This window comes from Trifolium pratense, linkage group LG1 (genome assembly GCF_020283565.1).
Source record: "Trifolium pratense cultivar HEN17-A07 linkage group LG1, ARS_RC_1.1, whole genome shotgun sequence".
Classification (NCBI taxonomy): domain Eukaryota; kingdom Viridiplantae; phylum Streptophyta; class Magnoliopsida; order Fabales; family Fabaceae; genus Trifolium; species Trifolium pratense.
This window is the reverse complement of record NC_060059.1, coordinates 41644197-41769155: the sequence shown is the minus strand read 5'-3', so window position 1 is coordinate 41769155 and position 124959 is coordinate 41644197. Positions and strand designations below refer to the sequence as shown.

Here is a 124959-nt window from a genome sequence, read left to right as displayed (position 1 = left end):
AATATCACTAACGTATTTAGTCAAAAAATATCTTATAAAATTGGATAAAGGGAATAGATATTTAAGTAATAAAGCTTTTATATCACTAACGCAATTCAAACTCCAAATTTTGATGGGATCTAAACCAAAAATCTTAGTAACTAAATTAACGTACATTGACATAGACTCTCCCCTCTTCTTTTTTAAAGAGAAAAGTTTAGATAAGTATAATTGAATATCAATAACTCACCAAAATTAGTGCAAGTACTTGCATATTATCCATTAATGAAGTTTTAACTCTAACAATGGAAATTGAATCCACTCATTTGCAAAGAAGAGTCAACTATTTATCAACTATACCAACATATGTTAATTAGTTCATAAGCACCCTTGTCTAACTATAATATAAGGAAAATAAAAACTACTGTTTGTCATTAAATACAAAATCTTTTGAAGTTTTTCCTAAGAGAAATATATCTCACAAAAGGGAGAATCACAATGGCATCACAAATAACAACTACTCAGTCAAAATTAATGCACCATTTGGCGGAAGACACAACGGATTGGCAACATACACAAAAGTCAGTTGTTTTCCTGAACAACAAATTCATTTGTCATTCATTTGCTATAAGATTATTTTTAAAATTTTAATTACATTAATTATTATTTTTACCAACACACCATTAATTTCCTTACTTCTTTGCATTGTCTGCATTTGCAACATATAATAAATACTCCTACTATTGTTATGAAATCAAAATCTATTTTTCTCTTAAAATATAAACTTGTAAAATGACTTTATAATAACTCACTTTCATTAAGATATTTAATGTATTTGATATATATTATAGACTAGATATATTAATTATATATATCTAAAAAAATAATTGTTTCTTATAAAAATAACTAGAGATAATACCAATAATCAACAAATTTAATATTCTTATAAATTTTAAAATTCTCTGATTTAGTCATTTATATATACTAAGAAATGGAGGTGATCCGGTGGATAAATAAATGCTCAAGAAATCATTTAGCGTATTTTAGTTGCATTTTAGGAGATAAAACATTATTATGCATGACTCTTTAAAATCTTTTCAAAAGATCAATACTATCTGGTGTTAGGAAGCCAGAAGTATCAAACATGAATGATGTAAAAACATGTTGATTATATGAACACTCTTTCTCATATTTGATCACTTTGCTTGAGGTAACTTTGAGGGTCACTTGTCCCATAATGAAATCTTCCGTACTCAATCTTACAAATGGGAAAACTTCAGTCAGGTTCACACAAACATATTTCCACCCTATTCAACTATACACCAGAACATCAACAAACTTCCTTTTTGCGGTTCACTCAAAAAGTTCACATGCGCTTCTTTAATACATTTCATACATAAATTTATTACCTAGAACTCAATTTAAAGTAAATTTTTCTTATAGGAGAATCAAACATTCACTTTAATGTATCTTTCACTTTTCATTTATTTGTCCATCCAAATCGTCTAGTACCATTCCAATGTACAATGTTGTTTCCTTTCTACCATAGCATGAAAAGGGGGTAAAATTATAAAATAAAAGTAGCTAAGGTACAAGAGAGAGTAGAGTAGTATTGTAGTACAGTGACAAGAGAGAGAGAGGGGGGTGTGAGAGAGAGGACAAAAACTTTCTCTTTGACTGCTGAGTATGAAAATGGTGATAGTAGTAAGAAAGTGGAAAAGTGATGGTAGATAGAGTTAACTAACCATGGTTAAGAAAGGGGTGTGTGTGGACCAAAAGTGGGGTATGTTTTACTAGAGGTAAGGTAAGGCAGGTTTGGTGTGTTGTACAACTCAAAATTGCAGTGTTGCAGTCTGACCAATTATGTTGTTTTGTGTTGCTTCCCGGGTTCTGCGTCCTCTCTCTCTCTGCTTTAAATGTTGGTTTCATCACGAATCACACAAGTGGATACTTACCCTTTTCGATTTTTTTACTATATTAGTAATTAATTAGGTTACATTTGATTTTTCTTGTATTAAACTGATTTTGATTAAAGTTTAGTTAAATGTAATATAATTTATGTTAATTAAGATATTAGACTCAAGTAGTTAATGAGGTTCATTAAAGAATGAATCATACCAAAAAATTTAGAGATGTCAATTTAATTTATAAATGAGAATATTCGGAAAGAATGTTCGATTTGAAGAACATAAGACGAAGTTTTTTCCCTATGGAATGATAAACAGTCCCTTCGAACATGAGATTTTATTCTTCATCCCGCAGAGACTCCGTTCCCAAATACTTTATGAAAATAATTTTTACATGTGTATATATTATTTTTGACACAAACATGTGTATATATAAGTATACTTTATATATTATACTTATTTATATTTTCACACAATTTATGCATACGTGCATAAAAATCCTGATTGTCCTTGCTCATTCTATGAATCCTTGCTTGTGTTGAGTCCGCTAAAGAAAGATGAGGATGATAGTGGTAGAAATAATCTGAAAAATTAAAGAGTGATAAGTACTGAATACTAGTATAGAATCACGATGAATTTTATAAAAAAGATTACAATAGTATGTGTTAAGAAATCTCGTATCGGATGTGAGTTTGTCTAGATAGGGGTTTATAAGTAAGAGACATTTCTCACCTTGAAAGCCGATTTTATAGGTTGAGTTAGGGTAAATATTCAATTCTAATATAGTATCAAAGCTTCTTCAAGATCCGTTGGACCACTCGCTATCGGACCACTCACCATTTATATCCATGCACCAAGTCCAATAGTGTTGAGCGTGAGGGATGTGTTAAGAAGTCTCGCATCAGATGTGAGTTGGTCTGAAAAAAAGAATTTATAACTAAGAGACAATTCTCACCACCTTAGACCATCTTCAATGGTGTAGTACCAATTAGGTACTCATGGTACTTATTAGGTACTACCATTGGAGCACAACACATTTTAGTACCTAATAGGTACCACTTCTAATATAAGAACTTTCTCTCTCTTCTTTTTATAGGACCCATTTTATTTAATATATTCAAAAAAAAATAATTTGGCAATATTATTTTAAATTAAATTTCAAATTTTAATGATGTGGAGTTATTGATGGAACCCATTTTAAAACTTTTTAAGAAATGCTCCATTGGAGGGGTTGAGTACCTATTAGGTACTATTATTAAAAAAATAATAAATTGATGATGTGTCTATGTGGGACCATTTAAGTACTCAAAAATGAAGTGCTCCATTGTGGATGCTCAGACATACTATGTTGTGAGTTATAAAACAGATTTACTTGACTAAAAAGTAAATCACTAATTAGTCATCCTCGTTAATTAATTGATTAATGGAACAAGACACTGAATGTGCGGTCTTATGTATTGAGTTTTGGCATTTGTCTTATACTCCTCCTAGTGTTCTGCTGGTTTTGCTCTGATTTGTTTAGGAGACCATCAATGACGTATTTTGTATTTTTAAAATCAAAATTTTGTAAAGTGCGTGTCTTCCATTTGCCAAAAGATGATGAACTTTCACGGTGATTAAATTAAATTAATTAATTTCATAGTCAATTTAAAGAACTTAAATTGGTGAAGATACTGTAGAGTGTAGACCACTGAAAAGTCTTAATTAGGATAAATTCATTTTATACCAAAGTGTCATGATCAGAAGAATATCACACTCGAGTTGATTTTTCTCCATTATATTATATTTTATTAACAACAAAAATATTTACTATTAAGCTTAAACTTTTTAAGATATGATTATTAGGTTTCTGAGAATGTCTAACACAAGATTTGAGTACAGTAAGTATTGAATCCAATTAATCTTCACTTGTGTTTGTCTCTCTCATAAATGGACAATAAACTGAGTAAACACAAACTCATATTTAAAATTGGATTGGTATATACTATAGGATCGATCGATTTAAAATTTACATTTTTTTACGGATTAAAATTTACATTATTAAGGAATGAATTTCAAATTCTTAATAATACGTGGTATTTAAAATTTTGCAAACAATCAATAATGAATTAATTTAAATGGTAAGGGTCTTCTCCCGAAAAAAAAAGGTAAGAGTCTTGGTCTACTTAAACATGTGGTCAGAGGTTCGATTTTCGACTCATGTATATGAAGAAAATTTGGTTGAAAGGGGAAAACTCACCTTATATGTCCCACAAATCCCTCGACGAATATTAATCATCACTAATGATGGTGAAAACTACATACCAATATCATGATTAAAAAAAACAAAATTTACAAATTAAGTTACTCGACTAAAAAAACATATCTCCATTAGTAAGGAATGAATTTCAAACTCTTAAATAATATGCGGTATTTGAAATTTTGTGACCAAGTTAATTGACTAAAAAAACATTTATCCAATTCAAACAAACTCTAAGAGTATACTTCCAATTTGACAATACCATATGAATTTGACTCATATAAAGTGAATAAATTGTAAAATAAAAACATTAAAATTATTATTTCAACAAAATTAGTCATTTGCGTTAGATCAGTGGTTAGAGTCTAGCCTTATATTTTTAAAGGACAAAGTTCAAATCCTCCTCCAAACGGTCATAAAAATCACGATTAATTAGTGCCATTTTAATTAATAATAAACTTCCCATTTGCATTATTTTTTAATAAAACAAATTTAATTTTTTTTATGACATACGTGCAATATTCTCATTTAATTTGGCAATCATTAGTTCATAAAGAGCATACAATTTCCTTGAAAAAACAAATTAGAAATTATAATTATTTTTTTGTATTAACGCTTTAGTTCTTAAAAGAAGGGGTTTCGGTATTCCGCTTCGTAAAGTCTGGTAAAAAATTGTTCCTACCAAAAATCGAACTCGAGTTCTCTTGAAGTCGTTCTGGGAAGAGATCATTAACCATTTGAGTCAAATGTCTTGGTTACAAATTTAGAATTTAGAATTTTGTTAGGACATATTTGCAATATTCTCATTTATTGATGAGTTTTTTCAGGACGGACTAAAATTCTAAAAATGTTCGGGCTCAAACCCTATATTTTATAGGGTTTGTCGGGTCGATCAATATGGACTACACTATTTTGACAATTCTATACACATACGAGAATAAATCTCTCAATTTTTTGCCCTCAAATTTTTTTTTAAAAATTTTCACATCTCAAAAATCAATCAAATTTTCTCTATCTTTTTTAAATTTAAATATTGTTTTATATTTATAATCCAAACCCACATTATTTTTTCAATTTTTTTTCTTACTCGAGAGATTATCTTTTCTCCTATATATATGTAGCTGCAAATCCCATAAGTTAAAATGTCCATATAAGTTTTTTTTTTTGAAGTCAACCGGGCTTATGGATTATGAGCAGATCTCTGTTGGACCTCATTAGTATGGGCTTCTAAGGGTAACTTGGCAAGTATTTCCAATCGAATCCAACTTTTCGCACTCCCTGAATATCCTCGGTCACCCCTAGAATGGAAAAAATCATGAAAAAAGGAGTTCGCATTTTAGAAAGCTAACTCAGCTACAGTTTGCTATCTAGAAAGCGAACTCATCTGCAGTTTGCTATCTAGAAAGCGAACTCAGCTGCAGATTGCATTCTAGAAAGCGAACTATTTCCCCCTCCCCCCAATTTTGCTATTTATACACTCGCATCCTAAATAGCAAGAGGGGTAAAATGTGGTTTTCATGGGGTGCTTATATATGTCGGGGGCAGAAGTAATTCTCTTTCCAACCAGTGGTAGAATTCTGAACCAACTCAATTATACTTACACTTTGAGAGATGTAGCTGTTTGAAAAAAAAAAATTAGCAATTTATTTCTTCTAACAAATTAAAGAAATAAAGAATTAAATTTTTTTTTGGACAATATCTATTTTCATGTAGTGTAAATACACAAAGTCATATGTGGGGATGTAAAGGTATTACTTGTCCCACAATCTATTTCATATGTGACCAGTAAAATGAAAATTTTGTGGCACCTCTTTATAACATGTTCGCATAGTGATACATGGTGCGTTTGATATGCTAAAAAGTAAGGGATTCGACATGACAATTTCTATTGTATTGCGTTTGATTTTAGAACTGTTCATAGTACTGGACAAACTGGAGGTCAAGGGACAAGACAAAAACTGAAATTCTTGTCCCCGCAGAACCACGAGACAAATTTTTGTCATATGCACAAGTTGTCTAAAATACCAAAATAATTTTTTGTTCATAAAATATCGTACAACAAAAAGTTTGACAGGTCTTTGATTTTTTGACAGGTCAGGCTCAGGCTTTGCAAAGCCTAGCTCGGCCTAGCCTATTCCCACCACTAGTCGCGTACTTATATTTTACAGATCAAACATACTCATAGAGTGTTGAAAGGGGTTGATTTTGTGAGACTTAGACCATATTCATAAAGCCATTTAAAAAAATTGTCTTCATAAGTCTTTTAATTAAGTTTTATTCTTGTAATCTCTTTTTTTTTATAAGCTCTTGTAATCCCTTTCTTAATTCTTTGACAAACTATAATATTAATTTTATTAAACGGTTAACAAATAGTGTAGTTTACTTTTTTAACAAGGGTGATGATATTTACAGTTAAACGTGATGATTTCTATCATCTTTCAGTGTGTATAATGAAATGGATTGAATTCTTTTTTCTTTTTTTTAAAAAAGTTCAACGCTTAGATTACAATTTAAAAGGTGTAAAAGAGTGTCAAGATAGAATTGCTCAAACTTGTATCTTAAGCTATGAATTGGATTACGCTTATATGCATGCAGCATGCAGTATATGTGCTGTGATCAATATTTTTATTCAGCTATGTTTTGGCATTTCTTGTGCTAAAATTTGGTCTTCATTAACATTTATATTTATTTATAAATAAAATTTGTCCTTTTGAAATTTTTTTGGATTGTTACAACCATATTTGCTTATATGGATAGGTTAACATAGATTATTGAATCAAAGACATAAATGTTTTTCCATTAATAGCAAAATATCGAGTCAAATTTTATACACGTGTTGATCCAAGCAAGTCACATGCTCCTACTATTATCTTAGGAAAAATAAAATCTATAGTTTTATTATTTTTTAATAAAAGATCTAAATGGATTGAGTCAAACTATGGTCATAATCTTAATGTAGAACTTATCCAATTAATCAGTGGTTAAGCTGCCCCGAAAAATTGGGGCGGGCCGTTAAAAATATAAATTGAATATGTAAAAAAGATTACCAAAAAAGAGGCAGATTATATTGAGGGTCTGTCTAATATGGATATCTCACAAATAGTGAAAAGGTGGACCATTACCATTTTTAATAAACAAATTTTAAAAATATAGTATGATATATATTTTATGTCAATAATTCATGTGTAAACTTCATACTTTTTAATTAGTTCTTGTATTTATGTTTATAATATTATATGAATCTCTCCAACAAAATTTTTAACTTTTTAACAAAAGATTGATCAAACATGAATTTTTATACACGAACTCTATTTTAAATAATAATTTGAGTACTTTTTTCTCCAAAAAAAATGTACTTGAATACTTCGACAAAATAAATTACACATTTTAAAAATCTATAAATTATTAAACAATAAAACATCAGAAGGGATGCTTAAAAAAATTAAGAAGGATATTTGAATTATTAACATATAATAGCTGGGGTTTGAAACCCCCGCAAACCGAAAAGTAACAAAATGCACAGACTATTTAGCGGGGGTTTATAATCGCCGCTAAATAATATAACTATAAAAATAAATTTAAAAATTCTGGGATGGGTCATGGCCCTACCCAGCCCATGAAGGGCTCCGCCCCTGAATCTAATTATGATTAAATTTAATCAATTCAGTTAAAAGATTAAGTAATATTAATATTCATTCATACACATCACGTTTGCTTTAATCAAGACACCGACATCATAAGACGGAGTAAATGCAATTTCTATTTATATCTATATGATATTGATATATTAAATCGTTACTCTCTCCGTTCCAAAATGTAAGTTACTTTGACCAAATTACACAAATTAAGAAATGTAATTAATGTTGTATGAAAAAGAGAAATTATGAGTTAGTTTACAAAATTGTCTTTCATTATTGGTATAGGAAAGATAAATTGAATAATTGAAAGAAGAGAGTAATAAATAGTTAAGAGTATAATAGGAAAAATAGCATTAAATGCTTCATTGTTAATGTAAAGTAACTTATAATTTGGTACAAATTTTTTTCTCAAAGTGACTTGCATTTTGGAACGGAGGGAGTAGTTGATTTAGTGGTGATTGACGTTAGACGCTGAATTTTATAGAGAAAACTACAGTTCGATTTCTCGCAACAGCAATTAAAAAGATATTGAAACCACTTGTTATTATAACTGACTTTAAACCAAATTAAGTATAAAAGAAACTCAAATGAAGAAATTAAAAAGTATGCTTATACTTTCCTAACATATATTTTGATATTTATATGTATTAATTAATTAATGTATATTATGCCTACTCTAGAAGAACACATACATAGTTAATATTGTTAGCAGCCTGCCATGACCAAGTGGCAGGACTTAGATGCATATAGCAATAAAGATTATGTTGAACTAAGAATTTGATTGCATATCAAGCATGCGTGGTTGTTAGTAAAGGATAGAGAAGAAAACATCATAATCAAAGAGTCTACATCAACAGTTTCATTTTTCATGGTTATAGTTTATTTCCTCAAAAATAGGAATTTAAATTTGTTTGTGGTAGTACATCTTCCTCTAATAAACACACATATTTGTCTCTTACTAATTACTATCAAGTGTGTATATTATAGATTTCGATTTATTGCTGTAAATGTATTCACAAAGTTGGTTGCCATTGGATCGAGATCATTCGGGTTAGATTTTAAATTCGATATTTCAAATTCTTTTAAATGCAAAATATGTATTGAATTCTAAATCGTCTGATTTTGATCCAATAACCACCAACGTCTTTGACTACGTGAATTGCTGTAGCAAATTCAAATCCCTACATAATTATTTGTTACATAGACAAATGCTCTTCACTTTCATTTCATATACTTCATCAACTTTTTCATTCTCTCTTTCCCCTTTCATTGAAATCATTAAAAAAATTAAAGAACAATAAATAGCCATTTTTATTTGGTGACTTACAATTTCCACCTTCACTCAAGTTTTCTTTCTTCCTTCTTTTATTCCCTTTAGATTCCATTTTTCATTTGATTTTGATTTTGATTTTCTTGTTTTGTTTCAAGTTTGTACAATATTTCAGGCAAAATTACATCGGCGGTCCTTTAACTGTTTCGTTGATTGTGAAACAGGTTATGTTTTGGTTGGAAAAATTATGATTATGATGATGTGGAGTTTGATGGATTCACTTATTTGAATGATTTTGGATATGAAGATGGAAGGATCTTATGATACATCATCATGCAATGGAAGAGAATCAACAAATAAAAGTCTTCAAATAATTGAATATTCACCTTATGATGAATCATCATGCATGAAATTATCATTTTCATTATCTTGGTTTGATGTAAGAGTTTTTTATGTAAGAATTAGTGGAATTCAAGTGAATGAATCAACACCACAATTTCTGAATCTTCATCATATACCTTTATGTCATGATACACTTTTAGAGGTAAATGGTGTTAGAAGCAATATGAACAATGATGTTGGAGATTCTTCGATTCTAAGAAGGGATAGAATTGATAAGAAATCTGAACAAGTCACTTTTGTGAATACAGATAGTATAAGATTAAATGGTAGCATGAAGTTTGAGATTTGTGAGAAAGATCAATGTATTCTCTCTTGTGTTCTTGAGATGAATAATGATAAGAGATTTTGGAGTATGAATTGTGAAACAAAAAGGACATCTAATAGTGGTTTTCTCAAAGGAAAACATGTTGGTGTATCTGATCCTGAAATTGAGGTTTATGTTGCTGGTTGCTTTTCAGGAACACCTATAATCTTAACTAGGACACTGCAGTTCAATTGTAAGAAGAAGCATAATAGGAAATTGGGCATGTTGGATGTGATTCCAGAATATGAAACAACTGAGTCCAAGAAAGATGTTTCTAATCATGATCATGATCATGGATTTGATTTACAGGTAAAATTACACAACGACTTTCTACTGCATGTTTGGAATCACAGTGAGTTTGATGAAATCATAGTGATATCGTAATTTTATTGAAGATTGTAACTTTTGCCAAAAGTATAGTGTATCATCGTGATTACGTCAAACTCACTGTCAATCTAAACATGCACTAATATGCGCAATTTTCGATTTTGTCTGTTAGGGATATCATAATTTTCATGATCATGGAATATACTAATTTTTGTGACTATGCAAATTTTGTGGATAATACAATTAACTATGTTTGAAGTTATGACTAAATGATTTATGTTTTTGGATTTGGAATAAAATGTGGCATATTCCTTTGATAGTACTAAACTTTTGTATAAATGTTCTATGGTTAAACTTATGTTTGGTTGAATAATCTAATACTATAAGTTATTAATGTTATCTATGTTTTGGTCCCTCTAGTAACTTTATCTTTAGATATTGGTCCCAACAATCCTGTCCTTGAAGTGTGACTGTAGCATGGGCAGGCACAAATCACAGCACACATCTCTTTTAATATTTATTGGGAAACTACTAATTTAACTTGTATTATTTTCTGTTTTGCATTCTCCAATAAATGCCCCTTATAAACCTTCCCCATTAAAAGACAAGTGTTGGTAATAGTGAGTCCTTATTCAGTTATTATTCTCTGTAGTGTCTCTTTCTTTTGTCTCTAGTTTTATGGAAAGGAGGTATGTAAATCTGAAGTTCGGTCGAGAAGTAAATAAAGTCTGACCAATGATTATTTCAGTCATTTATGGTTTTATCTGCTTTGAAATATTTACTTAGAAGTGTCTATGCATTAATCTATAATTGATTGCATTAATCTATAATTGATTTTCTAAGGATCAATGATCTCAGAATTCCATTTAACAAACCTTGTAAGCATTTCTCTGTACCATGTTAATTTGGTGCATACAGATTGGTTTATGGACATGTTATAAAATAACTTGTGAGTTATGACATGTACAAAACTTGGTTTTAATTATTCCAATAAGTTCTCTAAGTATAACTTAAAAAAACAACCTACAAACTCATAAGAACTTTTATGATAAATGCCTATTCCATGACTTAGCTTATGCTAGATTTGTGGTTAAAATCTTGTTATTCCTTATTTTGTTTTGTTTCATAGGTAGCCAAGTACAAAAGCTTCAAACAAGAACAAGAAGAAGATTACAACGATATGTATTGGCAAAGAACAGAATATATAGATGGGGAAAATGGTGAGCTATCATGGTTCAATGCTGGAGTAAGAGTTGGTGTTGGAATTGGACTTGGCATCTGTGTGGGAGTTGGAATAGGAGTCAGTCTCTTAGCGCGTTCATACCAAACAACTACTCGTAATTTCAAGAGGCGGTTCATATAACCCCTTTTGTAAGTTATTATTCGAGTCTAGTGCAAGTGGTTGATGCGCAGCGTGTGAGTGTTGTAAACCCTGGAGTATCCTCCCGATAAAAAATAAAAACCTTTTTGTGAGTTGGAATTTGTATCCTCTATTGTTCAAAGGCAAATACTTATATGTAGAAAACTTGGTAGTTCCATTGTTTAGTTCACAATCTTTGTCTTGGTTAATTTTAATACTTTTTCCCTCGATTTTTGTTTTGTTTCTTTGATCCTTTCATAAGCTTTCAAAGAAATGTTTTCATTTTGAAGGAGAGTATAAAAGTTCAATTACGTTAATTGGAATCATACAACACTTCTATATAAAACTTCAACGTACTAGTTCGATTCATACTCATAAAAAAGAAGAAGCAATATTGTGATATTCTCAAAGTAGCAAGTGTACTATTACTATATCATGATGAAATAACAACACTGCAAACAAAGGATAATTGTATCATAAATCTCTTAGTCTTAATTTGCATGGATCTAATGGCTTTATGATAATTACTATTAGTACTTGTATCTGCACTAAAGTTAAAACAAAGTTAAGTTCTTCATGTGGCTGGAGTTTCATTGCAAACTGGTTCTGGAGCTACCTCTGCTGAACAATGCCTATGGTTTGAGAGCTTATCATCAGAACCCCAAAAGTCTGCACATTTCAAATCATCCTGAACCATTATTTTGGAAAATTCCTCATGGTTATAGTTCAATTTGCTTTTTCCACCTAGTTCACTTGGAAGATTTTCCTCATCAAAGTAAGAACTCATTAGCTCAACACTATCTTTATTCTTAGGGTACACAAATTTCACCTTCTGAAATGTCTTGTTATCCAAGAAATACTTCACTATCTGCAAAAAAAATAAGTATAACCTTCAACTTTTATACAGAAATGCAATGGAATCAGTATTATATTTTTAGTTATGGTGAAATTTGATGATTTGGATTCTCTGCATTCACGAAATTACACGGTTGTTGACCTGAACCATTGATTCAAATTGGACGATTTACGTCCTGACTTTTAATTTTGGACCAAATTTACCAAAGTTGAAATGTGAACTGTTTAATCTTGATTTGATGGTGCAAATCACATGACTGCGTCAAATGTGTGATTCCCTCGGATCATGGTCAGACAGTCCATGTCCTTACTTTGTGTTTTGGACCAAATTTATTAAAGTCGAAACATAAACTATCAATCATGATTCGTTGGTCCAAGTCATGTGATTGTGACACGTGTGTGATTCCCATGGATCATGGTCACTAGTCAGGCGCTCCACGTGTTGACTTGTGTTTTGGACCAAATTTACTTAGGTCGAAACACGGACTGTCAAACCTCGATTCAACAGTCCATGACTGCGTCACTGCGTCATTCCATGATTGCAAGGAATTCATATCGACAATTTAATGATATCAATCTACGGAGAGAAAAGAAAGCAAACCTTCCAAAACGCTTCAAAAATTCGAGGAGGGTTATAAAGAAATGCTATGCCAAGCCTCTCAGGATAGTGATTCTGTAGAATACTGATGGTCTCTCTGGCTGATTTGAGGGGAACATTGTTGGTAATTGACCAGCCAGTGAAGTCTATCAACCAAGCCATTTGTTCTTGACCTGGTGGAAGATTAAGCATAGCATTTTCCAATAGATACACAAGATGCTTAATTTGATTGTCCAATGAAGAAGTGTTCTGCAACAAACTCATCAAACATTCAATTTATATACCCTTTAAGCTCTAGAAAATTAGAGATATACTGTATCGATAAACAGTTTAATTAAATGCTTATAACATCATAAGCAACTGTTATACAAGTGTTTATGTATAAACTATGAGCATGCTTGTATTGACTTATTTTGACTTATCTATTGACATAAGCACTTGTGAGTTTGTTTTTGAGAAATTATGAAAATAGCTTATGACGTGTCTATAAGCCCGATTTCAACTTATTTGTATAAGCTGTCCAGGATAGCTTATTAAAATATCTTATATCTTATATGAAACCAATTTGCTTTATTTTATCTTTTTATAGAAATAGTTTATACATAAACAAGCGTTTATGCTATAAACATTTAATGAAGATATTTATCCAAACAGACCTATTTATATTTTGGAGAGCTTATGGAAATAAGCTAAAAACAACTTATGAACATGTCATGAGCTATATCCATAAACTCTCCAAAACAGGCTAGCAAGTGCTTATACCAATAGATAAACTCAAATAAGTCAATCCAAACATGCCTTATAGTAAAACCAAATATCTCAAAACCATCATACCTGCATTCCAGGTCTTAAAATAAGAACAGTCCTTCCTTGTCTGTCGTGAAATCCGGCTCTATAAACTTTCCCTGTCTCCCCTTCCTCTGCAACTTCATCCTGAATCATAATTTACATCGTCTTGAATTATTTCAGACAATATTTATGCACCAAAATTGTAAAAAATGAAACCAAACACAAAACTTACCCATCGAATTTTCTCAGGCTTGTAGACTGATCTCCACTTGAGTGTGTCTTCTAACATCTTCTTTGACTTGTCGACATTCCAATTCCGAGCTTCCAAATATCGCCTTAAACAAGCATCGGTGCAGTACTTTAAGCTGTGCCCTGATAAGGGTCCAATTGCTACCTTGAGCTCGTTAATCTGGTCGTAAAATTTCAATACTCAGAATCAGAATCATGATCTAACAAAGGTAATAAATAACTTATAACATAATATAACATAAGATCACCAAACGATAAGAACAAGATTTTTATACTCAAATTTATTGTTCAACTTGCTTTTATGAATGTATCAAAACATTAACGACTTAACATTCAACTCAATTTTAACTAAAACCAATATTATAAAATCAATTCATTCAAAATCAATATTTATCGCCGCAGAACCAAACACAAACAATATAAGAGCTTTTTCCAATACAACTGATTTTTAAACTTGAACTTATTGTTCAACTCACTTTCATAAGAATATATATCCAAACATAATTCACTTTACATTTAACTTAATTTTAACCGGAATCAATTATTCAAAATCAAATTTTGTTCACCGGCAGAATCAACTTACCTTGGTTTCAGCATAAGCCTCTTTGGTTTTCTCGTCTTGTTGAGTACTACCCCATAGATTAAACATGGCAACTGAAGATTCCTTGTGAACTTGGAAACTAGTGCTTATATAGTCTTTTCTTTTCACTTTTCACAACCAATTCCTATTCAATATCAACAACAACAAACTATTATGATCAAAGGCAAAGCCACATAGAATCTAAAACAAAGATAAATATACAAAATTCTCAACAAAGCTCATAGATCACACAAACATAGTCCATTAAGGATTTAAGAATAATTTGTTCTACCATAGCAGATGTAAATCCAAAATTCTAGGAAATACTAATAATTAATAGTTCTACCATCTCACATGTAAATCTTTGTCATGAAAATATAATCCTAGAAGAAACTTTACTTTTGATATATAATCAATAAAACATAGTTTTTCTCATAATTCATTATAATAGATCCATAAAAAGACAGAAAATACATAAAATTATCTATATTTCATGTTCTACTAAGCTATCCAAACAAAAATATAAGCAGAAATCACAAAGTTTTTAGCAGAAAAATGAAACAAACAAAAAAAATCTAAAAATGAAAAAGTATGGAGAATAAAGGAACAGAACCTGTAAAGTTGAGAGATACAAATAGTGGTTTCAGAAGAAGACAGTAACCTCACAACAAAGAGTGAGGAAAGAAGAAGAGAAGGTTCATGTGTCATATGCATGAAACATTGTTAAGTATTTCCAATAATAAAAACAAAAACATATGACATTGTCACATTTTGACCATAGGAAAAATAATTGAAAAAAAATAAATAATAAAAGTAAAATGGCAATCCAGTGAACATAACTCAATTGGTATGGATATTGCATTTTATGCAGGCCGGGGTTTGAACCCATAATCTTTTACGATCAGATGAATTTCTAATCATTAGATTACTTAACAAAAAAAAAAAAAGAACCACTTCTAGAAAAACACATGGGTTTAATCCAAAATTTTAAGATAGACAATAAGTATATAAATGCTCACATATATATATATTGTTTAACATCCAACAATTTTTTCTCAATATCCAACAAAAAAAATTCATTCATATATGCTTGCAATGCCGTTGGTATTGAGAAGCATGGTAAAGTTTAGCGCAGCAGATATGAATAAAATTGGGGAAATATTAATTATGAATCGATGATTACAATGTGTGTAGAATGTAGTTTATACAGTGATTATAAGGTAGTAATTAACATAACCAACAAGCAACTAATTATAACTAACCAGTCATTACTTTAACCAATATCAAATTAATTCTAACAAATCTATATTAGCATCTGACAATTGATGCTCTATTAACGGACTAGTCGTCCGATCACCACAATATTAGGAATTTTTTTATATTAGCAGTCAGTCAAACCATCAATTTTGATACCACTATTGGATCACAATGAGAGTCCAAGAATCATCGCGTTATAGATTTTGAGTAACCATACAAATAAATTAGACAAACATCTTAATCAAAAACTTTAAAAGATTTGGTATATGGATCTCTCTCTTCCGGAAGATTTTAAATTTATAATATCAAAAAAGTTTATATCATATTTTATTAGAAAAGCCTAATGTATTTTATTAAAAAGTGATCCATAAAAACAGGAATATCAATAAAATAAAAACTCGTTGCAAGTATTAGAAATGACTACCTTCACTAGCTTATGAGCCACCATATTACTTTGTCTTCGAGTGAACATGGGAAATGTGTTGGGAGATTGACGACATAGCTCGCATTCAATTTTTGGAGTATCATCTATTTGAGAGATAGTTTGGTCCTAATAAACAAAATAAATCAAATGTCTCGCTATTAACTTTAAGATTAGTCTCATGACAAATTCAAAAAGGTCTAAGTCGTAGAAATATCTTGATGAGTTATTAAGAGTCAAAATTCTTAAATTACAAAGTAAAAAAGGGAAAACATTGGCATCAAATTTCATTTTTGATAATCTGATAAGAAATTCCATTTTTTGTGAAAAAATTGAAATGTGCTCTAACAATTGACTGGTAAACCAGTTTAAACATACAATTTGTGAATCTCTAGTTAGATATTTTTAAAAAAAAGGTAAGTTAGGTGGATGGTCAGTATAGTTGCATTTCCACTTTCAATTTACATGTGCCAAAGTCATGAGAAAGATTCCCACGTGAACATAAAAAAATCTTCAGTGCTAGGAGAGATTTCCACCACAAAGTAGCATGTTGATTGATTCCTACCCTCCATAAATAATACAGTACTAGGTCAAACTTTTTAGTACGCAGAGAAAGAATGTCCATAGTCCAACGACCCCAGTAGTACCCCACGATATATGGGACACACAACACAACTTGACTCTTCCAACGATAAAATTGAAGGAGCACATGGTGCTTTCTATTTGAGATCTTGATCCAACAATAGCCTTCTTAAACTTGTCGTTTTGATGTCTCAGATGGCAATCCATACTGCTGAGCTTGACCTGAAAAAATGAGTTCTGCTGGAACTGCATTCAAAAATCTAATTTAAACCCATTAAAATACTAGTAACCCAATAAAGAAAAAGCGAACATACAGAATTGATCATAATTTCACTATATAAAATATGATTTCATACCAACCAATGATTTACACATATGATATGACAGAACATTTCCATCTAAGCTTGACATCAATATCCATGGCTAAGCCTAAATGATTTCACAGTATCACCCATAGTGAAACTAACTGGTTTTTAAACTCTCTTCATTGATACACCACTAACACATATACAGACCTCTACAATGAACTACATGCAACTATTATAACTTCACTTTGCAGACAAAGAGAACTAAAGATGAGTACTATGCTTTTACATGACATAACTCGGATCCAGGTGGAGTCGAACCACCAACCTCCCATACATATAGTAGTATGGGGGCTCATTCCAATATGAGCATATGGATCCATCATAGGCAATAAGACAATCTCAAAGAACATATCTGGGTAACATTGTTGAGCCATTGCTGAGTACCATTAAGTTTATATAATTTCATGAGAATTTATTTTCCTACCACTCGTGATTCTTAAAAACCACCCGTCCAAGTTTGCTCATCCGGTAAAAACACAATTTTGTCTAAATTTACTCATCTGGACAAGGATATATTTGGCAGCTGTCGTTTCCAAAATATAAGTGAAAAACTCTCCAAGTTTATATACAGAACTGTTGGATCCATATTCATTTAAGTAGATTCTTAGAACCCAATTTACATTGTTAGATTGTTAGATACCAGTACGCAAAGACAAAATTCATTTGAAACATAAACTTTTTAAGTATAAATTAATATGAAAATATGATATGACATTAAATTGTCTATACCAGTACCCAACAATGTAAATAGGGTCTCTTTCACCTTTTTATTCTAAATAAAAGTATCATTTATTTAAAAATGGGCACTGTAAACTTAAAAGAAAAACATGCAATGTTGGTGTAAACTAAATCTACTGTGTTGGTTATTTCTAAAATCGGTTACAAAATATGCATAAATGAAAAGATATGTTACCATTGGATAACGATGTAAAATTATTTTACGCCGTTGATGCATATCCCTTAAACTCAAGTTAAAATTTTAATATACAAAGAATGTATATGACAAGCACAAATTTTACCACATTTTTCAAAAAAAAAAAAAACTTTAAACTTATTACACAATTTTGTACCTGAATCAGATCAGAATAGTAAACCAGACTCTTATTTGATTCTTAAAAAACAACTTTTAATACTTCAGAATGGTAAACCAAATCTCATTTGTTTATGATTTACTATACCGACTCTGTTGAATTTGATTGTGCATAGGTCTAGACTACTTGTAATGTTGAAAAATGTATGAAACAAATTAGTCCTTATAATAAAAATATAAGGGTAGTGTCCTAACCATATTTCAAATTCATAAATTAGAATTCATCATCTTTCCCTTCTTTCTTCTTTCATTATCCTTTTTCCTCCATTGAATGAAGAAACTCACAACATTCATCTGTGACGACACACCGGTCTTCCTCTATTTTTTACTACACAGATGAGCATGCGCTTAAAGTTTATACTAGCCCAAAGACTAGTTAAACTGAAAGCATACACTCCCGTCCTAAAATTTCCTTCAAACAAATTAAGATAAATATAAACCTGGAAAAATGAATTGTATTAGGAACAATACAATTTTAAAGCCCAATAGCAAAAGGCTGACTCAACATAAATATATGACCTTAACATAAAATATTTAGGCCATAATATGAATGTAAAATTAATTGAATATTTAGGAAATCAATCATGCTAGATGACATTAAGTACATTAGTGTTCAAACACTTACAAGCTGGTGTCCTCCAAATATAAAATGGAGTTATCCCGAACAAATAACAAAATTATCACCTCACAAATGAAGCTCGATAAAATAATGCTATTTCAACTCCACAAAAATTCTGCAAAGAAACCAAAACAAAGTTAGTTAATATGACTCTAACCATTGCCATGAACCAGTAACAATCATTCAAGGTGAAAACAGATACCTCCAATAGAAGCATCAAACGGTCTTCTTCCCTGCTAGGCTGCTACACAACTGTAGGACAAGTTGTACAAGCCAATACTGGAAGCTCGGTCCTCTAGCAGCAATCAGATCTTCATAATTCACTTAATAAGATGTTACTCCAAGTCACACCATGCTTGAAAAGGTGGAATGTAATACAAACTACTGCAAAAAGCCTTGAAGATACACTAGGTACAGTTTTTTACAGCGATTTGCACTCACCAGCTAGTAGGCTCCTTCACATACAATAGAATCCAACACATCCCAGGAATACCCAATCACAAGTCGAATAACAGTTTATACTACAACGGTGAAACGCCGACCAGTTTAGATAGTTATTTCATGTAAGCAGATATATATTGGAATAATTCAAATAAACTTTGCAACTTCAAAGCTTGAATAGTCATTTCATGTAAACAGTTATACACTGGAATAATTCAAATAACGTTTGCAACTTAAGAGCTTGAGATTCTACATTTCATAGTACAAGTGTATAATTTAAGTGTAGAAAATTTAACACTAGAAATTGAAATATGACAAAAAGATGAAAGAATAAAATAACTCAATGATGAAAATGTTGCACATGTATGTCTGTAATAAATTGATTAAAACATATCCAAGACTTTAATTGTAGCCATAGCCTTCAATTTTGATCAATACACTATAAAATAATGTCATGAATTCAGGAATGAGTTACTACAAGTATAAGAGACTATACAACTATAAGTATAAAAGAGACTATAAAATGTTCAATTCTAGTCTAGTAATAATATTATAACAACATAACCATGTACCTTGTTATTGCATTGTATACATCAAAGTGTTATTAATTGCTTTGTATACATCAAAGTGTCGATAATTGCTTTGCAGAAATAGGTTTCGTAACGAGGATAGTGTAAATTATAATCCTAATATGTGTGGCGCATAAAAGAGTAAAGAAAAAGAAGACAACAAGAAAGACACAACAGAGGGGGAGAGGCGGGGCAAATAAATAAAAGATAATGTCCCCAAACCTAGCTCTCCCCTCTCAAAACAAAATAACTGTAATTTTATTACGATTTGCGGACCTGCCATGCAAGCGCACCTAACATGGCAAAGATCCATTAACAAATACTACAAAAACGGAACAAGTACCTTCTGTTGTTGTATATACATGACACTCATATTATATTACATGTATCTCTCACAACCAAAACGTTTGAGTGTGGCGCATAACGGAGTAAAGAAAAAGGAGAAGACAACAAGACAGACACAGCAGAGGGGGAGAGGCGGGGCAAATAAATAAAAGATAATGTCCCCAAACCTAGCTCTCCCCTCTCAAAACAAAATAACTGTAATTTTATTAAGATTTTAGGACCTGCCATGCAAGCGCACCTGACATGGCAAAGATCCATTAACAAATACTACAAAAACGGAACAAGTACCTTCTGTTGTTGTATATACATGACACTCATATTATATTACATGTATCTCTCACAACCAAAACTTCTGATCTTGCCAATTGAAGTTTGCAAGGGATACAAAATATAAAACTCCAATAAAATCTGCACACAGTAAATAAAAGAATTAATATAACTTTATCCAGTCACATGAACCAGCTGTAACTATCATTAGGGATAAAAACACATACCTCCAACAAAAGAATCAAATGATTTTCCCTGCTTCACAAAAATTTAGGACAATTTGAGCAAACTAGTCCTGAAACATTAATCCTCTAGCAGCAATCTGGTCTTCAGATTTCTCTTGACATCAATAGTGGAAACTACACCAAGAACATTATTCCTTGACGGCCAATTTAAGTAGTTCATACAACAAAATCCCACACATGCCAACAAAACCCAATTACAAGTCCAACTAGCAGCTTATATTACAATTTACAACAGCAAAACACCAACCAGTTTCAACAGCCATTTCATGTCTACAGTTATGGTATTGAACAAATATGGATATCATATACTGGGAAAATTATAAACTTTGCAGCTCAAGAACTAGAGATATGTGTCACGGTCCCAAGTTTGTAAGAGTGCTCGTGAGTGAACAAAGATACACACACACACACACATTTGTCTTGAATAAATTGATTAACAGCCATAGCCTTTGATTTTAATCAATAAACCATATAATAATGGCATGAATTCGAGACATGTTAATTATTATAAGTAAAAAAGAGATTGTTAAATGCTCAAGTCTAGCAATAGAACAAAAACGTACTTGGATATTGCACCACATAACTCAACCAGTTGCAAATTGCTTGTTGAATTAGGTTTCGTGACGGTAGATTGTTAAATAGAACAATCCAAATATGTGTGGGGCACAATAGACTGAAGCAAAGTAACAGAATTAAAAAGAAAAGCAAAAAAAAAAAAAAGCTAGAAGAAAGAGGAGAAGACACAAGGCACACACAACAGAGGGGGAGAGAGAGGCGGGACAAAGAAATAAAATAAAATGTCCACAAACCTATCTCTCCCCTCTCAACACAAAATAACTGTAATTTTATTAAGATTGTTTGGATCTGCCATGCAAGCGCACCTGACATGGCAAAGATCCGTTAACAACAGAACAAGTACCTTATGTTGTAGTGTATATACTTTACACTCATATTACATGTATCTCTCAGCAACCAAAACTTCTGATCTTGCCGATTGAAATTCGCAAGGGATGAAAACATATACCTCCAAATCTTCCCAGCTTCACAAAACTTCAAGACAGTTTGAACAAATCAGTCCTCGGGAACCTTAATCCTCTAGCAACAATCAGGTCTTCAGATTTCTCCTTACAAGATGTATTCCAGGTCGCACAATGTTTGAAAAGAGTATAATACTTGACAACAACATTACAAATACACCATGAGCCTCAATGTTACACGTACAGTGTTTTACTGCAATCTGCACTCACCAGCTAGTAAGCTTCTTGGAAGCTTATTACTGTAACAGTTCGTACAACAAATCCCACACATGCCAAGAAAACCTATTAGAAACCCCACTAAGAGCTTATAATTCAGGGGCAAAACACCCATCAGTTTCATACAGTCACTTGATATCAACAGTCATAGTATTGAACAAATATGGATGTCAGACACATTCACCACCATATAGATACAATTACTGGGAAAATTAAATAAACTTTGTAGCTTAAGAGCTATAGATAATATGTATCATAGTACAAGTGTGTACGAGTGTTCATGAGTAACAAACATATGCATATGCGTTTTTATTTACTGTATTCACTAAATAAGTTAAGTTCCTCTCAGCCAGATAATTTTGATGCCTCTCCGACTTAGTTAATGTACAAATTCAAAGTTTTGAGTGGTAACAGATAGGTATTACTAGTATGTATGATATTTAAATTTAATTTAGACTAGTCTAAATGCAGAACATTGAATTAAAGATGACATAAAGATGTAATTAATAAAATAAGCCGTGGACGAAAATATTGCACATCTCTATCTTAATTCTTAACTAAATTTGATTAAAGCATATTGTGGAGTTTAATTGCAGGCATAGCCTTCAATTTATACAATATTGGGCATGCTATGAGTTCAAGACATGTGAGTTATTATAACCTATAGTAAGTATAAAAGAGATTATAAAGTGTTCAATTCTAACAAAAACATAACTGTTTACCTTGTTATCATTGCATTGTCGTGCCAATAGCCAATTGCTTGTTGAATTCAATGTTATCAATCGCATGTCACAGAAAATAGTTGTCCAATTATAACGCCGCCATAGCAACTACTATTTGACAATATTTTATACTAAATAGCATATTCTCACAAAACAATAGCTATTTGTTCAAATTTTGTTTCGTCATAGTGCTACGACCCGTTATAGCTTCTATTTAACACCATCGGTTGAATTAGGTTTCGTAGAACAATAGATTGTTAATTAGAATCCTAATATGCGCAGCTGGTAAAAAAAACAGAAAAGAAAAGCAAAAAGGAGAAAAGGCAAGACACACCCACAACAGAGGGAGAAAGTGGCGGGGCAAATAAAAAAAAGACCCCAAACCAATCTCTCTCCCTCTCAAAACAAAATAACTGTTATTTTATTAAGCTTTTTCGGATCTGCCATGCAAGCGCACCTGACATGGCAAAGATCCATTAACAAAATTCACACAAACTGAACAGAGTACCTTTCACATCACATCTATCTCTCTCTAGCAACCAAAAATTCCGATCTAGCCGATCGAAATTCAAAACCGATACAAAATATAACAACATCATCATATAGGATTATTATCATAAACTAAAAATATTGAACTAATTTTGTGTTAATCGATCTGATTCAACACAGATTTTGCATCAAATCCACGATCATCACTAGATCCACCACGACGGCGAGACCTAACAAACAAATAACCAAATCGATTAAACGAAATCCAAATAAATAAATTGCAGAAATCGAAACTAGAAGTCGAAACTAAAATAAAACTAGAAAATTAACTAACCTTATTGGATTCATGATCAGATAACCAGATTGAATGAGTATGTGTCTGCGTCAAATCTCAATTTCGAAGGTCTCGAATCGATAACGATTCAACGAAATCGAGATCGAAACGATGAGAAAAAACGAACTGAAAATTAGGATTGGTGATGATACAATTTTGACGCGGCAAATAGGGTGAGAGAAAGAGATGGTTAGGGTCGTTTATATATAGTGAATTATGGAGAAAATGAACAGCTGTGGTTAGTTTCTAACAACTATATCAACGGTCCAGATTGAATAGGAGAATTTATTGAATATATTTGTTTTTTTTTTTACCAAAGAAGATTGATTTTTTTTTTTTTTACAATAAGATTGAATATTTATTTGTTTTTTTAGATTCATCGTGAATTTAATTTGATGTATATAGATTATAATTATTCATTGGAAAATTGATGTATTTTGACAAAATTGTAGACTAAATACATTAGTTTTATCATTAATCTAAAACTTAAATTTTTTTATACATAGGACCGGATGGGATGAAGTATTATTTATCAGCTATGCTATATGTCACGAAACGAAAAATACGAAGACGCCCAAAATTGGCAAACGTTGTTTGAATCCCACCCACAACTTTTCTTTTTCTCTATTCTTTATATCACTACTTTACAAATATTTAGACTGTGTAACCACACCACCAACTAGTCTTGCAACAAAGAGAACTTCTTTGAAAATAAGAACTCTGTCGGTGTAACCACACCACCACCAACTTGCAATCCAAATTTCAAATCTTATTGCAGCCATCAAGAAACTATCTCTACACGGCTACACCCCAACCCCAATCATGGCTAACGTCTTCTTTATATTCAAATTTCAACGTATACAAGGTTCCCATTGTGCTAATCAAAACAGTGCTTATGCTTAATCTAAAATACTTTTTCCCAATTCAAGTGGGGTGCATGTCAATCGGTTTAATTGATAATTTGCCATCAGTTTTGATTCTTTGGATTTGTTTTATATAAAAAAAAAAATAGATTAGCACTGTTTTGTACCGACATACTGTAGCCTTTTTCCCATGTTTCACCTGTTCGTGGGTTTCGTGAACTGAGTGTTCGTGATACTCAGCATTTTCCATTATTTATTTAGGTTACGAAGGAAAGAAGGTTGTAGATAATGACGACCAGAGATATTTTTGTCTGACACGTGTTTTCGTGTCTATCTCTTTTTTTCCTAGGCTACTGGGACTTCTTATTTGGAAGCTTTTGGGTTGGCCAAAAAATTAACACTTGTTTGGCAGGGCTTTAAACCGTTGGGTCATATTAACATATATGGGAGTTGATATTTGAACCCCCTCTCGTTTGAATAAACCCATCTATCACATAAATTAAATAAATTATTTTACTTAGGTGTGACCTCTTGTCTTTTTTAAGGTAGAAAACTTGATCAAAGAAAAAAATCAATTCAATGTTATGTTCAACCATACATTTTGAAATTTATATGAGACATTTTGAAATCTAACAAATCTAAATCTATTTCGCTTCACAGGTAAGGTATTGTTGTCACCTTAATGGGAGCGGCAATTGTTGCAATGTTCATGAGAAAATCCTAAATTGCTTTCTCGCGGTAGTAGAATGATGATAACCACAATGGATGTGCATACTCCAAGAGTTTATGGGGCAAATGATCTAATGATTAAAAAATATAATATTACACAAATTTCAAAATAATATTGTTATATTTGCATTCTTAAAATGTGCATAAGAACACGTATTAACATTTTTTATTTTCTTATTACATCATTAACTATTTAGAGTAATGATGCATGTGAAATTTTTCGTAGAAAAGTCTTCAAAACTAAAGATCAAGGCAGCAATTGTTTTGATTCAAGAGGTAATGAAATATATCCAACATCTTCCATTATCAAATGGAGTAGTTGGTTCTTTCTTGTGTAATTGAGATGCTACTCATTAAAGAGATGCTTTGGATAGATCAAAGAACTATCCAAATAGTAAAATTATTAATGTGCGCTACGAATGAGTGTCGATGGACTACAACATGAGGAGAAGGAAACATTTCTGCACATTGCTAGTTTCTTTAAATGGGAGATCGAGAGGGAACATTATGTAAACTGTAAAGTGAATTAAAGATTTATTTTTTAAATTTTATGATCAAAAAAGAAATTTTAATAAAATGATTAAATATTTAAAATTATATTTTAAAAGAAATTATTTAAACTAATTTATCATTCGAAAATTTTCCAAAAACAAAAATAAAAAATATTGTCCAAAATTATTTTAAAAAAACTAAAATAAATGAGTCCATGAACTATTCTAGAAAGGCTTTGAAAAAATGTTTTAGAAAGTGATTTATGTTTCCCATGAATAGCAGGTTGGCATAAACTAGAAGATAAATTTGCACACCTTTGTTGTGTGATAGAAAGTTTATTTTGTTATTCATACTTTGCTTACATTAATGAATATCGCATGACTTTGTTTTTATCTTCTTGAATCTGAAAATACATTGTTAATTGTTTATTCATGCTTAATTTGCTTACACCCTAACAACTAAAATGAATAAAGCATTGTAAAAAATTAAATTAATATTGCATGACTGTATTGGATTTTTCTTCATCTTTTTTTATTAAATTGCTTCCATAATCCATATAAGTACATTTGGTTAGAATTTTTTGTGTAAAAAGTAAAAACTTTGTTTAGTGTTCAACCTAATGCCATAGTGTGAATTATATTAACATGTTACATTAGATCTATCTAATATAATAAAACCAAATTTACTAACTTGTACTGTTTTTATATTCTTTATTGTAATTTACTCTATTAATAATATGTGGACAAAATAAAAATATGAATCTAAGCATAGAAATAAGAGCAAAACAAAATTATAGGAAACTTAATAAAAAAATTATAAGAAAACAGAAAACATAAAATAATTATAGAAATTTAGTCAATAAAAAAAATATTATAGAAATAATAAGATGAATACACATAAAAATAGGAACATAGAAACATAAACAATTTTACTAGCAAGTTTACTAATTTATCCTTATCATTTTTAATAATATTCCAAAATTTCTACCTTTTATGTAATTTTACTTTCATTTTTTGTTTAAATTCATTGCTTTAATATAAGTGAAATTCTAAATTCTAATACGTGTAAAAATCAATTAAAACTCAATTATAACTATTCCTACTCAAGACATGTTAACATGACATGTGAGTCACTTACATGTTGATTCTCTAAATTCATGCATAAACTCAGTTGAGCAACTCCCATGTTGCTCAAAAACTCAACTAAGTTAATTAATGACTTTACCCACGGGAACAATGTTTATTGTATTAGCTTGTTGATAGCCACAATGGTCACCTCCTTTGAAGCGAAAAAGAGTTAATGTACCTGATCGGCGAAATTGGAGATAGATTCATTGGTCTGGAGCGACTGTCGGAAGTTTAAAAACAGAACCGAGAGCCATGCATATATGCAATCACCTATTGTCTACGACCAATAGTAGCTATAAGGTATTTCGTATGCAAAAATTTCAACACATTGGAGATAACCGGTCGATGTCAAGAACATCATTCTCTCTTGTTTCTTATTACTCTTGTTTCTTATTATTCTCTTAAGAGGGACGATAACAATTCAGTTGCAATCCTGTTGATCCAAGAGAAACTGTAGAATTCTGCCCTATTTTTTAAAGTGATTATTTTTTTAACAAAATTTATTTATTTTTAAAATAAGTTGTAACCAACGGCCTCTGAATATATCCAACAATATATATATTTTTTAATCCAACTATAAATATATAGATAGACAAAAAAAAAATACTTCATAAAATATACTGCTAAACCGTTGAAATAATTTGGTCATGTTTTGTTGGGTAACTTAGGAATTAAGAAATGAGAATTGTTGATCTAGAAGGAGATGGAAATGAGCAATTATTCAGCAAAAGTGGAGGCCGTGGCCTACCCCCACAACACTACTTTCACGTTAAAAGCTCCAATACAATTTAACTTAGTTTTCTGCTTAACTTTGAATGTGGAGCCAAACCAAAAGAGGAAACAAGCACTCACATTACATGTCTTTAATTATAGTAGTTGCTTTACTTTTGTTATTAAGCACTATTTGAATTTGAATTTTAATTGTTTGTTGTAACATTTGGCAGCATTTACTTGTTTGATTGGAATTAATTGAAGTGAAGTGGTAAGGTAGGTGCTGATTTTGGTTCTCACCTTCAAATGAGTGATAAATTCTCTCTAGAAATTTTAACATTGGTTCATGTTAAAAGTCGAATCCAAAAACTTGGTTAAGTCAAAAAAAATTCGCATAATTTTATCTAAGTGTTTTTGGGTCAAACTTATCATATTTTACTATATATATGTATAACAATGATTAACATCTAATAATTAATAAAATTAGTTTATTTTTCATTTGTTTGCAACTTCTTTAGATCCGTGTGAAATAACACAATTTAACACTCAATATACGTTTGAGGGAATAACAAGTACCAACACTTATTAAATTATCAAAAAAATAAAAATACACGTGTTCATTTATTTTTTTTTTAACAAATTTTTCAGTTTCCATAAGGTGCTGAGAGAATTGGTCGAAATACTTCCCATGAAAAGAGTATAAGTTTGATGATCTCTAAAGTCAGTCGTTTATTTAAAAAGTATTTTAATTTTGTAATATTTTATTGTCGACTTTAAAGATTAGTCTTATAACGAGTTCAAATAGTCTAAATATTAGGATACTTTGGGACGTAAATGTTGGTCAAGGACCCTTAACTAGGATGGTTTAGAAAAAGCAAGTTAATAAATTCCACTCTAATTGAGTGCTAAATTATCATATCGGTATAAAAGAAGGGTGAGCTTGCTCTACCATTTTATAATTTGGAGAGTTTATTCATCGACTAATAAGAATAGCCACATAAATAAATTTGCACATGATATTTACAACTCACTTGTGATAAACTTTTATTTTACATGCATATGATTTATTCTTATCATATTGATCGATGGGTAAATATCCACAAATTATGATGGGTAGTTTAGAAAAAACCTAAAAGAAAACATGCACGATCTTATTTAAGCAGTCGTCTAATCTTTTACTACTTATCATTGGCCTAAAAAATTAGGTAACATACATTTATATTATTAATTTATTATCACAATTCACAATCATAAAAATATTATAGACATGATTTTTTTTAAAATGTAGTGTTTTTTAAAGGATAATAAAAACATAAAAAGATTGCTTGCGCATAGATTGTGCCAACCTTGGCAAAGTTTCCTTAGTCCTTACTTGCTCCCATAAGCTAAATAACATTCCACTAATTTGTTGCTTTTGATGAAGGACGTGATCAAATATAAAATGCTAACTTTATGCTATTATGTAACTTCGTGTTCGACTGCGAGAATGTTCTTTGTTTAACATGCAAGTAATAGCTAATCAGTTTTGCTTCAAAAAAAAAAAATAGCTAATCAGTTTTTTTCTTCTTTTTTGGAAATAATAATAGCTTTGATTTCTGAAAATTTATGTTGTATGTCTAACAGAATTTTTTATAGAGATTAGTCACCATTAAATAACAAGAAAATTTTATACATATAACATGTTAATAAAAAAACGGCTACTGAGTAATGCATATGTGGTTCGTAGAGTTAAGCATATATAAGGTTCATATAGAGTTCACAGGATTTTCACTTCTTGAAACAATTTTTATTTTTTTTAAGAAACATTTTTTAAACAAATTTTCAAAAATGTTTGATTGACACTCAGTTTTTTTACACACAAGAGACTTGATTAATCACATACAAAATTTCTATTGGTTTAGTTTATTAGATAGTTAATTTATATCACATATAATATTGAAAGTTGATCGTGTAATTGAAATTATCCACGATTTTGTTTAAGAGTTAGGTTAAGTATATTCAACTGAATTAATCATATTTTTAAAATGATTAATAACATATGAAAACTGAAAAGCCTAGGAGAAAAAATGAGTGTGGATATATTTTCATTTTTGTTAATAACAATTTTCACTTTCTCTTTTTGAATCTCAAATGTTCACTTTTTGAAATGCATAACAAGCAGCCACATACATTACTTTATAAATTTTTAAATTAAAACATATATATACTTTTAAAATGCATTGATGTAGAAGTTGATATTTAAGCACTTTTGTATTTTACGTTTTTACCCTTCTATTATTAGCTATATATTTCAGTTCCCCCTTTTGTTTCACAAGTGCAGTTTCAAAGTCCCAACGTTAACATGACAACAATTTTTGCTTCTGTCTCCGTGTTTCTTGTACTCTTCTTTCTCACATTCAACCTTGCAAGTAAGTTTCCTCGTAACCCTTGTTTCAATTTCAGTTACACTTACACATGAAATTTTTGTTTCATTCAAAAGTCAAAACCCATGCTTTGGAAAAGGACAGAGTTTCAAGATTCACTTGTTTCTTTGTTGAGTTTGTTCCATGAAGTTGTGTAATAGATTTCTTTTTAGTTAGTTTAACGTAGAGAAATCTTGAGATGCTTTAATTTTGACCAAGTCTTAGACTCACTTTGCCTTTTAACCGCCCCATCTTGAAGTTTCTATTTTTGTCTAGTTTGAATTAGTTCTTTTTATTACTAAAGTTTGAATTAATTAGTTCTTAATCTGTGATTTTTTGAGGTAAATTAATTTTATAATAATTATGAAAGTTTTTTTTTATGTAAATATTAATTTTAGTCTCTAATGTAGTAACACAAATAATTGGGCTCATGTGCTAATTTGATTGAAAGAACTTTTTTTTTTTGGGTAGTTTAGGGGATAAATTCATATACTATAAATGTGAACGAAATGAAAAATTTTGTTAGAACTCTAATCTCCGATTATTTGTGTAGAATATAGCCGATGTTCTTGTTTAATCCTCAGCTTTATTATAAACAAAAAAAAAAAATTGTCATTTAACCCCAAAAAAATACAATTAAACCAAAAAAAAAATACTTGAAAAATTATTTATTTATTTTATAAAGAAAAAAGAATTATACTAGCTGTTATGTTTTTTAAATTTTCTTTACAAATTTTATCATTTTGTGTGCAGATTCTGATCCATTCTTAGGAGTAAACTATGGACAACTCGCCGACAACCTTCCACCACCATCCGCCACCGCAAAATTACTCCAAACCACCGCATTCGAAAAAGTCCGATTATACGGAACCGATCCCGCCATAATCAAAGCACTAGCAAACACCGGAATCGGAATCGTAATCGGAGCCGCAAACGGCGACATTCCATCACTAGCTTCCGATCCCAATTTCGCCAAAACCTGGATTAACACCAACGTCATCCCTTTCTATCCCGCCAGCAACATCATCCTCATCACCGTCGGAAACGAAGTCATAACTTCAAATGACACGAATCTTATTAACGGAATGTTACCGGCGATTCAGAACGTGCAAAAAGCACTTGATGAAGCTTCTCTTGGTGGTAAAATTAGGGTTTCTACGGTTCATACTATGTCGGTTTTGTCGAATTCTGAACCTCCTTCTGCTGGAAGTTTTCATGATGAATATAGTGCCGTTTTGAAGGGTTTGTTGTCGTTTAATAAAGATACTGGTTCTCCTTTTGCTATTAACCCTTATCCTTATTTTGCTTACAAAAGTGATCCTGGAAGAGCTGATAATTTGGCTTTTTGTCTCTTTCAACCTAATGCCGGCCGAGTTGACGCCAACACCAAACTCAATTACATGAATATGTTTGATGCTCAGGTATCAGATACATCTGTTATTCAATAAATCTATCATAGACTCATTACAGCAGATAAATCAGTTATTCAATAAATCTATTATAGGCTTATTATAGCATATAGATCAGTTATTCAATCATCTAAAAAGTGATTTGTTGCTTATAATAGTGACTAGGGGGTTAGCATTTTTGGGTTTCGAGGCTTTTTGGGATTAATAACATAGTTACATAGATATAAATGTCCAATCATATAGCATGTATTATATTAGATGAATTAAAATAAAATGTTTAGTTATTGAGCTCAAACACTATCTATTCTAGTGTGTAGTAATTGAGTTGAAAGACTATCTAGTGTTAGTGCATAAAGAGGTTTGTACGCGTATATTATGATCATATTTCACAACACATATATTTGTGAATGTTAACATGTCAAGTGTGAAGAGGGTTCATATATATACCTGATATTTTAAAGTTTTCGTGTACTGGCTATAAATACTATAAGTTATTATTTAGAAAGAAATTATATATTAGTTTTGTTAGTAATTCATAAGTGTAAAATGCAGGTGGATGCTGTTCGATCTGCATTAGATTCTTTGGGTTTTAAGGATGTTGAGATTATGGTCGCAGAGACCGGGTGGCCCTACAAAGGAGATAATGACGAGGCTGGACCGAGTATTGAGAATGCAAAGGCGTACAACGGTAATCTGATTAAGCACCTACGATCCAAGGTTGGGACACCACTGATGCCAGGGAAATCAGTGGACACATACATCTTTGCTTTATATGATGAAGACTTGAAGCCTGGAGCTGGTTCTGAGAAAGCCTTTGGGCTTTACAACCCTGATCAATCGATGATCTATGACGCAGGTCTCTCTAAGCAACAAAGTACTACTCCTACCAGTAGCCCTGTAGCCGCCCCGGTATGAATTCTATCTCTATAATATTACATTATTACATAATCATTCATTAAATATTGTCATTTATCAATGATTAACCAACTTCATATAGTTTAATGAGTATAAACCATGAACCTTGAACCACCGAGTATCATCATATTCATAGCTCTGTCTTGAAACTGTTCTTGAGTGCCTACACTATTGTTGTGTTTAACAATGTATTTTTGAATTTGATTGAAGACTCCGGAAGTATCGAAAACTCCAGTGGTTCCAGCACAAACAGGTCCAAGACAGAAAGGCCCTAGCCCTACGCCAAATAAAGCGGGATTCTTAAATGGAAATGAAGCCAGCATTTTGCAATCATTAATCATGCTCACATATCTTATCTTATTGTTGTTCTAGTAGTGTATAAGTATAACATTTTGTAATTCTGAATTTTATTGAAGATTAATGCGGATGTGTCAAAATCTCCTTTGAATTCGACTCCAAAAGTTCCAAGTCCAACAACACCGTATAATAGTAACATAGCATGGTGTGTGCCAAAAGCAGGATTAACTGATGTGCAACTACAAGCAAATTTGGATTATGCTTGTGGGCAGGGGATTGATTGTAGCTTAATTCAACCAGGTGGAGCTTGTTTCGAACCTAACACATTAGCAAACCATGCTGCATATGCCATGAATCTCTTTTATCACACTGTTGGGCAAAATCCATTAACTTGTGATTTCTCACAGACAGCTACACTAACATCAACTAACCCAAGTAAGTTCTCACGTTGTTTTTGCGCGACATATCTTTTGTTCCTATCTTCTCTTCTTTGAGTCTTATTCAATTTCTCTGTAGTGAGAAATTCTCTAAAGCATATAATCTCAACCATAAATCAACTGCAGATATTATGTGCATAATATCAACAAATTATAAAATGTGTTTGAACAACATCAATTGATTTTCTTGTCAATAATCAATGGTTAAGATTTTTATTTCATCCAATTAAGTGATAAGTTATTTTAGAGTATGCAAGTTCCTTTGGTACATTACTATATCGGGGTCTTTTGTGTTCTCTATCAATTAGCTTATAGCTGATTATTAGTAGAAGAAGAAAAAAACTTATCCAAATATTACATACATTGCATGAAAGTTTTCTGCTGTGCATTATTTGCCAAAAGTTAATTGGTTCTGACTTCGTACCATTTTCTAATGTTGGTGTAGTTGTTATGAAGTGCTTTTTTTAAAAGTTATATGACTTTGTCTTGTTTATCACTTTAGATTTTAGGAATTGAGAATGTAGAAGATATGATTTTAAATTTGTAGACGATTAAACTACTTTGATTATTTTACTAAATTGACATGCTCACTTTAATATTTTTTTTTTGTAGGTTATAATAGTTGTATTTATACTGGAGGGAATGCATAACCTAAAAAACAAGAAAGTAGATAAAGGATGATGCTATTTTTAATTTTGTTGTTGTTTTAGTTATTATTTTTTAATAATCGTTAAAAAAATGTTTTGGTCTTAAGAGTGCTTTGAAATAAAAGAATGGTGTCTGTACAGAGGAGAATCTCCCTCTATTTGTGTTGTTAAATGTCTCTATTAGAGTCAAGCTGTTGCATTTTTTGTGATGTGTTTACTATGAAGAGTTGAGTCATCATATGCTAATCTGTTAATTTGTTGGTTCAGATAATATGAAGTGTTTCTTTCTGAAAATTTTGTAATAATCTTTTATAAGGAAAACAACTGACTCTTCCCTCAACTTATGCTAAGAGCCCAATACCACAACCTCTCTAATCAAATCAAAGATAGAATCATGACAAAACTTTCCATCTTTGAAAATAATGTCATTCCTCAATAGCCAAATGTATATCATATCTGAAATGATCCCTACAATAGGAGGGTGTTGCAATCAAATTAAAAGCCAATCCAAGCAAATATATTAAACCAAATATGATTAGTTTGTATGCACAAAATTAATAAATTTGAGGAGTTCTCATCATTATAATCCAAAAATCAGCTCTTGAGTCAAAAATTGATGGGACATCGGTAGACAAGAAAACCTAGGCAGATGAGTCTCAGCTTGCAGACCACCTCCAAACAATCAACACCAATGCGATAATAAGCAACCCTCCTTCAAAGTTGAAAACAAACCAACCCGTGAAACATATCTAACTTGTTCCACAACATCAATCACATTCCCTCCATTACCTTTAAAAATAACTCCATTACCCCCAAAGAAACATGGTTTAACATGGTACAGAAGTGTTACTATATGGTGAATTTAAAAAAAAAAAATGTTTTTATTAGATTTTCTTTTGACTAATTGTAGGCAATTTACTCAACATCTAGTAAAATTAGCCAATAAAAAATATGTGTATTCTGGTAATAGGATAAAAAATATATATTCTCCAATCAAAAAAGACCTAGCACACTATGAAATTTGTTTCCCACTCCTTATAATATAGTCAAAATTAGAAGAGAAAAAAAATGCTTATTACATATTTTTATTGTATGACCTAAGATTGTAGAAAGGTAGAATTACTCTCATTTTAACCGAGACTAAATTGATACAAGTGATAAGAGATACAAATCTCTTAAAAAAAAAATAGCGGTTCGATCTATGACTATTATTTTAATGTTGTTCTGTTAAAAATTTCCGACTTACCCCTGTAAGAGAGAAGTAACAATAATAGAAAGAAAGAATTACAAAGAGCAGGATGTCTGCTTCAAGAGGGAGTATAATTTGGAACGGAAAAAGTAGTAAGCACCGTTCAAACTCCGGTCTCTTTAGATAAGAAACCACAAACGTTTTTTTTTTTGTTGGCACTACGCTTGGATGCTAGTGAATATAATATAGTAATATGGCATTCGAAGTTATGCGGTGAACTTCTCGAAAGTTAAAAAAAAAAAATTATTTTCAACTTAAAATTTTCTTTTTTTGGTTTTCTTAACCAGTGTCTGGAGCACCGGTTAGCATGACTCTATAATTAAATATTGTAAAGATGATGATGAGATAATGGTAGAAAGTAGTGGCGGGGCTAGCCCGAAAAATTAGGGCGGACCGCTACAAATATAAATCGAATATGCAAAAAAAATTACTAAAGAAAAAAGACATATCATATTGAGTGTATGTCTAATATGGATATCTCAAAAATAGTCAAAAGGTGGACCATTACCATTTTTAATAAATAAATTTTAAAAATATATTATGAAATATATTTTATGTCAATTCATATGTAAACTTCATACTATTTAATTAGTTCTTGTATTTATGTTTATAATATTATATGAATCTCTCCAGTAAAAGTTTAGATTTTTTTAACAAAAGATTGATCAAACATGAATTTTTATACACAAACTATATTTTAAATAAAAATTTGAGTACTTTTTTCTCCAAAAAAATATACTTGAATAATTCGATAAAATAAATTATACATTTTAAAACATCTATAAATTATTTAACAATAAAACATTGGAAGGATGCTTAAAAAAAATAAATTAAGAAGGATATTTGAATTAATTCTGGGTTGTCCAAATAGCGGTGTTTTGAAACCCCCACAAAGAGAAAAGTAACAAACTACTCTGACTATTTAGCGGGGGTTTATAACCGCCGCTAAATAATATACCAATGAAAATAAAATAAAAAATTCTGGGGCGGGCCATGACCCTGCCCAGCCCATGAAGGGCCCCGCCCCTGGTAGAAAGAGAGTTTTTACTTTCAATGGAGTGTGAATCATGAGTATAAATCAGATATATTAGTATAGATTAGATATATTAGTTATTCAATAAATCTATTTTTATTTTTTTTTACTTTTTACATTTTTTAATTATCATATTATTGATCACACGTGTTATACTCTTAACAATGTAAGCGACCGAAACAACAAGTGTTATATTGATGAATAAAAACACGTGCTCATTTAAATAAATAGTACTGTTATGTATTTGAGAGAGGAAAGAGATGAATTTAAAATGTCCACATGAGTTATCTCAATATTAAAACATTATTATATGTGGTTTTAATATATAGAACTTGTTACAAATGGTAACATTTTAAACAAAATATAACTTAAACAATTGATTAAATAAAGAATTTAAATGACCAGTCTAAAAAAATATCAAAAGTATGCGGGGATAATTTTGTAAATGAATATTTTGAGGTATTAAATTAATAAGATATTTGTCCCGTGAACTTAATTCAGTTGGCAGAGACATTAAATTATATATGTAGGAGGTTGAGATTCGAATAACATTCAATATTAGATGACTGATACATAGAGGCTATATTCTTGTGTGGTCATAAGACACAAGAAAAATTGAATGTAGAAAAGAAAGAAAAAATTATATTTTTAAATAATTATGCTATATGTTGTGTTTTTTGTGTGACCCAATGAAATTTTTTGGTATCATTACCACACAAGAATATCTCTACATAGAGGATATCCAAATATTCTTTCTAGTTTTTTTAAGTAAATATACTAATTTGCACACTTATTAAGAAATTATTTTTTTGAAAAATTTCTATTACATTTACTAAAATACCTTATACTAATTTGCACAACAATTAATGAGGGTAATTTTAAAAAAATAACATTAAATAAAATTGATTTTAGTACTTTTGCTTATATTTAAGGCCAAAAATATTTGTTGATATTTAATACTCTCTTCGTCTCAAAACTTTAGTCCTTTTGGAATTTTACACGGAGATTAAGAAATGATAAAAAATTATAAGTAAAGTATTTTTATCCTTACTTTATTAAGAAAGAGAAAATATATTTAATTAATGTTTTAACTTTAGTAAGGGTATAAATGGTAAAGTATCACTAAATGTGCATTGATTTTCTAAAATGACTAAAACTTTAAAGCTATGTTTCCTAGGTACGGGTACGGTACCGGTATCTGATACGGGTACTGGTACGCGGTACAACCTTTTTAGAAAATTTAAGGTACGGGTACGTTAATATAAAATATTAGAAAAATTATTTTTAAGTGAATTATTATCATCATGGTTTGAAGATTTAATTTTTTTTTTGTCCACCGTCTCAACTATTTTCATAAAAAATGAGAGATAATTGAAGTATAATAAAAAATTATAATATTTTAAGAGATTTTTCAACGGCCAATATGTTTTTTCCGTATTCATCATCATAAATCAACCAAATAAAAATGGGTACGAAATCGGTACGTACCATAAAAATACCATGAAATATCCGGTACGGTACATACCCGATACAGATATTTTACCATTTTAGAAATACTCATACTACACAGCTAAAAAGTAAAAAAAATTAAAGATTTGGGGCGAAGAGAATAGTAGCGTCAAGATGACAGAAAATTAACAAAAGAAGATTGAAAAGGAAAGATAAAACTAGAAGGTCATAATTGATCGAACCACCTGTCTTTCTAATATGGAATGAGTCCGCAACGTGTCATCATAAAACGCCACATGTCATACAAAAAGTAGATGTGTCCTATTTGAAAGGCATGCAATCCGCCAGGTGGAATCATGCATGCTGAAGCAACATAACTTTGCCTCAATTTGGCAATAAAACAACTTACTATACCGTCAAAAAAATTCTTTGTTTTAAATAAATTTTTAATATTATTGTTTGATTTGTTTTGATGAATATTTTCAAAATATTAATTTATATAATTTCACTAATAAATAATTAAAAATATTTGTAATCAAAATTATGTATTGATATACATATAATGGTCAATGATTTCTTATATTTTGGAACGAAAATGAACCATAATTAAATACACACAAAAATGAAGAAAAAAAAACAATTATTTATTTAAATTGTAAATAACATAAACAAATTTGGTTTGAATTCTCTCTTTCTATGTGTCTTTCTCTATCATCACTTCTTCTCTCAAAAACATTTTTGAGAGAGAAAAAATAAGAGGATCCAAATCCAAAAAATTGTCATCTTGTAACTCATGAAAAATATTCATATCATATAGATTCAATGAATCGTGTGATCGAACCTTTTTCTATTTTTTATTTATTGAAAATGTTGTTATTATCTGGATTGTGACTCATAGTTAGAGAAAAATGAATATGCATTGATAGTGTAAAATAATTTTACATTGTCATCCAATGACAAGTCATGTCATCTCATTTTACTCCATTTTTTCATATGACATGGAAGATTGGTGATTTCTTATTTGATGGTTGTGTAAAACTATTTTGCACCGTCAGTGTACCTCTATTAAACTTTTATAATTATACTTCTATATTTAATACGGAGTAATAAATCAGTTAAGAAATAACAATTGAATTAACAAGATATGCATAAATATTGTCAAAAGAGAAGATACTGATAAAAATAGGAACAATAAAAATATGAATCTATGTATAAAAATAGGAACAAACAAAAACAATAAAAATATTGTAGTAAGTTTAGTAAAAAAATTATTAAAAACCAGAAGCAATAAAAAGATTATAAAAAATTTAGTCAACAAAAAAAATTACTTATAAAAAAAAAGTTTAAAGAAAGAATAAGATGAATACGCATAACCAACGTAGTGTGACACAAATGGTAGATACCTGGGTCCCTTCATCATTTGGTCATGAGTTCGATTCTTAACTGATGCGTGTGGAGAAAAATTTGTTGGGAGATGCCAACCTATTAAATGGATCTCAGTTAGCTCGAGGACATTAGTCTATGCAGTTGCACGCGGATGATACATTTGGTTTACCAAAAAAGTAAATGATTTTAACAATGTTTTATAACAAGTTTTTAAATGTTTTATTCTAAATAATTTTTTATGTTAATATAATGATGTACTTAAATACTCTATGAAAAAAAATGACGAACTTAAATATCGAATAAAAATCACTAACTCGATTATAAAAAAAAAATCACTCACTCCCTACAAATACACGAGCCTCTAAACTAGTTTAACTTAAAACTAGTTTAAAGATCCGTGCATTCGTACGAGTCCACCGACTTTTATTCCATATTTGAGTTTGTCACTATATTAATGTAGAAATTTATTTAAAATTAAATATTTAAATTTTTTTTATATAGTAAATATTTAAAAATTTGTTTTATAATATTGTTTAAATATAAATTGAATTATTGTGTTAAATATTTCGTCTTTTTTTTTTATAGAAAAAGTGTTAAATATTTCTTGTATTTATTTATTCAATTTTTTATGTTTCAATGACAAATAATGGTCCTGTGTATATTTTTAATCAAAAATTAGAAATTAGGAATATTTAGGGTAATTTATAAGTTTGATACTAATTAACTTTATTGTATTATTATTATTATTAATGGTTAACAATAAACTTTGTAGTAATATTGTTTATGTTAAGTTTGTAAAAAAAAAAATTATATGTTTGTTTTTTTTTAAGAAAAATGTTGTCTACATTTGATAGAGTATTTTTTTATTTCTATATTCCTATTTGTATGCGATTTTTTTTTTCTATAATTTTTTTTATTGACTAAACTTTTTATGATTTTTTTTTATATATTTTTTATTTTTATGTATGGATTGATCTCAGTTTTGTTCCTATCTATAATTTATTTTGTTATAATATTTTATTATATTTTTTTTAGTGAAATTACAAAGAAGGATATAAAATTTGCAACGTTGTTAAAAGTAAGAATAAATTAATAACGTTGGTGGTAATCGATTTTAATATATTAATAGTAGTAGAAATATCTATTGACGACAAGTCAATGATTTTAAAATTTAGGAGAATAAAATCATAGATTTAAAAGTAAAAAAAAAATTAAAAAACATTCATGAGGATGTTATGTGGTAGTCCATAAAAAAAGGATCTTATGTTGTGCGGGCTGGTTTGATAACCATTGATCGCTAGATTGTTGGTCAAAGCAACAATCTTATATACTGTAGATAACTATCAAAGTGGCTCCCTCTTATATAGCCAAGTTTTGTGCCATAATTATGTTAAATTATAAATTTTTTTTTTTTACGCAAATGTTAAATTATAGATATGTCTTTTCACAAGTGATAAAAATGTAAAAATCAAACTAAGTTTTCACTCAGTCAATCTTGTGAGGCCATCTAGTAATATGTCTTTTCACAGTTGTCAATAAGATGAATGTATTTTCTCACAGTTGTCAATGAGATGGTGAAACTCTTTTTTTATAAATAATAATACCCTTGTTCTTTACATTTACAAGTGCCAGTAACTATGATAATTGTCTGCCATTTATATTGGTGAATTCATGCCTTCTTGTTGGTTAGATTGTGAAAGATCTAATATAATATCTGCACTTCAAAGAAAAAAATTAGGGTTACTTGGCTACAATCCCTTATAGAGGAGACACTCCACTTTCCCATATACTTTCTCTTGTGAGAGAGTCTGCTTCATATGTTTTCTCAGGAGCTGGAGCTAAGAATTATGTGGGGATGGCTTGAAAGATTAAGAATTTTGTGATGACCTTTATTTTATTCTTCACATAAATTCATGATCTTTCATATCACTCCCCACGTGATTCTAGTTTGCTTCATCTATTCTTTAATTGTTTCACAATGTTACTATTAGAGATCCCTTACAGAGGAGACACTCCACTTTCCCATGTACTTTCTCTTGTGAGAGAGTCTGCTTCATATGTTTTATCAGGAGCTGGAGCTCAGAATTATGTGGGGATGGCTTGAAAGATTAAGAATTTTGTGATGACCTTTATTTTATTCTTCACATAAATTCATGATCTTTCATATCACTCCCCACGTGATTCTAGTTTGCTTCATCTATTCTTTAACTGTTTCACAATGTTACTATTAGAGATCCCTTACAGAGGAGACACTCCACTTTCCCATGTACTTTCTCTTGTGAGAGAGTCTGCTTCACATGTTTTATCAGGAGCTGGAGCTCAGAATTATGTGGGGATGGCTTGAAAGATTAAGAATTTTGTGATGACCTTTATTTTATTCTTCACATAAATTCATGATCTTTCATATCACTCCCCACGTGATTCTAGTTTGCTTCATCTATTCTTCAATTGTTTCACAATGTTACTATTAGAGATCCCTTACAGAGGAGACACTTCACTTTCCCATATACTTTCTCTTGTGAGAGAGTCTGCTTCATATGTTTTCTCAGGAGCTGGAGCTCAGAATTATGTGCCGATGGCTTGAAAGATTAAGAATTTTGTGATGACATTTATTTTATTCTTCACATAAATTCATGATCTTTCATATCACTCCCCACGTGATTCTAGTTTGTTTTATCTATTCTTCAACTGTTTCACAATGTTACTGTCAGAGATATAAGTGGTAAGGAAATTAATATCTCACTCTCATGAATCTGTCAAATCATCTTTTACTGTGAGAGAGTCTTCTTCTTTCCTTAAGAGATGGAATGACAACAAACATAGAGATGAGTGGTAAGAAAATTAAAATTTTAGTAAATTAAAATTTCAATCTCATGATTCTGTTAAATCATCTTTTACGGTGAAAAGAGTTTGTTTCATATTTTTCTTTAAAATTGTAGTCTTCTCTCAAAGCATCTCAAAGCATCTTTTAAAATGAAAGAGTTTGCTTCATCCTGTTTCCTTAGTATTTAATGAAATGACAACCAACTAAATATTATTAGGGAGATGAGTGACAAGGAAATTAAAATCTTTCAATCTCCTGAATCTTTGAAATCTTTTACCGTAAGAGTCTTATCCATCAGACATTCATCTATTCAACCGTAGATTTAAAAGTAAGAAAATTATATACTATTAAGGAAAGTAAAAAAATTATAGATTTGAAAGTAAGAAAATTAAAATTAAGATAAAATAGTGGACTGAAAATTGCATTTATTTCAAAAATAAAAAAACATTCATGAAGATCTTAATCGGTGCGTCCGGTTTGATAACCATGGACATGGACCGTTGGATTGTTGGTCATTAATAATTTACGGGACACGAAGATCTTATATATACTATCAAATTGGGAAACACATGTGATAAAAATGCAAACACCAAACTAAACTTTGCAGTTTGAGTTGTGTTCTTGTGTTGTTACAAACACCAAATTAAGGTTTGTTTTGTCCATGTGGTTTGGTTTGTAAAGAAGGGATGCGATCTTCATGAAAGTTTGAGTTGTGTTCTTGTGTTGTTGCAAACACCAAACTAAACTTTGCAGTTTAATCCACAGGCTTTGTTTTGAAAGTTTAAAACTTTGTTGTAGTAACCTATAAACCTCACAAACCTCAACTTCCATCTACTCTTTCCCTTGTTGCAGTTTGAGGTACAATTCTTCTCATTTTCTAAACTCTTGTCTCACGGTACATGCATCTTTCTCTAAATTTTTTAGCTTTAAATTAATTTCACTTCTTTTTTTTATTGTTTCTCAATATATGAGTTTGTATTAGATTAAGGACTTAAATCTTGTACCAACCTTTACATTTGTGCTCACTAATTTGTACTCATCATGCAGTCAGCACATAAGTGGTAGTTAGATTGAGATTGAACGGTCTAGATTTTCATTTTCATGTAGATTTTGATTTTTAGAAAATCTAAAATATCGAGTTTGAAATTTTAACCGTCTAATCCCGATTAAACAACCAACAATGTGCTGACTTCATGAATGCTTGCAGGCCGGAATACATATTCATTTTATTTCCATGTTTTTTATTTCAATATATATATTCTCATTCCATCATTGTTAATATGATAAATACATTGAACTTAACAAAAATGTTACTACATTGTTGTGTATGGTTTCATAAAAAACATGATATTTAATTTTCTCTTTTCTAACACAATGGCTATGCTAGATTTCTAGTCCTACATATAATGTCATTCAAGAGTATAGTGAAAGAGCTCAAGGAAATGAAAGACGGAATTAGCAACATCTATAGAAGAGCTGTAGAAACCAAGCATATGCATAGAAATGGAAAATCTGACATAGCACCATGTTCTTCACCAATATCACTATCACCATCAGCACCACCAAGAACAAAATCATCATCACAAAGCCAGTGGGCTAATTTACCTCCTGAATTCCTATTAGACATAATAATTCAAGGATAGAAGCTCCTGAAGAAGAGGGAGTAAAAAATATTAATTGGAAGTGGAGGAGGGAGCTGTTTCAATGGGAGATTGCTGGAGGTTGTGGAGATATAGAATCGGAAGATCGTTTATTCTTCAATTGTCCAATGATGGGAGCTATTTGGAGGGAGTTAGTGAGATGAGTAGGGATTCCGGTTGTCTTGGCGGAAGGGGGACCGACTCATTTATCTATTTCGAAGAATTTAGTGATTGGCAATTCTAAAACTAGGGACAGATTCAGTGTAATTTGGTTTACTGCTATTTCCATGTTTCCATTGAATAACCGATCTATCTTGTAGAATCGTTGGACCAAATGCATCAGTTATCGGATGAACTTAAAAAAGGAATTGTCTCTTGTACATGAGACCATATGGAGTATTTGATAATTCTTAATACTAAATAGCGTATTATAGAACAATAATGTTTTGTTTGAATTCTGCTATGTCGTGGTTGCTATTTGACGGCACTCGTTTTTAGTCGAAAAATCGCGCATTTGCTGCAGTTATGCAATCTAGGTTGCTTGATCAGAGACTTTTCAATTGTATTAGGTTGAAATGTGAACTGTTTAATCTTGATTGGACTATCTGAGATGTATGATAAGGTCATCGCCCGTTTGTCAGTCGAAGATTATTTCTGTTTGGCCCAAGCGTGTTAGTGGTATGACGCGAGATCACGAGGAGTAATTTTTAAGGGAGGACTGCTGTTTTTTTCTCCTGTGAACTGCTGCGTAGAACTGCAACAATGAACACTTACTTTCAAATGCACACTTACTTCAATAGAACTGCAACAATGAAGAAAAAAAAGCAAAAATCGTACTATCAAGATTGTTTTGACTCAAATCAATCGTTAAGGAGAATGTAATAAATGTTTTTCATTTTCGGAGAAAGAATGGTGAATGGAGTAAATATGAACTAATTTTCATGTTGTTTAGTGATGATAATGGATGAAAACCAAACCTTAAAAGATCAAAAACCTTCTCACAAAGAGTAGTTTTTCGATAACCTTATGATAACTTTTAATTCTACAAAAGAATTCTACAATTTTAAAATTTAATTTAATAATTATTTAATTAATTTATTTTTAACACATGAATGTACACATACGCGATTGCACGCACATGCGATTCTACGCACACACATAAACACACACTAAGTAAAAAAAAAATAGTGCCCCTAAAATTGTGGTGTCATGTGCAGCCGTTTATCTCTAACATTCTCCGGAACCTTCCTGGGTACCCCATACAGGTACCGGTACGAGGTACGACATTTTTAGAAAAACTAATGTACGTGTATGAACATTAATTAAAGTACGAGTATGTACCTTGGTACTAATACTCTCCCTCAAATGAATTACCGTACATCTTAGCGTGAAGCATAATTTGTTGCACAACATCAAGCATACCCTCCATTACCTTTAAAAATAACTCCATTACCCCAAAGAAACATGGATTAACGTGGTACAAAAGTGTTACTGTATGGTGAATTTAAAAATTAAGTTTTTTTTTTTAGATTGTCTTTTGACTAATTGTAGGCAATTTACTCAACATCTATTAAAAATTAGGCAATCAAAAATATGTGTATTATGGTAATAATAGGATAAAAAAAATTCTCCAAATAAAAACATGACGTGTCACTGGACTATTAGAAAGTAAAAATAAAAAAAATACATATGCACTTACATAAAAAATTGTTGTTAAGCTTGGTAATTAGTTAAAATTTATTTTAATGTTGTTCTGTTTTTTTTTTTATAAGCTTTTAATGTTGTTTTGTTACTAATTTCCGACTATTACTCGGTCCTAGACCCCTGTAAGAGAGAAGAAGTAACAATAATAGAAAGAAATAATTACAAAGAGGATGTCTGCTTCAAGAGATCTGGAGCTTCTCATTCCAGTCTCAACAAACATTAATTCTGAAAATGTATGTTCTAAATCATCCTCCAATTCTTCGTCTCCCGGCATTGTTCTCTCCACCCCACATCACTCTGGCCAAGAGGTAACGTTTTTATTATATGAGAAGAGATCAAATTACACATGTATGTAACAATATTTGTCGCTTTATCGGTGTTACATTATTCTTTCCGTTTTTGTTTTATCAGGCATTTTCAAAAGTGATTCGAAGCTGGGCCTCAAAGAAGTTTATGACAGGATGGTACATACACAATTTTGTTATTTAGATGATTACACATAATTTTCTCTTATTTTTAAATTGTGTTTTGATGATGTATATTAATGATATAGTTGATCTTGAGTATAATTTTTTTTATTGAGATTTGCATGGTTAGAGAGATTCACATAGTGACATGGTGGTAATAAAAGACAACTTATAGAACCCCTTAAACTTTTGTGATCCAAAATGGTTGAAAGCACATGAAAATTTTGGTGGAGGTTTCTCTAGGATTTTAACACTCAAATAGACATTCTAAGGTCTTTTGGATCTGTTATATGACCAATTTTCGAGTAGGACATATCATTTTTTTATTATCAGTGTTAGATTTCTCCTAAATAGCTTTGAGAATTGAACTCTGATTCTTTAATTATAGGAGAGTCGTGTTGTCAATTCTCTCATCACAATGTTAACCGGTTCTATGTACCAAAAAGAACTTGCAACACTCACTAAGCATTGTTTTTGCTTTCATCCTTGGCATTATTTTTTTTTAGTATTTATGGAGTATTATTTACCATTCTTAATAGAAATAATAATGTAATGTCATATGCAGTGTCATCCTTCTTCCAATTGCAATAACATTCTATGTCACATGGGGATTTGTTCGGTTTGTTGATGGTTTCTTCTCCCCTATATACAATCAACTCGGGATCAATATTTTTGGTAAGTTCATCATTTATATTTCTTACATTTTGATTTAAGAATATGAGTGTTTCTATTTACACTAGTTATAAGCTAAATTGTTGAAGTATTTGGCCATGTTGTTGGTTATAGCTTTAAGAGTGCATTGATTTTTTTAATCTCTGATATATATATTGAGGCTCGGTTTGATAAAATAGTGGATAACTGATAAACTAACTTATAACGGATGAATATAGTTTATAAGCTAACTTTTAGATTATAACGAATAAGCTAGCTGATTGAATTTGTAATGTTTGGTAAAATTAGCAGTTAAATTAGTTTATAAGTATGAAATAACATAAAAAAAACATATGTTTAATTAATACTTATAAACTTGTTTGGTAAACGTTTACCAAATAAGTCTGTTTTATTATAAGAGCTTATAAGTTATAAGTAGAATTCTTTGTTGCGCTGGAGCTTTCTTGAGTACAACAGTACCAGTATCTTGTTGCAAAAATTAATCCAACATTTAAATTCACTTTAAAATAATTAAATATAAAAAATGATGTTGGATAAACAAAACTTGAAGGCATGAGTGTTCACCATATACTTCACGGCAACAATTCATTACCTAATTAAATATAAAAATATCATGAAATATTTGTCCCATATACTACATTTATGCCTTTTAGGAAGCATGATTTAAAGTTTCAACTACCATACTTATGATGCCTTCTAATTAATTAGTTTGAATAATTGGGCAGGTCTTGGATTTGTTTCATCCATCACTTTCATATTCCTAGTTGGAATTTTCATGTCATCATGGTTAGGAACTTCTGTTCTTACCCTTGGTGAATGGTTCATCAAGAAAATGCCTCTTGTAAGCTACATATATGCTGCCTCCAAGCAAATAAGTGCAGCAATATCACCAGGTATATTTTTTTTGAATGCATTCGAAGAACTCAACGTCGTTTCTTTCATTATGAAGCACGTACACTTAACATTATACTAACACTAACATTGACATGTGTCTAACATCAGACACACCTTTAGCTCAAGCCTCAAACCGTCACATAATTGTGTTGTTTGATACTCTAAATTTTTCGCTTACTTTGCAGATCAAAGCTCGAATGCTTTCAAGGAAGTGGCCCTTGTTAGGCACCCTCGTATTGGAGAGTATGTATTGGGGTTCATCACATCTACAGTAACCCTACGAAAGATCAGAGATGAAGAAGAGCTTTATTGTGTTTATATTCCCACCAATCACTTATACCTTGGAGATATTTTTCTCATTAGCCCAAATGATATTTTGAGGCCTAATCTCTCGGTTCGTGAAGGAATCGGTAAGTATACACGTTTCTTACCAAGTAGTACGCAACTTGATTGTTTTTACTACATGCGTTAAATGTGTGAGTTAAAAGTTACGTATTAGATGAAAAATTAAATATTGAATAATATGAGTGAGATGACTCGTAACATCTTAAGAGTAAATCACCAACTTTTCTCGCTTTACAACTCTTCTATTTCACCCCTTCGTGGAAACAATTATGATAATTAATCTACAATGTTTTGTCACACTTGTTATATATGGATCATGCTCTTGTAAAGTTTAGGTGAGTTGCGTTTTGGAGACTCATTAGAGTCAGGACAAATCTCAAAGTTTAGAAAACACTGACTTAGAGATTACCGATAATGTGAGTTAAACTCACTCTTGTAGAGCATGAGTCAACTACATATACTAATTGAATCAACCCGAGTCGAATCATTTGCGTCAATGTTGTCATATCAACAAACATTTAGGGCTAATTAACATAGCAAAATTTGACATTTAGGGCTAACATGACAAATTTGACAAAAATGTTATGGACTAATTTATTTATTTATTTTGGTACAAATGTCATGGACTAATTAAACACTATATGATATATGAATATGACAAGCTAACAAACTACTTATTATTTTTATTTACTTGAAGCATGAAGTAAGGTGAAGGATATATGTCTACAGATAAAATTGGGGGTGTACTATTTATTTGGTTAATGATTATGATCTCAGGTTGTAACATGCACGTTATATCTTTTGATGATACAGAAATTGTTATCTCTGGTGGCATGTCAGTACCTCAAATATTGACTACAGGGGATGCTCTTACCAAACATGCCTCAAGAATTCCCACATTTGCAACATCACAAGTATAATGATGGTATAATTTGTGAGCACATGTGTGTGTTCATTTCAATTGTAGTTTCCTTGTTGATCTGAGAGTAAATAGAATTTTGTATTATTTCTAGGCTGTCCTTCTTATTCATTCAATTGCTCACCCTTATGATTCTAACTAGTTCAACTTTTATGTAGAAAGTGCAATTTTTTACCTCTTAATCCCAATGGGAAGAGTTGATATAGCTAGCTATTTTTTTATGATGGTTGTTGTTCTTCCTCTTCCGTGTTGCTCGAGCAGACAAAATACTCGTTTTGATCTTAAATTTTAGAGATAATTGAGTCATGAAAAATTGATATATTTGATCAAGGTGATTCACATCAATTTTTTTATCTAATGCGAGGCTCTTACTCACACTTGATACACCAATAATTTCTCCTTCGAATGTAAGTTTGTCCATTTATTTTAGATATACTCTCATTCAAATTGAAGTTTTTCCATCCACGTTTACTTGCAGCATCACTGCTTGCTTCATTAACAAAATTCGCTGCTTAAACACATTGGCCAGAAAAACTTTTTATATACAAAGAGTCGGTTAAACCATCGACTCTTATATCATCATTTGGATTACAATACATTAATTAACATGATATCTATACCCAACATATGCAAGTGTTATGAAACTTATCTTACTTACTTCATCAATACAATAGAACAGTCTAAGGGAGTTTACCCCATTTTGGGTCCCTTACATTGATACTTTCATTTTTATCATGACATAACATACAAGAATGTGTTAAGTTAGTCAAGTTGTTTTAACCCTGAAATCAAGAGATGTTACAATAAGTATGTTAAAACGTGAGATATATTATACATAAAGTGAATTATCTCTATCTAATTTGAATTTTGTCTATACACAAAAATTTAAAATTAAATTTGTGACCAGATCCTTAAGAAATCAAAATCTCTTATCACTTAATTCAATCCATCATTGTAATAAAAAAATTAAAATAAAAAATTATTCTAAACACCGCCTCAGAAACAATTCTTAAGTATACTTTAAAAGAAAAGTAAGGGTAAAACTAATGCTAAAAAAATAACTTTTTATATTTTTAAGATATTAAATTCACAAATTTTAAAATTTTCTTATTAGTATGTTTAACAAGTATGAAGTATCCCAAAGATACCGTTTAACATTTTCCTAAAATAAAAATAAATCAATCCATCATTGATATCAAGTTACTATTTTTTCTTTTTATCAAATACCTAACGATAAAAATTTTACCTTAAGGTGAATAAGTGGGATACCAGATTCCTTATCAAGTTACTGCTGTATTTCTTTGTGCACAAGTTGTTTTTTTTTTCTTTGTGCACAAGTTACTACTGTATTTAACTAGGTTAAATATTAATCTGTGAGATGAATGAAATATTTAGTCTAGTCTAGTCTAGTTCAAATATTGAATTAAGAAATTTTTCAAAAAACAAGTTGAATGAGAAATAGGAGCACCACTAAAAATCAATCGACGAGGGAAAATCCAAAAAAAAAATAAAACCCATCGAATTTTTCACCCTCAACGCGCGTACACAACACGAACTCCAAAACCCAACAACGTGTCACACACGTTCAACTACACAGCGCGTGTCAATTTCTCACCTCGTATAACAAAGACTTCCACTAACGTGCGCATACAAAGTTACAAACTCTTAACGTGTACACTACCCATTTATATTGTGTTCTGAACCTTAACCTACGTTTTCTCCCTCGCACGAACGCACGCACGCACCCTTTCATCTCATCTCAGTGTTCGTTCTCACTCTTTTTCCTTCGTTCGTTCATCAATGGCTCAAAACTCAACTTCCGATACTCGTCTCAACGCTAACTCTGCTTCTCCATTGCAGATCTCCAAAGGTTTTAACCTCGAAATAATTCTCCATCATTATTATCTCGTTTTTCAATTAAACCCTAGCTCCTCTTATCAACTTCGGGTTTTGTTTTTATTATAACCGTAATGCGGTTCATTTTGCGTTTTCAGTTTTTTTAGGGTTTTGGATTTTTTTACATCGATGAATTTGTCGTTACTCAAGGGTTTACACGCTGCATTTCGCTCTTTTGTTTTCATTTTTTTCTTCTTATGTGGTGCATTTGTTGCAATTTTGAGTTCCGCAATTTTGCGGCTTTGAAGTGCAGTGATTGTCACTGCTTTTGGAATTTTTAATTTTTTTTTAAGATACTTGGTAGATTTCGCCGCTCAGAACTTTGGATTGTAATTTGGGGATGTTAGTTTTTTATGACTGAAATTGGTAAATATTTGGTATTTTGTGTTATTTCAGTGTTTGCTTGCCAAAGTAATGAAAAAAAAAGTATCTTGAGGCTGATTATAGTGTCACTACTGTTTTCTTGTTTTGTTTTTTATTTATTTTTTAATTTTTTTTTGAAGAAACTTGGTAGATTTCACTGCTTAGAAATTTAGATTGTAATCTGGGGATGTTAGTTTCTTATGATTGGAATCGGAAAACATTTTGATGGGAAAACTGCGTTGGCTTGCCAAATAATGAATAAAAACATTATCTTGGTACATTTTGTGAGTATTACAGTGTTTGCTTGCCAAAGTAATGAAGAAAACATTATCTTGAGGCTGATTATAGTGTCAGTACTGTTTTTTGTTTTGTTTTTTAGTTTATTGAAGATACTTGGTAGAGTTCACTACTTAGAAATTTAGATTGTAATTTGGGCATGTTAGTTTCTTATGATTGGAATTGAAAACATTTTGAATTTTGAGCTATAACTGCGTTGGCTTGCCAAATAATGAAAAAAAACATTATCTTGGTACATTTTTATCTTTCTAGGTGTTGCTCAACCGTTTAGTTTTTTTTAGCAAGTTGTATTTTTGGATTACAGGTGAACAACTAGTGAAACTAATTTAATTATTGTGATTTCTCAAATGTATTTGGATGGGGTTTCCATGAAATGTCTGATATATTGATGTGTTTTGTGCTTCTTTTTATCTACATGTCAATTCCTTTTTGTGCATGCCTTAATTATTATTAGGCATTGCTGCATTTTTCATGTTGTAAGTGTCCAAGGTCTCCACATAATAAACATCTATTGAACCAGCTGATTTTAGCTGCTTACTGCTAGAAACGATCAATGCATAATTTCTATCATACTGTGGTTAGGGGTGTCTGTTAGAATTAGAACAGAAGAGCGGGCATTTATGTTATGTCAATTGTTGAAAGGTTTTTTCCTTCATGGGATGATTAAGTGCGTGATAAACTCTGTTCTAACTTTTGGGTTTTTCTTCATGGCATTTAATTGCATTATTAGGTTTTTCATGCTTCATATGTCCTGTCTTCTCTCGCTGAAATAGTTGTTAATAGCTACTGATTTTTTTTTTTATTAACTGAAATTTCTCTCCCTTTTGTACAGATGTCCAAGGCTCTGACAATCCGATTCCACTTTCACCACAATGGCTTCTGTCAAAGCCAGGGGAGAATAAATCTGGAACAGGACCTATGGTTTGTATCAACTACTTCTGGATGCTTTTTTTTTGTCTGTTTATAATTTTGTGGAATGTTTTTCTGTGAATTAGATTTTAGTGCAGCCATAACATCCCAAATTTTTTTATACCCGATTCTAAATTTTTAGCTTGTCCTTTTCCTTATCTATCTCTTCTGATTCAGGAAAACCATGTGATCTCAAATCCATCACATGGCAGTCGCTCAGAGACTGTTAAGATATCTGGTGATGGAGAGGATGCACAGAAGAGAAAGGACGTCTTTAGGCCATCTATGTTTGACTCAGAAAGTGGACGTCGTGATCGTTGGCGTGATGAAGAGAGAGACACTGAGAGAGACACCAAGTCCTCCTCCATACGTAAGGATCGTTGGAGGGATGGGGACAAAGACCTAGGTGATTCTCGGAAGGTGGATCGATGGGGAGAAAATCCAGCTCCAAAGAACTTAGGAGAACCACGTCGTGCTCCATCTGATAGTCATAGATGGAATGATTCAGGAAACCGGGAAGGTAACTTTGATCAGCGGCGTGAGAGCAAGTGGAACTCACGCTGGGGTCCTAATGATAAGGATCCCGAAGGTCTTCGTGAAAAATGGAGTGATTCAGGAAAAGATGGTGATATACATCTGGATAAAGGTTTGTCTCATGGGAAGGATGAGAAGGACGGAGATCACATTCGACCATGGAGGCCTAACTTTGCACAAAACCGTGGAAGGGTAGAGCCTCCTCATTCCCAAAGCACACCACCCCACAAACAAGGCTCTACATTTTCCTATGGCCGTGGTCGTGGGGAGAATACACCTCCACCAGTCTTCAGTCCTGGACACGGCCGTGGTGTCTCTGGTGGTAGCTCTTTGAATAGCACATATCCTGGAACTGCATTAGACAAAGTAGAGAGTGGACATGAAGAAAATTGCCCCTTCAGATATAACAGGACAAGGTTGCTTGATGTGTACAGAGTTACTAATATGGGCAGAAATAGAAAACTTGTTGATGATTTTGTGCAGGTTCCGAGTCTTACACAGGATGAACCATTGGAGCCTCTTGCTCTTATGACACCAAGTTCCGAGGAACTGGTACACAGTCTCTTTGTTAATATTTTAGTGGATGGCAATGTTTTTTTTTTCTTGTGGTTTAATATATTGTTTTTTCTATTTTAACAGTCTGTCTTAAATGGTATTGACAAAGGAGAGATAATTAGTAGTAGTGCACCTCAAGTGACGAAAGATGGAAGGGGTTCGACAGATTTTACTCATACTAGACGTATGAAGCCTGGAACCACTCCTCTTCAAGGTACACTTGGGATATATGCTTATAGATAGTTTCTGGTGTTGAATAACTTTCTGTGTTGAATAACTTTCTGAAATCATTGTTATCAATTGCGAAAAATAGCAATCTGATCAAATTCTGCCATGCCGCGCCACTATTTGACAATACTTGATCATAAAATAATAGGGGTTTGTCCAATTTCTGCTATGTTATAGGGGTTATAGCACCATTATAGCTGTTAATTTCAGAGATTATGGTCATGGCTTAAGTTTCAGTGTTGTTGAATTGTTGCCACAGAGCAGTAATGACATGGTGGATTGTGTGCCATCTTCCGTAGGGACGTAGGGTACAACGCCTGCTATATCCGTTACGTTTATGCTATGGCTGCAACACCATATTTATGCTGCAGATTTTTCACTACTGCCATAATCCCCCATTGATTATACTGTTAAATTGTTAATTTGAATTGCTCAAAGTTATAGTCATTTATAGCTGCCTAACTAATTTGAAAAGATACAGGTATCTTAGTATATCCTCCAAAATGTTAAAAATTAAGGCATGACTGATGATTATATAACCTTGGAATTAGGTTTTTTTCATATCATCAAACGATATCTCAGTTATCTCTATCTTAATTTCATCAAAGGTGTAATTTATTTTATTATAGTGCAAACTGAGAAAACCTCAATTTTTAAGATAAATAAGTAGGTCTGATGGGTTTGTTTACATTCCTCAAACAAGCTTAGCTTAGTTCATGAATTTCCGTCTACTTTTTCTCTCTCCTATTTCTACCATGTTTTAGTGTTTTACTACATTATTATTATTATTATTATTATTATTATTATTATTATTATTATTATTATTATCAAGTTGATACTGATTCTTTTCTTCCTCATCTATGCGTGTAAATCAAGTAAAACTCAGCCTAATGTGTGCTATAATGTTTTTGGCATTTTTTATGTATAATTTCCTTTTTCTGCACATACTGTTTAGTTTTTATAACAACTTTTATGCACAGATAGAGGTGAAGATGGAGGTTCTTACAAAGTTGCCGATGAGTTATCCAGTAATAGAGATCCCTCCTTTGAAGGAAATAGTTCTCTTCATTCTGGTGCTGCATGGCGAGCCAATAGCAGAGATGAACCTAGTGATGTTAGACTAAGGAAATCAGATGAGAGTTCACACCACCCAAAAGATACTCAAAGTCAATGGGAAAGTAAATTGGGTTTTGTATCTGAGTCCAAAGAAGTAGGTAAGTGGAGCGCTAGTGAAGATCCCGTTGTTAAAAGGCAGCTATCTGGTGCTTTGGAAAGTGAACTTGGAACCAGAAGAGTTCCTCCGACTGCTCCAGAGGAGTTATCTCTTTTGTATAAAGATCCTAAGGGTCTAATCCAAGGCCCATTTAAAGGAATTGATATTATTGGATGGTTTGAGGCTGGATATTTTGGTATTGATTTACCTGTTCGTCTGGAAAATTCAGCAGCTGACTCATCTTGGTTTTCTCTTGGTGATGTCATGCCACATTTACGAGCTAAAGCCCGGCCACCACCAGGATTTTCTGCACCACAACCTGAATTGGCAGATATAACTGGCCGCCAAAATCCTGCTACATTTGGAAATGCTGTCACTGGCTTGAGTGAGGTTGAGATGTTGAAAAGTGATTCTAGACATTGGCAGGGTCCTGAAACCGGAGTTGAAAATAGGTATCTGGAGTCACTCATGTCTGGTAACAGGAGCAGTCCTACAATTAACAACCTGGCATTATCAGAAGGTTCTTATCTGCTATGTTTAGTTATTTCCATTTCTTTTGATTATTTAGATGTAATTTATTTCCATTTATTTTATTTATTACCTGTTATCTTTAATTCATTTGAACGTGGTTTGACAATTATGTTATATGCTATCAGGTTTTCAAGGGTTTGCTGGAAATAATTCTGGCAATCTGGGCCCATCGGGAATAGGCAATCTGGGCCCATCGGGAATAGATAGTGGAAACAACATTTACTTGCTTGCCAAGCGGATGGAACTTGAACGCCAGATGTCCTTACCCAATTCATATCCATATTGGCCAGGGCAGGATGCAGCATCCCTTGCTCCAAAATCAGATGTCCCAGATCTGCATTCAAAGCTCCTGTCTTCAGTGAGTGACAATTCGCGTCAACCACAGTCCCAAAGTTCTGAGTGGTTGTCGATAATCCAAGGATTATCTGACAGGACATCTGCAGGCATAAATAATGGCACTGCTGGATGGCCAAATAATCCCTTACAAGGTGGAATGGATCTCCTTCAGAATAAAATTGACCCACGACATGATCAGAATTTCCCTCAAATGCCATTTGGAATTCAACAACAAAGGCTGACACCACAAAATCAGTTGTCTTTAAGCAATTTATTGGCTCAAACTGCGGATAGCCCAGCCAGTTCTTTGACAGCAGAGAAGCTACTATCTTCCGGTTTATCACAAGATCCACAAATATTGAATCTGTTGCAACAGCAATACTTGTTGCAGTTGCATTCTCAAGCAGCTGCTTCAGCACCACAGCTGCCACTGTTAGATAAACTCCTGTTGCTGAAGCAGCAGCAGAAGCAGGAGGAGCAGCAGCTGCTCTTGCGGCAACAACAGCAACAACTGCTTTCCAAAATGTTGCAGGACCAACAGTCTACCCAGCTTTTTGGCAATTCATCTTATGGACAGTTGCAAAGTGCATTACCAATGGGAAATTTGCGTGTGGATCCTTCTCAACTTCAACCCCCACAAGAGATTTTTCCCATGAGCTCCCAGATGCCAATTCCTAGTGTACACAATGACCTTAGTACCGACTCTATGAATTTGCATCTTAAAGTCAGCCAAGACACAAGTTATACAGTTAACAGTAAAGCTTCAACTATGCGTCTGCCTCACCAGTTATTTGGGGATACTGTTCCTCAGAATAACTGGGCTCCTACTCTTGCTGAGCAAATTAATGAGAATAATAAAAAGGAAATTGCAGCTCCTCATGTTGAGAGTTCACTTGTGCCTGACCTGAACAGATCCAAAGAGGAACCCCACACTGTGCAGGATTCTGTTTTTGACCACAGTGCTAAGTCATTGGATCAGCTTCAGGACAGCGCCTTGAAACCTGACAATGGTGTGATACAAGCAATTTCTATGCCTTCTATACATTTACAGAGTGATGCACCTGCTGTTGATAAATCTTCAGTAGGATCTCGTGAGGTTGAGTTACCCCCAGCAAGTCGTGGTTCAGATGCGAAGATCAAATCAGATATTGCACATCAAGAGCAGCTGGCTGGAATAGACAGCTCCAATGCTGTGCATGTTGAAACACATGAACCCAAAAAGGCTACTGAGAAGAAATCTAAGAAGCAAAAATCTAGCAAACAATCTTCTGACCAATCAAAGGGATTGCTAAAAAACACAACTTTGCAGCCATCAAAGCGGTCAGAAGTTGAAATCCCAATTTATAATGAGTTGGGGGGAACAAACAAAGATCAGATTGAAGAAACTGATGCCCCGGAGACAGCTGAATATCATGAAACAGTCTTTGCGGACGATTCTAAGGCAGTTTTTTCTGTTTCTACACACAATGCCGAAGTTCCTGCTGGACGAGCTTGGAAACCGGCTCCAAGTGTCAAGGCAAAGTCTTTATTAGAAATTCAACAGGAAGAACAGAGAAAGGCACGGACAGAAACACTTGTATCTGATGTTACTTCTTCTGTCAATTCCATGAGTCTGTCAACGCCTTGGGCTGGGGTTGTGTCGTATCCAGACTCTGTTAAGGTATCTAGTGAAAGTCGCGGAGGAGACAATGCAGGAACACCTGTTAATTCTCAAATTTCTCAGAATCTGAAGAGCAAAAGAAGTCCGCTGCATGATCTATTAGCTGAAGAAGTTTTGAAGAAATCTAATGAAAAAGAAGTGGAGGTTCCAGATAGCACATTGGCTTCGCATGATATGGCCGTGCATTCAGAATCAATAGATGGTAGTAACTTCATTGAGGCAAAAGATACTAAAAGAAGTCGCAAGAAGTCAGGAAAATCAAAGGGTTCCGGAGTTAAAGCCCCAGTTCCAGTTACGTCTGCTGAAGTGACCATATCTTCAAGCCCAATTGAAAAAGGTAAAAGTTCCCGATCTGCACTACAGGAAAAAGAATTGCCTTCAATCCCTGCAGGACCCTCTCTGGGAGACTTTGTTCTTTGGAAAGGAGAGCGAGAGCAACCTAATGCTTCTCCTTCTCCGGCATGGTCTACTGATTCTGGTAGGGTTCCTAAACCGACTTCTTTAAGGGACATTCTAAAGGAGCAGGAGAAAAAAGTTTCTTCTGCAGTTCCTGCGAGCCCAGTGCCTACGCCTCAGAAATCCCAGCCTGCCCAAGCTAATTGGAGTAGTACTTCTTCACGGTCAATTTCAGCTTCATCTCCATCTAAAGCCGCCTCTCCACTTCCAATAAACTCCCATGCTTCAAATCAATCAAAATATAAAGGGGATGATGACTTGTTCTGGGGTCCAATTGAACCATCTAAGCAAGAAACTAAGCAGTATGACTTCTGTCTCTCTGATGTTTTATCAATTTAATGCATGTTTGGTTTTGATTATTTTTTACACAATTTTCCAAATACAACTTTATGCATGTTTGGTTTTTAAACCTCCTCAATATTTATCCACCAACTTTTCAAAAGCAAAATAAGTTTCCAAATACATCTTTATTATTATTATTATTATTATTATTATTATTATTATTATTATTATTATTATTATTATTATTATTATTATTATTATTATTATCATTATTATTATTAGTTTTCTGTATGCTGCACATTAATTGCAGCGCACAATGTAATTCATCCAATAGAAGAGCTCAATGAAAAGTTGACTGCTATGAGTGTTTCCCATACTTTACTGAAATTGTTGGGTTTTGTTGCATCTGTTGATTAAACATGTATGTATAGCATACATGCAATCAAATTTTGCTCCGTATCACATAATCAGATGCAACTAGTTGAGTAAAGAACATGATTGATTGGCTATAAAATAGGTTCTATTCTTTCTTTTTTTTAATCTTGGGTTATATCCTTTGTAGCAAGGTTTTTTTTAAGTGGTTGCTAGCAAAAGGCTTTCTAATTGGCTGCTAGCAAAAGGCTTTCTAATTGGTAGCTAGCAAAAGGCTTTCTAATTGGCTGCTAGCAAAATGCTTATAAACTTTATATCTTGGGTTCCCAAATTTTGTTGTTAATTTACTTTAGAGAAGCCAAATCCAAAATCTAAATGTAGATGGCTGATCATTGTTAGTTTTGTTGTAAGCAGATCAGATTTCCCTCAGCTGGCTAGCCAAGGAAGCTGGGGATCCAAAAATGTACCCGTGAAAGGTAACTCATCGGGATTATTAGCCCGGCAGAAATCAGCAAGTGGCAAACCAACTGACCGACCTCTATCATCATCACCTGCCTCTTCTCAATCGGCGCTGAAACTGAAAAATGATGCCATGACCAAGCATTCTGGTAAAAAAAAAGATACATTGCTTCCACGTTTGTATTTCCATATAGTTGTGTCCTTTTATTTGATCCACTTAACTGGATCAATTGATGATTCTCTAAAAATACTGATCCATGTTCTTTAAATTTTCAGAGGCCATGGGCTTCAGAGATTGGTGTGAGAATGAGTGTGTCAGGCTTATTGGGACAAAAGGTACTTGTACCATTTCAGTTTTTTGTTGCCATTAATTTGGAAATTGAAAATTAAATATTTATGGGCTTATGATATATGACGGTGTGTATGTTTTTGCGATGTTCAAATATGATGCCATGGTTTAATTTGAGACTATGATGTATGTTTGTTTATTATTATCATTTGCATAATCCTCCCAGAGCTGATAGGTTTATGGTTTAGAGCATGTTATTCTTTATGCATTATTAAATGCTTTCAACTTTTTTGGTGGTTATGGCAGATACAAGTTTCCTTGAATTTTGCTTGAAGCAATCCAGATCAGAAGCTGAGACGCTTCTTAAAGAAAACCTTGGATCATTTGACCCTGACCATCAATTCATTGATAAATTCCTCAATTACAAGGAGATGTTACCATCAGATGTGTTGGACATAGCTTTCCAGAGTAAGCATGGTAAGAAAGTTAACGGACTTGGCGCTGCTGCCATTGCATCAGCTAATGCAGATATACAGGATGTGGACCACACTGAAGGATCTTCCAAAGGAGGTGGAAAGAAGAAAGGCAAAAAGGGGAAAAAGGTTAGCCCTTTAGTTTTGGGATTTAATGTTGTGAGTAATCGGATCATGATGGGTGAGATCCAGACTGTAGAAGATTAAGAGTAATTTAAGATCAATGCAGAAGGTTGTTGTGGTAGATGTACATACATTTTGGTCGCAAACTGTAAATGCCTTTGTTGGACTTGGGATTTTTATTTATTTCCTACACAGACTCTAGCAGCATTTTGACCAACATAACCAATTTTGTTCCCTTGATTTAGTTAATTTAGTTGCTTTGACGATTCGTCATGATAAGACTGTCATATTTGTCGTAATTCAATTTAATGTTCATTTTATAAGTATCACTTGTGCAAGGAGTACTCTTCCCGAATAACGATATTGAGATTTCAACTATGCATATAAATGATCTTACTTGCTGAATCAAAGTTCAAACCATAGAGTCCTTGTGTAGTTTGTAACTACGGGATCTTCTATAAATCATTACAAGCCTTGGCTAATTATTCAGAAGCATTATGGTGACAACATTTGAGCAGGCAGTCCCCTACCAATGTCAAAATTGCAGTCTCCATATTTGAGCTGGTTGTGTATTAACATTGCTGATGTTGATTTTCTCTTTTGTTTTTCTTTTATTTAAAATCTATTTTAAAATGAGCTTTATAACTTGTTTTTAAAAGGGATTTTATAAAATTGAGTTCGCAAAAATATTTTAAAACTCAATTCAAACTACCACTTTCTTGTGCTTTTTTGCTACCTTCAAACTCAAGCTTAACCACTTAAACTCTAATTATATTTTTATATTATGTTTTTATTTAAAATTTATTTGTTTGCTTCATTAATACATATTTTTACGTCCAAGAATTGGCACTAGATTGGGAGAGCCTTGTTTTCACGTCCTTGAATCGTTGTTATGTCCATGCTATTTCCATAATCATTAGACTCTTTAACCTCTAAAAGACTATCCTATGCACAAGAAGTGCAAAGCAGTATAAGTTTTTCAAACTCCACATTCACATTATAAAGCAAATTCATTTCTCTCCACTAAAATTCGATCTCTATGATTAGATTTTAAATCAATATCAACCAAGATACGAGCAAAGTGACCTTGCATACGGCAAACACCAATATATGAAAAACAAACTCAGCCACCTTTCCCCACAGAAATCATAAACCAAGAAGAGGTTGTTCTCCAAATCTTTAAGATTCATACAAAATATATACACATTTGGGCAAAGTAAATATTCCACATGAAGATTGTTTTCAAATGAAGCAACCCCCTCAAGGTACTCCTCTTCAGTAGTTTTAATAGATACCCTTAACGCATGGTTTAGGCAATTGAGATATTAGAATAGGGCAAGAGTTGCTCTTTCATGCACATCCTATGTCCAATCTCATAAGTTACAACCCTTGGTAATGCAAATTTAAATTCCTTTCAAATATTGATCCATCCAACTCATTTTAATTGTTTACAAATGATTCTTAAAAAATCACTGACTTTTTTTATTTACATTTTTTTTTTGGTACAAAACATTTTATATTGGCTCATTTGGTCAGACTTGGATTAGCCACAATAACCATCTGACGTAGTTACTAGTTACTCCTCTCAATCATCCGATTTAGATCAACATTTGAGATTGTATCTCTTACCACTAAACTATTCAATTAATAGCCCATTTCAACAATCATGAAATTCAATTTTAACATAAAAAAGAAATCATTGCTTACAAAAAAAAAATCATACAAGTCAAAATAATTTGTCTTTTTACAACGTGCAGCATCAAATAATAACTGTACAAATTGTTTCTATGGCGAAAGAAAAAAATTGTTTGAAGGGGGTTCTACTGCTTGATATTCCCTTGAGAGCTGCATGCACTCTCATAATTGGATCATCTCTTAAACTTTGTCATCTTCTAGTTTTAAGCGTGGAACAATATTCATTGATTGAAGTTCCTGAAATTTTGAAATAAATATACTAAAGTAAGTCTTATTTGACCATTCATAAAGGTAAAATACATCTTCAATTATTCTAAACTAACATCATAATGACTGTTACAATATCTAATCCAAATTAACATGACTGTTACAATTATAATAAGATATTATAATTTCCAACACATTACCTGAATCAAGAGTTTGCATCCATATGGCATCTTCACGGTAGAAACCTGGTCTCCATTCTTGCAAGATGAACACATACCAATTTTCAACTTATGGTTGTAATATCCTAACAATCCACATGCTCCACAGACCTGTGTAAAAACGGAAACTAACATCAGCTACTATAAAATTTAAGAACAGTCACGAAAGCAAATTTAAATGAAGTTTCAATTGTTTACAACTTGAAACTCATGATTTTTTAAAGTGTTTTTTCATGTCTCATATCACATCAGATATACCATTGAAAATATTTGGTCGATACCACTAAAAATTCCAAAGCAGAAGGAAGTTGTTCTTAAGAGACGAGAACGTTTGAGAAGAAAAACATTTGGAATGTCATGGCATTACCAACTGGGAAGAAAACTATGGCCTGTAAGTGGTGTTCACTGTGATTGGCCCTTACACTAACCGGGTATGAAAAATGTTTACTTCAATAGTGACCTTGAAGAAGTCTACATTGATGGTCTCCCATGCTTTGACGATAAATTTGGGTCAGATTTGCAAATTGGAGAAGTCTCTCTATGGCCTTAAATAGTCTTTGAGGGTATGGTTTAAAACATTTACGCTGTCAGTAAAGAAGAAGGATACACCCAAGGGCAAACAGAACACACCTTTGTTCACAAAATTTGGCTCTGCCTCCAACGGGATGATGATTATCCTAATGTTCTATGCTCATTATATCATCCTTAATGGAGATAATGTGATAGAGATGGAGAGGCTTAGAAGAACTTGGTAGCAAGAGAGTGAGATCAAACATTTGGTGCTGCTAAATTGTAGTTTCCCAATTGAAGTACATTCTTAATATGGGACAAATTGCAGGATTAATGTGACAAATATGCTCTTCAAGGAATTGACATCAACTGTGATTCTCCTATTTAAAGAGTGCATTACCTGTGATGTTATATAAAATAAACAGAAATTGGTGCAAAAAGACGTGTGTAACATTAATTTGAAATTTCAAGATTTTTACCTGAACTTCATAAGGATCACTGGATAGCATGAGTCGCTCAAAAATCAACATACTAGCACCGTATGCAATTAAGCAATCACGTTCCATTTCTCCAACTCGTTGACCTAAAAATATAAGAAAAAATTGATGTTAAACTTAATCTTTAACCCTGTCAAAAAAGAAATTAACAAAATAGCAGAAAATAGAAATCATTTTACACCGTGTAATAAATTCAAAAACAAATCAAAAGCATAAATTGAACACCTCCATTTCTAGCTCTCCCTTCTGTAGGCTGTCTAGTCATCATGGTACGAGGGCCCACACCACGAGCATGCATCTTATCGATAACCTGAACATCAACAGAGATTTTGTTTGTGCTGTTTATTGATATGAATACGGCCCATACCACTAAGATGAAAATAACTTTCCCATACTAAAAACAATATTTCACCATATTAATGCACATAAAGTGTAAAAGGACTCTAAATATTTTTAAAATGACCATGCTTTGCATTGAAACATCAAAAAACATAAAACTAAGTCCATTCTTAATAAAATGATTTCAAACTCACCATATGCTTTAATTTCTGGTAGTATATTGGCCCCATGAAAATATATGCTTGTAATGGGCAACCCGTAATACCTAAAAATTAAAAGATGAACCACAACACCTCTTAGATCGATAAATAGAAAAAGCAATACCATATTGTTGGAGTATTACTCAAATTTTGAATTGTCAATCGAAAATAAGAAAGTGCTGTTCAAAGGATGTCTTTTTAAGAAAAGTTTTTCATCTTGGCTAGAAATGGAGGTGTTCAATTTATGCTTTTGATTTGTTTTTGAATTTATTACACGGTGTAAAATGATTTCTATTTTCTGCTATTTTGTTAATTTCTATATTTAAATGATGTTTATGGTAAAAGTTCTATTTTCTGCTAAAAATATAAGGTAGATTTAGCACTTCGATTCAATAGTTTGGTAAAATAAGGAGTGATGAAGACCACTCTCGATTTACTTATACTTAGTTGTAACTTGTATACATTGACAACATTGTCGTTACGAGCAGTGATCACCAAGGGATTGCCCAAGTAAAACATTAAAACAAAACATCTAGAAGGTGAATTCCTTTGGGGGAAGAGAGGTGATGTAATCCTGTAATTTCCTAAAGTAAGCATGAAATGGAAATTCAAGAGTTTGTGAAATGAAAACCTGAATAAATGAAGTCTTTCCCACCGTAGTTGAAGCCGTGTTTCACAAGAGTTTCACTGCCAGAGCAAGAAAACCATGAGAACACTAATATAGATAAACCATAAAAAATTCAGTAGAGAGAAACATGATACCTTATCGTTTCAACATTGTCAGCATGACCACTTGCTTCCCCAAAAGCACTGCCGTAATGAAATCTACCACATGAAACCCCTGCTTTTCCTCCAAGAAGCTCTATCATCTTTCCAACTGTCATTCGACTGATGCCATGAAAAATATTAGTTTTAGCACGGACTCTTGTTAGGGCCCAAAAACATGAAAAAACAAGTAACTATTTCATCTACATCTAATTTGTCACACTTGGAAAAAGGAGTTAGGAAAACCATCGAGTTATTTCCTATGGTCCCAAATTTTCAATGCTTAATTTTTTTAGGAGTTCGATCTTTGACGGTGCATATAGAAAAACACCTTCCGGGAGAGATCAACCACTTAAATGAATCTTTGTTATCTCAAGGGATTGGTCTCTTCAATCATTATAATAAAAAATAGTATAACACTATTAGTGCACAACTATTGGGCTATAGGTTATAGTAAAGCCATTGATCATAGAGTAAAGCTATTAGCCTATGAACGAAGTATCCATAAAGGCTAAAAAATAGGAGTGGGATCTATTATTTTAAAATTAGAATGATGTGATTGAGAAAACAAAGGAGCATCTGGAGTAAACATAAACAAATTATTTCAATTAGTTAGCGAAAATGAGGGGTTCCTGTAATGTTTGCACATATAACTAGTGAGAATGATATGTATTACCTTGGAAACCCATGAGGGTTCATAATCAGATCTGGACAAATGCCTTTCTCAGAAAATGGAAAGTCTTCCTGCTGGACAATTGTTCCACAGACACCTTTCTGCCCATGTCTGCTACTGAATTTATCACCAAGCTAAGGTAACAAATATAGCAAGAGAAATTAATCAGCTACTTCAACCCAAGAACACAATGGGTAAAAAAATCAAAATAATCCAAACAAGACTTTACCTCAGGCCTCCGAGTGTGACGGGTTAGAACTTTGATACACATGTTGCCATCCTTATCATTGCAAAGAGCTACCTTATCAACTACTTCACCTCCGTAACATTTATTGAATGTTTGCTCAGTGGAACGATATGCAATGGAAGATACGCTATTCCGCGTCTCAATTGGTGATTGCTTGTTGATATAAATGTGATTTGGGCTAATAATTTCGCCAGGAGCAGCAATCCCATCATCATCAAGTATCTAGACGAAACAAGAAAACAAGGACAAAAAGTATTACTTACCTGAGAACAGGAACTGACTTAGGGATTAGACAATGTACTTAACCTCATCGATAAAGTCAGACTATACAAGGAAATGGGGAAAATAACAGATAAAAAACTTTACAAAGAAAACCGGAAACTAGTAAATAAAGGAAAGCAGGATGCTAGGATATAAGGAATCTCTGCAATTATAAAGGTCTGTGTCCCTGTTAGAATTAGTTTCCAACAAAGAAAAGTATGATTTCCTAACATAAAATATGTCTGTATAAATTCACAAGTGCTTATAGAAAAGCCAGACAAATAAGCTTCTGAAAAAATTTAAAGTGCATAAGCTGAAAAGTTCGATGACTAGTTGTTTGAAAACCTCCTTAATTGCAGCACACCACTAGCCGCCTTAATTGAAGCTATTTTGTGCTACCTTCATTGTGATGAAGGCTGTGACGGACATGTTCAATTCCACATTGTTTAGATATGAGACCTAAGTAGTGCTTATAAGCTGGTTTTATGGGAAATACAGTAATAGCACCCATCAATCAAATCCGTATGATTGAGATATATTTCTTGATATACTAAAGATGCAAATAAGGAAACAATATACACAGTTTCTGACATTTCTTTTGTGTGTGTGTGTGTGAGTACACATTCCTTTTAAAAAGCATAAGAAATGTTCAAATTAAATTCAAACAAAATTCTGTAACATCAAATAAAAATTAATTACTATGTGGACTGAAGTCACATCACCTGCATACGACCCGCAGTGTCTCGAGCTCTATTTGGTCCTATTATTCGATCTGCTGTGCCATTCGGATACCGTTGTCTGACGGCAGTATACCTAAACATTCAAAAGCATCATGCTTGACATTGCTACCTTAAAAACATATTGATGAAATACATGTGGCAACCAGAGAAGTGAAATCACTAAATAAAATTGCATACCTTTTCATAAATATGCAGCGACCAAAGCCTCGATCAAGAGATGACTTGTTCATGACAATTGCATCCTCGATATCATAACCACTGTAGCTCATTACGGCTACAGTGGCATTCTGACCTGCTCCAAGCTTATCATATCCAACCTAAAAGACTACAGATTAATAAGAGCCATCGACTCGGTGAGAAATAAAACAATGGAAATATTACTAACCAGCTCAATTGATTTAGTTGTCACCAAAGGTCGTTGAGGATAAACCAGTAGATAAAGTAAGGTGTCCATCCGCCGGTGCTAAAAAAACCAAATTTCAACCTCATCAGTACACATGGAATATGGAAGTTTATCTACCAGAACAACCAAAAAAAATAGTGCAGCAATTACTCAACACACAAATGCAAGAAGAAATACAGTTACAAGTCATCAGGTATTGGAAAAAATCCAAAGCCCATATTGAAAAGTTATAAAGAGTGGCCCTCCTTACCCTACAAGTCGGTTTTGTAAGGATGAGTTAGATTCAAAATAAAAACCTAAAATTGTATTAGAGCCTATCAGTTTGGGCCACCCACCAAATTATCCATGCACCATACTCGATAGTGTTAGACTTTAGTGGATGTATTAGTAAAAACCCATGTCCTACATTGAAAAATGATAAGGCCTGAAAAGTTTTAGGCCTAATCGAAAAACTTAATATCAAGTCCTCGTGTAAACTATTTTTCTTAGACATTCATTTCTAAACTTGCACCTGACTGCAAAAGCTATTAGGTTACTAACATTACATGATTGTTAGTAACACGGTGAACTTCAGCATGTCGTTCCCAAAAGAGACCGTGTGATTCAGGTATATTTCAAAAACAATATTCTCAGACATGAACTTATATGTATGTATCTAATTCCATACACACACTAAAGAATAAAGCTATTTAAAATTGAAGGTCAGAAATATTTGGAAAATATTTTCATCAAGTTTGAAGGTCATTCAATCGTAGTGTTTAAGTTACATAAACAACAAACTATTTACTTACCTGGTTATATGCTATATTTCCCATAGCTTGCTTTCCCATTGCACACTACAGTGAACATACCAAAAGTTATTTCAGGTGCGGAAGTGAACACCATCTATTCATACAAGTGCAATATCTAAGTTACCGCTGTAAACCCAAAGGGGAGCAAAGAGGGATAACCTGATAAGTGTTTCTGGGAGATTGATTATGATGAGGGTATGGAATTAGCCCTGCACAAACTCCTAAGATAGTAAAAGGCTCAATCTCAATATGTGTAGTTTCTAATGTCGTCTTTCCTTCATATAAAGCAATCTATAAAAAAATAGGCAGGTGACTGGTTGTTAGGAATAAGATTTCAAATAGTTGAAATCTGTCAGACAACCAGTGTGACCAACTCATCTTATTAGCATTGCAGGATGAGAACGATCCTCTACAGTCGCTTACGGTGATCACCGAAGTTCTCATCGCAGAACCGTTAATCACGCTCTGATCACATGGTCATGATTCATCCACCAGATTTATGCTCTGGTCTCCTTAGAAATTAAGGACACCAGTAGAACGATCCTATAGAACAGATCCCGTTCAAGTAAGGAATAAGATTTCAAATATATCAAAAGAAAAAAAAAATCAAAAACAAAAGAAGCTAGATGTAATTAGAACAAAACGCACCAAAGCATTGTTTTGCTCGTTAACATCAAGATACTCAACCAAGCCATTAAGTAAAAAATCATTAAATGTGCACACACCATCCTGAAAGCACATTTGAGTTAATATTCTCATAAACAGCTTCAATTCTCTATTTTCAAGATAAAAACATCGATATGATTACCTTTAACTCTTTCATATGATGATCTTTGACTCTTGATATTCCCTTGTCAGCAATGACAAGAGGACGGCAAACTCTACCACCATCAGAAGCTATGTAAACACAACACTGAAAACATGTTTTTGTCCATTAATACTGGTTTCAAATCACACCCTTCTAACATTACAATTAGTAAAGATTTTGAACTAACAGATTGCTCCTGACAATGGAAATCAATTGTTGTATATATAGGGTAGAATTGCACATGTAAATATTATTAGGAGAATATTGTAATTATCAGCATTGCTGTATGCACTATTTCCTTAGCTCTTGATTTAGCATTTAATAAGAATCTTATTAATATGAATATATAGACCAATTATAAGATTGGTCTATATATTCATATTAAAACTTGTATACTTGAACTCATTCAATAATATTCAAAGTTTCGCTCTCGGCAATAAAACTAGAGTGAAATAGTATATTATTGGCTTTCAATCTGCATGAATACAAAACTCAAATTTAAAGAATTTAAATAACAATACTTACAAACACAAATACTACTACCATATTTTTAAATATGAAACATCCACCAAATAAGAGAATCCACCAACCAAAAAAAATTATTGAACCAGAAAACGGGAAAATAGTATGAAGTATGAAACAGTAAGAAAAAAGGGTAAGCGAATAAACTGCAAAAGAAATATTCACCTGCTTTTCATTGACATAGACACTCACAAACGCACCAACTCGACAAGCTCTCCGCAACTTTCTCAATGCAGTAGCAAAACGCTTGAACAATAAAATGTTAAGGTTTAGAATATATGAGATAATTATGAATGCATATTTGAATATGATATAGATAATAAATAAATGTGATAAAAAGCAGACCAATACCTGTGGTCTCCTATGCTTGCCAAGGATAGAACCATTAAAAATGACAAGAAAGGAATCGGGTGTATGAAGCTCTTCTCCAGAGATATGTTCCATGTCTTCAACACCCAAAGTATAGCACTGTAATAGAAATAATATAAAAACGCAAAAAATATGTAAAACACCTAAAGGATAAAAAGTTGTCTTGCAACTTAAAGGTTTGTCATGTATTGTTTTGTCCAGTGCTTATCCTTTTCATTGTGACTAAGTTATTGGTGTTCTATACAGTCATTCTACAAAACAAAGTCGTTTCCTTGTAGATTACATAACAATGCCATAATTCCCAAATTTGTTCTATAGGTGTTCAATTATTCAATGAACCTAAAACGTAAATTTTGCTTAGAATATGTCACGGAGGGATTATGAGTACACAAGCAAGTCATTACAAGCTATGGTAGCTAATCACAGCTAATCCTACTAATAAAAATAAATTGCAATATATCTTCATCTAGCGACATCAAACACACAAAACAAAACATACCAGGGAAATCAGGGGGGGCTCCTCTTCATCAGTAGTGACATGAGTCATCAAAGCCAGATTCTTTACTAGTCCGCAAGATTCACCTTCAGGAGTATCACAGGGACAAAGCATGCCCCACTATATGAAAGAAGATTTAGAAAGGAAGGTATAAGTTCATAAATAAATAAATAAATAAATAAATACTTATTCTTAATTTAGAATAAGGCCTAAGCAACATAAGAGTACAACAAAAGAAAGAATAAAGCCTTTAGGGTCAGCTACAAGGACCAAACAATATCACCATGTTCTATCCGAAAAAAACAATGTAACATAAGAATGATATATCAAGAAGGTTCCCAACTGGGTTGCCGCTTACCTGGCTAGGCTGCAATGCTCTAGGGCCACTTACTTTCCTGGACTTCTCAAACTGTGGTTTAACTCTTGTCATTTGGCCCAAAACACTTATAAATGATAATCTTTGTAGCACCTGTAAAAATAATCCATTAGAAGAAATATCAGGAAATAGAAACGAAATATTGGAAAGGGAAACAATACTCAACCTGTGTCACTCCACTCTTGTGCATCTTGAACCTTTTTATGTCAAAATTACCAGTCGATAGAGTCCTTTCCAGACCAAGAGAGATATGATCTTTCTCGATAAGCTATGATCACACCCAAAGAAACTATGTAAATTGAAATCCAGAGATACTAAGATCATGTTGGATTAACAAACCAACGACACCAAAAGTGAACACATAAGAATAAGATGATGAAACAAGCCACATTTGAAAGATTTGACGTTGATGAAAATAAGAGTAACATGAATAAATAAATTTACAGTTCTGTATAAATTTTGGAGTTTCCCAAAAAAACACCACTATATCAAGATCAGAAACTTGCAAGTAAATCGCATTCCATATGCTTTTGAAAATTTTATCTGTGTTGAGGCACGTATTACTTGTATCAAACAACAGTATATTTGCAATTGATGCATGTTGTAATTGGTAGACAATCAAATATTCGAAACAGAATTGTCAGTAACTTTTGGGTTTTTTATGAGGAACAACTTTAACAAGACACAGGATGAAAATCCTGTGCATAATAATAAGAAAAAATAAAATAAATTAAAGAATCATCTTGGACAGAAAAGTCCAAATAAATATGAGGAAAATGACATGGAAAGAGAATTAAACAAAAGGAACTCCTAAAGAGGGACCAGCGAGAGACTTCTGGACAACTTAACCCAGATTGGATTTGTTTTAAGAATGCTTTGATTTCATTCATATGATAATTCATTAAAAAAAATTAAGAGAGCATACCCTAGAGATGTCAAACTTATTAGCCTTGGCTGGCTTCAATTCTTTGTCTGCCATTTTCTTAACTTCAGTTGTCATCGACTTAAAAAGATCCTAAAAGAGAAACAAGGATAACTTATGCAATGAAAAATGTGCAAAATATATTTGCAGAAGTTAGATGAATATTAAACTAAACAAGAATATTACCTCAAAAAGAAGAGATATTAACTGGCCAGATAACTCCAATCGCTTGTTCCCCACATAATCCTATGAGTTGAAAGAAGCAGTTAGCCGATAGTAGCTATCGCTCAATTCCCACACATGTATGTATACACAAAATTTTACACATACAGAGTACATATATGCATGTATGTATCAGTGTTGTCAATCATATAGCGGAAAATAGCGGTTTGCTCAAATTTTGCTATGCTATAGCACCATGGTGGCTGTAATCAAGAAAGTATAACAGTCTAGGATTGTCATTTTGATAGGGCTAGATACCCTATCAGTTACACACTACATAAATGTGTGCGACTCAATTTTCATTCCAACACCTCTTTTGAACCATTTTAAAGTTTCTATCAATAGTGATAGTGATTGTGATAGGCTATAACCAAAATTTATGGCTGTTAAGTAAAGTGACATTCGCAAGATCTTTTCAAATCACAAGTTTGACTATTACTATCTTATTCTTCATACATGGCCTTAGTCCCTTCTTCCAGTAACCTAAGATCACAAGTTAAAAAGAAGATATTACCTTATCATCCATTGCATCCTTATTTAGAATTGCATTCATTATGCGTCTGATCATAACAGCAACATATATACACTTCGGCCGGAAATTATCTCCGTGCACCTAACGACAACATAAGAAGCAGTTAATCAGACCAAACTTAACACAGCTAAGGAAAGTTACATGCACTACAATAGAATGAAATCAAGTTATACAATGACGAAACTTTCACAAAAAGATACACCCTCAAAACTCAAAATATACTTATGATTCGAAGATAACTTACCGGTACATTTGCAAGAAATACATCTCTTAGGATAGTAAATGCTTTTCCTTCCTACATAAAAGGTTCAAATAACAAGTCAGAAAATTGTTGAGGAAAAAAAAACTACCAAAATAAATAATCTCATGACATGGAGAGAGAGAGAGAGAGAGAGAGAGAGAGAGAGAGAGAGTGTGTGAAACCTCAGGATTGGAAACCTCATGATTTGAAACCTCTTCGGCTTGCATGTTTGAGAACATGGGTTGTTTCGTTGCCTGATATGCACACTGCACACACGTCATTAGCAATAAATTAGAAGGTAGATAAATATATATAATTCAAGTGAGAAATTATTAAAACATATTTTAAATTAAAAAAACTAATATAATTAATTGATACTTTGATAGTATAAAATAAAATATAAATTAAATTCAAGTAAGAAGGTAGATAAATATTTTAGTAATTTTATCATCAATTTTTAATATACATATCATATTTAATAGTTGAGCTAATTCTAACATGCACAAGTTTTATAGAATGTCCGACTCAAAGACAAAATATTGAAATTCGATAAATTTTGTGAACGGGAATAATAACAACTCACCTTTGAAATTGAATCAAGGTACGCCAATGCATTGGCTTGTGTAGATACACCACATTTTGTACATTCCTGATTAGATGGCAAAACATATTTAACAGATCAGAGATAGCATAAATAATAATAAGCACTTAGCTTAAGCTCTCCAAAATAGCCGAGTGGATGAGATAGTATAAGTAGTTAATTCTAATGCGTTCATAGCCGAATTTACATGGCAATTACCTCAAAGGATGGCAAAAGTAGTGAAGTGTAACGAGGATCTCTTCCAATCAATTGTGCAACTTCTTGATCGCTCTCCATCCCCATAGCTTTCATTACAACCATAAGAGGAACCTAATCATCCAAATTATAATGTAATCAAAGGGCTAAAGGTGAATAAAACAGAATGAAAAAAGGCCAAGTGAAAACCTTTTTCCTAAATTGATTCAATTCTAACCACAGCTTCTCCCTTTCCATCACAATCGTAGTTTTTGTTTTTATTATCTCCGTGCTGCTTGTAACAGATGCAGTAATACTGAAAGCCAAAACAGGAACCAAAATATACTTTAAAATAATAATACGAAATTGAACATCGGTAATCAAACATCGAGGGTTAAATGCACAACCACATACATAGCTAACAATATTTTACTAGACGGCTTTTCAGATAGAGAAAAGAAAACTCATTAGAGAACCTTATGATTATTCTGAAAAAACTCCAATATCTAATGTGAGAGAAAAACATCCAAATGCACTCTTACTTGCTTACCAAGTAAGGAAAGGACAAAAATAATAAATGTATGCATGTCGATATGTATATGCATAATAAAAAGATGAAGAATAAGCCTTCATCACACCAGAAAGAATTACTTACTTTTTTTTCTTGTCAGTGTCTATAATTATTCTATTCTTTGAAAGTTGTTCTTGTATCAAAATCACCTGAAACAGATTCATGGGATTATTTTGTAAATAAAATAATTGAAAACTATCTTAAAGAAAGATAAAAGGAGCCATATTTAAATAAGAAAAACAGAAGATTCTATCAAGGATTCTTTGGTAGAACACCTGATTTCACGCAACTTTAACAAGTCCATGAAAAATGTGTATCAGTTTATTCTTGTAATGATTATCAATTATTTCTGACACTATTATTGGAATTGTTTTTTATACCCAAGTTAATAGGTCTTGAACAGATTAAATAACATGTAACATCTCTTAACATCAAGAAGTATTTAGAATCACAATATCACCTTTTCGGTTCCTTTGATTATAAAATATCCTCCAGGATCAAGGGGACACTCGCCTAATCAAAGAAAAACTGAGGTAAGAATTTTTTTGACTAAGATTTTATTTAAAGAATGAGAAATGCAAAAGATTGAAAAAACAGTTAAATGAATAAAACGAACCAAGTTTTGCAAGCTCAGCTTCATCTCTCTTATCCAAAACACAACAACAACTCCGCAACATAATAGGCAATCTTCCAATAATTATATCGGACTGCAGGAAAAAATTGTTGCAGTTATAAAATATATATTTGTCAAAACTCGGATAATATTAATAATAATAATACTAGTAATAATAATAATAATAGGGGTCAATTACCGCTTTTCTTATTTTTAGGTCATCAGGGCTTCCCTGAGAGTATTCAATATCAACATATATCGGAGCCGCGTACCTTTTTATTAGACAAAATGAAGCATAATTCACAACATGTTAGGAACAACAAAAACGAGTAACATTTGGTCTGGATACAACTTCCAATTAGTAGAATAAGTAAACTAAACAAAATTGAAACGTCCATAGAACTTAACAGGCAAATTAAGATAATACTTTTGATCATTTTTAGAATTATATCAATATCCCAACATTATCCAATTTAAAACATTAGATCATTATGCTAAGGGTAAAGATTCCTACGTGCGATCAGATAGTCGGCATGTCTGTGGGCTGATAATATCAGTAATACCATCCGTTGTTATTGACGGTTTACCAATTTTGACATTCAAAAACCTGCAGAAATAGGTCATGTTGTACATTAGCACAACAGTAAAATAACTTTACAAACATTCAAATAAACACAACACAGTCGTAATAAAACCTAGCATAGGATAGGACATAATCCATACCTTAGATATATATGCGGGTAATAAGTAGCTTGAATACGATCATTCGCACGAACAATTTTCTTGATATCAGTTTTAACAAAATAGTTAAAAGAATCCAAATGTTGCTTCACCAACCCTCTAACCTAAAAAATTGAATTCAGTGAGAATCATCAGTTAGTGAAAACTATTCATTCATTGGTATCATTATTATCTCTAAAATCATTATGATGCAAACAACAGTGCTGAAAACGAGTTAGTTACCTTGAGGAACTCGGGAATAAGTTGAAACTTGTCAACAGCAGATTTGTTAGGAACATTTTGAAACTCTTTATCCATGATAGAATCTGTAAAAACATTTCCCTTAGTTGAACAGAATTGCCCTTATATGATTTCTTCAAATTCAATCTATGTTGTTGTAATGTTCTCAAAATTAAAAGGATATTAATCAGAAGCATTCATTATCATTCCCTACAAAAACACTCAAAAAAATGTGGAAGATTTCTCAAATTTTCGTTCTAGTTTGGTCCCCCCAAAGCCCTCCCCTCCCCTCCCCTCCAAACTAGTAGTAAACAAGGCCTTAAAGTGTGTTTGGATGAGGGTGAGGTAATGAATTCAAATGATTTCTCTCTGCAGAATTTACAGAGAAAATTTTGAATTCCCAAAAAAAATTACATTACATCACAATATTCCCTCATTCAAACACATTCTTAAGAATCCATATTCTCTTTAAACTTGTGCATTATACTTTTTAAACATCGATTTTTTTTTTATATTATTAAATGCAAGTTACTAATTTTAGATACTCCCACCGTGACAATACATAAGCAAAATTCATTTTTATAAGTTCATTGCATAACTAATGTATCTGATTATATCTAGTTTTAGAAAGATGAATTTTGCTTAAGGGAGTACCTTAACACGTGCCCTTAGAGCATTTATATCTTAGAAATAGTCACAGAATATAAATCATAGGAACCAAACAAACAACAGCAAAATCTTTTTTTTTTTTAGGAAATGAATTCATGAACATATCACAGAAAAAGTACAATAATTTGAGCATTTACATCATCTACATAAATATTTAAAAAGACGAGTTTTACAACAGCAAAATCTAACATATAAAACAAACAATAGCAACAGCAAAAGCAAAATCTAACATAACATAAACAGCATTAACAACATAGTAAAAAAATTAATAAAATCAGAACATAAACAAAAACAAAAATACATTATTGAACTTAAGAAAACAACAAGAATGCACAATTGATTATTGAACAGCACAAAAATAGTAAGATATGAACGTAATTAGAGAAGGAGAAAAAGGAGAGACGTGATCAGAAAAGACTCACTGAGACAGTGCCGAAGCAAGATTGTGGTGGCCGGACACGACTCAGAACGCGGCGGCGAGGATGGGGAGAAGGCGCGTGCGTGGGAATATTAACCTTTGTATATAATTGTTTTTAGGTCTAAACAATGTATTACCAATAGCTCAGTTGGTAGTTCTGTTGTGTTTTATATAGAGGTACCGGGTTCGAAACCGTACTTGTCTACTTATTAACCACAAATTAATTTTTATTGTTCCTATTAATAATTTTGATCTCAATGTTTTCTTTTTTTCTTTTTTTTTTTTGACTTTCAAATGTTTTCTTAATTTTGATCTCCATGTTTTCTTTCACCAAATATTTTATTTTTGGAACATTCACCAAATATATTTTTAGATACGTTTTACTATTCATATTTATAATATTATAACAATTTCTCATAATTATTTTGTAAATTTTGAAGTGTTGATCAACAATGAATTGATTCACCCAAAAGCACTTAGATGAGATAGCGCGGGTCTCTTTTAGCTTAACCAAGGTCCTGAGTTTGATCTCTGTCTTGGACATGCAGCAGTGTTAAAGCTTTTAGTGAGTGTTTGCCACTCATTTGGGTCCCACAAGGTTCGATGGATTAGTCTCTGCAGTTGTGCGCAGAGGATACCCGGTTTACACCAAAACAATGAATTGGTTCAAGTGGTAAAGATCTTGGTCGCTTAAGCATGTGGCTGGAGGTTGGATTCATGGCTCATGGGCAGTAAAAATATTTGGTTACCCACTTTGTGTGCCCCACATGTTCTCTGATAGAGACATCGGTAACTGCGGTGGAAACTTCATACTAATATCATGGTAACCATTTTTTTTAAGCGTTGCGAATTTAAGGTTCTTTTTGGATATTTCAAAACGAGCAGAATGAAATGGAACAGAGTGAAGCGAAAGGAAGTAGAATGGAATATAGTTTCTAGTTTCTACATCCGTTGTTAGAATCATTAGCCTTTAGTGTCGATCAATGCACTAAATGTCATTGATTCCCTCTCATTAATGATGATCTCACGACTTCCAATTTCTCATCAATGGTTGTGGCTCTGCGCCAGGAGCCTACTACTTCATTCTTAATTATAAGCAAAAGTTTGCTTTCTAGATTCATTGAATAATTAATATATCTGGTTTATATTATAGACCAAATTCATCAGTTATTGAATGAATTTAAAAAGTTGACTTTTGTTTATAATTAAGGATGGAGGGAGTATATACGTATTTGTCAACTAAATTCAAGAGAGATGCTTAAAAAAATCTTGTGAAATTTGGTAAATTCAATATGGACCACTTGACACTTGATGTCCATGGTGGATCAGTCATGAATAACATTATAACTAATACGAATTTTACAAAATTTACCGTTGGATTGAAAGTTTATATCATATAGATCATCCATAAAAAAAATTAGAAAAATTGAAAATCATTTGATATGTTATTGAGACCCATCAAGATTTACGTTAAATAACATATCAAATGATTTTAAAAAAATTAAAAAATTTTAAAAAAATTAAAAAATTTATGGATGATCTATACAATATAAACTTTCAATCCAACAATGAATTTCATAAAATTCATATTCGATAGATCACTTGTCCACGGTGGACCACTTGTGAAGGTGGTCACCATAGCATTAGCCGTGAAATTTATAATCATCTTTATTCACCTCACTTTCCACACACCTTTTGAAGAAAAATATAATTTATCTTTCAATATAAAATTCTGGTTGTGGGAAAATATTGTGAACTAAATTATGGAGGAGAATTGTTTGGGAAAATTGTTTGAGTGTGATTTTTTTCTTTTGTGAATGGAACAATAGAAAATAAGTTGTTTTGATTTTATACTTTTGTTTTCAAATCATCGAACCAAGCTAGGCATAAGCAATTTTTTTATGAGCAATTTTGAGGGGAAAAAAAGTAAGTATGAGATGAAGAGTGAGAAATGGTTTCGAGCAACTATGGAGAAGTGATTGCTGCAGTGAAATTTTATTACAGTGAGTGAGTAGATGAGAAGAGAAGAGAGAAAAAGCCAACAGAGGAAGGAAATGTGCGGTACATCATAACATCTATGAAACATCAAATATCTAACAATGCATAACACTAATGCAGGGTGAGTGATATATTGCAATACCACTAAGGTGAGCCGGAAGGCGTACTATTAGAGTGGGTGAGCGCGCGTCTACTTTTCTTATGGCGGGTAGAGGGTTTCTTAGGTAACTGTCCATCCATGTTGGTACCAATACAATTTGTAGTGATTTTCATTGATTGATCGACCTGTGATATTCTCCTACGTACAAAATTAATGGACTTCACAAAGCTCTTCGATGCTTTTACGATCGGCCTACTCAACTGTTCATGGAATGGCTGTAATCACAACCAAGTGATTGAATGAGTGGAGGGCTTCGAAAGCACATGCAGGATGAACATGCCTAGTAGGATTAAAAAACGATACTGAGCCATCAATGACGGTGAGCCACCATGAATTTGTGAAACTACATGCATATTAGATTTTGTCCTTATAAATTTTTTGTAGAAGTTAATGATTTTTTGGGTCTTGTTGATTGGATTTATAGAATTTTATTGAAAAATTTCAGTCTTAACCCTACATTTATACCTTTCACCCCTATAAACTATTCAATTTTCCTATTTTATCTCTTTTATCATTTGACTTTACCCTAGAAAATGTCAAAATTATTCGGTACCTTCAGAAAAATTCTATAGTTTTCCGGCATACATAAATTACAAGAAACTTTTATTTAACATTTTTGGTTCATAGCTTTTTTTAACTCTGGTTTGTTCATATTTACCGGACCACTTAAACATTTAGTTCCCAATAAGCCTATCTGTCTTCTACCAAAATGACCTCAATCCCTTACCGGAGAAGATGAATGGATTATTTTACTTGGATTAGTATGTTTTTAATCATATCGGAGAAGATTCTTACTTGGATTGCTTTGGATTTTACAAGATGATATGAAAAGAATGTTTTACATTTTTACCAAGAAGAATGAAGAATTGGATGTTGAACTGAAAAGACATTTTGTGGTTGAGAAACGGGACTTGGATTCCTATTGAACTAAAGAGAAAGAGATGGGTGGATTTCGTAGGGGTGAGAAGGAAAATTTTCAATTTTATCTGATGTCTAAAGTAATTAATTCTTTATGATGTTGCTTGTTTTTCATGATATGAGCCATTCCTTACATCTCAATTTCTCAATGTGTTTGTTTTATGTTTATGCGCCACAAGAATAAAACTAGAAAAACTTCCACAAGAATCAGCAGATACAAGTATTACTTTTTCTTTGATGTCCAAAGTTACTTTCAACAATGTAATGCTTAACCATTAAATCATTTTATTTATTTGACATTGAAACTAACATTAACAATTCACTACTATTTTACAACGACAAATGAAATATGATGAGACATTGACATCAAGATAAAAGCTATCATTCCAATTGGGGCACTCCTAATGCACTGCTGTTGAAAGAGCTTCTTCATGCGTTGGATGATATATTGAAGTCTATTGGTACGTTAGGTTGAGTAGAACAAAACCGAGAAGAAGAAAAACTCAAAACCAAAAGTCTCAATTTTTGTGTTTTTCTTCCTTCCCGTTTTTTTCCACCCAGCCAAAACATGATGCTCGATGGCATCAATCAAATCTAAACACTTAGCTAAAGTGAACAAACCTAACAAAACCAACAGACAAAACAAATATATTCTAAACAATCAATTGATTAAATTGAACTAAAGAGTGTCAGATTACAAATTTTCAGCAACTGCACTGCAGTATCAGACAGGGATAACTGTAAAATTTATTCTCATCATACACATTAACCTTCAAACACAAATACAGAAAAAAACTAGTTAAAAATGAAATTCAGTAGCCTCAGACCGTCCTAGTACAAAATTTTCAACAAATGCAAAAACTTGCATTTCAGAACCATAATATAAAGTATGCATCATAGGCTACATTGTAAAACAACAATAAAACTTCAACAATCAATGACAGAAATAATAGTTGAAAAACAATAATTGTTAGAGGCATCAGATCTTCCTATTCAAATAATAATAGATTCATTACACTCAAATCAATGTTTGAGTGCTCAATGATTTGAAAGATTCATCATTTGGCCATCAGAATTAGTATAACATAAGAACACAAACAAATTTTAACTATTGATAAGCAAATTAATATTAACACTATAATGAACAAAACAACAATAATACTGCTCAGAAGTATAGCAAATAATCAGAATAAACATTCATATGTCCAGACATAATTGATGCAAACATCATCATAGCAGAATTATTAAAATTCCTTCACCAAACAATTAGTGAAAAACAATACATAAACCACGTGAAATTTAAACATTAAGCTAATAATTGAATTAAATCTCAGTAATTCCATAGATGGAAGTGGCAGACAATCAACATGGCATCATTTCAGTCCGCCCGTCTGCTTTTCTACATCATTGATTGATGAATCATACAAAAATCAATGTAACAGAGATAATTAAATTAAATTAAATAACATAAAAATAAATTAACTAATTAAGCTAATGCATAGGGTAAGGCATCAGATAATAAGCGGAGTTTTTTATAATCACAGAATAACATCAGTGTATAAGCATAAAAATAATTTTTAACATCATTTGCCAACCCTTTTAAAAACTAATGAAATTCAAACACAAAAACAAATCTAAATTTTAGAAGAAAAAAGTAAATTGCATCAGATAAAATTTTGTCCTCAATCTTATTGTCAGAATATCAATAAGCGTTTATAAAAAATCATCATTTGCGATTTACTTTTTAAATGCAAAATTTGAACAAAAATTAGGGTTTTTGATTGGGATTTCGGTAGATCCATTTGACCCATTGCAATTTTAGAAAATTTTTCGTGCAATGAGCTGGTAAGTCAACCGTTTTGGATCTGTGCATCAGTTATATCTTCATCGTCGTTGAAATTTAGACACAGATGAAGAGGGTAAACAGATGCACAAAATCGATAAATAATTGAATTTCATGAAAAACAAACACTAATTGGAGTAAACCCTATAAAAATGAAATTAAAGAGAATGAGAGAAAAAATGTTAGAAAAGAAAGGAATAGAGTGAAAATTGAGAGGTGAGGTGCTATGAGAAGATGAATTTTATGGGTGAAGGGAAAGGGTATAAATAAGGGGTGAGAGGAGATTAGGGTTTAGGGTTTGTCGAACGGCGCTTTTTTTGCGGAATTTCTCTGCCGTTTTATAAGCTTTGGCGTCGTTCCAACAAACCTGTACTAAACGTTGTCGTATCATTATTATTATTATTATTATTATTATTATTATTATTATTATTATTATTATTATTATTATTATTATTATTATTATTATTATTATTATTATTATTATTATTATTATTTCAAGATCCAATAGTTTTTTTTTCTACTAAAGATTCAATCCAAACAGTTTATTTGACCAATTGAGATTGACTATTGAATCCGATAAAAGTGACCAATATTATAAAATCATCTATCAAGGGATTAGTGGTTTTTTAGATTTTCACGTCAAATTTCGGAGAAATTTGAGAAAGCGGTTTTTTCGATTCCATAACACAAAACTTCGAAGTTTAGTCCCCATTTTAGATTTTTCTGAATTTTAGTCCCCGAACTCAATTTGATCAAATTTTTGCTGATGTGTCAAACTCATTATTGACGTGACAGTGTCCATGGTGACAAAACGTTTCCATGTCTTTAAATTTTTTACATCAAATATTTTAAAAGTATTAAACAATAAAATAATTAATTATTAATAATTTAAAAAAACAGTAAAATTAACAAAAAAAAGTAACATGAGTGTGATTATTTGTGTTTTTGATTTCTTAGGGTGTCATAATTTGGAACCATCGTTTGCTTTTCTGACTTTTTTGAGTAATTTGCTGATTTTTAGTTATATAATAATGTAAAAAACTTTATTTTAGTTATTATTATATAATGTAAAGAAGTTTATTTTATTGCTTTTTAATTATCATTAATTATTTTATTATTTTAATACTTTTAAAATATTTGATTTTAAAAAAAAAATTAATGACATGAAAATGTTTTGTCAACATGGAAACTGTCATGACATTAATGAGTTTGACACAGCAAAAATCTTACCAAATTGAGTTGGGGACTAAAAATAAAAAAATCTAAAATAGGGGATTAAAACTTCAGGTTTTTCAAAATAGGGGATCAAAAAGTTGACTTTTAAAACAAAGGATCAAAAGTTCAGATTTTTCAAAATAGGGGATCAAAAAGTGGACTTTTAAAATAAGGGATAAAAAATTCATGTTTTTCAAAATAGAGAGATCAAAAGTGCATTAAAACCAATAAAATATTTGGTTGAAAGTGTCAAAATTATAAATGTGTGATATTATTGAAATGGTCGGGGTTCGAATATCGAATTTTACGTTCCTCTACATTTAAATGTGAATCATGTCATTAGGCTACTTGAAAAAAAATATAGGGTAAATGATCATTTACCCCCCTGCAAAATAAGCAAATTTTCATTTACCCCCCTGCACAGATTTTTTTTCTGTTTACCCCCTTGCAAAAAATAGATTCCCTCATTTCGCCCCCTGGGTGTACAGCAGGACAAGTGACTATGCAAACCTGTTGACGTGGCTTGTACATGTGGAAAAAATCATTTATATTTATTTTTTAAATTCCACGTCAGATAATATTTTTTTTAAAAAAAAATAATTTTTTTCCTACAAAATAAAAAAAAAATCTGTTTTTTTTCCCCAAAATTTTTTTAAAAAATTCCTACAAAAAAAATTAATTTTTTTTTCATACAAATGATTTTAAAAAACTTTCCAACAAAAAAAAATTTCTTCCCAAAATTAAAAAAAAAATGAATTTTCTTATTTTTCTCCCAAAATAAAGATTTACTCCGAAATAAAGTTTATTTCCGAAATAAAAATTTTAAAGATTTAATTTCAAACTTTTTGAATTAAAAAAAACATAATCTTTATTTTTTAAAAACAAAACTTTATTTTTTGTTATTCTCTTTGAATTAAAAAAAATAGAAAAAGATTTTCAAAAAAAGTATAAAATAGAAAAACAAGTTTTATTGGTGTTTTCCTCTTCTATCAAAATCATTTGCCCTAAAACTAGAAAATTATAAAGAAGCAGAAGACAATATAATGATGTAGAAGATGATTTCGGCGATTGAAGAAGACGACGACAAATACAATCATGACGGTGGAAGCAAACGATTACGGCGAAGATTCTGTTTTTTTTAATTCAAAAAGATTTGAAAATAAATCTTTATTTTTGGAGTAAAATAAGAAAATTCATTTTTTATTTTATTTTAGGAAAAAAATACTCAATAATTTTGTACGAAAAAAAAAAGTTATTTCTGAGAAATTTTTTAAAAAATTTTGAAAGAAAAAAAAAAAAATTCGTTTTTTAAATTTTGTAGGAAAAATTTTTTTTAATTTTTTTTTGAAAAAAATATTATCTGACGTGGAATTTAAAAATAAATATAAATGATTTTTTTCCATGTGTACAAGTCACGTCAGCAAATTTGCACAGTCACTTGTCCTGCTGTACACCCAGGGGGCGAAATGAGAGAATCTATTTTTTGCAAGGGGGTAAACAGAAAAAAAATCTGTGCAGGGGGGTAAACGAAAATTTCCTTATTTTGCAGGGGGGTAAATGATCATTTACCCAAAAATATATAAAGAAAAAAAAAAGTTGATAATGTTTGACGTGTTTGTGAACTTTAACATTCTATTCTGTTTGACGACAAAGTCCTAAAATGCTGTAATATAAAATTCGTGCTAAACATTGAACCAAGGACCTCGAGAAATACTATTTTTGTCTTCAGCTATGATTTACTTCTATACAATATATGTACACAAATTTGTAGTGATTGAAAAAAAATATGAAAAATGGAAAGGAAAAAGTCCTAACTCTTTCCTACTACACCATATGCTCAACAACATCATGGTCCTTATTGATATCAGAGGGAGGCAAAAAACAATCCATTGACAAGCCACAAATGTTAAAATCAACTTCTTCAATCCTCCATGTCTCCTCAATTCTTCGCTTATGATTATGCGGTACACCATATCTATATAAAATGGCCACCGTCTTTCCACCATGTGCTATGTTAATACCATCTACGTATTTATAGTCCTCGATCATCGACTCAATGCTTGTTTCCCAAAACACAGAATCATTTCCTTTAGCTGGTTTCATTCTAACTAACTTGGTATCTTCGAATTTGACAAGTAACCCTGTGCGTTGGCTAAAGTATCCGAACACTGTGTGTCTAATAACTTCTGTGTGTGGCGTGTTTTGTGCTTGGAGGATGTCATATGCTGTCTCTAACTTGAGCAGAAAACAATCTTCTTTGTTAATGGTTTTCTCTCCTACACATACTGCATCTAGAAACAAGTTTGCTGTACACCTAGGGTCCAGTCCCTGATAATAACAGACACAAAATCAACAAAAAAATCTTTAACAACTTAAATGATAAATTCAAACTTTTGGTTGCACACTCAATTACTGGTTAACAAGGTGTGACAAACAGACAAGATCATGAACCAGATTATCCAAATGCACATACTCTTAATTCGAAATATAAACATATAACTGGATTCTAGATAGCATAGTTACAGACTAGCACCATTTCACTAAATAATTATTGGATAGAAGGAAAAATCAATATAAACAAGAAAATGTATATTGCTTTAGCACATTTGATATAAGGGTTTGATTTTCTACTATACCAGAACTCAAGTCACCCCTATCCTACTAAACATATCTCCTACGCAATGGTCAGTACTATATTTACCTACTAAACAAATTGCTAAGAGTTGTTATTGGGCAAGTAAAAATTTGGTATGAAAAACACAATCAGGTACAAGATTTTCCCCCTCAAAGAATAAGTTCCATTTTGGAAAACCAGACATACTGGATGATTACATCAATAGATTCCGTAAAAACACCTTTTGTACAATTCATCCCTGCCCTTTTGCATGTAATGTAATTATCATGGTTAGTACTTAGTAGTATATACTATGTCACAAATTTTCAATTTGTTAACTGTCAAAATTTCTGTACTTCTCTAATTATTTTTTACAATTGCATATATTTCTGATAACTAACGAACTAATAACCTCTTATATAAGCTACCAATGTCATTCTTAACCACTCATTAGAATAAACTAAAATTGGTACATGCATTTGGGTGTGCAAAGATTAAATAATAGTGTCTGTCTATTAGTACCTGAAAGAAGCGACGAAGAGGTCTTGGAGGACCTTTATTAGCATGACAAGGCTTAGAAGAAGACTGTGTCCACGCTACCTTCCCATTACTACCTGCACTAACCTTGAAACCAGCAACAACCAATTCAAAGTGCCACAAATCTGGATTCTTTTGCCACAACACAAAGCCTCCCACTTCAGCCCTCCCAATAGGATGAACACTATCATCTCCCTCACGCATCGCGGACCCAAACATCCTCACTTGTCCAACTGCATACATACTCTTCAGGGAATCCAATGCTCCCACTCCTCCCGTTGCAGCTATGTATTGCTGCACTATATACTTTGCACTAGAAGCTTCCTGCACATTTTTTCATTAAAATAACTTTTATTCAATTGTAACAACCATAAACAAGCTTAAACAAATAATTTCAATCATATTATATTACTATTATTAATCAAACTACCCATTTATCATTCCAACCAACTGAGATATGAAGTTATGAACATGGAATTACAATCACCACAATAACATCAAAGATTTAGAGTTGTTAGTAACAAAATAACAATAACAGGTTGCAACATTAGACCGCTTAAGTTTTAACCTTGCCAAATTGAACTCAATACATTCCTATAGTTGATCCGGTCTAATATCAACAGTTGGAAGAATCAATGGCTAAGAGTGTTAATCTTTCAATCAATCTCTCAGTCATTACATTAAATCCAACATATGATTGGTATTGGATTAGACCAGACCAAACTAGCTACAAAGGATCCAAGCTCCAACAGAATCTGATTCAAACCTAAACACAAAGCCTAGGACATGATTTTTTTTAAACCATGGTTGTGAATTGTAATCGTGATTGCAGTTACACACCAAACCTTTATATTGTGATAAAACGCAGTCAATGTGGACACAATTATAGTAACGGTGCTGTTGCAAAGACCACTGAAATTGTTATATTGCGGCCACAACTGCGGTTGTGGACCACAGTTTAAAAGGAGCACATGTCGCTACAATGTCTTATAGTTCATTTTTATCTACAATATAAATACTTCTTTTCTCTTTTGACGAGTAAAATATAAAATACTTAATACTACTTATTAGAAAAATTAAAAATCATCATAAATTCATTCTATAATAGCAATTCCAACTTGTTTGGTTCCGCGGTAAGTAGAGTTCATTTTGAGTAAATTAATTATGTACTATTGATTCTAGTAAAAATTGAGTTGAAAGTGATCTAAGATTCTTTTTTCTTTTTGGCTTTCACCACCAGTTTAATCTGGTTCGGGGGTCAGTTCCGACATCAAGTGGTTTTAGCTCCATCTCGATCGCACATGCGGGGATCGAACCATGATCCTCCCTACCAAGTTCAGCGCCAATCACCAACTGACGATTGGTTTAAAGTGATCTAAGATTCTAAGCTCAAACACATTGAACAATAAATTTTAGCTTAAAAGACAAACACGTCAAAATCAATTCTACACCTAGCAAATCAATTTTTGCTCCTCCAAAAAGTGAAATCAAACATACACTTAAAATTTGATCGTAATAATAACTACATTAAAATGAGATTCACATACACATGCAGAGAAAATCACTTAAATTAAATCACTTAATCAAAATTCATCAATTAAACAACAATAACTGAATCAATAAATACACACAAACACATCAAATTAATCAATGAAGAAATCAACAATTAACAATGCTTACGATATTAGAATCTTTGAGAGGACGAGTTAACGTATGATCACATTGAACCTGAAGAGGAATAAGCGGAGAACCAACAAGCTTAAGCAACGCAATGAATTCATTATTAGAAGCAGCAGAAAGATGCAAAGATTTATCGTTAGAAATTTGTGCTCTCATCAAAGCACGAAGATTCTGCCACCGATTCGAACCACTGCTTCCGATTCCAGTCCACATATCTTCCGGTATCGGAACTTCCAAAACCGTTTCCAATCCATCGATTTTATCAAAATTTGGACACAGTTTCCTCATAGGATTTGAGGAACTAATTTTCCGATTATGGTCTCTAATTTTTATTATGATTATGATTATGATGATTAAGTTTTGTTCCGATTAATTCGTAGATGCAATAGCTAGATACTATGGAGAATGAAGGGAATTTTGATGAATGTGAATTTGATTTGATTTGATTTGCGTTTTTTGGTTTTGAAGGCGTTATTTGCGGGAAGGTTAAATTGGGTGTGACGTGTTTGTGGTGACGGAATTAACGGCATATCGTTTTCCCTTTATGTTATTGTTAGGGATTGCCAGCCGTTTCTTTTTTAACGGAAATCTAGCGTGTGTCCATATAGGACTCATGAGTTTTTCATGGGCCTTAGTTGGTTTGGCTTATTGTTTTTGGAAGCGGGAGTTATGGACGATCGAATGAAAAAATTGAAACATCAATACAATCCATAGGGAGCATCACAGTTCGATTTATAGGAGGGGCTAAAACCACTTGATACATAACTGATCCTCGAACCGGATTAAACTAATGGTGAAAGAAAAAAAAATTGAGGATGATTGTGTTACATGTGTGTAAAGTATGAACTTTTTTCTTTTGAATTTTTCTCTCTTTCAAATCGTTTAGTAATTAAACTTAACAAGAAGAATCAGTATGTTCAAACCTCAGTCTCAAAATAAAGGAAAACAATATGCCATTTTAGTAAAGTATACCTCAAAATGGGATGAATCAATAAAACTCAAAAAATTGAAATTGGAGGGGACCAAAAGTTTTATTTCTCTTTTTGGTGGTCAACTAAGTTATTTATTTTGAGACGGAGGGAATATATAATTAGTTCAATAAAAAAAATATCAATTTTATCTTAAACTAACCTTAAAAATCTCGGTTTAGCCTAATATTAATCGGTAAAAAAGTTCAATTTTCTCTTAAACTAATCCCTAAAAATATCAAAAAAATTTGCTAGAGTCCGAGCAACCAGACTTGTTGGGTCTTGGCTCCGCCCATGGTAGTACTTATGACTGAGATACTATCATTTGAGCAAAAATAAAATGAACACTAATTGATACTCCATCAACACCTCATCAAATTAGTACTTAAGACTTAATCAAATAAGTATTGGCATCATCAATCTCTTCTTTCTTGCTCAATCTCTTCTTCTTCTTCTTCTTCTTCTGTGGACCAAACTACTTCCATTTCTCAGGTTTAGTTTAAATCACACTTACTTTTTTCACACCCTGCATTTATCATTGTTTCTTGCATGAACAGTTTCATTCCTGAATAAAAAACCATTCTTTTAATGTGAATTTCTAACCTTTTTATTTAAACATGATGACCCAGATGCAGGTAGTTTGTTGTTGTACTCAAAAGCTTATTGGGTCACTGAATCTGTTATTGCTTGGAATGTTGATGTTCAAAATGGGTTTTGTTACTTACTTTCCACCAAAGATGAAAGATGCTTCTTTAACCATTTCAAATTCTCAAATTCAAGGTTCTATTTTCTAACCTTCTGCTTTATTTTGGTTTTCTGATTGATATAGCATTAGACACTTCAGATTGTACTGTGTTTGACACCACGCCAACACAAATACTTATCATGATAAACATCTTATTTGCAGTTTATAGCACAAACACTTATCATGATAAGCGCTTATGTATAAGCTTACATAAGCTATTTCTATAGTTTTTTTTTTTTTTTATATGCTATAAGCTGTTAGCTGTTTTCATAAGTTCAAATAAGACAATCCAAACAGTCTCACAAAACTTATGCCAGCAGATAAACTCAAATAAGTCAATCCAAACAGAACCTTAATCACTTTCATTTTCTTAAATTATTAATCGTGTGTGTCAGTGATTCATAATTTCTGTTCATTATTCAACTTAAATGTCTAAAATTGAATCTATCCATTGGGATGCTCTAACATATCCAAATAGAGCAAGGATACATTTAGCAGCTATGAATTCAAGCGAACGACTTAAGGTCACGATAAACTTAAATGCCTTCGATGAGGGCATATACACCCCGTTCACTTTAAAAAGAAGATTGTTTTCCTCTCTTAGATGAACTGTCTACAATGAAGTAGTACCTATGATTCTATGAATGATTGGGTGTGTCGTAGTATTTGTCAAATAACCGATTATCCCAAAAGTTTAAGCTATTAGGATAGAGCTCAGCTACATCAATGGTTTTATATTATTTCTAACACGCCCCCTCACGCAAGAGCCCACTTGGGCTTGAAGCGTGGATAATGCATAGACCCACCTATCATATGCTTAAATTCTATTTTTTAATTAGAAAGTGAGGAGAGCGGGGATCGAACTCTAAACCACTTAGTCATAGAGGCTCTGATACCATGTCAAATAACCGATTATCCCAAAAGCTTAAGCTATTAGGATAGAGCTACATCAATGGTTTTATATTATTTCTAACAGTGTTCAACCTGCGTTAGATTGAGACACTCGTACGACATGTGTCGGACAATTTAAACATGTACAAAGAAAATTCTATTTTTCTTTTACTTTGATATTTCTTGGACCAGTGTTTGACCGTAAGACACTTATAGGATATGTGTCGAACAAGTGTCCCAAACTAAATTATTTTTACTTTGCTTCTAATCTCCTTAGATGTGTCGAAACAACAATGATGATCGATGAGAGATTAAAGACAATACATTTTTATTACAATATTTTGAGCTTTTTCAATAGTATATAGATAAAAAAAAAGTCTAGTATTTTAAAACTTTTTTAATGAGATAACTTGCTCAACTTAATGTACCAAAAATATAAATTTGCTCAACTCATATGTACATGTATATATTTTGGTTCTTAATATAATTTTTTTAGACATATGTAGCGGTGTCGATGTCTTATAATTTTTTATATTACCAATGTCGATGTGTCTGTGTCGTGTCAGATAGCCGTGTCGGAGTAGTACTCTTGTAAATAAACACGGCCGATACAAAATAACTACACAATTATTTGATTAAACATAACAATTGTTCAATGAAGTGTACTAGTATTATTCAACAAATTAGCTACGTAAATAAATATTGTTCCAAATAACAATGCAATTTATTGCACAACACAGAAATCAAAGTGAAAATAACAGTGCAGAAGTAGTTTAACATGGAGAGCCTTCATAGAGTAGTACCAGACATCTTAATTATACTAGCACCCAAAAAAAATTACTACTTAAAAAACACTAGTGAATTATGTTAAATAAAAAAAGAAAAATACAAAGAAACTTTGGGGAAACTAGATCAAAACCCAAAGTGTGTGATAATCTTTTTGCCTCGTTAAAAACCTTACCAAAAAGAATCCAATAGGGTAAATTCTTGATGAAGGGAAAAAGAGTGCATAGATAATTCCTTCACTTATTGAAATTTTGAAAAGGACATAGAGCGACTTAGAAAAGAAAAGATATTAATTCACCAACACGGCAACGCCATCACCAATTATTCCACCTGCTTTCTGCTGCGCATTCAAATAAGAAAAAAGTAAGAACAAGGCTATGATATGTTACAGTAAAGTACTATCATTATAGAAGCCTCGAGGCAGGGGTGGAAAACTTACCTATTTAATTTGACACTGAAGGCTGTGATCCTTGGTTAGTGATCATCTCATCACACTCCACGAAAACGAGTTGCATCTTTTTATCAACGCGTGATTTATCAACCAGTGACTGTGTTTCTTTCCCAAATTCTTTTAGCATTGTACGTAATTTTATTATTCGAATATCCTTCAAATGCTCCAACCCAGTGGGAACTTTCAACTTTATGCAGGACCGGACTTCAAATTCCTGGAGTTTAGGCATCGCTCCTTCTATAACATCCAACTCTTCCAGCATCTCCAAATTCCAGAATCTTAGCACTTTAAGTTCTTGAAAGCCTGAGGCACAAACCATCCTTTTCTCTATATAAGAGTCGGCATAAAAACACAATGACTTAAGCTTGGGCATGAGCTGCAACTCTGGCATAGGATCAACTGATAGTTTTGAAGCTGACAAAGTGAGATCAGTGAGATTTTTCGGAAGGAGTCTCACATGAAATGTGTCCTCTAATTGGCCAAACAACCGGAGGGATGAGAGCTTCTCCAGCTTTAACATATCAGTCAATATAAGTTTTTCAGGATCACCAATTTCATCCACCGATTTAAGTGTCAGTGAATGAAGTTGTTCAAGCTGCACAATCTTCTGTGCAAGTGTTTTTTGCAACTCTTGTTCTGATCCATTCAACTGGAAAGCTAATTTTAATTTTTGAAGGCTCTTCAGATTTTGAAGGTAACCAAGAAGAGGGTAATTCCCATACAAGAACACACCCCATAGTGTGTGCAGAGTTTCTTCAACATTTCCCCTCGGTTTGCCCTCAAGTTTACTTCGAAAATTTTGAGGCAGATATAATTTCTTCAGTTTCTTCAATTTCCAGATTGAGCTTGGGATGTAATTGATACATGTATGCTTTAAATCCAGTGTTTCCAGCTCCAGAAGTTTGCATATGCATAGGGGTAACTCCTCCAAGTAAGTCCATCTGATGCTAAGATACTTGAGATTATTGAGCTTACTTAAAGTCTCAGGCAACTGTGGTCTGAATATGCATTCAAGATCAAGAACTCTGGTCTTTAGGAACTGCTCACTTTCAATGCCTGATGAAAGGATATTCCCTACACGTTTTCCTGGTTCACTTCCCTCTCGCTTGTCAAAGAAAAGAACAGACACAGGGATTCCTTTATTTCTGAATGCTTGTGTGGAATTTGCATCAAGACCATGATCATCAAAATTATAGGCAAACCGTTGATCTAAATGCGTATCAAAATACTGACTGTGGTTTGTTCTGTTGTTACTTTGCAATATGATTTCTCTGAGCATACTTGGCAAACAACATGTCTTAATCTTGCCATTGGACTTTAGTGCAACAACTTGAATCATGCTGCGATCTCTCAAGTCTTCCAGGTAACTTTCTGCAGTGTCTTCGGGTGTCTTTTGGTTGTTCTGTTCCACCAATCCTTCTCCAACCCATAGATTGATTAATCTCCTTGCTGAGATTTCATAGTCTAATGGGAATTTTGTAAAGTAATAGAGACAGTTCCTCATACTTTCACTCAATGTTTCCCTGTTATTTTCCCAAGTTGTCAGCCAATGTGTTTTGTAACGGCCGTGATTGAATTGTTCAAACACCCACAAAAAGCTCTTTTGAGCTATGCCCTTTGCTGATATGGCAAACCCAAGAGATAAGATTGCTAATGGCAAGCCGCCACATTTTCCCACAACCTTCTTTGCAAAAGTTTCCATTTCTGTTAGTTCTGACTTTTTGTCGGGTTCTTGTTTTTCAATGGCAGCCACCTTCTGAAACAATGACCAACTCTCTTCCTTCGTTAGCAGTGGAATGTGGTGAACGGTGCTTCTACTGTCGACATGCAAAGCAACTTCTTTAAAGCATGTTGTCACCACCATCCTGCTCCCTCTTTGCCATTCAGATACACATAATTTTTTATATAGGTCATCAAAATCATTCTTTTGTGAGACATTATCTAGAACAACAAGGCAGTCCATATCTTTCAAGTGACCAGATACCTGTTTCACAGTCAATGTTTGGTCTTTAGTCCCGTCGTTTTTCATGAGCAGAACTTTTGTTCTTTTGTTTGCTCCTGCAATTACTGTTATCCAGACACGGGTAGGGAAGCGCTCGACTATAACTTTGTTATAATAAACTGTCTTTGCCAGAATTGTCTTCCCGACACCTTTCATTCCCATGATGCAAATTTTTGAAGCATTATCATCACTTGCTTTCAGATTAAAGACCAAATCTTGTTCTTTGAAAATAAGAGGAAGACTAAGATTCACTACTTTGGTTGACTCCGGTTTTTTGATGATGCAAGTTTTTGTCAAATGCTGAAGAAGATCAATTGCATTTTTCATCACAATTTGATTGAGCTCAGTGTCATTCACAAACTGTACTACTTTTTCCCCCAGCTCCTTAACAATGGCCGTTAGTTGGTTTAGACAAGCGTTACTCCCTGCCGTGGCTTCTGCTTTCTCAAGCTGATTATGCATTTTGTTCAATGCATCACACATTGAGTTCATTTCATCTACTAGCCCTGAGCTTGTTTCCAGATATCTCAGCTTTCTTTTAATGTCTGATGTGAATTCCGTGTCCCCTGCAATAGAGGAGAAGGTTGACTTTTCTGCAGCTCTATCAATGAAAGTTAAGTTGTACTTGAGCAGTATATTAAACTCTGTGACAATGAGCTTCATCTTCTCTTTGAATGGATTTGTAACCAATGGAATTTTCTTGAATTTCGTCAATATGCCGAAAAAAGTTTGAAACCACCATAAGTAGTTTTCAAGGTGGATCTCAGCATCTTTAATTATTTCTTCCGCTACTGTTCTCCAGCACTTTTCTGTTTCAGTTTCTAACTGAAGCTGATTCAAGTCCTTGAGCAAAGCATGCAGTGGAAGCAGGAGATATATAGTTCGTCTCTCTTCCATGCACGAAAATAGGTCCATCTTCATGCTCGTCTCGATCAAATCATCAAAACTTTTACAAGTCTTTTTCTGCTCTTGGTTTTGGTCTTGGTCTTCTACAAGGTTATGGAGCTCTCCTGCTTTTGATTTATGCCCCTCTTCGGTTGTATATTGATCCAGAAGACTTCTAGCCTTAGATCTTGATTCCTCCATAGACATATGAATGCCTTTGGCCTGTTTATCTTTCTTTTCAAAATGAGTTGTCAGCTTATTTCTGACATTATCTATTTGTTTGTGAAGAACATCATCTTTGGGGGCCATCCATCCGGGGGTCATCCATCCAAATATATAGGTAATTTGACCCCAAATCGACTTTAGTGGGGTCATCCATCCGGGGGTCATCCATCCAAATATATAGGTAATATGACCCCATATATAGGTAATATGACCCCAAATCGACATTGGTCTTTGTTTGTCGTACTCTCTGCAACAGCTGCGTGCTTTATTAACAACTTGTTTTGTTGATTTTACCCAATCATCCTCATCTTTATTTAGGTGAAGATGAATTTGAGATAGGTCTTCTATATCCCAGAAAGAACGGACTCGTGACTCTACTTCTTCCTGTTTCTTCCTAAGTTGGTGATGATCCTCTAACAGAGCTTCTAGTAACTTTGATTTTCTCTTTACCCATTTAACTCTATCTTTATATTCAGTAAGTAGATTATCAACCCTTAGACAAACAACAAAACAAGACACTACTAGTAATCCTATTATAACCCATGAAAATGACAACAACAAAAATAAAACCAATGAAAGAAACTCACTGTTTTTTTTTTGATAAAAAAGAAACTCAATGATTGTCATGTTGTCATACCCCTCATTTGTGAAAAACTGACTTTCTGCAGACAGCATAGTATTGTAGTAGTAGTTTGGTAAAAGGGGTACATTTAGAATGGACCAATTCATGTATTTGTTCATGATGGACAAATTGTGAGAAATGTTGGATTAAGTAAACTCATGGATCTTATAATGTACTATCTGTGTCATATAATATTCTCTATTATTTTTATCTCTTCAATATTTGTTTTCTCTCATCTTTTTCCAGCAACATCAATGAAATTGAAAGGGTTTGGAAGGTTAATAGCGAAGAAGAAAATGGATGGAAAAAATGGATGAATCTACCTACCATTTCATGGATATTGGATGACAAGTTATTAAAGGTTTGAGGTAAAGTTGAAGGAATCCATGACAATGAATTGATGGAGGAGGTTTTGATGAAAGGTTTGAAGTAAAATCTTAATTCTTGTGCTTTTGTAAAAGAGTTATTATTCTTGTGCTATAGTAAAAGAGTTACTATGCTACTGGCATCCATAACGACTAGGTAAACCAAAACCATAACACTTGCCATTAAATTATGTTTTGATGTACTAGTAACATGTTTAATGAATCTTTCATTAGAAATGATTTGTTTTCAGATTTCCAGATTAACATAACATTGACCCAAGTCCCAACAACAGACCAGCACAATTTTTATTGGAGAAGATATCGAAAGTCTTTCTTTAGAAACATATGCATCCATGTGAAGTCGTTATTTAAGTTTCTCTAACTTTACCAACTTTTGAAACAAAGAAGACCTTTTCATTTTTGCTAAACTATTCTTTAACTAATTTGATGATTTTATTTGATCTAATGATTTTTTAAGACAACTGTTATAGTGTTATTATATTTTCTTAATTAATGCCCCGAATCACTAATTAATATTTTTCCTTTCAAATTTGATAGTTTATTCTCATTGACAAAATGTGATGATACCCATTATAGTCAACTTTACATCACATCAAAGCATCACACCCACTTCCACGCCATCACTATCGCTACATATATTACAAAATAGCACCAATAAACTATACTTAAAACAATTGTTAGTTGGTTCAGTGGTGATTGGCGCTGAACTTGGTAGGAAGGACTACGGTTCGATCCCCACAACTGCGATCGGGAGGTGACTGAAATCACTTGATGTTAGAACTGACCCCCGAACCAGATTAAGTTGGTGGTAAAAGCAAAAAAATAAAATAAAATTGAGCTATATCTAGAATATAGATTGATCATCCCTTGACTTTCTTCATATAAGGAACACTATTGAATCCTTTTTGGATCAAGGCAAATTCCAAAAAAATGACCAGCTAGCAGTCTCACTCCTTAGTCCTTACATCATGGGTATAGTTGAGTTAGTCCAAGTGCTCCTTCAGAGGAGAAAAGATGCCCTCAATTGTAAAAATTCCTGGAGGGGGGGTAGTGTGCATGTGCAACCATTAAAACAACATTTTTTTATGTTTTTTATTTATCTATCAAGTGATCATTTTTTTTCTTCTATATTTCTACTTATTTTTCACAAATAAACTTATTTGGAGTAGCAAGTTTATACCATTAATTAGAGTAATTAAAGAGTTTTAACATTGATGCATACACAAACCAGAAATCAAACCAAACACCTTGCTTAATATAAAAGAGATTCACATTATCTCGTCTAAGCGCTCTTGGATAATAGGGGATCTTCTTATAGATCGATATCGAGAAGACATCCTCCACAAACACACTACAAGGACTGCTTGAAGCAACAACGAATCATCACCTCCTGAAATATACCCTGGTGATTCTTACACATCATTTGAATCGGTACAATGAATCAACAAAAGACAAAATATATAGCTAAACAAGGCTAATTAAAGAGTAATTAAACAACAGTAGATAAACTTATTGAAATGCAAGAAAGAAGAACACATGATCTAGAACTACATTCACTTCCTTATCAACTTTGCTCTACCAAACCCCTTTGAGATTTGAAGTTTATCTGTGATACCAAGATGTGCCATAAGAAGCCATACATGTGTTAATAGTTCTCCACCATGCCTTAGGTGCTGAGCATGATAAAGTGCCTTACAATTGCTAGCAGCATAAGCTAGCATTTCAACCCAAACTTGAGTTATAAACTTCCACATCTTTTTTGTCTCCCATTCTTCATCATCATTTCTCATCTCCCTTACATTTTTAGCCAACCTACATGCATCAAATAGGACAGATTTGCTTCTATCACCTTTCACCGTCGAAGGAAGAACTTTTTTAACATGTTTGCATACTCTGTGTAGAATTTGAGATACTTGATTCTCATTTTGTATAGAACGTCTATCCCTTACAAATTCAGTTGCCTCAGCACAAGTGTCTTGGAATCTTATCTCACCAATCCCATTAGGCAACATTGATGGTCTCATAACAAGAAGATATAACATATACTCTGATAACCATTTGCTTGTTTCTCTATAACTCCTCCCATTTTCCAAAACTTCTTCATCTGCTACAGAATTATAACATAGATTTGTTGCAATATGCCATAAAAGAATGCTTTGATCAAACTCTACCTCCACACTCCAGCTTATTGTCTCTATCTTTTTTCCCAATTGTAATCCTTCCAAAACTTTGTTGCCCCAATTGTAATAAAATCTTGTGTTATTTATTTCCACATTTGTTTTATTCACAAAGTGTTCAAAGATTATTTCCTTCAGATCATCTGTTAATAAATAGAAAGAAACATAAAAGTTAACTAGTTAGTTAGAGAATCAACAAACTAACTACCTACTAACATGTTAAGAAGATAACAAACTTTTTATATTTCGATTACCCGTCACGGACACGGTGTTTGTATTTGTGTGCTTGTACTTCTCATAGGACAGCCAAGCACCTGTGATCATTGTAGCAAGACCAGTCTTTGCTGCATTGGTTTTGAATGTTTTCCCACAATTGAAACCACACATGCCAGGTTCGCTGTATCTTTCTTTTTTAGCTCTCAATAAGCAAAAGCTTATGAGGTTGAATTGACCAATGCTGCATGACCACCTTTTCTTACATTTCACATATTGAATTAATGAAATGATCTTACAAGTCACCTTATTTTTGTGCATAGTCAACCACATCATTGTCCAGTCAGAAAACAACATTGAAATTACTGAATACATGTCAAAGACTATAGCTCCAAGAAGCAACACACCTGTGATCACCACATCAATTCTAGGATATTGATTCTCCTTAATGAAAAAGAAAACACATACAATAATACTACAAGATAGAGTGGCAAAACGTAGAAAACAACCAATGAAAGAATAAACAATAGGAGCCTTTGTGTAGAACACATCATACATAAAACCAAGCTCAATTTCCATCACTTCAAACCCTCGCTTTCCATTTCCACTAAGTAAAGAAGATCTGCTTTCTGAAACATCTTGAAAACTCAAGATGAGATCTGCAAACAGAAGCTTAGAAATCTTCAACAATCTGTTTGCAGTTCTTACAGTTACTGCAGGACCATATGTGTAATGATCAACAGCAGCAGCAGCATCATCACTAGTTGATGGAGATTGAATTAGGAATTCTACATTAACTCTATACCCTTCATAAGAAGCTGAATTGTATGTTTCCATGTATCTTGCATAATTAGGACCTGGATCAGGATCAGGAAACAAAGACTCTTTGAATTGTTGGCTACTTGCACGCCACAAAACCCAAATTCTCTCACCAATTTTGATAAAACCAGCAATGAATATCAGTATTGCCAAAGAGTTAAGATCGGTATATGTCCGTGATCTCAGAAAGATTAAAATTGCAGCCACAACTTGGCCAATATAAGTAACCAAACGCCTACTCCAAAGTGCATTGTCTTCCATTGAGTAAGCAGTAATAGTATCTTGGCCACCAAGGTGAAGGAGAAGAATTGGACCCCACAAAGCAACAATGGCATGCTCTGGTTCAACACAATGACTTTTATTTGAAAGAACACCAAGTGAGGTTGTTGCTAACCAATCTGCAAACAAGTAGGCAGACCATAGTATGATTCTAAGGTAGATGTTTGTCCAGGACTGTCTTTTAGCTCCAAACAGTATGAGAATGCATTGTATGCTGAGGCTGAACAAAACCATTAAACGAAGCTCTCCATTATCCAAAAAGTACTGAAAACCTTTTGAAATATTCTGAATCACGCCACTTCTCGGCGCGAGAGCTAACCTGCTAAGAACTGGAACCAAACAACCATAATTGAAAAATTTGTACAACATGTAAGAAAAGGCAAAAGGGTAAAGAAATTGTAGTCTTACTTGGAACCGACATCCTTGTATATCTTCAATTTGCAGTTCTAACTTCCAAGTACCTCTCAAGATTTACTTGAGCTGCTTAAGAGCATGCAAATTAAAGAATAAAAAGTGTTTTCATCAATAAATTGATGATTAACTTTGATCTTGTTGTATTGAGTTTTTATTTTTTAAAAGAATTGAGAAAATTATTATTAATGAAATGAGTTGAATTTAATTAAATTTTGAGTTATTTTAATTAAGCAATTTGGACTAAATTTATGAAATTCACAATCTCATCGGCATGTCAACACAATATTTTACTCTTAAGAAATCTCTATACACCTTCCATAGGAGATGCTTTAATTCTCATGAAATTAAATACAAAATGTATTGCATTTACACTAACACTCTCTTATTTGTTTTATCAGAAAAAATGTATTGCATTTATACTAAACACACTTTTTGAACACAAGTCGGACTAATATAGTGACCATCTACTATTTATATTTTTTAACAATATATTATGCTTATCGATTTTCATGCATAGCCTTTTTGTTTTCTATTCTGATAGGGTGTCATATTTTTGTTGGGTGGGATGTTTTTAGATATCAGGTCTCTTTTTTCATAACCAATAACATGTAAAATTGTTTTTATATCTTCTCATGCAACTTATCTCTCACACTTTAAATGAGCAATGTATTTTACAGCAGTTTCGAATCAGCCCTCATTTGTGCAATGCTCCTAAAATCATTACTGTTATTTGGAAGACAACGCAAATTTTTTGGGTGACGGTCGATACAGATAATTCAGTGACTAGCTCTGTCCCTCAAAATTTTAGAATTTTTTAATATAAGATGAATTATTTATGAACTTTTAAGTGCAAAAAACTTAAACATTCATATTTAATTCATCACTTAAAAAAATTTAAACTTTTGTAAGAAATATTTTTATAATGTACTAGTCATGAGTGCGAAAAAAAAACTTAAAATTTTGAATGATATAAATAATTCTACTAAAAACAGAGACCAAAAATAGTGACAGGAAATATTTGAGGGATCAGAAGTTGCTGAAATTTTTTATAGACTAAATACAAAATTTTAGATATTTATAGAGACCAAAAATATATATAACATTTTAATTTTTACTGCAAAAAAGAGTTTAAGTCTTACCAGTTCGATTGGAGTTTAATGAATGGAATAAATTTTTTTGAATGGCAAATTGTTTGTTAGTATATTATAATGTTATGTTAGTTTTTTCTTGCCAAGACTTGAATCTTAGACCTTCAACTCTTTAACTCTTAGTTCAAATGTACTCATCCCACCTCAATGAATGGAATCACTAATAAACCAATTTTAAAGTGATGGGGACTAAAAACCAAAACTGAAAATTAATTGGCACTAAAAAAAAGTGATTTTTCATGTCATTAATACAACATGTACAATTAGCTCCAATTATTACTTTAGAAACCCATAGAAGAATTACACATTGTTTGAAAACCTTCCCGTGATAATTTTATGAAGTTTAATATTGACGGTTAACCATTGATAGATCAACTTGTGGTGGATTAATTAATGGATTACATTACAATCTATGAAACTTTATTATCATCTATGTCGAGCTCTGGAGTGTCGAATTGAATTGGAGCTTGCCAAAAATTTATCTATCCACTCTTTTTTTTAGTGTAGTAAGTAACATAACATTTTGACGATTGCTCTTTGTGCTCCAAATTTTCAAAATTACCTCTACAAGTATTTACTAGCAGATAAAACCCGGTGTCACTTTACCGGGAGATAACTCCTGGTTGGCCTGGGATTGGAATATTTTATATTAATAACTTTTTCGATAGGTGTTAAAATTCACACCTACCGGAAGATAGAACCTGGTACGATGCAATGCAGTTTTCAAAATGCAAAAACACAAAAATAACAATTGAAGAGCAGATTGATGAAAGGATTATCCAATGAAACACAAAATTCTTGTAAAAAGTGTTGCTTTGGAAGGGGTTACAAAGGTTGGTTGTTGAAGAATATGTGTTTAGAACAAGCTAGGTTTATTTTATGCATACATACCTACCATATTTTATCATGTCACCATAGCGAACAATTTCTAAATACCGATAGGTGTAAAAATAATAAGACATTAGAGGGGGTTCATTTCAGCCTACCAGATCAAATCTCCTAATAAAGGGCCACCAGGTTCTATCTCCCCATAAATACTTTTAGGGGTGATTTTAGAAAATTTGAGAGGGTCCTCAGCAATCGTCTAACATTTTCTTATGATAATTTCTCATCCGATCCCTCGTGATTCTTTTATACCTCTTGGATTTCCATTTTTGCCCTAGTGTAAAAAATTCGGTTTCCATTAACCGGATTTTTTTTGCCTTGAAAAAAAAAATCGGTTTCTATTAACCGAATTTTTCCTGAATTTGTACTAAAAAAATTCGGTTTCTGTGAACTGAATTTTTCTACAAAGGCAAAATTGAAATTTCAGAGGTAGAAAAGAATCACGGGTCGGAAGAGAATTTATCTTTTCTTATTGATTGTACTATGACCATTTCAATGGGCCAATTACTAAAACCACCAAACCCTACTCTCAAGCCCAAAACCCAAATTTTTCATTTCAGCACTAGCCGGCAGACTCAACAGATAAACAAATAAATTGCGGTGGCTGCTTATCACTGCCACTATATATATCTCTTCCATTTTCATTTCACAAAAAACAAAAAAAAATCACTCTCTCCACTCCGTTAATAACTATGAATATGAAGGGAGCTTTGAAGAGCAAATACGACGTCGACAAAAACACCGCCATTTTCCCGGCTTCCGTCGCCTTCAACGCCGGCGACGTCAAACTCCGAGCTTCCGCAGCTGACTTCAATTTCACAAATGGCGTTAAATTAACCGGGTTATCCCTCGCCGTAGAGAAACCCGGTTCCTTCAGTATCGACTACGACGTTGGCAAAAAGGTAATATAATAAACCATCAAAACAACGCTTCAGTATCACTCCATTTCTAAACCAAACTAAGGGCATGTTTGTTTAAGCTTTAAAAAAATGATTTTTTTTGAAAAAAAATTAGAGATTTTTTTGTAGAGATTTTGAAGAAACCCGTTTGGATTTGCTTATTTTTGAGCTTATGCAATATAAACAGGTTCTAAAGTTATTTTCCGTTTGTCTACAATCACAAAAATCTATTTTTTAGAAAATGGTTTTCAAAAAAATAGATTTTGAAGAAACCTATTGAAAATAGCTTTTCATTTTGGAGAAAAAATGATTTTTTTACTAAAATGATTTTTGAAAAAATCTGAAACAAACACGTTTACAATAAAAAGTGATTTTTTTTTGAAAAAAAAATCTGTAACAAACGGGGCCTAAATCAAACCGGTTCGTTTCTTTTTTGTGCAGGATTTTCGGTTTATGTTTATGAACACCGTTAGATTTGCAGAGAAACCGTTAAATTTGACATACATACATAGCAGAGGAGATAACAGAACAATTTTGGACGGAACGTTTGTGTGGGACCCATCAAACAAGGTTTCAGCGAATCATGTTGTTGGTTCTAGGAACTGTAAATTGAAGTATAGCTATGTTCATAAGGGTTTGACTACAATTGAACCTAGTTATGATGTTGCTAAGAATTCTTGGGATTTTGCTGTTTCTAGAAGAGTTAATGATGATAATTCGTTGAAAGCTACGTATCAGAGTTCAAGTAATTTGTTAGGGTTTGAGTGGTTGAGGAATTCTAAAACAAGTGGTTGCTTTAAGGTTAGTTGATTGATTATTAATTAACTTGTGATTATTTTGTGTTAGTTTTTATTATGGTTTTAAATTAGGGTTGCGGAATTTGCTAGTAACGTTTGGTTTTATGGAAAATTGTTGAAAATTTGTGATCAATGTGTTTGTGTCAAATAGCGGCTGCAGTTGCGCAATAGGGCCATAGTCTAATGAAGTTTTAGCAAACTGCTATTATTCTGTGATAGGCAATATAGGCCCTGTTTGGATAAAGAGCTTATTTGCAGCTTATAGCACAAACACTTGTTATGATAAGCATGTATAAGCTCATATAAGCTATTTTTATAGCACAAGGTAAAATGAAGTTCAATTATTTTTTTTGTATATGTTATATTAGAGAACTTATGTATATAAGTTGAACAAAGTTTATGAAAATTTCCATAAGTTGTTTTCGTAAGTTCTTCCAAACTGTCTCACAAAACTTATGGTAGTAGATTAGTTCAAATAAGCCAATCCAAATAGGCCCTCAGGACAATGTGTTATCAGTTAGCTATAGCAAATTTGAACAATGTGAGTTTTCTTGATTAAAATTTACCGTATTCATATATACATAGTTAAGAATAGAGACTGTTCAGAGTGAGGGCGTTGTTTTTTATCTTTTGAGGGGAGGCACAAATGGCTACGAAAAACATGTTTCAGTGAGAAGATTTAGAATACGTTTTCAACTTCTTTGGTGGTGTAAATTAAATCATATGCATCTGTATCAAATTATATTATATATGTACTTATGTAGTCTCATAAGGATTGAAGATAATTTATATTCCTAAATAAATGGAAATAATTTGTGAAGGGTTGATAATAGGTGCAGATATCTCGGATCCGGTGATGCCCCATACTTTAGTGGAAGTCTTGAGTAGTTTCTATTAATATCTGACACAGAACTTCTAACTATCAGCCATGTCTTCTTACAGGTTACAACATCCGTTAACTTGGCTGAGGAAAGGAAAATTCCCAAAATTCATGCTGAGACCACATTGAATTTTGAGTTCTAGTTTTCCATCCCATATTTTGTGGTCACCATAGGGCATATTTTGCCTTTAAATTATTGTATACTTGAAAGTGATTTGATCATGTAATGACCTACTATGTGGCGTTGATCGTCCATGTTAAACTTTTCATTTTATTTTTTGAACTGTTCCGATTCCGATATTCCGCCCATATTGCAGAATCCTGTAATTGATTGCCTATAAATTCGGCACAATCTTATTCTCATAAAATTATTCTGTCCTACCATTCTTTTCTCTATGGCATTCAGCATGATAGTAAGGATGACTTGTTCTGGTTTGAAACTGTACGATTTCAATGTAATTTCTAGGTTTTGCATATTTTATTGTGTTATTAAGAAAAATTAAAAATATGATATTGTTGTGTGATATGTTGTTTAACATTATTATTTATTTTAGTAAAAAAATAAATTAATATTAGTTATTGATTTAGTTGTCCCAGGGATACCATGAATCATTCTCAAACAATTTTTTTCCTATAGAAAATACAAATAGTGGTGTGCAAGGAATAATTTCAACAATAAACGTGTTATGATGGTTGGTTCAGTGGTGATTGACATTGAACTTGGTAGGGAGGACTGCGGTTCGATCTCCTGCAACTGCGATCGGGAGGGGCTGGAATCAGTTGATGTCAGAACTGACCTCCGAGCCAGATTCAACCTCCGACTTATGAATATTTGGAACTAGTAGAATATCAAACATATTAGTATTCTTTTAAGAATTCAACCTACAGGGTTGTGTTGACTCTTGATTTTGTTTTTGGAATTCAAGATATGACTATACTTTTTTTAGTTGAGTGTAAAAGAAAAGTCACAAGGATTATTATAGTAAAATAGAAATCGTAAGGAAGCCTCAAACACATTTGGTGTGATATGTTGTTTGTTTCTATAATTAATTATTGATATTTGATTTAGTTGTCCGAGTGATACCATGAAAGTGAAACATTCTCAAACCATTTTTTCCTTGAGAAAATGCAAATAATGGCGTGCAAGGAATAAATCCAACAATAAACGTGTTATTATGATTAAATTAACAAATGGTATATGTAATGTAATCATCAGTTAGAAAACATAGACCAGTCTAAGGTAAGGCTATTAAAATCATTATTTTAGACCTCAAACCAAACATTATTTTTATTAAACAAAAAACCATATGTAGACAAAAAAGCAAAATTACCTTAGAAATTAAAATTACAATTAAATATGTTCATTACAACAAGAAAACAGTATTAGAAGAAAAAAATTACAATACTAATTACATCAATTGAGATCGCCTCATATTTGCCATTGACATCTTCTCAAGAAATAAAAGATGAGAGGGCTAAATTTTTCAAGTTTTGGACACATTAGAGCAAATGAAACTCCCTTGTTTATACACATAATTGTGATGAAATCAACATCTAGCATGAGGAAAAGCTCATTTGTGTTGAAGTTCTAAAGCATCTTGGGGGCTTTTATTTGATTAATAATAGCATTCTCGGTCATCATAACTCAACATTTCCCTCATTGACCAACATAAAATTCTCACACATCAAAATGAAGAATTGTACGATTGATCCACGACAGACTATGAAACTATTTACGCACAAACTTTTAAAATGACAAGAAGATGGGTGAGAGAAGAGATAAGAGGAGGATGAATGATAAAAAGTAGGATTGAAGAACAATATTTGTAAACCGGAGCTAGACAAGTGATTCGTCGGATAAGAGACAACACATTCGCAAAGTCGTCCAATTAGAAATGGTCACCAAGTCCAACACGACTATGACTACCGACCAATCCCCCAACCCAAATTAAAAAAAAATCGAAGAACAAAAAATACGCTTTGAGTTATAAAACTCGAATAAAAATATCAAGGAGCACGAGAGGATTAGACGAGAGAATTAAAGGGTGTGCGTAAGAAAACACATGAAACCAACCTCAAACCATTTCTAAGCCCAAAGCCAACCAAAAATTATAGCACGGGTGTGTAGGGTATGTATTAAAATATTAAAAAAATAACTTGATAAAAAAAAAAAACTTCCAGCGTCCCATAAATATAACTTAAATGGTAGCTATCAGAGACATTATTAGAGTGATCGGAGTTCAAACTTTGAATTCCACATTTTTTCACATTTAAATGTGCGAATATAATCACTAAACTACTTGACAAAAAAAAAACTTACAGTCTTTTTTTTTTTTTCTTTTCTTGGGTACTCTTTTTAAAAATAATAATCATATAAGACGCGTCAAATACTAAATATTTGTATATCTTCTGACTTGAATTCAAAAAGTGCAATTTATATGTTTCATTTAAGAACAACGCAAAAATAAAATTATGCATGTTTATCATTTGTGTATAAAAAATAAATTTTAAAAATATAGGATGCAATATTAATACCAACAAAATAATATTTAATAATCCATTTCCTCTCAAATATAAAAAAAATCAAAATTATTTACTTGGCGAAAATAAGCAAAATAACTTGGTAAAAGTCCAAATTTAAACCAAAAATAACAAATTTTTCTATATACTTGGTATAAATTTGGACCGTATATATATATAAAAAAATTATTTTAGGCTAGTATCAATATGATCGTAATGTATTCCAAATACGCATGTTCTTCTGTCAATGGAATTGTTATTTGCATTTCGACGCTCACGTTAGAAGAGAAGCCAACTAAGATCAACCAATCAGCTTAACGAATACACGGATAACTTACTAGTTTATTGTGAACACGAGAGGGGTATATTCTAGGAGGTTGATGATGATCGATGTGCCAACATCAACGATTTTTGGTACAACATGATGATGCCATTGTCTTGTAAAAGAAAATTGTTTGTCGACTCATGATTGTTGTAGCGATACACTCCACATATTTGGTTGATTTTTGGTACAATGCACACTTACTATGTTTACTTCTTTGATCACAATATCACTGTCGTTTCAAGAAAGAGATTGATTTTGCTAGCATATATATATAGGATGATGAGTTGGATAGGGATGACGATGGGTAGGGTACTATAGTACCTATTCCCATACTCGCGGATTGGCAAAATACTCTTACCCATCGCCATACCCATACCCGCGTGGGTAACAATTTTTCCCCCCGTCCCCATACACTATGGGTACCTAGGTACTCATACTCGTACCCGTTACCCGTATTTTTATTAAAAATAAATTGATTAATTATAAAATATCATATAATTTTAATAGAATTAAAAAAATTTCATAGATTTTATTATTGACTCATGACAATTATAAACAAAATTATTACTAACCTTATGTTAAAGTTCATATTTATGTTAAATATTCCCATTATTTTTGTATTATGTTATAAATAAATATTTTTATTAAAAATATGTAATAGTTTAATAGAGTTGTATTGTTTAAAATTGATTTACATATATTATTATATAATAATATAAATAAAATAAATAAATATATATTATGTGGGTATGAGGCGAGGTGGGTACTAAGGTATCCGTACCCGCACCCATACCCGTTCATTTTTGCGGGTAATTACTCATACTTGTGCCCGTACCCAAAATGCGGGTTTTTACCCTACCTGTTGTGGGTAATTTTTGCAGGTACCCTCTGGGCATGAGTCAAATTGCCATCCCTAGAGTTGGACTAATTCAATTTTATAGAATGTGAGTGTGACTATAACTTTAGTCTAATTTAAAGGGGAGCAACTCTTAATGAATAGGATGATGAGTAGGAAGAAAATCAAGAGACAATATGACCATAATTAAGTATTGACACAAATAAATTTAATTCATTTCATTTATGAAAATAATTTTAATATAGGACGAATGTAATTAAATAATTGGTGACTAGTAATTAATAAGTGAGCAATATTGTTGACTTGTTTTCTAATAAAATTTATCATAAAGTTTTGTAACAAAAGTAAATACAGTAGGTTTTACAAACATCTAAAATAGCTCCAAATTCGAAACCAACATTTTTTCGCATTTTGGTAACAACGTTAATACGGTAAATTTTAATATTGACCACTTCATCAAGTGGTCCATGGTGCACCAATCATGAATAACATTATAACGAATATGAATTTTACAAAATCCACCGTTGGATTGAAAGTTTATATCATATAGATCATCCATAAAAAAATTTAGAAAAATTAAAAATCATTTGATATGTTATTGAGACACATCAAGATTAACGTGTCTCAATAACATATCAAATGATTTTCAAAAAATTTTCAAAAATTTATGGATGATCTATATTATATAAATTTTCAATCCAACAATGAATTTCGTAAAATTCATATTCCGTAGGTCATTTGTCCACAGTGAACCACTTATGAAGGTGGTCCACCATAACATTAGTCACGTTAATACATGTATTTTGGGAGATTTATGTTAGAAACTTGGAATTGGGAGAAAACTCGCATCAAGATTGCAGCCATGATCAAGTTAGATAGTTTGTGTGTTTCTTCAAACTAAGCTAAGTTTTTGTATTCAAGGCGTTGATGGTGGGGAAAATGAGAGGGAAATCTCAAAGGCGGTCCTGACCATGGCACAATGTCTTCTTTTATATAATCCAGGACATTTAAAAACTTTGGTAATGAAATAAATGGAAATAATAAGAAAGATAGAGAATCTCATTTCTTACCTATATACTTGTATAAAAAAAAAAAATAACGGTGTATAATATGTAATATTATCATATGAATCTAAGACTAAAATTGAGTCGCGCGTGGTGCGCGCCATAAACCGCGCGCACCATTACTTTACCAATCGGAGTAATAATATTAAAAAAATTGAAACATGTAATCATTAGATACTTAAAGTATAGAGCCATGAAGATAATATAGGAAACTATCTTTACTTATAAAACTAAATAATTATAAATTTATAATCATTTATAACAATAAAAAGTAAAAACTATGAGTCCATGATGGCTACTATACATTATTTATTTAAATTAAATAATTAGAAATCCTTACCAAGATAAGAAATAGGATTAGATAAAAAATTGAAAATTATGAATTTATGATAGGAGCATGAATATAGGACATAAAAATTGTCAATGTCCTAAAAGATTATTATTTGACAAAGATATATCACACCGATCTAACCAGATCATAATATCCTATGTTACTTACATGTCTTTGTTAAATCCATTTCTTTGTTTTGCCCCAATTTTCAACCTAAGTCAAATCCAATTCAATACACTTTCTTCAGATTCCTCAAATCTAACTTAGATTTCTCCTAAATTCCCTCTTTTTCAGATCCAACAAAGAGTTCTTCAATTTTTCTTCTTCAAATTCAATGGCGGCTACAGAAAAAGGCAAGATTTTTATCTTCTGTTTGCTCTTATTTTTATCTTTTCTTCATGTTTCTAGTGACCCTTTAAGCCCTGAATCATCTTCGATACAATCACAATCCAATGATGAATCTGTTTCTGAATCACAAAGAACTAATAATAATAATCAATTGAATCAACAAGTTTTGTTGGATAAACTTGTAGAGTTAGTGAAAAATCTCAGTGATATAGTTGCAAGATTAGAATCAAAGCAACCCCAACAAGAGGTTCCAAAGGTTGCTCAAGAAAAAAATAGGTTTAATCAGATAAAGGGTGGTGGTGATGATGGAAGATCAAGTAATAGTGAAGTAGTTGGTGATGGAGAGTTTGAGGGGAAAACTCAAAATGGTGAGAAAGCTAAGGGAATGTCTGTCACAAAGTATACTCCTTTTTGGTCAGAGAGGTTTCAATTTGCATCTGCTGTGAAATTGGATTCTGATGCAACTTGTATAAATGTTCTGCCTTTTAAGGATCATGAAGGGTTAAGTAAGTATGTAGCAGTTAGTGATGAGAAGGGAAGAGTCTATGTGTTTTTGAGAAATGGTGATGTTTTGGTTGAGTTTGATACTTTATTGGATTCGCCTATTACGGCTATGGTTTCATATACTTCTGCTTTTAAGAATGAGAGTTTTGTTGTAACTGGTCATGAGAATGGGGGAATGTTGATACATAGAGTTTGGGAGGGATCGAGCGGTGAAGACTTGAGTTCACTTTTCATGGAAAATGTTGGTAAATTTGTGTCACCTGAAAATGATGTGAATGGTTTGGCTATAACTTTGTTGGAAGTTCATTTTGTAGGAAGGATGAAGTACATTCTATCAGCTGATACTAGTGGGAAGATTAAGGTTTTTAAGGAAAACGGTATGTTTTACGGTTCTGTCATGCCGAGTACTAGGCCGTTAGTTTTCTTGAAGCAAAGGCTTATGTTTTTGACAGAAACTGGCGCAGGCTCAATTGATTTAAGGGGCATGAAAATTAAAGAATCTGAATGTGATGGGTTAAACCATTCCCTTGCTAGAGCTTATGTTTTCGATGCCACTGAGCGTTCCAAGGCTTATGGTTTTACATCTGATGGTGATTTGATCTATGTCTTGTTGCTTGGTGATGCAATGAACTTCAAATGCAGGGTTAGATACAAGAAAAAGTTTGAAATGGAAGAGCCTCTTGCCTTGCAGGCAATTAAGGGTTACTTGCTTATTGTTAATCCTAAAAAGGTTTTCGTGTTTAATGTTTCGTCTCCTCATTATGTGAGAGTTGGGGTTCCTCGACCTGTTTTCTCCTCAAGCATCAATGAGCTTAGATCCTCATTCTTAAATCATCCAACTCCAAGTTTGGATGACGAAACAAGAGTGATGATACCGTTGATAGCCAGTGACCGTGAAAAGCTTGTTATCGTTGGACTTGGAGGTGGTTATGTTGGAATGTATCATTCCAATCTACCTATCTATAAAGGCGAATTCAATACCATGCTATGGACTAGTCCGGTATTGTTCTTCGTACTTTTTCTATTCGGTGCTTGGCATTTTTTTGCCAAGAAGAAGGAATCACTTACATCATGGGGACCGGATGATCCCTTGGCATCCGCAACCGGTGCTCCCTTGGCATCTAGTTCCGGCGAAAGATCTTTTGTGGACTCTTCTTCAAGAACCTCTGCTGATGTTATGGATCTTAGAAGCGGAGCTCTCAGAGGTCCACCACCACCGCGAAGATATGGCTCTCCTACAAGGTTTCCCGGTGGAGCAGCAAATACCTATAGACTTGGTTCCGCCGATCACAATCCTAGACCAGCTTCAGTTGATCCCGATTTTCGAGCAGCTTCCGAGCTTAAATATAGGGCCTCAACTATGGATCCTCCTGGTTTCCCTAAAAGAAGAGATGGCATGTTTGTAGGAAATCAAGTTGTAAACGATCGCAGTTGAGCGGCAGAGTTAATTAATTTCATGCTTTTCTCAAACTAGTTCAAGAGATTTCCTTAGTTTTTAATCTTTTGATGTCTCAATATGTTTAAGCTTTTGAGGGAAATAAATTATAATGAGAAAGAAGCTTCTAAGTTTTTTGGTTTAATCATTTCCTTATGTTTGAATTATACAAGGTACCTCACTTTTAGTGTTTGTGACTACACAATTGTTGACTCAAGATCAATTTTGTTGTTATTTCATTTATTGTGTTCCGATAAACTCAACATGAGAATTGGTCGAAAGATTGGAAGTATGTCTACACACTACAAATGTGAAGAAATTGCACCAAAATTTGAAATATCAAATTGAGCATTATTGATGTTGTTCACCACGTCCAATTCAAAATCTACACTATCAAGCTGAAGATATACGACTCACTGCAAAGCCATGGAGAATTCGCGGGGTTTCCCTTCATCCAATATAGAGAGATTCCAAACTTGTCATCTGGTAGACACAAACCTACCCAATCCTGCATGCTGAATAGTATGCATCAATGCTGCCTTTAAACCTCTCCGCTTGTAATTTACTGTTCTGGAAACCGATTGCTATGCAACATATACAAGTGCTATGCAACATGTTAATGATGCAAAACACTTCTGTTGTGGTTCATGTATCAAATTGTCTAGCCTTTAGATTGTTATATACTAGTATATGGTTCATTTTTTCATTTTTTTTTTATAATACAGTAATACTGGTCTCATTGTTTTTAGAAGCAATTATTACAAACATTTTTTTTAAGAAGATTAAAGATTTATTTTTAGAACCCAACTTGGATTAATACATCACTCATTGCATCATGGTCACATGTCCGTACGAGCCTCCAATAATATGGTTTCACTTTTTCATGTGAAATGTAGTACTTTATTTGCATCATCCGATTATATTTAATCTGTTTTGATAAAGAAAGATTCTATCTAATCTGTTAATGTATGGGAATCATCATGGCATTAGCATTTACTAAATACTATACTACTTCACTAAGAAACTCCTCACTTTCATCACTTCATGTCTCTATGAACCTAACCTTAATGATCATGCCTCATCTTCTACTCTTGTTGATCTTTATTCTGCTGCTAGTGTTCATAGCAAGGATCACATACTCAATCATTTGGCTTCCATGGATCATTTCTCGTCACTTTAACAAACAAGGCATAAGGGGTCCTCCCTACCGTCCAATTAAAGGAAATGCCGATGAGATCCGCTGTATGTTCACGGAAGTTCAATCCCAGCCAATGGATTTATGCCACGATATTGTTCAGCGTGTGTGTCCATACTATCATAGGTGGGCTTCCGTGTACGGGAAAACTGTCCTCAGTTGGTATGGGCCGAGGCCCCGGCTGATATTATCCGACCCGGTTATTATTAAGGAGGCACTTTTGAAAACGGGTGAATGGTTCGAGAAGATAGATCCGAATCCGTTGTCGAAACAGTTTTATGGAGAAGGAATTCTATTCTCAAAGGGAAAGAAGTGGACCATTTATAGATCAATTGCTAATCATGCTTTTAAAGTGGAGAGGATTAAGGTAAAATCTCTTCCTTTTACAGTGAAGTCTAGTTTTAGGGGCGATCCAGGTTTGAGTGACCCGTTCAATCTGGTTATTTAAACCAATCCTATATTTTAATAGTATTAGTTCAAGTTCGGTCCAATGTGAGTCAATCCGTTTAAATTCGAATTGGTTTGATTTGGGTAACAAGTTTATGATTTTAAAAAAAATACATACTCTAGAGTCTAGTCAATAGTATCTTTGATACCAAATTGAATAATTCATTTCATATAAACTAACCATTGTTGTGTGTATATGCATACCAGTCTTGGATTCCCCAAATTATAGATACAACCAAATTAATGTTTTACAAGTGGGAAGATGAGAACAATGGCAATGAAGAATTTGAGATTGATGTGAATAAAGATCTACAAAATCTTTCAGCTGATATTATATCTAGAGTTGCTTTTGGAAGTAGCTATGAAGAAGGGAAAGAGATTTTTGATTTACAAGATCAACATTGTCATCTTGCCAGTCTTGCTCAAAGAAGTGCTTATTTTCCTGGCTTAAGGTTTTGTATTAAAAAACACTCAACTACACCAAACATATTTATAACACAAAATTTAGTTGTTCTTTAGATGTTATTTGTTTTAAAAAAAAAGATGTTATAAGATGTTATTTGTTTTAAAAATTGTAGAGCAATATAAATTATAAACAATGTTTTATATGTAGAAGTGACAAATACGTACTATCTAAAAAACTCACATGACACACAACTATTTTTCGAGGGAAAATATTTGGTCTAATAATATCAGTATTATTTGTTGAAGTATGTCTTACAGACAATTATAGACAATTTTTATTGTAAAAATTTATGTACGCGTAAAACTTTATACTAAAAAAAACACACTAGAGTCTGCACTTAAGTTATTTTTTTTAAAAGTCTGCACTTAAGTTTCATCCATATTTATTTTCTTATATTTCAACTAATATGCAATTATTAAAATACTTTGTATAATGTGTATGCAGGTATGTACCTACCAAGAATAACAGAGAAAGAAAGAGATTAGAAAAGAAAACTCGAGAACTAATTCAAGTGTTGATTGAAGATAACCATAAAGCAGAAAATAATTCAGAAAACTTGCTTTCTTTATTGATGTCTCCTCACAAATTTATCAACAATGAGACACAAAGGTTAGGAATGGATGAGATTATAGATAATTGTAAAAATTTCTATTTGGCAGGAAAGGAAACAAGTGCCAATTCAATAAGTTGGGCAATCCTACTTTTAGGGATGAATCAAGAATGGCAAAGTAAGGCACGTGAGGAGGTACTTGCTGTTTTAGGACATCATACACCCCCAACTGCTGAAACATTAAGTGGCCTCAAATTAGTAAGTTAGCTTATGCTTATTTTATAAGTTTTACACAATTAATGTTACATTAGTGATAATCAAGTGCTTGCACTCATGGTGTTTAAGGGTTTAAGCAATGAATGTCGAATTGGATGGTTGCTCTTCGTCCTCCTAAATTGATCAAAATCCTCCCATGTTCTCCATCTATCGGGAAATATCCCGATAGTGTGGTTTCTAGTGTGAGCAATTTGGAGGACGGGGAGGGGTGAAAATCAACCATCGTCAAATTGATCATAAGTATATGAATTTAAATCTTAACTGAAACAATAAATTTTACTTACCTCAACCTTCATGTTACTAGGTCTCTTTCTCGCGGGAACATGATTGTTAAGACAACAAAAAAAACTTTCAATCAATGATAGTTTTTTTTGCCAACTCACCGTAATTAAGATTTTAGACCCCAATAGAACAACTTAATGTATCTTTACGGCTTATGCTCTTTGTACTAAACATGAGTCAACAACAGGACATCCATTTTTTCATACAGAGTTAAACTATCTTTTAAATTGAGAATTGCAAGAATCAAACTCGGATTTTTCTAGTTAGTTGTGATAACTAATTTTTAAATTTTAGTAAAAAGGGTTATATAATGATGTGGTAATATGATAAAATGTATCTTAGTGATTAATGATAAATCTTATTTTTGTAATCAGGTGAACTTGGTAATTCAGGAAACACTTAGACTTTATCCTATAGCAGGGATATTGGTGAGACAAGCAAGTAAAAGAGTTAACATTGGGAACATTGATATTCTTGGTGGCACACAATTATACATGTCTATAATTTCAGTTCATCATGATACTAAAATATGGGGAGAAGATGCTCTTGAATTCAATCCTATGAGGTTTACAAACACCAAAAGTCATTCATCATCTTCATATTTCCCATTTGGATTTGGCCCTAACTATTGTGTAGGTCAAAATTTAGCCATGATTGAAATCAAGATTGTTCTTGCAATGCTTTTGCAGAGATATTATTTTTATGTTTCACCAACCTATGTTCATGGACCAATGCTAGTGATGACTGTGTCACCTCAATATGGCATGCAAATTATCTTTAAAAGACTATGAAAATTATTGTATGTGTGTAGAATATGATCATTTTCTTGATTGCTCTCAATCAAAATATATGGTTGATTGATTGCATAACTATTGTTTTATGTGAACTTCTATACCTTTATTTATTTTCCTCTCATCTCAATTTAAACAAAAGTACTATACTCCTTCTATCCAAAGTAAATGATAGTATTTGAATTTATTTTTTGCTTATGATCAATCTTTAAAATGAATAAATGAAAAATTCTAAATCTGAATCTCAGCTTTTATATATTATAATATTATGCTCACTAAATAATATATTTGAATATTTTACATGAATTAAAAAAGTATATATAAATAAAAGAATAATAATAGATAATATTTTTTCTTAAAAGTGACAACTGAATTCATTTATCCACCTTCAATCTAATTCGTATAATAAATCCATCCACTTAGCAACATTGAATGAATCGAACCCACTCAACTTTTATTTAAAATTCCGATGTATCATTATTTTTTTAAAATGAAATTCAATGAATCACTCCTTTTTTAAAAAAAATACAAAAAAAATATAAAATAAATTTCTCTATTTTTATTTATTAATATTACATTTCTTTTATATATTTTCAAAACTATTCACTCCAATTTTAAATATAAACAAAATTTCTTATTCAATATTTTCATTAAATCGTTTATTTATTTAGTTTAAAATATAGACTAAATACATAAATATTCATAACATCTATATATATATATATATATATATATATATATATATATATATATATATATATATATATATATATATATAAAGAAGATACAAACAAATTTTGGTATAGATTTCTCATAATACCAACAATATTCTTGACTTTTTTTTTCGTGCAACAAATTTTTTTTATTAACAAACTTTTTTTTTTACAGTATTAACAAACTTACTATAACATAAAACATGTCTTTTTTTTATCAATAAATTTTTTTTATTAACAAATTCATTATAACATAAGACACGTCGTTTTTGTTTTTTTTGACATAAGACGCGCCTATCTGGGCGCTAGTTTAAAAATAAATTTTTGTTTTCACTTTTTAGATTTATTGGGAATCTAATATATTTAGTCCATATTATAATTTTGATACATTAAATTTTTACTGAATCTAAAAAGTGAAGTGTCTCTTATATTAAAACAAGAGACACTATATAAAAGGAAAATGTTAATAAAAAATAGAGATAATATATAATAGAAAGGGCACATGTTAAGGAAACAAAAATAGAAATTATTAAATGTTAATTTATGCATTTTAACTTTTGAAGCATTAAATTTCTTGTATCATTAAATGTTAAATTTCTATTTTGGTATATCTTAACATGTGCCCTTCGGACACATGTTAACAAGACCCTATATAATAATACGCTACACATAGACATTTGGAGATTCTGTTTATAAACGCACATGTTTTTGGTCACCGGTCATCAAGCTGTGGCTGTGGTTCTCTTGTCTTGTCTCAAAGCGGGAAACTTACCGCCAAACCCTAATCTCTCTCTCTCATCATAATCTTTATTTATCCTTTTCCTTCAATAATAATCACTTTTTTCCACCTCCTACGCCAAACTCCTTAGGGTTAGGGTTTTCCCCCAATTGTAAGTAAGATTCTCCCCTTTTCCCCCTTTCTCTCATTTTCTTATTTCAATTTTCTTTAAATTGTGTTGTTGATTAACTCAGGTTTATAATTAATTGAAGAATATTGAAGGGGTTTGTGTTCTTTTGTTCAATTAAGGGTTAATGTGTTTGGAGTTATGATATTATTGTATTTAGCTTGTATCGGTGCTGGTAATCGTCTCGTTGTATTTGATGAATCTGAATTACTCTGTTTATAAAATGCCATTCAATAATTACTTTTCGAGTTTTGGAAAATTTTTGGGGAAAGAAAGGGGATTTCAGGATTCTGCTGAAGTTCTCATTGGACAAGGGAAATTGTGGTTTGGTAGTTCTAAGTTTTTTCATTCTGTCAATAAATTAAGTTCAGATTGTGTGGAGGCGACCCTGTTTATTCGTCCTGGGGTTGCCTTAGCTGAAAGACCTGAATTTGTTGGTAAAAGGAGAACCTTGTCGGTAGTTGATACACTATCTAGAACGTTTTCGGTTCCGTCTGTATCGGGGTCTTTGATTCAGGTTTGTGGATATCACATTGATTGTGCTCTTGCTGGACCGGATAAGTATTCGGCTGGTGGAAAATTTCAGATTAAAACAATGGCTGCTCGCTTGCCTGGGTTTGGTGTTGGTGAGTGCTCTTTAGATAATTTGACTCTGAAGTGTCGTCGGGGTTTGCTGTCAACGAAGAATAATAGCAATAGTGTTTATCTGAGAGCTGGTTTGGGAAATGGTGGAAAAGTGAGCATGTGTTTGAATAACCATCAAAGGCCAGATAATGGTGCAATTTTTGGTTATTTTGTTTGTAATGTTGCAAAGAGTTGGGGTAGTTCTTGGCATCATACACAATCAGGACATAGTGACTACCATAGTTCGTCGACATCATGCAACTCTGTTGGCCCCGCTCATGATGTGCCTGTAGACACTTCTGCCCGTGAGGTGAAGCTAACAAATTCTGCAGATTCATCTGAACTGTAAGTTGTCTCCCTTTCATGTTTGACATAATAAACATAGCATGGATGTGAAGCAATATTAATGCTATTTTGTGTAACCGAGATATGGTTGAATTGAATCCCATCTTTACGTAGAAAGCAGTGTTTTAAAAACCGGATCGGTCATCGAACCGGTGAGGGTACAGGGTCACTGGTTCATTGGTCGAACCACTGAGTCACTGGTCGAACTGCATGATAAACCGGATTAAACCGAGTTAAACCGATGAAATGAACCGGTCTCTATAATAAAATTATATAGTTAATAAAACTACGGCGTAGTTAATAAATAAATAATACTACATTCTTTTTATAAATAATTTACTACATCCTATCAACAAAAAAAATACTTTCTATAAAAAAAAATGTATACTACATATAAATGTTATTGGGCCAGCCCATTTAAAAGTAAAGTAACCCTAATTTTATTATGTTTCTCTTTGTTGTTTTTCCTAGTACTCAACAACAGCCGTATTCATTGTTTTTTCTCCTTTCTCATGGCATGTGACACACCCTTCTTTCAACTTCTTCATTCTTTTGTTATTTTTTCTTGTTATTACTGTGTGCTAAAGAGATGTAAGAGAGAACCAAAACAACTTTATCATCTTCTTTTCTCTTTTAACTTCTTCATCTCCTTTTTTCTTTTTCTTCTTTTCTTGTTGTAAATTGGATTTGGGAATAATTTGTCATATTCAGTTCTTTTACTCACCGGATCTCAATCTCTGTTTCTCTTTGTCCTTCCTACTTCTATTTTCGTTTTTTTTTTATTCTGATTCTGCTATAATTTGAAATTTTTCTCGTTTTAAAAAAAAAACACAACACGTAAAAAAAAAAAAAAATACAATCAAACCGCCGGTTTTCAAAACCGCCGATTCACCGGTTTTTTCCGGTTCTGTCCGGTTTGACTGCTTATCCGGTCCAGCAATCAGACCAAACCGCTGCACCTCCGGTTCCTGGTCCAACCGGTTCGACCGGCCGGTCCGGTCCGGTTTTTAAAACACTGGTAGAAAGTATCACTGATCTCTTTTAGCATTTTTTAAAACACTGAAAAGCTGATATATATTGAACATTTGCATTTGACTGGTGCTATTTGTTAATATGAATATGATGGTTACCACTTCCCATAGTCAAGATTAGTTAGTACTTATTATAGATAATAGGAAGGGATGAGAGGGAGACTATCTTGTGATTTGAGAGAAAGCTTGGGCCTTTGGGCATAAGGAACTGAAGACCCTTAATGTTCTGCGATGTACATCTTTGTAATATCTTCCTAAATGGAGCTTATATACAAACATTGTAAAACCACCCTTCCAAATGGAACAACTTTTTTCTTATTATTGATGTTTTTGAAAAGAAAAAGAGTTCAGTTCGGCAGTTCTTTATAAGTTGATTGGTTGGAAGTTCAAAGAAAAAGAGTCCAGTTCGGTGGTTCTTTATAAGTTGATTGGTTGGAAGTTCATTAGTTAAACAAACAGTAAAAAAATTATTGAACACTTTTTTTTGAAGTTGAAAGGTTGTTGAGATTGAAAGTTGAGTAGCCTATTTGCTTAAGATTCAAAGGCCCTATGATATTCACAGTTCTATATTTCCCTCGATATAAGAAAGCTTGACGACTTCCATAATTTAACCTTGACATTTTAAACCATGATTTTCATATCAATGACGTTGGAACTTGAAAGTGTCGGATTTATTAGCTAATCTTCAACCCGTAGTATTTGTGTACATGCATCAATAGTGAGCCAAAAAAGACTTTAACCAACTCGTTTCTTGTTATAAATTCTTTTCCATTGACATTTGAATTTTATAACCAAAAACTCACTGGGGACTATACACAGTGACTAAATATATTCTGTATTTGCAATATTAATTGTTGATGTGACGTGATTGTAAATGGTGACTGCAGGAAAACTCCTTCTGGGAAAACCCTGAAGCTGGTATCCGGATCATGCTACTTGCCTCATCCTGATAAAGAAGAAACTGGTGGAGAAGATGCTCATTTTATATGTTCTGAGGAACAAGCAGTAGGGGTGGCAGATGGTGTTGGTGGCTGGGCAGATCTTGGTGTTAATTCTGGATTTTACTCTCGCGAACTCATGTCAAATTCAGTGGATGCTATTCGGGAGGAGCCCAAAGGTTCAGTTGACCCGGCTAGGGTGCTGGAAAAAGCATACTCAAGTACAAAAGCTAAGGGTTCATCCACAGCATGCATCATTGCACTAACTGACCAGGTTATCTTCATCTTTATGCCATCCTCTTTGGAGTACTGTAAGAACTTTGATTCTGAGTTCTGTCACACTGGCTTGTAGACTACAGTCTTTAAGGCTAAAGCATTTTAGAATGCTGATAGAGTAGAATTAAGTTTATGTCTCGTAGTTATTGCATCTATTTTTGTTATACTTCCATTACCTAGTTTGAATAATCCGATGGTCTTTTGGTGATTGCTTTCAGCCCTTGCAAATTACCTCATATTTATTTGTAACTGAATGATGTAACTAGAAAACTAGTTGGTGATATATGAGCCTTCAAAATATTTTTCACCGTCTAGTGATAATCTTTTAGGAAGTCAATGACACCATAATTTGTCAAGGCAATAATTTAGAACTTTGTAGATCTTGCACCCTTTTGATTTTTACCTGGCATGAAAGGGGACTGATGTTCTTTAATTTTTGGAAATATACGTCTGCTGGCCTTGGACTTGTCAAAGCATAAGATCAGATAATGTTGAGTACTTTTGAACTCCATAACCATAAGTACCATTACTTTATCCTGGAACTGGACCTACCTTTATTTTTGCTGTGCTTGGTATTTTGAATTTTTTGGCATATAGTAACTTTTCAAGAATCAGTATTGAATTTTATGTCATTTCATAATCCTTGTTACAAGATCTATTATTTGGAGCATTCTTTTTGTCGACATATATTCATTTTTGTGCTCTTTTCATAGGGACTTAATGCTATTAATTTGGGAGACAGCGGGTTTATGGTTATCCGTGATGGTTGCACCATATTCAGATCTCCTGTGCAGCAACATGATTTCAATTTCACCTATCAGTTGGAATGTAGTAGCAATAGTGATTTACCTAGTTCTGGTCAGGTATGAATGTGTTATCATTTTTCAAATGTTATTCTTTAATATGTGCTTTCCCTTTGTGCAATTATAAATGCATACAAAAAGGATATGATGGTTTTTCTTTGATCACTTTCCAGTTGATAAAAATCCATTATTTCTTTCAGCTGTGAAAGTACCATAAGATTTGGGCCTAGCTTCTGAAGAGTTCCTGAAATATATATTTGAGTTCTTGAAATATTTGTTTAATTAAGTTTATAATTCTTGTTTATAGTCAATTGTTTTTAAAGGTTTGCAATTCAGCCCCTTAAATGTGACATTATTCAGTTTATATTTTACAAATTAAACTGTTCAGTCCTTTTCATGTTTCTCTTATGTATTTTAGCTCTGATTACAAGTTAGATCTGTAATTGCAAAGTCAGGCTGAACATATAATCTAATGTGCAATAGTCTAATCAAATGCTAATCCTATCCATTAATTATTACAGATTTTAAACCTAGGGACTTGTTAATGTAAAAGAAAAGGTAAGCAAGGACTGGAGTAAACACTCCTAGTGTTCAATCCAATAGGGTGGGGATTGTGGTGAGAAATGTAAAACTAAGTTTAGAAATTCAATAGAGTTATAATACTGTCAGAATAGAATAAGTAGAATTTTGACAGAATTCAGCTTTGATTAAATGGTGGTTGTTAGTGACAGGAAGTAGGAACCACTCATCCACCATAATGTCAATGAGCTCCAGATATTTTTCGTTTAAATAATTGTTGTTGAGTCAAGCATACAATATACGTAGTATATGATCCATAAAATTTTTGAACTAATTGTTCACTGGCCCTACCTGTCTATATTTGAGGCGTTAGTTCTGGCGAATTTGCTTGTTTCTTACAAAACATACACATCCACACATGACAGGATTTGCTATCAAATGTGTATATTCCTCCTAATATAATATCGTGTCTTGTTTATGCCATGGGTTAATTTTTTGCAATTGTTCTATTTATATGGTATTTAACCATGGCGATTAGTCGGGTTTTTTAATAGTTAATGACTGGAGAATAAAATTGTCCAGCTTGTTGGATGTCTGGCTCTCTGCATCTAGTTCTTTCATACTTATAGGGTGCTTAAATGGGCTCTCTTGTTTATATCAGGTTTTTACAGTTGCTGTTGCTCCTGGCGATGTCATAGTTGCTGGTACGGACGGGCTGTTTGATAACTTGTACAATAATGAAATTACAGCGGTGGTGGTTCACGGCGTAAGAGCTGGCTTAAGTCCTCAGGCTACAGCTCAGAAGATAGCTGCTTTGGCACGTCAACGGGCACTGGATAAAAACAGGCAGACTCCTTTCTCAACCGCTGCTCAAGATGCTGGATTTCGTTACTATGGTGGCAAGCTTGATGATACAACAGTTGTAGTTTCATATATTACTGGTTCTGGAGAAGCGTAAATCTGTTTTGCCGTGCCTCAATTTGTATATACACACACATTTTGTTGAAGTAATTAAATTTATCAGTCGTATTCTGTTGAGATGTGTCTTTTGAACTTTAAATCTTCCCCGGCGATTTTGTCGTTGGTTGGTTTTTTCCAACCAAATAGTTGCTAAAATGTGAAAGTATGCCTAGTTAGACTTAAATGTAATAATATTAGGTTGACAAATGATGTTGAGTCTATTGACTTTTGGGTTGAGATTTTTCTTGACACCAGTGTTGTAATAAAATCAAATATCCATTTTTGTCTCATAATAGTCGTCTTTTGCTGCTGTTATGTAGTGAACATCTCCATTTCCCAGTTATTATCGAGAGAAATATACATCTCAATTTGTGAGATGTGAGACTCCCTTACATCAAGAATACTTGTTCAGGTGAAATGTTTGACCACTAGCGTCCCAAAACAATAATTCCTATATTTCAAAAAGTTACCTAACAAATTCAATTTCCTAGCTCACGAGTCACGACAGAGATGGAAGGAAGGGGAAGTAATGTGCTGGAAATACAAGGAGAAGGAGGAATCGTTCGTCCAAACAGGATAGCAGCAACAAATCAAAAGCGTTTTGCAAGGGATCATGAAAGATTGGAATGAAAACTGGATAAGTGTTGTTGTAAATTTAAATTTTTATTTATTATGAAAACCGATATCATAAGTTGATAAGCACCTACGTGAAAACCGCTAACAGTATCCAACAAAGGCAAAGGCTATATAATAGGATAGTGGAGAAAAGAGTCTTTACCCTATGAATATGATGCATGAGAATCATCAATTAAGATGGTCCTTTATTCTTAAAGTTTACTCTATCGTCACATTACAGTTGCTTCTCACCATTCCTGTTGGTTCCTTAGTTTTAGTTCCTTCCGTTGCAAATTTCTTTTACAACTACGTACCATTACCAAACTATGTTTTTTTCATAGTCGCCACCTTCAAAAGTGGTAGCTTGACAACTTCTGCAAGATAGGTTGCCAACTCGTCAAAATATTTTGACGCGAGGTGTTATTGGGGGATGCTAGTTGTTCTATGTGTGGGCTATGTGGTTTAGGGTCTGAATCAGCTGATTACTTATTCAATTCTTCTAATCAAATCTCACCAATTTGGTATAGTATATTCTTAGATGGTTGGGTGTAGAGCTTGTGCCTCTTCATGGTGTTTTAGGGTTCTTTGAGGCTTTCTTGGGCATGTGATGTAGGAGGATTTCTTCAGTATTTTATTATTTTAGTTAGATTTAGTTTTATTATATTTTAGGTAGATTTCTTATTTTTATATTTCACCTAGATTAGTTATTTTTATATTTTAGGTAGATTTGTTATTTTTATTTAGCTAGGTTTGTTATTTTTATTTTTACAATCTTTTAGAAGATTTGTTATTTTTATTTTTCACTACTATTTAAGGTAAACTATTGTAGCCTTGAAGGCAACTTTTTTCCATTCAATAAAATTCAGAGATTTTTCTCAAATTTGGTGGATTCCAAATTGCTCTTTCGGTGGACTCCGAAACCCTATTTTGACAAGTTTGTGTTTGCGGCTTGTCTTTATCCATTAGGTTTAGCGTTTTGCTAACCTTCACGCTTCCGTACTGCGTCAGTTGGTATCAGAGCAGGTTTCTCCTGTTCTTTTCTAACGTGATCAGATGGGAGATCAACCGGTGACGAAAACAGAGTTTGATGGTGCCATAGCGGGTTTAACCGGGGCCATCACCGCTCTGACAACACAGATGACGACGTTATCCAACAACGTTAACAACAACAGAATCAATCCGAATAGGGGAGGAGAACGAATTCCGGTTATTAGGGTTCGTAATAACAACCAAACTATTGTTACCTACATAAAATCAGAACATACGCGTGGTGAATCTGATTTGGAATACTATGAGCGTAGATACTACAAAAGGTTGAAGGATGATTACTACACGTTTAAAATCTCTGATTCGACATATCGTTGTCCGTTTTGTTGCAACAAAGATTACTCCTTGTCCGACCTTTTGAGACATGCTTACAGAATGTCAGGTAACTTGCGTAAGACGATTAAAGATATTGCTAAACATTCTGTTTTGATAACGTATATTAATTGGTATGTTAAGGTTAAATTCGATGAAGCATGGAGCCTCATCAATAATTCCAACAACAACAATCATGCCAACAATTTTCAACTACGTCACATAGCTAATGAAACCCTAGATGATAACCAACCATCTCATCCCGAGAAACTTGACGATTCTGCTGATAAATCCAAACCGAAAGAAACTGAAGTAGTTGTTGAACCAGATGTTTCAGTTGAAGGTGAAGAATCCAAAGATGAAAATAAAGAGGCCGATGAAGTCGAGCAAGTTCACGATGTTATTAGAGATTCCCAACACGATGAAGTCGTGGATTTTGAAATCGATAACACCAAATCAGCTATGGTTTCAAACGTCATCAATCCCAATGTGCAATCTGCTCCTTTAATCTGTGTCCAAACAGAGGCGACGCCAGTCACAGATTGCATAGTACCAGCGTCTAAATATCACAATGAATCAATGGTTGCGTTTGAAAGGATCATGGATGCAGCAACCGAGATTCAAATAAGTGAGAATGAGCCACTTGAAGTTGATACTTGGAGTTCTCAAACTTCCCTCATTCAGCACCATTATTATTACCTAATTAGTGAACTTGATGTTAGTGACACTAACTCATACATGTTAACTAAGGTGGGTCAAACATCCTTCTGTGATAAATTTCCAACTTTGTATGCCATCTTTGAGGAATGGGACCCCGGTGGTAATTTGGATGTGTTGGCACAAGACGGGTCCTCTCACTTCACTCAATGGGATCCAGGAGGGTGGTCTCTTGTTCATTGGAGGAATCAACTTGCAAGGGAAGCTCCTTATCAAGATGAGAACTCGGGGTCGAGTTCTTTTGAGGTAGAGGAGACTGATGTAGGAGGATTTCTTCAGTATTTTATTATTTTAGTTAGATTTAGTTTTATTATATTTTAGGTAGATTTCTTATTTTTATATTTCACCTAGATTAGTTATTTTTATATTTTAGGTAGATTTGTTATTTTTATTTAGCTAGGTTTGTTATTTTTATTTTTACAATCTTTTAGAAGATTTGTTATTTTTATTTTTCACTACTATTTAAGGTAAACTACTGTAGCCTTGAAGGCAACTTTTTTCCATTCAATAAAATTCAGAGATTTTTCTCAAATTTGGTGGATTCCAAATTGCTCTTTCGGTGGACTCCGAAACCCTATTTTGACAAGTTTGTGTTTGCGGCTTGTCTTTATCCATTAGGTTTAGCGTTTTGCTAACCTTCACGCTTCCGTACTGCGTCAGCATGAGTAGAAAAAATAGATTGGGGTGGTTGTTAATTTGACATACTATTGTGGTTTGACTCCCCCGGTTCCTTTTATGAGTGGGGTATCCACCTGACTTTATGCTAGAACCGATAGAGTTTGTTGGGGGTGTCATGTTGGGTGTCGATTGGCCAGGGGGATTGGAGGTTCTCTTGTTGTTTTGGCATACCTGTGGTTGATCCTTGTCTCTCTCTCTTCTTGAGAAGTTTTCTTGTTCTCATGGTGGTGCATTTGAGAGGCTCTAGTTTGGTCTTGGTATGCTTCCTTGTTTCTTTGTATTCTTAGTTACCTTTTTTGTTTTCCTATTTTACCTTAGAGATTGTTATGTTCTGGTGGAGTGTACTTCTGATACCTCTTTATTTTCCTGAACCTTCACTTGTACTGCTTTCATTTCTATATTTATATATTATATATTTGCCATTAAAAAAATTATTTAATACTAGTACTAGTATTTTATAAGACTCTTGTTTGTCCATGTTATTTAATTAATTAATTTGTTTAATTTTGCTTGCAGCAACATT

General features: G+C 32.5%; 12 protein-coding genes, 1 long non-coding RNA gene and 5 other non-coding genes across 25 annotated transcripts; 8 read left to right on the top strand and 10 right to left on the bottom strand.

Annotated features, from left to right (window-relative positions):
• Nucleotides 1-8542: 8542 nt before the first annotated feature.
• Nucleotides 8543-11656, top strand: LOC123886345 (uncharacterized protein At1g01500). 3 transcript variants are annotated; one of them, XM_045935682.1, is made up of 3 exons: nucleotides 8543-8634; nucleotides 9258-10048; nucleotides 11196-11656. In XM_045935682.1, the coding sequence occupies exons 2-3, from the start codon at nucleotides 9323-9325 to the stop codon at nucleotides 11427-11429; spliced, it is 960 nt and encodes a 319-aa protein (XP_045791638.1). In that variant the 5' UTR covers nucleotides 8543-8634; nucleotides 9258-9322; the 3' UTR covers nucleotides 11430-11656. The 3 variants fall into 3 exon arrangements, with proteins under 3 accessions (XP_045791638.1, XP_045791631.1, XP_045791629.1); XM_045935673.1 differs by lacking the exon at nucleotides 8543-8634 and adding an exon at nucleotides 8998-9081; XM_045935675.1 differs by having other exon boundaries at nucleotides 8632-10048.
• A 164-nt stretch (nucleotides 11657-11820) lies between these two features.
• On the bottom strand, nucleotides 11821-15251 carry LOC123886363 (phosphatidylinositol transfer protein 3). The gene is made up of 6 exons (XM_045935689.1): nucleotides 15111-15251; nucleotides 14501-14642; nucleotides 13901-14077; nucleotides 13714-13812; nucleotides 12883-13128; nucleotides 11821-12294 (listed from the first exon to the last, which is right to left on the bottom strand). Exons 2-6 carry the CDS (start codon nucleotides 14564-14566, stop codon nucleotides 12001-12003), a joined length of 882 nt encoding a protein of 293 aa, XP_045791645.1. The 5' UTR covers nucleotides 14567-14642; nucleotides 15111-15251; the 3' UTR covers nucleotides 11821-12000.
• Nucleotides 15252-17075: 1824 nt separating this feature from the next.
• Nucleotides 17076-23725, bottom strand: LOC123886339. Its single transcript, XR_006801282.1, has 5 exons — nucleotides 23500-23725; nucleotides 20684-23395; nucleotides 19037-20597; nucleotides 18841-18949; nucleotides 17076-18655 (listed from the first exon to the last, which is right to left on the bottom strand). It is a non-coding gene; the product is annotated as an uncharacterized LOC123886339 (long non-coding RNA).
• A 5990-nt stretch (nucleotides 23726-29715) lies between these two features.
• On the top strand, nucleotides 29716-33780 carry LOC123886330 (glucan endo-1,3-beta-glucosidase 7-like). Of its 2 annotated transcripts, XM_045935660.1 has the most exons (5): nucleotides 29716-29829; nucleotides 30577-31244; nucleotides 31785-32141; nucleotides 32564-32879; nucleotides 33494-33780. In XM_045935660.1, the coding sequence occupies exons 1-5, from the start codon at nucleotides 29763-29765 to the stop codon at nucleotides 33529-33531; spliced, it is 1446 nt and encodes a 481-aa protein (XP_045791616.1). In that variant the 5' UTR covers nucleotides 29716-29762; the 3' UTR covers nucleotides 33532-33780. The 2 variants fall into 2 exon arrangements, with proteins under 2 accessions (XP_045791616.1, XP_045791619.1); XM_045935663.1 differs by lacking the exon at nucleotides 33494-33780 and having other exon boundaries at nucleotides 32358-32595.
• Nucleotides 33781-44983: 11203 nt separating this feature from the next.
• LOC123894259 (protein LIKE COV 3-like) lies at nucleotides 44984-48143 on the top strand. The gene is made up of 6 exons (XM_045944213.1): nucleotides 44984-45121; nucleotides 45225-45277; nucleotides 45846-45955; nucleotides 46678-46845; nucleotides 47032-47256; nucleotides 48005-48143. Exons 1-6 carry the CDS (start codon nucleotides 44984-44986, stop codon nucleotides 48109-48111), a joined length of 801 nt encoding a protein of 266 aa, XP_045800169.1. The 3' UTR covers nucleotides 48112-48143.
• Nucleotides 48144-49757: 1614 nt separating this feature from the next.
• Nucleotides 49758-59412, top strand: LOC123886324 (protein ESSENTIAL FOR POTEXVIRUS ACCUMULATION 1). Its single transcript, XM_045935654.1, has 9 exons — nucleotides 49758-49980; nucleotides 51499-51587; nucleotides 51753-52661; nucleotides 52749-52878; nucleotides 53873-54625; nucleotides 54762-57390; nucleotides 58157-58350; nucleotides 58478-58537; nucleotides 58797-59412. Exons 1-9 carry the CDS (start codon nucleotides 49911-49913, stop codon nucleotides 59168-59170), a joined length of 5208 nt encoding a protein of 1735 aa, XP_045791610.1. The 5' UTR covers nucleotides 49758-49910; the 3' UTR covers nucleotides 59171-59412.
• Nucleotides 59413-60732: 1320 nt separating this feature from the next.
• Nucleotides 60733-75253, bottom strand: LOC123886310 (DNA-directed RNA polymerase III subunit 2-like). 3 transcript variants are annotated; one of them, XM_045935640.1, is made up of 37 exons: nucleotides 75131-75253; nucleotides 74043-74125; nucleotides 73803-73924; nucleotides 73594-73686; nucleotides 73279-73351; nucleotides 73083-73173; nucleotides 72927-72979; nucleotides 72551-72615; nucleotides 72106-72211; nucleotides 71920-72030; nucleotides 71704-71769; nucleotides 71303-71386; nucleotides 71124-71174; nucleotides 70862-70960; nucleotides 70312-70371; nucleotides 70129-70218; nucleotides 69370-69471; nucleotides 69186-69296; nucleotides 68831-68947; nucleotides 68314-68430; nucleotides 68128-68208; nucleotides 67441-67545; nucleotides 67281-67361; nucleotides 66792-66923; nucleotides 66633-66677; nucleotides 65824-65901; nucleotides 65616-65755; nucleotides 65421-65511; nucleotides 64420-64659; nucleotides 64194-64324; nucleotides 63515-63640; nucleotides 63384-63439; nucleotides 62747-62817; nucleotides 62439-62523; nucleotides 62196-62299; nucleotides 61189-61317; nucleotides 60733-61018 (listed from the first exon to the last, which is right to left on the bottom strand). In XM_045935640.1, exons 2-37 carry the CDS (start codon nucleotides 74115-74117, stop codon nucleotides 60962-60964), a joined length of 3438 nt encoding a protein of 1145 aa, XP_045791596.1. In that variant the 5' UTR covers nucleotides 74118-74125; nucleotides 75131-75253; the 3' UTR covers nucleotides 60733-60961. The 3 variants fall into 3 exon arrangements, with proteins under 3 accessions (XP_045791596.1, XP_045791598.1, XP_045791602.1); XM_045935642.1 differs by lacking the exon at nucleotides 75131-75253 and having other exon boundaries at nucleotides 71318-71386; nucleotides 74043-75065; XM_045935646.1 differs by lacking the exons at nucleotides 60733-61018; nucleotides 61189-61317; nucleotides 75131-75253 and adding an exon at nucleotides 61873-62096 and having other exon boundaries at nucleotides 74043-75066.
• LOC123903466 lies at nucleotides 66979-67206 on the bottom strand. Its single transcript, XR_006808037.1, has one exon. It is a non-coding gene; the product is annotated as a small nucleolar RNA U3 (small nucleolar RNA).
• A 3631-nt stretch (nucleotides 75254-78884) lies between the features above and the next one.
• On the bottom strand, nucleotides 78885-78970 carry LOC123903394. Its single transcript, XR_006807970.1, has one exon. It is a non-coding gene; the product is annotated as a small nucleolar RNA R38 (small nucleolar RNA).
• Nucleotides 78971-79020: 50 nt separating this feature from the next.
• On the bottom strand, nucleotides 79021-79104 carry LOC123903422. The gene has a single exon (XR_006807996.1). It is a non-coding gene; the product is annotated as a small nucleolar RNA snoR20a (small nucleolar RNA).
• A 74-nt stretch (nucleotides 79105-79178) lies between these two features.
• Nucleotides 79179-79260, bottom strand: LOC123903421. Its single transcript, XR_006807995.1, has one exon. It is a non-coding gene; the product is annotated as a small nucleolar RNA snoR64a (small nucleolar RNA).
• Nucleotides 79261-79706: 446 nt separating this feature from the next.
• On the bottom strand, nucleotides 79707-79797 carry LOC123903395. Its single transcript, XR_006807971.1, has one exon. It is a non-coding gene; the product is annotated as a small nucleolar RNA R16 (small nucleolar RNA).
• A 3114-nt stretch (nucleotides 79798-82911) lies between these two features.
• LOC123886303 lies at nucleotides 82912-86587 on the bottom strand. The gene is made up of 3 exons (XM_045935634.1): nucleotides 86092-86587; nucleotides 84397-84735; nucleotides 82912-83588 (listed from the first exon to the last, which is right to left on the bottom strand). The coding sequence occupies exons 1-3, from the start codon at nucleotides 86377-86379 to the stop codon at nucleotides 83085-83087; spliced, it is 1131 nt and encodes a 376-aa protein (XP_045791590.1). The 5' UTR covers nucleotides 86380-86587; the 3' UTR covers nucleotides 82912-83084.
• An 8782-nt stretch (nucleotides 86588-95369) lies between these two features.
• Nucleotides 95370-97953, bottom strand: LOC123886296. Its single transcript, XM_045935628.1, has 2 exons — nucleotides 96484-97953; nucleotides 95370-96372 (listed from the first exon to the last, which is right to left on the bottom strand). The coding sequence occupies exons 1-2, from the start codon at nucleotides 97907-97909 to the stop codon at nucleotides 95606-95608; spliced, it is 2193 nt and encodes a 730-aa protein (XP_045791584.1). The 5' UTR covers nucleotides 97910-97953; the 3' UTR covers nucleotides 95370-95605.
• A 2579-nt stretch (nucleotides 97954-100532) lies between these two features.
• LOC123886287 (outer envelope pore protein 24, chloroplastic-like) lies at nucleotides 100533-102944 on the top strand. The gene is made up of 3 exons (XM_045935621.1): nucleotides 100533-100889; nucleotides 101328-101687; nucleotides 102626-102944. Exons 1-3 carry the CDS (start codon nucleotides 100680-100682, stop codon nucleotides 102704-102706), a joined length of 651 nt encoding a protein of 216 aa, XP_045791577.1. The 5' UTR covers nucleotides 100533-100679; the 3' UTR covers nucleotides 102707-102944.
• A 4736-nt stretch (nucleotides 102945-107680) lies between these two features.
• Nucleotides 107681-110151, top strand: LOC123886273 (uncharacterized membrane protein At1g75140). Its single transcript, XM_045935607.1, has one exon. The coding sequence runs from the start codon at nucleotides 107994-107996 to the stop codon at nucleotides 109944-109946; it is 1953 nt and encodes a 650-aa protein (XP_045791563.1). The 5' UTR covers nucleotides 107681-107993; the 3' UTR covers nucleotides 109947-110151.
• Nucleotides 110152-110924: 773 nt separating this feature from the next.
• Nucleotides 110925-113995, top strand: LOC123886278 (cytochrome P450 734A1-like). The gene is made up of 4 exons (XM_045935613.1): nucleotides 110925-111508; nucleotides 111796-112040; nucleotides 112499-112862; nucleotides 113537-113995. Exons 1-4 carry the CDS (start codon nucleotides 110927-110929, stop codon nucleotides 113951-113953), a joined length of 1608 nt encoding a protein of 535 aa, XP_045791569.1. The 5' UTR covers nucleotides 110925-110926; the 3' UTR covers nucleotides 113954-113995.
• Nucleotides 113996-115331: 1336 nt separating this feature from the next.
• LOC123886259 (probable protein phosphatase 2C 55) lies at nucleotides 115332-121360 on the top strand. Of its 3 annotated transcripts, none has more exons than XM_045935601.1 (5): nucleotides 115346-115556; nucleotides 115639-116540; nucleotides 118459-118783; nucleotides 119499-119648; nucleotides 120769-121360. In XM_045935601.1, exons 2-5 carry the CDS (start codon nucleotides 115768-115770, stop codon nucleotides 121063-121065), a joined length of 1545 nt encoding a protein of 514 aa, XP_045791557.1. In that variant the 5' UTR covers nucleotides 115346-115556; nucleotides 115639-115767; the 3' UTR covers nucleotides 121066-121360. The 3 variants fall into 3 exon arrangements, with proteins under 3 accessions (XP_045791553.1, XP_045791557.1, XP_045791548.1); XM_045935592.1 differs by having other exon boundaries at nucleotides 115358-115560; XM_045935597.1 differs by having other exon boundaries at nucleotides 115332-116540.
• Nucleotides 121361-124959: the final 3599 nt, after the last annotated feature.

Excerpts from the sequence above, each read along its gene's own strand:
- LOC123886310 (XM_045935640.1), bottom strand. The coding sequence starts at position 74,117 with ATGGATAAAGAGTTTCAAAATGTTCCTAACAAATCTGCTGTTGACAAG. Across the intron at positions 73,925-74,042 it reads TTATTCCCGAGTTCCTCAAG|GTTAGAGGGTTGGTGAAGCA; the intron begins GTAACTAACTCG and ends TCAATTTTTTAG. Across the intron at positions 70,961-71,123 it reads TATTTCTTGCAAATGTACCG|GTGCACGGAGATAATTTCCG; the intron begins GTAAGTTATCTT and ends TGTTGTCGTTAG.
- LOC123886303 (XM_045935634.1), bottom strand. The coding sequence starts at position 86,379 with ATGAGGAAACTGTGTCCAAATTTTGATAAAATCGATGGATTGGAAACG. Across the intron at positions 84,736-86,091 it reads CTCTCAAAGATTCTAATATC|GAAGCTTCTAGTGCAAAGTA; the intron begins GTAAGCATTGTT and ends AAAAATGTGCAG. Across the intron at positions 83,589-84,396 it reads CTCTTCGTCGCTTCTTTCAG|GGACTGGACCCTAGGTGTAC; the intron begins GTACTAATAGAC and ends TGTTATTATCAG.
- LOC123886296 (XM_045935628.1), bottom strand. The coding sequence starts at position 97,909 with ATGTTGTACAAATTTTTCAATTATGGTTGTTTGGTTCCAGTTCTTAGC. Across the intron at positions 96,373-96,483 it reads AAACACCGTGTCCGTGACGG|ATGATCTGAAGGAAATAATC; the intron begins GTAATCGAAATA and ends ATTTATTAACAG.
- LOC123886278 (XM_045935613.1), top strand. The coding sequence starts at position 110,927 with ATGGCATTAGCATTTACTAAATACTATACTACTTCACTAAGAAACTCC. Across the intron at positions 111,509-111,795 it reads TTAAAGTGGAGAGGATTAAG|TCTTGGATTCCCCAAATTAT; the intron begins GTAAAATCTCTT and ends TATGCATACCAG. Across the intron at positions 112,863-113,536 it reads CATTAAGTGGCCTCAAATTA|GTGAACTTGGTAATTCAGGA; the intron begins GTAAGTTAGCTT and ends TTTTGTAATCAG.
- LOC123886363 (XM_045935689.1), bottom strand. The coding sequence starts at position 14,566 with ATGTTTAATCTATGGGGTAGTACTCAACAAGACGAGAAAACCAAAGAG. Across the intron at positions 14,078-14,500 it reads AGGCTTATGCTGAAACCAAG|ATTAACGAGCTCAAGGTAGC; the intron begins GTAAGTTGATTC and ends TTTTACGACCAG. Across the intron at positions 13,129-13,713 it reads TTTTAAGACCTGGAATGCAG|AACACTTCTTCATTGGACAA; the intron begins GTATGATGGTTT and ends AGTTTGTTGCAG.
- LOC123886273 (XM_045935607.1), top strand. The coding sequence starts at position 107,994 with ATGGCGGCTACAGAAAAAGGCAAGATTTTTATCTTCTGTTTGCTCTTA.
- LOC123886287 (XM_045935621.1), top strand. The coding sequence starts at position 100,680 with ATGAATATGAAGGGAGCTTTGAAGAGCAAATACGACGTCGACAAAAAC. Across the intron at positions 100,890-101,327 it reads ACTACGACGTTGGCAAAAAG|GATTTTCGGTTTATGTTTAT; the intron begins GTAATATAATAA and ends TTTTTTGTGCAG. Across the intron at positions 101,688-102,625 it reads AAACAAGTGGTTGCTTTAAG|GTTACAACATCCGTTAACTT; the intron begins GTTAGTTGATTG and ends GTCTTCTTACAG.
- LOC123886324 (XM_045935654.1), top strand. The coding sequence starts at position 49,911 with ATGGCTCAAAACTCAACTTCCGATACTCGTCTCAACGCTAACTCTGCT. Across the intron at positions 51,588-51,752 it reads AATCTGGAACAGGACCTATG|GAAAACCATGTGATCTCAAA; the intron begins GTTTGTATCAAC and ends CTTCTGATTCAG. Across the intron at positions 58,351-58,477 it reads TGCCATGACCAAGCATTCTG|AGGCCATGGGCTTCAGAGAT; the intron begins GTAAAAAAAAAG and ends TTAAATTTTCAG.
- LOC123894259 (XM_045944213.1), top strand. The coding sequence starts at position 44,984 with ATGTCTGCTTCAAGAGATCTGGAGCTTCTCATTCCAGTCTCAACAAAC. Across the intron at positions 46,846-47,031 it reads AAGTGCAGCAATATCACCAG|ATCAAAGCTCGAATGCTTTC; the intron begins GTATATTTTTTT and ends CTTACTTTGCAG. Across the intron at positions 47,257-48,004 it reads CTCGGTTCGTGAAGGAATCG|AAATTGTTATCTCTGGTGGC; the intron begins GTAAGTATACAC and ends TTGATGATACAG.
- LOC123886345 (XM_045935682.1), top strand. The coding sequence starts at position 9,323 with ATGATTTTGGATATGAAGATGGAAGGATCTTATGATACATCATCATGC. Across the intron at positions 10,049-11,195 it reads ATCATGGATTTGATTTACAG|GTAGCCAAGTACAAAAGCTT; the intron begins GTAAAATTACAC and ends TTTGTTTCATAG.
- LOC123886330 (XM_045935660.1), top strand. The coding sequence starts at position 29,763 with ATGACAACAATTTTTGCTTCTGTCTCCGTGTTTCTTGTACTCTTCTTT. Across the intron at positions 31,245-31,784 it reads TGAATATGTTTGATGCTCAG|GTGGATGCTGTTCGATCTGC; the intron begins GTATCAGATACA and ends TGTAAAATGCAG. Across the intron at positions 32,142-32,563 it reads GTAGCCCTGTAGCCGCCCCG|ATTAATGCGGATGTGTCAAA; the intron begins GTATGAATTCTA and ends ATTTTATTGAAG.
- LOC123886259 (XM_045935597.1), top strand. The coding sequence starts at position 115,768 with ATGAATCTGAATTACTCTGTTTATAAAATGCCATTCAATAATTACTTT. Across the intron at positions 116,541-118,458 it reads TCTGCAGATTCATCTGAACT|GAAAACTCCTTCTGGGAAAA; the intron begins GTAAGTTGTCTC and ends TGGTGACTGCAG. Across the intron at positions 118,784-119,498 it reads TCATTGCACTAACTGACCAG|GGACTTAATGCTATTAATTT; the intron begins GTTATCTTCATC and ends CTCTTTTCATAG.